The sequence below is a fragment of the Prunus mume genome, linkage group LG2 (assembly GCF_029339155.1).
Source record: "Prunus mume cultivar Tortuosa linkage group LG2, ASM2933915v1, whole genome shotgun sequence".
NCBI lineage: Eukaryota > Viridiplantae > Streptophyta > Magnoliopsida > Rosales > Rosaceae > Prunus > Prunus mume.
Window position 1 is genome coordinate 1566226 of NC_142699.1, and position 119108 is coordinate 1685333.

At 36.1% G+C, this 119108-nt stretch overlaps 13 protein-coding genes, 1 long non-coding RNA gene and 6 pseudogenes across 21 annotated transcripts; 10 read left to right on the top strand and 10 right to left on the bottom strand.

Moving 5' to 3' along the window:
• Nucleotides 1-2468: 2468 nt before the first annotated feature.
• Nucleotides 2469-5645, top strand: LOC148919394 (kinesin-like protein KIN-10A; annotated as a pseudogene). Its single transcript, XR_016124247.1, has 5 exons — nucleotides 2469-3080; nucleotides 3173-3280; nucleotides 3379-3489; nucleotides 3583-4908; nucleotides 5091-5645. The product of XR_016124247.1 is annotated as a kinesin-like protein KIN-10A (transcript).
• A 7452-nt stretch (nucleotides 5646-13097) lies between these two features.
• LOC103319069 (ARM repeat superfamily protein) lies at nucleotides 13098-22665 on the bottom strand. The gene is made up of 21 exons (XM_008220561.2): nucleotides 22172-22665; nucleotides 21924-22056; nucleotides 20714-20850; nucleotides 20556-20601; nucleotides 19020-19232; nucleotides 18323-18826; nucleotides 18101-18235; nucleotides 17780-17995; nucleotides 17612-17701; nucleotides 17280-17524; nucleotides 17084-17172; nucleotides 16615-16655; nucleotides 16195-16225; nucleotides 15991-16113; nucleotides 15690-15907; nucleotides 15473-15568; nucleotides 15250-15362; nucleotides 14885-15020; nucleotides 14644-14748; nucleotides 13844-14244; nucleotides 13098-13437 (listed from the first exon to the last, which is right to left on the bottom strand). Exons 1-20 carry the CDS (start codon nucleotides 22444-22446, stop codon nucleotides 14044-14046), a joined length of 3147 nt encoding a protein of 1048 aa, XP_008218783.1. The 5' UTR covers nucleotides 22447-22665; the 3' UTR covers nucleotides 13098-13437; nucleotides 13844-14043.
• A 994-nt stretch (nucleotides 22666-23659) lies between these two features.
• SAG18 (senescence associated gene 18) lies at nucleotides 23660-27427 on the top strand. Its single transcript, XM_008220562.2, has 7 exons — nucleotides 23660-23863; nucleotides 24818-24917; nucleotides 25010-25130; nucleotides 25243-25364; nucleotides 25773-25894; nucleotides 25986-26145; nucleotides 27074-27427. Exons 1-7 carry the CDS (start codon nucleotides 23737-23739, stop codon nucleotides 27204-27206), a joined length of 885 nt encoding a protein of 294 aa, XP_008218784.1. The 5' UTR covers nucleotides 23660-23736; the 3' UTR covers nucleotides 27207-27427.
• A 475-nt stretch (nucleotides 27428-27902) lies between these two features.
• LOC103319071 (kinetochore protein) lies at nucleotides 27903-34434 on the bottom strand. Its single transcript, XM_008220564.3, has 11 exons — nucleotides 34154-34434; nucleotides 33232-33450; nucleotides 32576-32666; nucleotides 32316-32495; nucleotides 31483-31572; nucleotides 30515-30622; nucleotides 29856-29909; nucleotides 29523-29637; nucleotides 28925-29082; nucleotides 28745-28840; nucleotides 27903-28422 (listed from the first exon to the last, which is right to left on the bottom strand). The coding sequence occupies exons 1-11, from the start codon at nucleotides 34315-34317 to the stop codon at nucleotides 28360-28362; spliced, it is 1338 nt and encodes a 445-aa protein (XP_008218786.1). The 5' UTR covers nucleotides 34318-34434; the 3' UTR covers nucleotides 27903-28359.
• A 6914-nt stretch (nucleotides 34435-41348) lies between these two features.
• Nucleotides 41349-45798, bottom strand: LOC103319072 (ADP-ribosylation factor-like protein 2). Of its 2 annotated transcripts, XM_089044827.1 has the most exons (8): nucleotides 45502-45798; nucleotides 45359-45419; nucleotides 44963-45048; nucleotides 43167-43277; nucleotides 42956-43066; nucleotides 42497-42659; nucleotides 41947-42027; nucleotides 41349-41600 (listed from the first exon to the last, which is right to left on the bottom strand). In XM_089044827.1, exons 4-8 carry the CDS (start codon nucleotides 43229-43231, stop codon nucleotides 41463-41465), a joined length of 558 nt encoding a protein of 185 aa, XP_088900953.1. In that variant the 5' UTR covers nucleotides 43232-43277; nucleotides 44963-45048; nucleotides 45359-45419; nucleotides 45502-45798; the 3' UTR covers nucleotides 41349-41462. The 2 variants fall into 2 exon arrangements, with proteins under 2 accessions (XP_088900953.1, XP_016647710.2); XM_016792224.2 differs by lacking the exons at nucleotides 44963-45048; nucleotides 45359-45419; nucleotides 45502-45798 and having other exon boundaries at nucleotides 43167-43352.
• Nucleotides 45799-47833: 2035 nt separating this feature from the next.
• Nucleotides 47834-49643, bottom strand: LOC103319073 (cocosin 1-like). The gene is made up of 3 exons (XM_008220566.2): nucleotides 49342-49643; nucleotides 48249-48954; nucleotides 47834-48143 (listed from the first exon to the last, which is right to left on the bottom strand). Exons 1-3 carry the CDS (start codon nucleotides 49529-49531, stop codon nucleotides 48014-48016), a joined length of 1026 nt encoding a protein of 341 aa, XP_008218788.2. The 5' UTR covers nucleotides 49532-49643; the 3' UTR covers nucleotides 47834-48013.
• Nucleotides 49644-51347: 1704 nt separating this feature from the next.
• Nucleotides 51348-52586, bottom strand: LOC103319203 (13S globulin basic chain-like). Its single transcript, XM_008220725.3, is given in 3 exon segments — nucleotides 51348-51691; nucleotides 51950-51967; nucleotides 51969-52586. Coding segments are annotated over 3 exon segments (714 nt in total). The 5' UTR covers nucleotides 52535-52586; the 3' UTR covers nucleotides 51348-51561.
• A 2708-nt stretch (nucleotides 52587-55294) lies between these two features.
• On the bottom strand, nucleotides 55295-59316 carry LOC103319074 (putative 3-hydroxyisobutyrate dehydrogenase-like 2, mitochondrial). Of its 3 annotated transcripts, XR_016124113.1 has the most exons (3): nucleotides 58167-59316; nucleotides 56216-56328; nucleotides 55603-56122 (listed from the first exon to the last, which is right to left on the bottom strand). XR_016124113.1 is itself a non-coding variant. In XM_089045883.1 (2 exons), the coding sequence occupies exon 1, from the start codon at nucleotides 59115-59117 to the stop codon at nucleotides 58194-58196; it is 924 nt and encodes a 307-aa protein (XP_088902009.1). In that variant the 5' UTR covers nucleotides 59118-59316; the 3' UTR covers nucleotides 55295-55584; nucleotides 58167-58193. The 3 variants fall into 3 exon arrangements, 2 of the variants coding, with proteins under 2 accessions (XP_088902009.1, XP_008218789.2); XM_089045883.1 differs by lacking the exons at nucleotides 55603-56122; nucleotides 56216-56328 and adding an exon at nucleotides 55295-55584; XM_008220567.3 differs by lacking the exon at nucleotides 56216-56328.
• A 4840-nt stretch (nucleotides 59317-64156) lies between these two features.
• LOC103319205 (putative 3-hydroxyisobutyrate dehydrogenase-like 3, mitochondrial pseudogene) lies at nucleotides 64157-64957 on the bottom strand (annotated as a pseudogene).
• Nucleotides 64958-65659: 702 nt separating this feature from the next.
• Nucleotides 65660-66368, bottom strand: LOC148919395 (uncharacterized). Its single transcript, XR_016124318.1, has 2 exons — nucleotides 65984-66368; nucleotides 65660-65897 (listed from the first exon to the last, which is right to left on the bottom strand). It is a non-coding gene; the product is annotated as an uncharacterized LOC148919395 (long non-coding RNA).
• A 7603-nt stretch (nucleotides 66369-73971) lies between these two features.
• LOC103319075 (Signal recognition particle, SRP9/SRP14 subunit) lies at nucleotides 73972-76311 on the top strand. The gene is given in 5 exon segments (XM_008220568.3): nucleotides 73972-74133; nucleotides 74719-74812; nucleotides 74939-75048; nucleotides 75895-75930; nucleotides 75932-76311. Coding segments are annotated over 5 exon segments (360 nt in total). The 5' UTR covers nucleotides 73972-74130; the 3' UTR covers nucleotides 76049-76311.
• Nucleotides 76312-76402: 91 nt separating this feature from the next.
• Nucleotides 76403-78231, top strand: LOC103319207 (uncharacterized; annotated as a pseudogene).
• LOC103319076 (uncharacterized) lies at nucleotides 78232-81636 on the bottom strand. Of its 2 annotated transcripts, none has more exons than XM_008220569.3 (4): nucleotides 81477-81636; nucleotides 80990-81282; nucleotides 80217-80483; nucleotides 78232-78796 (listed from the first exon to the last, which is right to left on the bottom strand). In XM_008220569.3, exons 2-4 carry the CDS (start codon nucleotides 81209-81211, stop codon nucleotides 78536-78538), a joined length of 750 nt encoding a protein of 249 aa, XP_008218791.1. In that variant the 5' UTR covers nucleotides 81212-81282; nucleotides 81477-81636; the 3' UTR covers nucleotides 78232-78535. The 2 variants fall into 2 exon arrangements, with proteins under 2 accessions (XP_008218791.1, XP_088902331.1); XM_089046205.1 differs by having other exon boundaries at nucleotides 80990-81212; nucleotides 81477-81627.
• Nucleotides 81637-82267: 631 nt separating this feature from the next.
• Nucleotides 82268-84044, top strand: LOC103319208 (3-ketoacyl-CoA synthase 7 pseudogene; annotated as a pseudogene).
• A 501-nt stretch (nucleotides 84045-84545) lies between these two features.
• LOC103319209 (3-ketoacyl-CoA synthase 7-like) lies at nucleotides 84546-86279 on the top strand. Its single transcript, XM_008220729.2, is given in 2 exon segments — nucleotides 84546-85384; nucleotides 85386-86279. Coding segments are annotated over 2 exon segments (1362 nt in total). The 5' UTR covers nucleotides 84546-84565; the 3' UTR covers nucleotides 85929-86279.
• Nucleotides 86280-87356: 1077 nt separating this feature from the next.
• Nucleotides 87357-88823, top strand: LOC103319210 (3-ketoacyl-CoA synthase 7 pseudogene; annotated as a pseudogene).
• A 348-nt stretch (nucleotides 88824-89171) lies between these two features.
• On the bottom strand, nucleotides 89172-97366 carry EMB3103 (Pentatricopeptide repeat (PPR) superfamily protein). The gene is made up of 10 exons (XM_008220570.3): nucleotides 96990-97366; nucleotides 95554-95638; nucleotides 95165-95428; nucleotides 94092-94394; nucleotides 93057-93161; nucleotides 92495-92594; nucleotides 91771-92090; nucleotides 90389-90565; nucleotides 90172-90300; nucleotides 89172-89700 (listed from the first exon to the last, which is right to left on the bottom strand). Exons 1-10 carry the CDS (start codon nucleotides 97316-97318, stop codon nucleotides 89467-89469), a joined length of 2046 nt encoding a protein of 681 aa, XP_008218792.2. The 5' UTR covers nucleotides 97319-97366; the 3' UTR covers nucleotides 89172-89466.
• A 1245-nt stretch (nucleotides 97367-98611) lies between these two features.
• Nucleotides 98612-107077, top strand: LOC103319079 (RNA demethylase ALKBH9B-like). The gene is made up of 7 exons (XM_008220571.3): nucleotides 98612-99087; nucleotides 99555-100073; nucleotides 100485-100570; nucleotides 100656-100966; nucleotides 101294-101365; nucleotides 101455-102443; nucleotides 106507-107077. The coding sequence occupies exons 1-6, from the start codon at nucleotides 98943-98945 to the stop codon at nucleotides 101780-101782; spliced, it is 1461 nt and encodes a 486-aa protein (XP_008218793.2). The 5' UTR covers nucleotides 98612-98942; the 3' UTR covers nucleotides 101783-102443; nucleotides 106507-107077.
• LOC103319211 (uncharacterized) lies at nucleotides 102334-105927 on the top strand (annotated as a pseudogene). Its single transcript, XR_016123738.1, has 2 exons — nucleotides 102334-102475; nucleotides 103232-105927. The product of XR_016123738.1 is annotated as an uncharacterized LOC103319211 (transcript).
• Nucleotides 107078-108197: 1120 nt separating the features above from the next.
• Nucleotides 108198-117952, top strand: LOC103319080 (phosphatidylinositol 4-phosphate 5-kinase 8-like). Of its 2 annotated transcripts, XM_008220572.3 has the most exons (10): nucleotides 108198-108496; nucleotides 109769-109891; nucleotides 110004-111068; nucleotides 111621-111788; nucleotides 112525-112690; nucleotides 113195-113305; nucleotides 113407-113594; nucleotides 114827-114981; nucleotides 116542-116713; nucleotides 117445-117952. In XM_008220572.3, exons 2-10 carry the CDS (start codon nucleotides 109875-109877, stop codon nucleotides 117722-117724), a joined length of 2322 nt encoding a protein of 773 aa, XP_008218794.2. In that variant the 5' UTR covers nucleotides 108198-108496; nucleotides 109769-109874; the 3' UTR covers nucleotides 117725-117952. The 2 variants fall into 2 exon arrangements, with proteins under 2 accessions (XP_008218794.2, XP_088902108.1); XM_089045982.1 differs by lacking the exons at nucleotides 108198-108496; nucleotides 109769-109891 and having other exon boundaries at nucleotides 110035-110176; nucleotides 110245-111068.
• The last annotated feature ends 1156 nt before the right edge of the window (nucleotides 117953-119108 follow it).

Here is a 119108-nt window from a genome sequence, read left to right on the forward strand (position 1 = left end):
TTAATTATTATGAGTTTTCTGTCAAATGTGTTTTGTGTTTAGAACTGTAAGTTTGGATATGGAAATGGGTTTTCTGTGCAAGCTTGAATTTGTAGATTTGGTTGTGTTGGCCCCTATAAATTGGGTTGAGTTGGTTGTGTTGGCTCTCTGTAAATTTGGTTGAGTTGGTTTAAATTAGAGATTACTCGTTATAAAAATCTCAAGACTCTCAATTTTTGAAGGAGCATCTGTTGTGATGATGATGATAAAGGTTATATTGTATGAGGGATGTGGTAAAGAAACTAATTTTAAAAAATTTTAAAAAAATGACTGAACACTTCTCGACGAAATTTCGTCAAGACAGTCTATGCCGCACAATTTGCGGATTAGGTTTTCCGCGAAAACATTTCGTGAAATTTAAATCGAGAGAGGTCTACATGACTGTGTGAAATTTCGTCAGGAGAGGTCTTTTAAAAAAATTTATATATGAACTTAGGATTTTAAAGTTAATTAATTTTTAAAAAATTTATTGTTAGTAATTAAATAACATATTTGCCTTATTTAATTAGTGAAATTAGTAATTATATTTTAATTATTATTTATTTAGTGAATAATTAGTACTAGCCTCTCTGCACGCGCTTCCGCGCTATAAAGGCTTTATTAAAAAAATTTAAATTTATTTTAGAATTAAAAAAAATAATGGGTAGTTGTGTTCCATAAAAATAGGATTCATTATTTGATTTTTCTTTTAATTTTAATTTTGTTAAAATATAAAAAAGTGTGAATTTACCATATTATCTTCATTTAATTAATCATTTTAATTCCTAATATTTGGATTAACTAAGGGTATTTTATGGTATTTTGAATGTTTCACCATTCTCTGCCTTTTGCTTTATATATATAGATTAAATTTATTAATTAACTTCATGAATTATATTACTTAATAAATAGTAATTCAATTTCCCCTTTTTCTTTTTTCCTTTCATATTCACTAAGTAAAACATAACTACTAATCAAAGTAATTAAAAGGAGAGCTACTTGAAGGGTATAGCCGCGCGGCTGGACTTTTAAAATATTATATTATTTGGAGTATAGCTGCGCAACTATACTTCGAAGATATTCTTTTGAGGTGCCCTTTGTGAACACCCCACATCGAAAATCCACAATCCGATAAAGGTTGTTGTAAACAAAGCACAACGATGGTTTGGTAAGTGTGGTTAACATTGGAGAGTTGGGGTAATGGGCTTGGATATAGGCTCGGCTTCGGATTTGGTGCTGATTAATAATAATTATATTATATTAATCAAAGACTTGGGCCTTGGGGCTCTTGGGCTTTGGAGAGATTTAATTAAGACACCCAAACGAGAATAAGCAATTTTTTTTTTTCGTTTTTGACATATCCTTTCAATTTAAATTTGAATGAAATTAGGTTTGAAAATTTCACAAAATAATTTAAAATAATTAAGTACTATTTATTGAGCAATTTATGAAATAAGTAGCACATTTAAATATTCACTAAAGAAATAATAGAAATCAAATGGGGTAATAAGTAATAGACATTGGGTAATAAGTAAAAAATAATAGAAATAATAGAATAGAAAGCAATTTATGAAAGAGTAATGTTATTTAGACACACAATATTGACCACCTTATGTGGCAGCTGATGTGTCTTGTCATGTCAATTAATGAATGTCGCCATGTGTATTCTATTTTTCTTTTCTTTTCCAATAATCCTTAAAAAACAAAAACATTAAAATTAAAAATCAAATTAAAAAACCCTAGTGTCCGGCAAGTGGACTCACCTCGCTCAATTCTTCCTCACGTCTCCACAGCACTCCCTTCATTCATTGTTGCTACACTCTGATAAGAGAATGAGAGAAGCAGAGTAGAGAATACGGTAATTGAGGGGACTCAACTCTCAACCACGTTCTAGTGATACTCTTATCAGAGTGCAGCAACAGTGGAGGAACGGAGTGCTATGGAGACACGAGGAAGAATTGAGAACGATGTGAGGCCACTTGCCAGGGGCGTTAGGGTTTTTTAATTTGATTTTTAATTTTTAATGTTTTTGTTTTAAGAATTATTGAAAAGAAAAGGAAAAATAGAATACACATGGCAACATTCATTAATTGACATGACAAAACACATCATTGCCACATAAATGGTGAGCTAAGGTGGTCAATATTGTGTGTCTAAATAGCATTACTCTGACAAGATGCTAAATTCTTTATATGGGTAATAAGCAAAAAATAAAAAAGGGACAAGAGAAACTCGGGTAATGGCCTAATAGTAATAAATATTGCTATAAATTACTCTTACGATAAAGGAAAATCGGGGGGAGGAAAAAAAGAGAAAAAAAAAAAACAGCGGCTCTACTCTTTAAATATATTACTTAAGGAGTACAGCCATGGTCATACTGTTTTTTTTTTTTTAAAACAAAAATTTAAAGGAGCCGCCTAGACCGCCTAGGCGGCCGATTTTCTGTTCAAGTCTGGATATTTGGATATGGTTGTGTAGGCTAAAATTAGAGGGAATGGCTCCAATTCTAAGATGATTACATTAACTGGGTCTCTTTTCTTTGACTGAATTCTTAAGTATTTATGAGTTTTCTGTCAAATATTTTTTGTGTTTAGAACTGTAAGTTTGGATATGGAAATGGGTTTTCTGTGCAAGTTTGAATTTGTAGATTTGGTTGTGTTGGCCCCTGTAAATTTGGTTGAGTTGATTGTGTTGGCTCTGTGTAAATTTGGTTGAGTTGGTTGTGTTGGTTTAAGTTAGAGAGAACTCGTTATAAAAATCTCAAGACTCTCAATTTTTGAGGGAGCATCTCTTGTGATGATGATGATAAAGGTTATATTGAATGAGGGATGTGGTTTAGTCTCATAAATCATAAAGGGGAATATTCTTTTTGCTGCTCTTTTCTGCACTAATACTTGTACCTGCAGGTTAGGCTTGAAGTGATGGGAAAGAAGGCAAAGAACGCAACCAACATTTCTGGAAATGAGGCTGGGAAAATTTGCAAAGAGATTTAGAAAGTGGAGAAGAGAAGGATTGTTAAGAGTACTCTTTGCAATGAAATAAGTTCTCGGAGCCATTGCATGGTAGGATTCCCTTGGACTTTCAAATATATGATAATTCTTCCCCAGGTCTCTTGTCACTAGTTGGATATAAATTGCTTTCTATTTCTGCACAGATAATCCTCGATGTCCCAACAGTAGGAGGACGCTTGATGCTTGTGGACATGGCTGGCTCTGAAAATATTGAGCAAGCTGGCCAACTTGGATTTGAGGCAAAAATGCAGGTAATGCCTTGGTGGTGCTTAATTTATGCTGATACTATATGCAGCACTTTCATTGTCATTGTAACAAATGTTAAATTATGGTTATATTGAATTCACAGACTGCAAAGATCAACCAAGGAAACATAGCTCTCAAAAGAGTGGTTGAATCCATTGCCAATGGTGATTCTCATGTGCCTTTCAGAGACAGCAAACTGACCATGCTTCTACAGGTAACTTCTATTCGCATTAATGTCAGTTACTAGGGATTATATGCTGCCAGAACCTTGTATGTGAATGACAGTTCTCATGTTCTTTTTGTGCAGGATTCTTTCGAAGTACTGTGTGCAAGCCCAGACCCAGAGGAAATACACAAGACAATCTCCACCCTTGAATATGGTGCAAAAGCAAAATGTATTGTCCGTGGTCCTCATACGCTAATCAAGGATAAAATTGGGACTGAAGATTCATCTGCTGTTATTTTAGGATCAAGGATTGCTGCCATGGATGAATTCTTCCTTAAACTGCAAAGGGAAAATAAGCTCAAAGAGAGAAACTTGAGCTTACGGAAGGGCGGGATCTGGGAAAAAGGAGGAAGAAATCAACTTGAAGGTGACTGAAGTGGCCCAGACTCTGAAACGTGAGTTGGAAAAGAAGTTGGAGGAATGGCAGCGTATGGCAAATGAGTTTGTTGAATTGGAGAGGAGGAGAATGGAAGAAAGGATATTGCAGCAGCAGCAGGAAGCTGAAATGCTGAGGCGGCGGTTGGAGGAAATTGAGCTTGAGCTATGCCGCTCAGGTGATGGAAATGGTAAGGAGAGTGGGACAAAGGACCATGACGGAACCAAAAGGTTGTTAGGGAGCTATGCCAGTGATGATGCAGGAGGAATGGTAAAGTCAATGGATTTGGACATGGGTGATCAAGAACCTTTTGCTCTTGAGGTGAAATATGTAGGTGGGGTTGCTTATCAATCTGACAGCAGTATTGTAAATGCTCTAAACATGGATTCTTTTGAACCAAAATATGCTGATAGGGTATGCCTAAGCACTGTTTTTTAGGAAGAAGAAATGGAAGAAGAGGAAGGACTCAAGAAAAATATGGAATCTGAAGTAGTGGAGAAAGAAGTTATAGAGGAAAAGAGAGTGTGCATGGTTGATGGGTCTAGCCTCCAGAGTAATTATAATATGGGATCCCTGACATCTTTACCTAAGGATTATCAACATACACCAACTATGAATCGGCCAAGCAGAAATCCAGGGGAAGAAGATGGCAAGGGGGGACCAGATTATAGGCTTGTCAGGATCCGCAACATATTTACTCTCTGTGGAAACTAAAGAGAGCTCTCTCAACATGTGACAACTCCAGCACCTACTGTTGCATCAGTTAAATCAGAAAATGAGCAGAAACTGACAGAAGAGATAAACAAAAGTCGAGTATGTGCTGAGATGGCATTGGCTTCCAAGGAGAACTACAACCCTTCACTGATGCAGATACTGAAGTGTATGTGAAATGGGAGGCTTCAAAAGAGAATCCAGGGAAGTTCATTACAACACTTAAGGTTGTAAAAGATGCAAGCCTTGCTGACCTGCGAAAGTTGATTGCAATTTATCTTGGTGCAGACAATCAAGCATTCACTTTTCTCATGCTTGGGGTATGTCATTTCTAAATTCTCTAGCTTGTTGATCTCTTCTTAAAAAATGGAAAACTTTATTAAGACAATCATGCTAACATGGTTGTTTTTATTGACCAAAAAGTTCTTATAAATCAAGAAATATAGTGCATCTCTGTGATTAAAAAACACTTGATTCAAACTTCTATTGTGTATGTATGCAGGACCCCACTGGAGCTTCAGTACCAAAGGAGAAGGAAGCAACAATTCAGGCCACTAAGCTTCCTCTATGCAACAATAAATCAAATGGCTACCTTGCTAGCTTGAGACCACTGAAGGGAATGCAAAGCCCAACTCAGCTCCCTTTTATTCCTCTCCCATTGAAATCACTGGAAAATAGACTACCACTAATTAAAGTAATTAAAATTTTGCTTAATAACATAAATTAAATTAAAGAAGGTTGCCAAAAAAACAAAAGTAAAGAAACTAATTTTATACTTTTAAATAATTAATTACTATTTATTAAGTAATTTATTAAATCAGTAAAATATTTAAATATTCACTAAAGAAACAATAATTAAAATGTAATAACTAATTAAAGTAATTAAAAAAGACTAACATTTTACTTAATTACTAAATTAAATTAAAGCAGGTTGCCATAAAACAAAAGTAAAGAAACTAATTTTATACTTTTGAGCCGCACTTTATACTACAGCCAGGCGGCTAGGCCTTTAAAATAGAATATTTCTATTGTATAGCCGTGCGGCTATTCTCTTTAATTATATCACCAACAATAAAAATATGGATTTATAGTGCCATATTTTCCCTTAAATATATTCGAATATTTAAAAGTAATTTATGAAATCAATAAAATATTGAAATATTAACTAAATAATAATTATTAATATATAATTATTAATTAAAGTAATTAAAAAAAGGCTAAGATCTTACTTAATTACATATATTAAACAAAAATAGTTGGCAAAAAAAGAGGTAAAGAAAATAATTTCAAATAAAATAAAAAAACCTATCCCAACGAATGATTTTGTTGGCAGAGACCTATGCTGGCAAACATTTGCCGGATGAGACTTCTCCTGATGAATGTTGGCCGGCATAGGTCTATGATATTACTAATCAAAGTAATTAAAAAATGGCTAAGATATTACTTAATAACATATTATTAAACTAAAGAAGTTGGCCAAAAAAAAAAGTGAAAAAACTAATCAGGCAATATCAACTGAAGAAAGTAATGCCATTGCCATATATAAATTTTGATACAATCACAAAACAGACCGTTTCATTAAAAGGATTTCATTCCCCAAATTCAAAATGGCGTCGTTTCATGTTGGTATTATCAGAAAGAAAACCAGGGCGCAGTGCTCATCTTCTTCACAAGTACTGCGCCTCAGGCAGCCTCAGTTGCAGCTGCAAGAGATTTTCCGGCGAGGGGAGGTGCAGCTGCACCTCCTTGCGCCTTAATAGATCCACCAGTAACAGCTTTGGTTTGCAGCAATGGGAACCAAGGGCAGCTTGTGTTTTGCGAACAGCATGGCGCCGCTGTAAAAGAGAGAAGCTTCAAAAGTCTCCCAGGTTGGCTAAAGAGGGTAGTCTTTCTGCCACTGACCACCTTGTTGTCTCAGAAACACAGCATAATTAGGTATGGCTAATAAACTGTTAAAGCATTGATGTAATTCAGGTAGTGTTCGGAAAATCGGCCTAGGCGGAAGGACACTGCTGACCAAACGTGTTAAGCTACGGCTTCAACATTGTTATCAAGCCATTTTGTTTCAGAGTGCCTGCTCATTTAACCAACCAGGGTTTGAAAAATCGGCCTAGCGGCGCCTAGGCGCTAGGGGACCGCCTAGGCGGCTGCCCAGTGGGTTTTTATGGTGGCTCTTTTATTTCTCGTGTTTTGATGATTTTAGATTCACATGTTAAGCTATGGCTTCAACATTGTTATCAAGGCATTTTGTTTCAGAGTGCCTGCTCATTTAACCAGCCAGTGTTTGAAAAATTGGCCTAGGCGGCCGCCCAGAGGGTTTTCATGGTGGCTATTTTATTTCTCCTGTTTTGATGATTTTAGATTCACATGATAAGCTACGGCTTCAACATTATTATCAAGGCATTTTGTTTCAGACTGCCTGCTCATTTAACCAGTCAGTGTTCCAAAAATCAGCCTAGATGGCACCTAGGCGCTGGGCGCCCGCCTAGGCAGCCTGGGCGTGTCTGGGTGTGTATGGGCGGGTCTGACTCAGAAAAATGAGATGATGATGATGCTATGTGAGAGAGAGAGAGAGATGAGTATTGAAGAAGAAGATAGGTCGCGGGTTATGTCTGAGCGAGAGAGAGGAGACAGCTTGGGTTTGAGAAGGAAAATTTGGACATCTTGCGGCCAGCCTATACCTCGAAGAAGGAACACCTTCCAGTTGCAGCCAAAACGAAAGACAGACAAAAGAGCCCTCCTCCCGTATGCATGGCTCGTTGACCTTCCTGTTCCCGTTCACTTGGGATCATGCACCTCACTCGGAATAGCAATGAGTTAATAAGAGTGTAATCTGGTCTGGGCAAGAGGAATCATCTCTTTTTGCATCAACCATTATCTCATTTGCATCAACTGCTCCATAACTGCAGAACGTGATTGGCTAAATTGTTCATAAGTAAATAAATCAATCAAGCTACCTAATATTTTGAATGAAATTTGTTCTTTATTTCTTTCTTGGCAGGGAACGCGTTAGGGGATAAGATTCTGACACCAGTGTAACATACCGCTTGGTACGTGAGTATTGTGGTATTGAGGTGGATGTTGATAAGTTAGAGAATGCCTTCACTGGCACTAGTCCAGGTAAGGATTGAAGAAGGTGATGATAATGAGTGTGTGTATTATGTTATGCTAAGTTAATACTAGTTTCAGTTTTTTTCTTCAACATGATCTCAAAAGTCTATAATTTTTTTTTTCTTTTCAGATTAATTTTTTCAAGGCAATCTCAACTACACAAATTTCCTATGTTTTTAAATGACAACAAAAGAAAAGGCATGGAACCCTGTTGATTGGAGGGTTAACTCATCTGATTAGTACTTTTTGGGCTTGTTTTGTGCTCTTCTTTTGCATTATATGTTGTTTTCGCTATCCAAAAATAAGCAATGCTGTTTTGCCTGATAGTGGTTGTTTAATTCAAGACGTGAAAACATTGCTCGTAAGACATTTTTCGCACTTCCATCACAAAACATGCTTGCCTGGGAAAATAGAGGTTCATCTGTATTGTTTACCTGTGCATGCATTTTAATTTCTCCAAACTAATTGTCCTCTGTATATCTCTGTTCTTAAGTTCCTGATAAAATAGGGTTTTGGTCAATATGTCCTCCACTTGAGTAAATGGCCAAAGTGTTGATGTTAATCAAGATTCAAGACAGTAGTGCATATTCCATAGGTTGGGAGAACCTTGGTTGGTTCAATGTCTATGTCAAGATTGGATTGCTCCTCTGGGTATGAATATATCGAAATCACTTTCTTTTTTTTAAGTATTAGAAACTCTTTCTGATGATTGAAAAAGAAATTGTATTTATCAAAATTTGTATAATCTAATAACAATTTCTTCAACTTGGGCTCGAGTAATCGATGTTATGGACAGTGAGGTATGTATCCTGTCACACGAATTTAAAATTTTTTTGTCACACATTTCACTTGTTCTGTATTCAGTCAGGTTCAAGATTATTTGGTTTTATTGGTGCTGGTGCCACACTTGGACAGCTTTTTGGGTCATTGTTTACCATGTATGTTTGCTTATTCAGTCTCTTGGAATTTGATATTTTCTGTGTGTGTGTGTTGTGTTTGTTGTTCTTAGGATGAGCTTTTGTTATATAGTTGTTGTTTTGTCTAGTTTTTAAAGGAATTAACGTGAGATATGCTGTGCAGAATGTTTGCTTATGCTTACTGAAAGTGTATACTGCCTAGCTCGTTGCATGTTTGCAGCTGTTTTTAAGTTGATCACCTTTCAGCTTTCCTGCTGAAGGCAATTTATGGGTCCTATCAGTAAAGAAAGAAAGCTAGTCTCATGCCAGGGATATGTTTCTATTTCTAGACATCCTAAGAAATATTAAATATAATTGAAGCAAATCAGGGAGCATTTTTACAGAAGTAGAAGCTATAAAATAATGAAAGCAGAAGTCAAAAGAGTCAGGTCCTTGTGTCAAATGAAGAAGTTGCCAACTGAGTTGAATTTGGTCTAAATCGAACATCAGTAATTATCGAGGAGTGCCCCTCTGGTGTGCTTTCAGTTTGGAGTGTTTCCATATTCCAGACAACAACCTACTGACATGAAAAAACGAAAGAAAATCACTCACATCATTCCTTTTCTCATAAATTTAAAACGAGTTCTTTTACAATTATCAGATAACAAGTACCTAAACCCAATGAGTAAATCAACTACTTAGATTACAACAAGACTTGAACCAGGGCTCTACCCCTTCCCCATCCAACCCCAATGCCACCTGAGTTGGATCATGGGCATTTGATAAATCAACAATTGTTTTGCACCATTTCTCAAACCTTCTGATTATTTGATTGTGGATAAGGCAAAATCAAACAGGGTCAATTTGAGTTTGCGCAGCTATAGCACCATGGAAGAATCAGGAACACCACAGATTCTCTACTTATATATATATATATATATATATCAGTTCTTCTCCTATGCGGACGTTCAGACATTATTATCGTGCGGATGCCATTGTAAACAATGAGGAAAGGAGGGAGGGGTGAACCTTGGTTTCCAGGGTTGGACAAATCAAAGAGAAGCAGGACATAGCCTCTTCTTCAGGGTTGGTGCTGGGAAGGTCATTGTTCATCAGCTCTAAGCCACTCCTTGGTTTCCATAAATTACGGTGAACCTTGGGAGTTGCCTGCATTCAATCAATAACATCAGAATCAATTGACCAACTATTGCTCTGATTTCAATTTCAAAAGGAAAGAGAGAAGAAATCTAACAAGCAGTAAGATTTACTTCTTTTTTTTCTCCTGTTTTTTAGCTGGCATGTATGTTTGGTGACTTAATGCATTATAGAATGCAGTGTTAGTTATTCGTATAGAATGCAGGCTCAGAGTTAGAGTTTATAAGAAATTATGATTCTTTGCTGTGTTAATAAAATATTAAGCATCTTTATTCATAATTTTGTCTTTTGGCAATGTAGGTTTTTCTTAATTGAAAATAGGTCCCTCTGTAGTTGAGGTGTTGGTAGTGACTTCTGATCTCATGAGAAGAGTAGAAATTGCCCTGCTCTACTAATGCCAGTTACGAGAAGTACTGTTTGAGGTTTAGCAAGATTTAATCTTGAATCTGGTTATTTCTTCTAAATCCTTTGATTAGCTTTTCAATGCAATTAGTCGTATGGCATACAGTTCATATTCAAATTACATAGGTATTTTATACAAGTATATACATTTGGAATTATATGAAATTGTCTACAAAACAAATATTTGAAGCAGATTTTGGGATTCTTTTGGATAAACAAATTTACAAACTGAAATTTGGTGCAACCTTAATGGAGACTTGAGAATAATAAACTTTGAGTTAAAACTGGTGGGATTAATGTGATATGATGATGAACCGAAATCAGCAATAAAATTTTAATACTGACCTGGTCTGTCAGCACTAATCTTAGACCATCTCCAACCATGTTGGGGCTAAACTCAAATTTTCACTCTCCAAAATACAACTATTCATGTATTTTCAGGACTCAAAATTTTTTTTCCTCCAACCTTGTAGACTCATAATTTGAGTCCGCAACTTTATTAAATTGTTTAAGAATGATTAACCCCTAAATTTTGTTTTTGTTAATTTTTCTTGACATTATTTTTGTTTCAACACTCGTGATTTAATTTTCTAAACATTTTAATCTAAAAAAAATAAAATTCCAAAACATAATTGAATTTCACTTAAAAAATAAAAATAAGTACAATACCATACGTATGCCCGGAATAATTCGAACTCTTCATTGAATTATGTAAGTGTGTTTAAATTATCTAAGCATTTTTAAATAAACGACAATCATTAAATTTTGCCGTTGAGATTGCTTAAAATTAATCATGATTATTGATTACAAATATAGTTGTTGGAATATTTAAAACAAAACAAAACAAAACAAAAACAAAAAAACAAACAAACAAACCAGCAATATCAGATTTTTGGCACAAAGTTGCTTAAACAGTGTAACCAAAACATTGTGCAACACACGCTTCAGTCAAAAATAATAATAAAAAAGCAAATTTTGGGCCCACAAAATTATCAATCCAGCAAAAAGGAATTTCCACCCAAGATTTGAGATTTCTCAAATTTCCACCCCCAAAATACATGGGTTGGAGATGGTTTTTGGAGGCTAAACTCAAAATTTGAGTTTCCACTCCAAGGGTTGGAGATGGTCTTACAGTGTGGCTATTTCCTTCGTTCTCTTGCCTTTAGTTGCAAAGCATATACTGTTGTAATATTCTATTTACATAGTATAGCCGCACGGCTATAGGTGTGCTTGTGAAAATTCTATTTAGAGCGTATAGCCGGGCGGCTATACGTTCGAAAATTTCTATATGGAGACTTCAGCCCGGCAGCTATAATGTTGAAAATTATATTTAGAGAGTGTAGCCGGTCGGCTATACGGTTGAAAATTTCTATTTATATATAGTATCGCCGTTCGGCTATACGTTTGAAATATTCTATTTACAGGGTATAGCCGGTCGGCTATACGGTTGAAAATTTCTATTTATATAGTATAGCCGTGCGGCTATACGTTTGAAATATTCGGTATAGCCGGCCCTTGAAATTTCTATTTAGAGAGTATAGCCGAACGGCTATACAGTTTGAAAAATGTCTATTTATACATTATCGCTATTACAATATTAGAGTATAGCCGCTCGGGTATACTATTGAAATATTCTATGCTTTAAAGATAATTCCACATTGCACCAACAATAAAAATATGAATTTATATTTGCCGAATTAGATCTCTCCCGATAAAATTTCTTCAAAAGAGGTTTCTTTTAAAAAGAAATAATATACTTAATATCTTTAGGTCAATATATTTTTAAAAAAAATAAATAATAGACTTAGTATCTCTCTACATCACAACATGAAAAATATTTTTTTATTCAACTTATTTATAAAAAAAAAAAAAAATACAGATGCGAAAAAAAAAATTATTTTTTTATTACAGCCAATTATTTTGCACCCAAGTTGTAACCAATTTATCCTAATCCTTTGTACGCAAAACAATTCTTCCTGTTTTAATGAATTTTTAGAATATCCTAGTATTCCATCTTTTAAGCAAGAATTTCAAAGCACCACAATTTGCACACCGAAAAGAAAAACTTAAAAATAGAGGAAGGAGATGAATGTTTTCAAGCATTCTTCAATAATAGGGAACTCATTATAACTTAACCAATGGCCTTGAAAACCACGGTGTTGTACGACTGTTGATTGTTAATCCAAATAAAAGTATTACCTTTAAAAGCAACCTCTATTAGACCTGCATTAGCAATGAAATACTGAAAGATATATGTAGTAATGACATTAGAAAGTAAGTATACAATTAAGGGAGATTCTTCAATAATTATTTTATGTTAATAATTTGTTACATATTTCTAATCTCAACTGTTGGATTGCACATATATTGCGTATTAAATCTACCAACACTTCTAATGAATGCAATCCAACGCCCGAGATTATAAATATGTAACCAATTCTTAACTTAAATACTTATTGGAGAATTCCCCTACAATTAAAGTCGCATAACCCCTGCAATCATACCAAAAATGTGTTTTAGCTGGAGGTTTTGGAGAAATATATTTTTAAATCTTCTGCTGGCTACACAAATGTGCGAGAGTAAAGAGGATCCTTGAATTCTTCCTTAGCCGATTCTGGGAGTTTGTGAAATTCTATCTCCTGCTACTAGATTTAACCAGCAACCATTCACAAAACAAGTTTAACTTTGATATAGCTTAAGACTATTGGAGCAAAAAATTTGTAGTTTTTGGGAATAGCCAAACATGGTAGATATGCTGTTGGAGATGCTCACGCTCTTAGTTACCATGTCTAACTCTAAAGTAACCAATTTTTTAGAGTTCTAAGGATCCTGAGCCTCTGCATTTAGAGATGGTGCATTAGTTGTAGAGGCTCGGGATCCAAACTCTTCTAATGACATTCGTTTATAAAAATTATAAGTGACCTTGTTAGAATTTAGGCAGGGCATATAAAAGCACATATTAACATTGGCAATTTAATTCTGCAAGCAAAACTTACAGACAAGCTGTTATTGTACACGTCATCTTTCACTAATTCTATGAGGGTAAGGTGAAATTTTCAAACCTATAATAAAACCCACAAGGGCACAACCTCAATCTCTTAAAACAAATATTACAAACAAAAACTAAAAACTAAAAATCCACATGACCGCTGAAACAAAAAATACCCAGAAATTGAGGGGGGAAAAGGAATACCATTGGAAACAAAAGAAACAAATGAATAGAGGAAGAAAAAAGCAAGTATCTCCAGCCTTGAAAAATGGAGGTAGTACTGGAAGATGGATCACCTGTAAGAATGAACAAAAACATTTATTAGAAGGTTAATGCAATTTGCAACATTCAGTATATGCTTGAAAATTGTATCGATAAATAGGAGCAATACCAAAAAGCTTGACTACATGTATAGCCTTCTTTCTTACTTACAAGTAAATGAAATATTCAATGACTACATGTATCAGAACTCAGACATCGAAGAATCAATTTGGAAGAATATCCCGACCATTCTAAATTTCTATGTAAGTTCAAGTTTCCTGGTCTGCATTTTCTTCCCAATAATTACACTGTTCAGTATTAAATCTAAAAACTTCCCTAACTATATAGTCTTTTCTTTACTAACTATTCAATATTATGTCTCTGTTTCTTTATTCCACATCCATTTGGTGATTTTCTCGCAATAATAGGTCAGACGCGTACCTTACAGGATGATGCCCTCCTCCCAGGATTCAGCCATCCCAGCTAAAACATGGGAATAACATACCAGCCTTTGGATTGGAAAAAATCTCAGCAACAAAATCAAGCAAAAAACCAATGGAGAAGAACCAGAATCACGGGCTCAATCAGAAAGCTTCTTGTAACAAATGCAACGAGACGTAAAGTCACTGGCTCACTCTGAATCAGCTTTTCGGAGCAAATGCAGCTAGGGCATTTGCATGCGCAGGGGAGAGGTTGCTCAAAAGGGGCTGCATTTGATGGCCATACAGTGAAACCAGGTGAGAAAAAGCTCTGCCTATTTGTGCTTTTACTTCAGGAGTTTCAAGTGGTGATGCCACAACTTGAGCAAATACATTAACCAAATCAGGGACTAGAGAAAGAATCTGCTTGGAACATAAAAGGAGTGGGTAAGAAACTTCATGTCACTTACTTTTAAAAAAATTAATAAATATAAAAGAGGAAATAAGAAAAACTGAAAAAAAACCAAACTTTAGCAACTTCTAAGATTACCCAATACATAGAGAGCTTCGAAAGAAAGATCCCTCAGCATGTGTACAATATACATTCACATATATATGAGGGACCCCTCAATAGAAGCTCACTATATATATCTTCTCTCATCCGGATGTTGGCACATTATTATCGTGCGGATGCCATTATCGTGCACACGTATATATATATACATATATATATATATACATGAGAGAGAGAGAGAGAGATATATATCTTTTCATTCTAGTCTAAACCAGTCTCAGATTGAAATCAGCAAACAATTAACTGACCTGGCCATTAGATGACAAAACAAGAGTTGAGACGCAACTATATACTGCCATAGACTCTTCATGATCTTCTTTTAATGGAAGAACCTTCAAGAAAACAGGAAGTACCTGAAAAATTAACAAACAGATCTCAGCAATAATAAGCCAAAGAAATCATCTTCACTAACATTGTGTCCTACCAAAAAGAAAGAAGGATGAGAAGATGATATAGTTTTATGTCAGAAAATTCCCTCAGGAGAACTACCTGATTTAATGGGATGGATTCAGGGTGCACCATTATCATTCTTGCCACTGCACCAGCTGCATTATCCCTAACAGCATCATCTGGCTCAGATTCTCCAAATAGTGGGTAAAGTCCACGCAGTATATCACCATAGTATCTGGAATTTGATTAAAGAAAAAACAAGTGGAAGGCAAATGCTAGGTTTAAGAGTATAGGTTTCAATGCCAAATTAACTCCTAAAAACAACATAATTTTAAAGATGGTTCATCACTTGCCTACAATACCTGAACGCCCAACGGCCAAAACACCAATCAGAAGGTAAAGAAAATTCCAAGTTCAAAATAAGGAAAGAGGAAAAGAAATTATAGTCTTCACATAAAGGATACTTCAATGTCCCCTCACCCCCATTTTTGCACAACTCTCCAACACAAAATGCAGCATTCCTCCTATTGGTTGCGTCTGATGATGCTAATTCTTTGAGTACCAAGGGCATCACCCTCTGAAATCAGATACAAATTTTTAGAAACTAGCTTGATGTATTCTAGAGCTCATTTATATTCCTAATTTTCTTTTAAAATGAAAGTCTATACAAAAGTTTAATAAGATTACATCGATATATCCAGCAATTGGAGCACCCATGTCCTGAGCAACTTCAGCAAGGCAGGCAACAACCATTGTCCGATCTTGCAGTGGGCGTGAAGCTCTCTGAATACACCAATAGGTCAAATTAGTAAAAGTTATTTTTAAAACAGTAAAAGTTGTAACTGAAAGAAAATTATAGTAAGATCATGCAACCAAATATGCTGTGATGTTTGTTCCAACGCACCGCGAATTTCATTAAAGGTTCAAATAGCGTAGCAAATATAGGTGCAAAATGAGGACCCATTGACTTTGCAAAAGCAGGAAGAAGGTCAGAAACTGCGTCCATCAGTTCTTCATCATGTACAACATCATCATCATCAATTTCCTCATCAGATGCTGTCAGCTGACAAGCTGATTCCTCCCGAAGCAGTACCAGAGTAGCATCAACAAGCTGAGGCACATCTGATATCACATTACATTATTTCATCAGCATTTAGAAGTTACTTCAAGCAATAAAATAACGCCCAACTATAAATCATTCTTACAAGGCTCAACAGCCATATATCCATAATCCTTGATGATGTCAGCAAGGCTCATACAAGCTTGAGCAACAACTTCCTTGTCATCATCTTCAGTCATAGTCTTGATAAATATATTCATCACAGTATCTGCAGATTATGAAGAATTTGATTATAATACAACAGGAAAACGGAGTACAAATATTTGCCATTTTCAATTCATGATCTTACCTAGAACTTCCTTAGCCCTTGCTTGTCCTTCCTGCAAAACAAGCAGTTTCAAAAAATTTAATAGAACATTTTGGCACCTAATAAATTCAGATATAGTGTCAACTTTAAACCAAGGTGGTTAAAAAAGAGGTGGCTCCAAGAAGCACTTTAACATTACACATTAACAAAGCTAGAATATGTAAAATGGTCAATTTTTGCAAAACAGAATAACAGGGATCTGGCATGCACTATGCTATTACATCTACAGATCAAAACTAGAATATGTAACATGAAACAAGTTTGCAATACTGAAGTCCTGTGTCGTATCATAATAAATAACACCAGCTATAATTCACACATGGATGTTACTAGATAAAGACAATAGCTCTTTCGAAGTTCAGAGAAACCAGAAAAATGGAGAAAGAGATTATTGCCACTAACACTATGATTCTGGTAAACTGCCTGCGCTGCTACTAAAATATCTGCATTTGAAATCAAACGAACATGGGTTGTTAATAGAGAAGTGATACTAAATGGCAAACAATCTACAGAAAAACAAGACAAAACTACACAATATAAAATTAACCCTAGTAGCACCAAGACCATGCAAATTTCAAATACCCCTAAAAGAGGGAACAGTTGACAGACAAGTGTGTCCGTTTATACTACTAAATCATAACAGGGAACATCTAAACATGAAACTACAAGTTTCCCCATACTAATTAGAAGGTTCCGCTTGTTAATGATAGAATGATGTTATTCTACAAATAGGTAGATATCAATATATGCAATGCTAAAGAATGAGAAGAAAAAAATAAGCAAAACGCACAGTAGAGATAATTCATGTCACAAGCAGATAATTGCTACTGTCCTAGCATGTGCAGATACAGAAAAAAAGTATGCAACTCACGTTTCAGAGAGATGATTGCCTGAAGCCGAACATCTTCATGAAAATACCCTGAGTGCCGTACTAGAATCTTAAATGATTCCTCCAAATAGCTTAAAGCAAGTCAAAGATCCCGAAATAATATTTTATACATTCAACATTGTATTTTCGTAAAATAAGAAAACTAACCAAGTAGTCAAATAAGATGTTAAAAGGATACGGTCCATATGAGGTCTTCGAATGTAGTGCAAATAAGCCAAGAGCTTGAGTTGCAGCTGCCTTTTCATCTAAAACTCCTGTTCTTATGCTGATATTTCGTACTCTGGGCTCATCATGAGCTTCATCATCAGATGAAACTCCACCAACCCCATTTATATTTTCATCATCAGACTCATCAATGTCCACTGCAGATCCATCATCAAGATTGCAGGAAGAAAATGCGAGGGGTACAACATGAGGAAGATACTGTTTTCCAAAGAAGAAAAATATCATGAATATGGGCATCAAGTGAATTAATTACACTAACCTTAAACCAACTAAATCCTTCCAAACCTGTATAAAGCCATCATCCAAAATTTCTGCCACATTGCTAAAGAATCCATGAGTATACTCCCGAAGCTCACTGTACTCCAATCCAAAACCCTGTGATAATACTAGGCATGTAAATTAAAATCATTGAGACAAAATAATTATAATCAAATGGAGAAGAAATGTAGTTACAGAAATTGCAGCTTCTATGTAGGGGGGTAAAATCGGTTCCATCCCAGTTCTCCCCACAGACATTGCAACTATTCCAACTAATTCAGTAGCTCTTGCTCGTGAACGAAGATCCACATCATTAGTAAGCACAAAGAAATTTTTCATCAACTCCAAAACCCTTTCAGCATATGGAACGAATGCCTGTTCAGCAGCAGATGCAACTGAACCAATCGCAGACTGCAATATGATGCAAAAGAAAATAAAATCATTCAGTAAATATTCAAACTACAAAATGTTCAAAAAAAACATTTGAAATCTTTAGGCCAAAGAAGACCACCATACCATGCATGTCTCCTGCAAATTACGAGGGCTATTCTGAAGGGCCCCCAGTAGTTTTCCCATCAACGGATCAAGGAAAGGAAGAATTTCCTCACCCATGTTCTCACAAAATGCTGCCAAAGCATAATATGACTTTTCCTGCACATATATATTGTTTCAGTCATACCACATACATACGAATGATCTACAACAATCTTGTAATTCCCTTCCATCTACCAAACATACCTTCACTTCGTCAGATGTGTCCTCAAGGGCATTCAAAATGCAGGGAAGTACACTTTGATAGTGAGAGACAATTTCAGGCTGCAAATGCTCAGCAAACTGACCCAATGCAAATGATGCGGCCCCCCTGACCATTTCCTCAGGATCTCTCAAAGCGCCTAAAACAATATGAAGAACTGGATCCAACTTATCTTTTATCAATTCCAAACAACCCTCTGAAATGACACCTAAAGCAGTAACAGAAGCTTCCCGATATTTTGGATTTGCATTCTGACTGCTTAGAGAAGAAAATTCTAAAACAGGGTGGAAAACATGCTTTGGTATGTTCAAAGCCATAGTGTCAATAACTTCTGCAGCAGCTCGATCTGGAGCAAGATCATCATCTTTATCTTCATTATTCGATTCTGCAAGCAATGGGCACATAACTTGCAGAATAGGGATGACCAACTTATGCTTTTTGAGGGAACTGGATTTATACTTCGCTAGCCACGAAACTATCTGAATTGCCTGAGAGATAGCAAAGCAACGACAAAGACAAAGAAAGCGCACGCTGAGAGATAGATAGGGGAGAGACAGAGACTTTATCTATCTAAACGCAGGTAAGTTAGACTTGTGAGCCCAACAAATTTGCATCTCAATCTCAACCAAGGATTGAGAGCATAGAGAAAATACAACGAAAATATTCACCCTTTTTACTAACCTGGTGACGTGTATTAGATTCCAAACTTTGACTTGAGCAAACTTCAAGAGAGAATTGCACAATGGATTTAACAGATTCCCCAAGAAGAGGTGCAGGAGATTCAATCAACTCATCAAAAATTTCAAAAGCAATAACAGCGACATCTTCCTCGCCAGCTGCAAGGCACTGCCTTGATACATTTAAGATGCTAGGAATGAATTCTCGAAACTTGACCTGCATTGGTATGAATAAGATAAATACCAAAAATTAAAGAACTGATGAGTTGCGCTGGCAAAATCTTAGCTGACATGCAATGCAAGAAATTAGGGAGATAAACAGATTGCTTGGAATAAAATGCCAAAGGAATAAGATCATCATGTTTTGATAAACTTGGGATCATATGTTCGAATAGTGTAGTATTTTGATAGATTAGCCTTCTGTAGATTAGCTTTCTGCAGCTTTCTATAGATTAGCTTTTTGTACTTTCTATTGCTCTTTCTCGTTGGCCCGTTGGCCCTGTGGCCCTCTTAGCCACGATTATTTTCATGTATCCTTCTCTGTCTTTGGCAATATATTATCATTTCTTTTCAAAAAAAAATATATATATTATGTTCGAATGGTTAATCTGATTATAGGGTGGTTATTGTTTGGTACAAATTAATACTGGGAAATTGAGCTTTAACTTTAATTCCAAAATTACCATTCACTGTCACCCATGGTTTTGATAAGGGAGAGTGATTCTCTTATGAAATTTTATTTCAAGGATTCAAAGAGGATTGCCAATCGTTTTCTTGAAGTGTTAAATCACATTATGGCCTCGCTAAGAATCTCACTCTGAAAATCGGTACTTTCATCAGCTATAAAAACGCATAACCAACCATGATCAGGTTTCATGGAATTTAAGCATCATTACTTTCCCTGGCCGACATACCAAATGAGCAATCAAAGTATTAGCCACACTAAAAAATATTGCAGAAAACTAGAAATGGAATATATAATCATGTTCACTAGATAAAATACATCAAACTCAACATCACCATGGGACAACCAGACCTATATTGTAAAAAAATAAGTCACAAAACAAGGCAGTGCAATGCAAGACAAAATCTGAGCTAAATCAATATTACTCTTGCCAAAACCATCAAGAGCATTTTCCATCATACCAACAGAAGGCTGAATTTTTTTTTTCTAAATCAAGAAAAGACAACTCCTGTTCTTAAGGTGATAGATAAGGATATGAATACTATAATAGTTGTAATAGATTATATTTCAAAAGGCTTATCTGCTAAGTGCTTTCATAGTTTCAGCCTTCATGCTTGAGGTACTTTTCTTGCTTCCTTTTAAAGTGAATTCACTATAGGAACCTTACCACTTCAATATCATATTAGGTTGTCCAACTTACCCAAGTATAAAGATAGAATAGAAGCAGATGAACAACATTGAAGGACATATTGTTATTACATAAATAAATAAATAAGATACACACAAGAAAAGTATTTATTTATGACGCTTTACTTTCATTTATAACATAAACAGGCAGCATGAATAGAAACTCACCACTTCATCCCCATCATGAGTGAATTCCAGAAAAGACCCCACTGCCCTGGAATAATAATTAAAAGATTCCAATAAGCAAATACAAGCTAATCACGTGTTAGAAAAAGAAGCACAAAAATATCAAAATTATAATAGATATATACGATGATAAGCATTACTTGAGTGCAGCAACTCTGACACGGGTGCTCGTCTCATCCTGCAAGCATTTCAGAAGAAGAGCTTGCAAATCTGCGAAATGTGGTCGAAATGTATTCCCTATTGTTTCAGTCAAAGAGCTGAAAAGGATCAATGCCACCTTATTCCAACCAAAGTAAAACCAACCATATCAGTTAATACATTGAATCTGGTAACTACAGACCAGTATAAATAATAGTGTACATGAACTATTGAATGATGTGGAATGTTCAGATGTTTATGTCTGCTGTCAGTAGACTATATTTTGTCGAATATAGTCTCATCTACAAAAAAGTTTGTTTCTTTCATGCTTCAGGAATTTTTCCTCGCAAATCTTTTTTCCACTCAATGTAAGAAAATCCAGTTGCCCTGTCTTTTAGTCATGCCGTGATTGGAAGACTGGTACAGCTACTAAAGTGCAGGTTTGTGTTTGATTTTTGTCTGAATTGGGAATTAATACTTGTGATATCTTCCAAGAAGAATACCCCATGCTTGTGTTAGTTTTTGGAGATGTGTAATTTTGGCTTCACTTTGAATTGATTTTTATGACGAACTCAAAGATTTTATTAATAGGATATAAATAAAGATGCATAGCAGACAGCTGTCCAATAAAAAACGTGAAGAACCTCCAAAGGAGAGAAACAAGCTGCCTTTTTGCTTGAGTTGCTATATTTTAAATCCCCATGGTGTTTGAGCCCCAGATAGAGCACACATTGGGCATGCTATTGCATAGACTTCTAGATCCTCAATTTTTTTGGAGTTATTGGAGATAGATATGTGGTAAAAAATCCAAATAATATTATGTCTTTTTAATCGCCCCCATAGATTCTCCCTGTCACCGCTACCCTGCCACAATTACTAATTTCCCTTGTAATTTTCAAATGCATGCCCCAGAAAATTCCACCATTTTCCATCAGAGCCAGCATTCTCTAAATACATATTTTACAAAAAGAAGCTATTTTCCTTGGAAGCATGCCATTAAGCAACATTTTCTCTAAAATCCAACCATATTGGAGACAACTTCCCAGTATACATTGGCGTACATCAATCACTTATAACCCCTTCATGCATGAGATGATATACATACATCCAAAGTGCATTATGCCTTCTAATTTTCGCACTGCAGTTAAATGGAGGAATGATACAGAGAATGCAACAGAAAAAGGGTTTCTTCCTGAATTCCATGGAAATTACCTCTCTATGTTCCTCTTGTGCACTCTGACTGCACTGAAACAGAAAGGGCAGCAAATCCGGCCATTCTCCAGCCGGGACCGCATATTTTGCAACAATGCTAACCACATTGGCACTCGCACGCCTCACTGGAGGGCTGCATAAACACCGTGAAAAAAAAAATTTATCTCATCTTCTTGCCACACTCAATAAACAAAGCAATTCAAATACATATCCCAAATCAAAACAATGCAATTGAGATAAACTTAGACCTGTGCTCCATGGTGATGCTCTCAATGAGGGACTGCTTAACGAGGTGCTTGATCTGGGGAGAGAGCTTGGCCCAGTGTCCTGTGATCTTCTTCCTCAGAAGCACAGCCGCCAATTGTCTCACATTCGGAGTTTTGGCGGTGCGCAGGTGCTGTACCAGCGCAGGCACTACCTGAGGGTCTTTAGCCAGCCGCTTTATCTGGTCCTCTGCTTGCCGCCGAGCGTCGTTGTCCGGCATCAGGAATTGTATCAGCAACAGCTCCAGTGACTGCGACATGTCGTCTGACCTTTTCTGTCTGCCTCGCTGCAATTCTCTATAGTGTGTGTGTGTGTGTGTGTGTGTGTGTGTCTCTCTCTCTCTCTCTCTCTCTCTCTCTCTCTCTCTCCCTGATTTTCTAGGGTTTCTGGTATCGGTTGTGCGACACCGTTTTGGGAGGTCCCAGCGAGGGGAAATGGAGGCTGTGTGTGTGCTGTAGTGTGAGGGTTTTGAGGTTTTTAGGGAGTCTGCTTGCTTTGGAGTGAAGGGTTTTTATACGCTGTGGGGACAGTGGACAGACAAAGTGTTGGTAATTTCGTAATTTGGAAATACGGTTGTCGCCTGTGGGGTGGAATGCAGTGGACCCAGGTCTCTCACAGACTCGGACTCGTGGCGCGCTAAATATTTAGAACGGCACCGTTTCACCTAATTCCATGGGACATGCTTTTGAGTCTTGACCAATGAGAGTTGTTATTTTCATCCCCTTCTCCCCATTGTAAATATCAAAATATCAAATATTGTAAATATTGTGTTGTTAAATTAAAAAATGGACAGTCCATTTTTCCCCTTTTTTTGGATTCTTTATAGAAATTTAATGGTTTAGTATTTATCTATAACACTAGTACTAAGAATGAGTATAAACCTAAATTTCTAAAAATATTATAGGCTCGTATGCACCTATACTATTTTTGCATAACCTATGTTTCCCCCAAATAATCTTAAAATGTTTCCAAATACTGTTGTAACACTTCGAATAATTTGAAATAATTCAAAACTATTCACTTATTGAAAAAAATATATTTATTTTAAGTATAAGCGATAATCTAAATAACAAGGGAATGCAGTTTCTCACACACTATACCATTCTTTATTTTATGATTTCTTTTCTTTTCATTTTTTTAAAATTTCGTTGTACACACTTTATAAAAGGACAAATTTATCCTTACAATTGAAAGCAAATTGGATGGAGTTGTAAAAATTTAGCCTTAAGTTCTAAATTGGATTTTTATATAAGTATGAGTTTTAGTACTATTTTGGCTGACAAAATAATTCAAGGGAAAGCGGCATTTTATTATTATTATTTTAATGGAAACTTAAGAGAAAAGATTTTGTGAAAACAATTTGAAATGTAAGGATGTTAGTGTAGTTTTTGAAACTTCAGAGTTTTGTGAAAACACTAAAAAACGTAGGGGTGTTATAATAAATAACTATAATTCCGGGTTAAAACGGGCCTTGTCATTTGGCCGAAGATCCAACCGAACCAAACTGTAATTCCAGGGACGATTTGGAGAAGTAGAGAAGAGAAGGGAAATGAAGAAGAGGACAGTGTACGCTTGGGGGGTAGCCATTCTCAGTTTTGTGGTGTTGATGATCGTCACTCCTGCCATCCCTCAGTCTGAAGCTTACCACGATTTCGCTGATCAGCGCGAGTTTTTGGGTCAAATCTCTCTCTCTCTCTCTCTCTCTCTCTCTGTATTTATGTGTATATATATGTACAAATCAGTATGTATGTGTCTGTTTGTTTGTATGAGTCGTTTTATACATATATTGAGATCTTGGGCTAAACTTTAGTGATTGCATAGTAGTTCTTGCAGAAATTGAAAACCATATATTGCTTTCTGCCCCTTTCCCTAGGTTATTGTGGAGCCATCAAAACTCAGGTTGGGTGTGAACTTTAGTTTGTTGGAAGTATACGGGCTTGTAATTAAGGACTGGAATAAGTGAAATATATATTTGGTTAGCAAATTGCAGTTATTTCTAAATATATGATAATGGGAAAAATAGAGTTTGCAATTCCTGTTTATGTCATAATGCTTAACATAGTTAGAATTTGTGTTTAACGAGCTCACATTGCAAGGTTGTGCTAAGCTAAGCTGTGAATATTGGCTCGCGATTTTTAGGATTAATCATAACCTATGTGAGCAAAGATATGAACCAGTTTTTGGGGCAGAACAGCCTTTTGTGAGTGATGACATAAAATTGGGTTCATTTCTAATATTGCTTTTCCCCATTTTAGATTTCTACTGATTTTTCAAGTTGATGTAATAAGGTTTTAGAAAAAGCTCAGAGTCAAACTAAAATATTGATTATTCTTCAAACCTCAAATTTGATAGTGATTTCTAACAGAGTTTTGTTAAGTGTAAGGTATGTTGGGTTGTCTTGTAATTTAGTGGCTCTTGTGGGAAAGAATAATTTTAGTATAACTTATTATCAACCATGGTTCAGGTTATGAACTTAGGACTCTCTGTTTATGGTTGTGATTCAGATGTTGGCCAGACATACTACTTTAACTTATTCTGGGATTTGTTAGGTTTTTGGTTGCATTCATTATTTAATCCTTTTTAACTTTTTACTCCATTTTAGTAACATGGCATCTTCATTTTATTTCCAGGTATCCCTAATACACTTAATGTGGTTTCGAATTTCCCTTTCCTTGTTATTGGTCTCATTGGTCTTGTCCTTTGCTACTATGGGGATTATTTTAAGTTCAGGTACTGTGGTTCTTTACTTCATGTACAATGCCTAGAATGGATTAAAAGCTTTATTGTACAGTCAGTGCTTATTTTTGATATTTTAATAATAGCTTGCAAGGAGAGCTTTGGGGTTGGACGTGTTTTTACATCGGTGTGGCTGCTGTTGCAATCGGATCCTCATACTATCATCTGAAGCCAAATGACGCTCGTCTTGTGTGGGATCGCTTGCCAGTGAGTTTGATCTTGCAACAAAAGTCATTTGTTATATAGAATGTCAACTACTATTAAGATGCCATATTTTACATTAATTCACATTTATTTTTGTGTCTTATGACAACTACAGATGACAATTGCGTTCACATCGATCATTGCAATCTTTATCATTGAAAGGATTGATGAGCGGAAGGGAACAATTTCCATCATACCTCTGCTTTTGGCGGGTATTGTCAGCATATTGTATTGGAGGCAAGCACTATATTTTATTCCTTTTCATGATAATAATAACTTTTTCTCAAGCTCTATTGTGTACTGTTGAGAACTTGGGTTTCCTTCTTTGTAGCTAATGAAGTATATTTACTAGAGTGTGACTAGTTTTCTGTACGAAAATGAGTTTGGACTTTTACTGGCATGCAGTGAAATTGGGATTATAGAGTTTTGGGAGCAAATAGGTTTTTTGTAAATCCAGGATGGGTTTCGGAGCAGTCTCAAATGCATATCCTTATTACCTTTTAATCCCTTGCTACAATTGTTTTTTTTTTGGGAACTTAACTGTAAACATATATTCAGGAGACTTTTGCATAATCAAACCGAGTTTCTTGTTTTCTATACACTCCATTTCCAGTAAAAAATAATTTCTGTAATTTCCTTGTACAGGTTCTTTGATGACCTCCGTCCATATGCTATGGTCCAATTTCTTCCTTGCATTGCCATTCCTGTGATGGCTATATTGTTGCCTCCAATGTACACTCATTCCACGTATTGGCTTTGGGCAGCAGGTTTGCGTTTTTAGTAACATGGGTTACTTTGTTGTTTCCTAAAACCTTGTATTTTCACTATATTGGTTATGAACTTTTCATGTTATTGCAGGATTCTATCTTTTAGCTAAGGTGGAAGAAGCTGCTGATAAAGTGATCTACGATTGGACTCATCATATCGTCAGTGGGCACACCCTCAAGCACTTGTGCGCTGCAATGGTTCCTGTATTCTTGACGCTTATGCTTGCTAAGAGGACTGTTGAACCAGAGAGGTGTTTATTATATTCCCTACACTATTTCGTAACTCTTTGGTGCATGTAGAGATATATGGGATGTCTTTAAAATAGGCATCATGATGAAATTCGAACTTTCCCATATCTGTTTAGCTTGGATGCATAGTATACTATAATTACATGTGCACGTTAAATTTGTAGAAGTTAACCAAACTCATATTTTGCTAGCTCCTCTGCTAAGTTGCCTCCTTTTTTTTGTGAGAACTGACTTATCATGTTTAGATGCTTTGGACTAACTTTATTCTTTTCTTCTTTCGTGCCATCCACTAGTTAGTGGTGCATTTGACATGATGCCATCTCTGGTTTTGTATTTATGGAATTGAACACCTCCACGGGATATGTTGAATTTCATGAAAATTGTTAGTGCCTTAGTTGCGAGTAAAATCTACAGTAAATATGCTTTTCTGCTAGATTGATCTGATTTATTTGGTAGAATCAGACAAAACTGCATAGTATGTTGATATATGTTTTCTGAAGGTACAAATTGTTTTTCTGAATATCATTTTTCCATCTGGAGTGATTCTACTTGAACCTGAAAAGGAAATGTTCCATTTATTTATTTTTTCCTCCGTAAGATTCTAATTCTTCTTTTCCCCTGAAAGTTTAAACAACAAATATGAAAAAGGGAAATTCCTCCATCCCTTCCCCTCCCCTCCGCCATTCTTGGCCTAGGTGCCTCGGCATTGGCTGGCTGTTTTTTGTTTCTTTTCTCTTTTTCTAATTTTTAGTTGATAAGGGAGTCAATTGGGGGATAAAATAGAATCATATTCTGGTTACTCGTTTGACCCTGTTATAAAAGCATCCTTATTTGTAGTGCTCTAACATGACTGCCTCTGCCTCTGTCTCTGCCTCTGTCTCTCTCTCTGTCTCTCTCTCTCTCTCTCTCACACACACACACATAATGCAGGCAAAGTTTGCTCAAGACATGGAAGATTTCCTGGACTAAATTTAGAAAGACTGATGGCACGGTAGAGAGCAATGGCACAGTAGAGAGTTACACTTGTACCTACTCAACAGTTCCAGTTGTGGAATCACAATAATCTGGCTTATAGTTATCAATTTCAGAAAATAGAAGAGAACTTTTCACTTGTATTTGAACAGATGACAAGAAAGGATACGGGAAAAAAAAGTCACACACTAACTTAGTTGTTGGCATTGGCCGCACACGCAAACAATAATTGTAATTTTGCTTCAAAGTTGCACCAAGTACAGACGCATCTCCATATTGTATATAAAGACTTTCATACAACTTCTTTAGTTTGATTGTGGGGTTGCTCATTTCCATTATGTTCATAGTGGCATGTGGATGTTCTGGGTTGCGGTGGTTCATGATCAATATTTGCTTCTCCATGCAACTTTCTTGTAGAAAAATCTAAGCATATTATATTGGTTTTTTGTTCTTTAACTATGGGCTTCATATTCTGTTTCTTCCTGGTTTTTCTGGAATTTGAGAAAACTTCCAACTCATACGTGACGACCATACTAATCGAGTCTTGCTGACTTGCAAATATGAAAAATTAACTGTGACATATGTAACCATTGCTTGCCCTTCACTTTTAATTATAAATATTTTAAATACAGTTATTATTACATGGAAGAGATTTTTAAATTGTTAATGTTTGTTTATAAATATAAAGATACTATTGTCTTAATCAGGTTTAAACTTTGAAGAACCCTACGGAAGCTTTAAAACAAAGTGGGGCATAATCATGCAACGATTAAGATAGATAAATCTGCCCCTCAACAAAAATAGCTAAATAAGTTGATAAATTGGTGTAAAACAATTACCTTAAGAAGAAGTTCACGCATAGTACATCATAGCTCTGATTTGATCACAGTTCAAACAAGCTAGCTTTATACATGAACCATGAAACAACAAATAAACAAACAGCAACCTACACTACATGAACAAACTGTTTAACAGATGTAAGTGCCCCTTCGTCCTCCTAAATAAGTTACACCCATTGTGAATTCTCTGAAAATATACATGCAACTCAAAATCTATGAGGTTAACGACATGGCACCTTAATATGTTCCAGCTCTTTTTTTAAGAGATACAATCAGTAGTCATAAGAAAGAATTTATAATTCTTATCCGGCCAATTAACTCTAGATTTTTGGCCAAGTAGGAAGAGCGGGATATAAGTGCCTTGCCCTGCAGTCAAACTGGCAAACAAAATCCCTGCTCCACGAACTATTGGCTCTCTCCATCAGGCATTGGCAGCAGGAACCTAATTGAGTTTTGATATTGGTAGAACTGCAAGCATTCAAGGTGCAAAACGTGAAGTAAAACATAAAATTGTACTAATCACATAAAAGGGCAGCGCTACACAGAGTTCAGGTTCAGTTTACACTTAATATTCCTTGCTTGTTCACATTAGAGGGAAATGTTAAGTTAAAAACAGAAAAGAAAGTGAAATAGAAAAACCTAGCTAAATGTAAGAGAGTTCCCCGTTGACTGATATCTTGATATTCCTTAAAATTCTATAATGAACCCAATAGAAAATAAATATTTCAATTTGTTCCACCAATATAATTCAGTAGTTCTAAAGGAAACAATGTTTCCTATGGGAAGGTACCTCTTTCATGATCTCCTCACATTTACGTGCTAATTGTTTCTGATGAGATGCTCCAGATTCTTTTATTGATGTAGTCTTTGCTGTGACAGAATCCACCTATCAATTGCAAAGCTAAACTATCAGTTTGTACTTCAGACTGAAAGAGATTGGTATGCTCATCATAATCTAATCACATAGTACCTCTGCAACTGCAGCTTCGACATCCTTTTGCCTTGCTTCCATATCGTGCCTCCTAGATTCCGCCTCCAGCTTCACATTATTAAGTTCTTTAGAAGCCTCCTCAAACTTTAGATCTCTCTCTTTTTCTAGCTGCTTTTTTAATTCATTAAACTGTTCCACTGGAGAAAAAGAAAAGGAGCTCTAAACTCTGTAGCACAAGTAGCCATTTACATTAAGCCCTGTCTACATGTTTAAAAAGGAAAGTAACTCAATATAGATTGAAATAGGTTCCATTTGGATGGAAGGATTTAAAGTGAGGGTTTAATATTTGAGTTTATGGTGCAAATTGCTTAACTAGAGTTTAATAATGCTACTTTCTTTTGTTAATAAAATCAACAAATTAATTTGTTTATTTGAAAAAAAAAATGAGGGACTTGAATGACACTTTTCTCTTAAGTATTTTATATCCCTCAACTTTTGAAATAATCAAACTTAAATGTGGATGTTATTAACATAAAATTTTGATATTTCTGCAGTTCAATTAAGCAATTTACTTAAAGATTCAAACCAAAATCCTTCCTTCTAAATCCTTCCATCCAAATCAACCCTAAGAAGCTACCTTTTCCTTCCCGTTCAACCAGTTTGGCCTGAAGAGACCTGCTTAGGACTCCATCATCAGCTAATTTAGCTTTCACAGCCTTAAAATCTCTGTCGACAGATTTAGCAGAATTGACCTAATAATTAAAAAGTGGCAATGTTATGAAACAGGACATTTCAAGTAAAGAACATTTGACTGCACCAATAAGATTGCCTACAGTCAAAATCTTTTATCTTAAATAAGTAAATTTATACCATCGCATGCATAGAAGACAGTATAAAATAAATCTCAACAAAACAAGGACTTCACACTACGAAGATCATTCAAGCATACAAGATTATGGTATATACATACCTGTTCTTGTATAGCCTGCATCTGGGCCAAGTGCTTTGACAATTTCTTTGAGACCTGAGAACAAGCACAGAAACAAATGACCAATAAAAATTTACAATGTTGTATAAACTGCGTATATTCTTTCATGGATACATGCATATTGTTGTCTGGTATATTTATAGCATGTGCAGGCACATACACACATCAGTAAAATATGAATGGCTGTTACTATATGATTTTCGAGTTTTATATCACTTCCATCAACTTACTAAATGGTTAAATTGCATCTTATTTATCATCTGTTTTTTGAAAATTGTAAGAGGACTTGCACCAAATATAGATCAAGACTTATGTGAGGGACAGTGGCCTTTTTATTTTTTCCTACAATATGATAGATTAGGGTGTTAAATTATTGGAGCTATTAATCACCATGTAATGTAGGTTTACCCTTTATTTCATAAATATTTTTTTTTTCTTTCACTTCGTTGCTTTAATCTTTTAAAGTTAATTGTCATTTATAACCAAATATTGTTTAAAACCTAAGACTGTTAAAAGATTGTGACATTTCTGGAATGCAAGCCTTCATAGCATTTTCTAAACTGGTTTGAAGATCAAAAAAATAAAAGAATAGCATCTAGAAAGGAAAGAAAAATTGAACTTTGAATTTCATAATAGATTACCTTTGTATAAACCTCATCAACATCAGTTTTCTCCTTAAAAGATTGCATTGCTGACCTTTCAAAATTCTTTGCCTCCTCTCGAACAGATTTCTTCTCTTCTAAAGCCCTCTTCAAGTGAAAATCTGGTCAGCAATTAATGAAAGAAAACTAAAGAAACACTGAACCCAATCAACATAACTAAAAATGAATGGAGTTACTGTTATTTAGTAAGATACAGAAACAAGTAGTTAAGAGCCCTTATTTGGAAAACCCATACTATGAGATCAAGGATCACTTGTGAATAGGCTACAATGAAAACTTGAGAAAAAGTTCATGTGAGAATGGTAAGGAAAAGGACAATAGGGGTATAAGGAAAGGGAGTGTGGAATGGGTATGGTGCATATTAACAGTAATCCAATGTCAATAATAGGGAGTAAAACCAAATCTGTGTGGATAAAACTTAATAAATTCAATCTCGTATACCATGCATCTTCTGCATATCCAACTTTTATCCATAAGTCTAATTCCATTCTTTTTTGTTTTCAAAAGGAGATGGAGGGAATCATCATATTCGTTATAGCATCTTCATTTTCTATCCTCATAATGGAACTGCTGAGGGCTAGTTTACTCCAACTATGAGTATTCATTAAGGAAATCTGTTGTCACCGTGCATCTTTATTTCATGTATGGAACCTTTAATCCGTTGGTGAAATTTGCTAGCCTCAGATTGAATTAATAATATCGAATTTTTTTCCCCTCCTTGATGTTTTAAATTTACCAATTTATTATTTCTGGTCTTTTTTAAAGATTAATGACTCAGTTCATGAAATGCATGACCATATTAAATTGTCGCTTAACTACAGAAAAATAAAACTAGAAAAACTTCATGAGCCTGTTAACACTTGGAGTGGGGATGCAATCAACAGTAATGTAGCAGTTCTGTTCGGTAAATTTCCATTTACCAAATACAACTTAAACAGAAACGATACCTGCAGTTTATCTGGTGATTGAACAATTCTTGAGCGTAAATTTGCACTTTCTTGGACACTTTGTACCAGAGCAAACTCAGCGCTAGAAATCTGGAGCAACAGAATAAAACAGAAGAATAATTGAAAATATAAATATTTAAATAGACAATCTGCATAATGACCTCAAAATAAAAGTTTAACACAGCACATCAACGTACACAGTTGTCTAAATAGATAATCTGCATACTCAATGATAAATAATAATGTAGAGACTTACATTCAATGAGGCAAATGGAAAATAGGAAGAATTGAGAGTAAAATGTAACTATTAAATGGAAGTTTTAAAACATTTCTCATTTATCTGTCTTCAATCCGAACATTTTAGGACTGCATTTGTTGGCCCCTCTGCTCTCCTTCCTACTAACACAAGGTTAGAGTTTTGGGGAGCATGGGCGTGCACATGCACATACACACACAGACACGACACCTCTTCACAAGTTGAACTGCAGTTAAAATATACAAGAAACACAACCAAGTATAGACAGACAAAGGGCTCAATCAAGCATAAAAACTCCAGAGTAACCAAAACCAGAGTGGAAGTAGATGCGATAGATCATCAAATTACATTTGGTGGTTGTCATTATGAATCAAAAAGACCTCAGTAATTTCATTTTAATCTTTCATTCTATTGCTCTTTTAATGCCTGTCTCTGAATTTTCATAACAAAATCACTCACCTTCCTAAAATTGTACGTCATCAATTTTCCTAACCATTCAACACTACCAATTGCTTAATCTCCAGCAATTACAACAGCTTTCCAAGCAGGGTTTAGAATTATTAGTCAATATTCTAACCTTTTCCTCCATTTCTCCAGTCTTCTCCTTCAACTTTCGAAGAGAAGTTCTCAGTGACATTTGCTGATTGTTGAGGCCAGCAATTGTTTGGCGCAATTCTTTTACTTTTGCATCTACCTCTTGAACAAGAGGTAACTCCTTTTCTCTTGCTTCATTGTAGTCCGCAATCTCTGCATTCAACTACGACACAAATATCTGGTGAAATTGATGCACATTCACAATGAACGTTTTAAAGACACCTATTTTCATATTAAAGTTACCTGGGAAATTCTGTCCTCCCACCTGTTGCGTTGCTCATCAATATCAGTTACTTGATCGACAACTTTGGTAAGGATATTCATTTTTGTCTCTCTGATAATCAAAAAATACAGCTAACATGTGTAAGAAGCAATAGTTAAGATAAAATTCTTTAAACTAGAACCCGTAATTTTTTATATGTAATATGTGTTCTATTTTCTTTGAAGTTAAAAATGGGAATAACTATTGCTTAGGAAAGGAATGATTGGGACAGGAATTTTCTCATTTTATTATTTTATTTTTGATCACTTATTAGAACACTGTACTTCTGGTTTACCATTAACCAGCTAAGTACCATAGCTCTCATGAGAAAATCAGGTGACACAAATTAATACAAGTTCTTCCTCCAGGTTTCCTTACAAAGCAACATTGACAAATTCAACCCTCCAAACATGCATCATATACATTCCAAGCACACTTGGAGAGCTCATACAAGAATTTAACTCAATAATATAAACAAATTTAAATGAAAAGTGGAAGAACTGTTATTGACACTCCAATCATGCACTCCTCTCTTGTAAACCATAAGGGAGGTTTGCAAAGTGACCTTTCTTGGAGTACCTATAACAGCTCCTAAAATATTATACTTTAAAAGACTAAATAATTGCACAAATGTTACCTGTGAAGACAAAAATTGAGAATTGCACTGAGAAAATATTCAGTTCGATCCGTCTCTGGTCTTATCAGATCTTTTAGGGTGAATCTCTTAGGGCAATCTACTAAGGCCACCACTTCCTTCATCCTGTTGTACAGCTTCATGCTCCGAGCCGAGTCAATGTGAAGATCCGGGTTCTCAAGTTGCTCCAAGGCAGCAAACTCAACTTGCTCATAATCTTCCCTGCATAAAGAAGAAACCCCAGGAAGGTTTGAAGCTAAGATTCTATTACGAACATTGGTACTAGTCCCAAATTAGAGAAACAATTATAATATTAAGGAGCTTCAATTTCTCTTCTCTTCCTACCAAAACCAACCTCTAATTAACTGCTGATAAAACTCAAGAACATTAAAGAACATAAAATTCAACTTAAACAAAAATTGATGTATAAGAAAAAATTCATGGTAGAAATTTATGCTCTGTGACAAAGAGCAGACAAGACAACTGCGAAACTTTCGTTCCCCTTCTTAGTAACTATTGAACGCAGTAATTCAAAATTATCTCTATTCATTTTCTTAGAAACCAAGCACGGCACTAGGCTGTTATTCCCTCCATTCCATTAAGGAGAAAAAGTGTTTGTTCAACTCACTTCCCTTCACCCAACATCCGATCTCACTAACATCAAATAATAAAAGCTCAGAAAATCTTCAAAAACCCAAACATGGATTCTTCTTCACTTCTACCCATCTCTCTCTTTTTCCTTTTTTTTCTTCAGGAACCAAACAGAGCATCTGGGTCCAAGTCCATCTCTTTAAAAAAAAATTAATAGAAATTAGAACCCAAAAAAGTGAGAAAACATAAAAAGGAGAAAAATTAGGGCTTTGTTTATGCAAATTTATAGAGAGGAAAGAAAGGGAGAATTAGGTTTTTCAGGAGAGGAACGTACTCGTGGAGGAAGTCGATATGGCTGAGGATCCGGGCGAAGAGGTCGGCGACGAAATCAGGGTTTGGGTTGACAAGATCGCGGTCAGAAATGGCGACGATCTGAGAGTCGGCGAGGATTGTGACTATGTCGTTGCGACTGAGCTTCGGGAATTCGAACTTGGACATTTCTCCTCCTCCTCTTTCAGTCGTTTGCGATAATTGAGAATTAAAAAAAGGAACAGAATGATGTTTTCCCGCTCCTTCGAAAATTGAAATCCTCTGGCCCGTTTAGTTCAGGTGTATCCAATTTAGATTATAAATTATTTTAAAAAAGTTATAAAGTTGATGAAGTTTAATTGAATTTAATTGAATTTGACTTAATGCTACAAACGCTACATAAATTTTGATTGAAATTGTGTATAGATTTTAACTGAATTTTTTAGAGTTTTATTATTGATTTTAATGGAGTTTATGGCATTCAAAAAACAAAGGATTTAGGAGTGATGACAATGATGGTGATGGCGATGGCAATGGAGATGTGAGGAAGGTAGTGGTGGTGGCGGTGAGAGTGAGGTGGTGGATGTGGCAGTGGCGGTGGCAGTGGCTGTGGCGGTGGCGGTGATGGTGGGACTGGTAGTGGGGGTTGCGATGGCAATGAGGGTGGTGGTGAAGGTGGCAGTGGCAGTGTGGTGGCAGTGGGGGTGATGGTGGGACTGGTAGTGGGGTGGCAATGGGGTGGTGGTGAAGGTGGCCACGGTGGTGGTGGTTGTGGGTGTGGTGGCGATGGCGGTTGTGGTGGCGGCGATAATAGCCATGATAAGATGGTTGTAGTAGAAGTGGTGAATATCTTGAGAAAAAATAATATATCTCTCAAAATCTCTGGGATGAAGCAAAGAATTGTCATGACCTAAAATTAGTCTATAATCAAATGAAATCCATCACTTTTTTGTATTTTCTTTAAAATCAATGAGTTTTTTAGTACACCCAAACTTTTATGAAGTCTTTTAAAATCGTGATTGAATACATCCAAATTTGAATGAGTTTAAAAGGTTTGAATTGAATACATCTAGAATTGTATAGACTTCTATAAAATCATGATTGAATACGCATGAATTTTTAAACTTCTTTAAAATATTTTAAAATCTCAATTGAATAGGGAAAAGATTGCCAGTGGTCAGTTGCGGCGGTTTGGGAGCAATTTTCCCCCTCCCCCCCACATTGGCACCCAAGTTCGACCCTTGATATTGTCAAAAATTTGTAGAGAACCAATTTAACTGATATCCCCTCTCCCTCTCCCAACGATTGGCCCAAAAAAAAATATAGGGAAAAGATTTGATGGGAAATTCTAATGTCTTTTCCCAAGGGACCTGAAATAGAAGATTTCTTTCCCATATTTGATAATCCTAATAAAGTAACCAAGAATTGCCACTTTATTTCTTTTTCTATGTTTGGTTTGTGTAAGAATATAAAACAAAGTTGATTTAATTTTCCAATTATACCCATATGAAATCAAATAATAAAAAATGCATTTAATATTACATTATTAAACCTGAAGGTGCTAAAATCTTTATACAGATAATAACTCTAGAAAAGTTAAAAATGAAAAGGTGACAATAAATACTCGAATAATGGCTTAATAGTAATGGATAAGGCTCTTGGGCTATGGGAAATATAATTAGGACACCCAAATGGTTTCACAAAAGACTTCGTAAATAGAAATTAATTATTTTGTGAACTTTTTCCATAATTTTTTCGTATTAAATAATAAATATAATATAATTACTAATTAAAGTAATTCATAAAGGCTAAGATATTACATAATTACATATATTGAATTAAAGAAGTAGGCCAAAAAACAAAAGTAAAGAAACTAATTATATGTTTTTTTTTTTAAACCTGTCCCGACGAAAATCGTCACAGTCTATGCCAAATTTCGATTCAATTTTGTTTTTTAAAGCGTATAGCCGTACGGCTATACTATTTATATATTTAAAAAGGACGCGCCCACACATAGATGCCACATGTCAAGCGCGTAAAGCCGTACGACTATACTATTCCTTTAAAAAATTAAAGAAGAATCTAGTATAGCCGCACGACTGCGGCTATACTATTTATTTAGATACGAGCAGCTCCTATGCGCACGTGTCAAACAAGTACAGCCGACCAGCTATACCATTTTGTTTTAAAAGGAGTATAGCCGTGATACTAAAACCAGTATAGCATGCTATACCCTTTTAAAATATATATATATATATTATTTTATTCAATAATACATGAAAATTATATGTATAATACGTGAATTTTGTGTGTCTAAATATAGGAGAAGTCAAAGCAATCGATACCAATATAATTAACTCATATCAATAAAATAATATTTATTATGGAACCCAACTAATTTTGTAGTGGAAGACAAATGAAAAGTGAATATTAATGTTATTAAATTAATATCCTTACTAGTAGCATTTTTGCACACTACATTAAACAAAAGTATATGCTCACCCCATCATTAAAATGTGGCACCTGTCTCATAGTTAAACTTAGTTAAGTTTTATGTGAGAATTAAAAAATATATATATGAAAAAGGGCCTACAACCCAGCAATTCTCTCCTCCTTTCTTTTCCTTTCATTTTCCCTACTCCTCCTTCCTCTCTCTCTTCTTTCTCATCTTGCCGGCATAGTCTCCCTCACTTTGTTTCTTGTTTAGCCTTTCAATGTCCACAACTAAGTCGTGACAAATCTAAGACTAGGTATGCAAAATGACGTGGCTTGAGCATTGGATTGAAGAGCGAATTAAACAAACACAGAATCTACCTTGACACCACAGTGGCGAGGTGTACAGGGCGGGTGCCTGCCCACCTAAAATTTTTCAAAAAAAATAAAATACATATATGTGTTATAAGCCTAGCCCAACAATCAAAAGAATTAAAAACAAGGGAGATTCACTATTATACCCAATATACTGGCCCAAATTATAAAAATACCCTATATAAAATAGACTTTAGAAACACACCCAAAACTCATTTACAACATAACAAAAAGGCCTTGAACTTCTTATAAATTTCAAAACTGCTATCAATTTCTTAAAACAAGTCCAACTCCAAAATCTCAGAAAAATACCCAAAACATTCAATAGAACATCAAAGTAATTTAATAATCAATATTAAATTCAATAAGGTCAGCTGTCATTTTTTGAATTTTTTTTGGGTTTGTTTATAGAAATTCAATGGTAGAGGGTTTATCTATAATATTAGTGATACGAATGAATATATCACTAAATATCTCTAAAAACAAACCATGCCTATATGTTGCCCATCCTTGTGGTCCCATCTTCTCTCCTTCTCTTTGGCTATTAGACTTCTTTATTATTATTATTTTTTTCTCTCTCTCTCTCTCTTTCTTTCTTTGCTACCAGACAACAGCAAGTTTCTCCCTCTCCTTTTTTTTTGGGGGTCAAATTCTTCCTCTATTGGCTACATCTTCTATTATCTTGGGTAGGCAACTTGGCAACAACATCTTCTCCTCTCCTTTTGTCACCAACAAGGTATTATCCTCATTCTCTCATTTGCTATATATTTTAATTATAGTTTTAATTTAAAATTGAGTATTCTAGGGTTTAATTGGGGATGAATTATAATTTTGAGATTTTGTTGAAATTAATTAGGGCTTTGATTATTCTAAAGCTACAAAGATCATTACTCTTCCGTATTACAACTCTTCCACCAATTATTACTTTAAACTTCCCAAATTCAACTTTGGATTTTTCTCGAATGATAGTCAAAGATAATGTCGCAAAAAGTTTGTAGAAATTTTAGTGTAACTTTCTGATTATTTTTTTGTCAATTTTTAAGGTAAAGACATAAAAATGAAATCTCATGACACATGGCACTATGCGAGAATGACACTCATTAAAAACACTAATGTCGCATTATTCAAGTGCTGCCACTTGTCATTCTCTTTCGTTTATTATTATTTTTGAATGCTTTAACTTCCAAAAATCATAATAATTCATTAAATAGCATAAAAATATACACACCAAAATTCTACAAACTCAATGTGACACTTTCATAAAAAATTCATAAAAAAATTAATGACGACTTCTTAGTTTAAAAAAAAATAAAAATTATGAAACTTTATTGAATAGTAAATGAAGCGATGTTGAAGCTCTAGTGAGTCCTTTTAAAGCTTTTACGAAACATATTTTGGTGGCAAACAAGTGATGTTGCAAGTTCCTTTGCTTTTTGGACAGCGATTTCCTCCCTAAGCTTTGCCATCTTTTCTCTTTTCCTCGCCTGTTGTTTGTGCAGAAGAAACACAAATACCCTTTAGTGATCAAAAGAAAAGTCTTGAATTGAACTCTGAAACATACAAAATGCAAATATCTGATCCAGTTACATCCATCCCCATGCAATTTATACCAAATGTCTCTCCTGCCTTGCTGAAGACAGGCTCCACATATATCAAAAATGTTTTTGACCCAAATAATGGTGTCTCAAATGTAATCTCCCTTTTTGCATGTAACCTTTTTCCAGAACCTCCTTGAAGTCTTGAGATTCCTTAACGCCGACCCCAGTAAAAATCTCAACATCTGTTCTTCCTATAATGTGCTGGCAAGAAGAAAGAACAGAATATAGTTAAGGCGGTTTAGTGTCAGAGTGTCACTTAAGCAAGGCAGTAATTACCTCCTTTTAAATTACATTGAAGTTATACAGCAATCCTATCAAACCTTGAATAAGAACTTCAGTGGTAATTAATTACCTCCTCTTGCAAACTTGGGAAGTGATTATAGATAAACCGATACCGCAATACTTCAGTAATAAAAGTAAAATCAAATTAAGGCAGGAAAAGTATGAAGAAGACAATTCTGGTAAAACCCTGAAGCCAAAAATAAGAAATTAGACCAAATTGAGGATTTTCTCTGAACTCATGAGTAAACAGAGAATAGGGGTTTATTAAGATGTAGAAATAACAGAGGAAAACTGAGACAAATGTCAAGATTACATTGGAGGACCAAGTAGCATGTATGTACATTGTATACCTCCTCCAAGTAATAGAATTTGGAGAAAATAAAAAATTCAAATTTTTTTATTCATCAAGTAGCTGAAACAAGGCAATCAAGAACTTAAAATTCTAGAGAAGAACTGAACTCAAAATAAACATAATTAACGAACTTCAATCTTAAAAACAATAAACTCAAACATTTGCATTGCAAAATTCTTGGATTGGTTTTAGTTTATTAAGATGAGAACAAAAGTGTCAAAATGATTGAACAACTCAAAGAAGAAAAAGATAGAGCCATAGGTTATCTTAAAGGGTGGTGATTTTCTCATTCCCTTTTTGTACTATAATGAAAAAGGAAGTGTAAGTGGACAAAAGAGGAGTGGGAACATACAATTTCTAACAAAGGGAGTGTAAGTGAATAAAAGAGGAGTGAGAAAATCAGCTCTCATCTTAAAACACTCAAACAATTATTAATAACGAGCATTCATGACTTACATGAGATCTTAGAAGTCAAGAATAATGAACATTGGAACGGGAACCAAATTTCCGTCGATCCTTACAAGAGAATGCTACAAAACTTAGATTCATTCTGATATACGAAGTACGGATCCACGAAAATTTGATTGATGTTCCAATGTTTATTTCATAAGTGCTCGTTATTAATAATTGTTTGAGTGTTTTAAGATAATCTATGGCTCTATCTTTTTTTTCTTCGAATTGTTAAATCATTTCAGATATCTCTTTAGTTTCAGCAGATTTTTTGTTGTTGGGTAAATGTTTGGTAGGTGTGCAATTTTTCCCATTTTGGACAACAAAGTTTTAAATTTGGAGTTAGTGATAAAAGACATATCTAAACTAATTACAAAAGCAGAGAATACGGGCTTTTTATAGCCGGATGGGGATGGAAATGAATGTTCCACTTCCACCTATCATTCATGATTCAACTCATACTTTTCTTGCTGTAAAACTCACTCAACTGTCAACTCATGCAAGTTATCCTTTATTTTTGAATAGTTTGCATGTAGTGTGTGTGTCTAACGTTTTCGCCGCTAAAATGTTTTTATATCCTTTCTTTTTGGGCTTCTTTTGACCCAAAAAAGAACTTTTCTTTTTGGGCTTCTAGTCCCATGATGGCTTTATGATCCTGGCCTCATCTTACTGTCTTTGTTCCTTTATTTTGGGCTACGCGGTCTTACCTGGGGTCGTTCTCTAGCAAGTATCTTCCCCTTCTATTCGTTTTTTTAATTTAATTTTTCTGCTTTGGTCATTCAAACCATACAAAAGAAGCTATTATCTTGAATAGCACATGTACCCCTCTAATTCGTTTTTCTCTTTTCATATTTCTGGTTTGTTGATTCTGGTGTGAGCATTCATCAAGCCTTGAGGACCCATCTGGTGACCGCGGCGCGTCTTGTTCTGTACTCATGGTGTTGACATCCTTGAGCACGCTCGAAAGTGGCCTTGAGTTCGATTACTTGAGGATTTGAGACTACAAAGTGAGCACTCGCATCTGGTTCTATATACTCTTGGTTTTAAAATCTTTGAGCAAGTGTGAAACTAGAGTTGATTTCCAGTCCTTTATGACAGGAAGGTCAAAAACTTAGCTCTAAATCGGCTACATTGTCATATTTGTACAAATTTGGAAGCTCGGAAATACGAGATAAGTGATATTCTGTATTTGTGAATTTGAGTATTTGAGGAAAATGTTCGACCAAGTATATCGGCATGAGTTACGCTCTTTGGAAGTAGTTTTTGTCATGTTTCACCAGAGGCTCACAATGACTTCCTATGTGGAGAATACGTCTTTACAAATGTTTCACAATCTTATTTCGTTTAAATATCGTGTGGGAAGTATTTTTCTCCGATATATACAGTGGTTTTTTATTTTTTTTATATTTTTGGTGGTGACAATCATATTTTGCATATAATATTTTGGTTATACATATTTGAATGCTCAATGAAAGCATGTGTCGATATTATTATGATGGTGAGGTGATCTTCAGGGTTAAATTGCAAGAATTGTAAAATGGAGTCTCAAACCGAGGTAACATCGAAAGTAAATGTGGAGTTCAAACCACAAGTGGTACTTGAATTTGATTCTCTTGACTCCGCTGAAAAATTCCTGGGTTCACCGCTGAAAAATTCTGAGGTCCGCCGCTGTGCACAAGGCTACAACTACAACTACAACAATGCATTTTCCCTCATTTTTAACAGCAAAGTTTGCTTCAAACTCTGAAAGTTCCATTCAGCTTTCCATAAATACCAAGATAACTCTCCACCTCAATGAAAAATCACTCAAAACACAACCAAAAATAAAATACTCAAGATAGGCATTAGTCCAACACATAGATCCGAGAGGCAATATCTTGGACCAACCAATCAAATCCCTCAAGCAGTCCATCTCCCGTGTATGCACTGCAGCCAACAATTTCCCAATGCCGAGTTTTATCCATCGCCTCCAAGTTCAAAACCTAGACGGAAGTATAATAGATAAGTGTTTCAGAAACTCATAATTTTAAAGGAATGCTCATCTTCATCTGTATGTAAATTGTTTCGAACATGTACCAAAACTCCTTGAAAGATTTCACATAACATTGTTGCATATAAACTCCACAAACATGATGAGTAAAACCCATGCCGTTGTTGCATTTGTCATCCAGATACTAAGACAAGTGAATAAACTATCTAAAGCAACATAACGAAGACAACGAACAAAGCTGTCTACGGGCAATGGGTAATCAAAGCATGCAAAACAAAACCAGGGCTACATTCACAAATTAATCCTATGTGTGTATACACGCTGACCTAGAGCCTTACCTTAGCAATTTCTTCTGGAGTAAGGGCACCTTTTATGTCCTGTTTATTTGCTAGTATCAATAAGGATGATCCAGATAGCCTCTGTCATATCATCAAAACAAGTCAGCTTCTTTAGAACATTTGACCAAAATAATGGTCATAACTCACAAGCGCAAGGATTACTCCTCAAAGCATTTCCTAGGTCTTATCATGTCGATATTCGTTTCAGGATTCCGGACCAGCAACATTATAAGTTATTTAAGAGGATGTGATTGCTTATCCAAAATTTCAAGTGATGCATCTCAATTACATAATTAATCAGTTCACAGCCAGCAAAAGTTAAAACAGTTATACACTCGTACAAGACTCGAGAAAATGCAGCATGAGTTGATACACTCAGAACATGCTCACATACTAGATGGATATCCTAAAAGCTGGAACTGCAGATGAGCACATAAATTGTATCGTACATTAAAGGAGGTATATGAATAACGAAATCCAAATGGGTTATTTTACACTAGGTACAAAAACAAAAAGAGTGAGTGTATAATGAAGTAACAAGCGAATATACCTCTTCCTTCAAAAGATTATCAAGTTCCATTTTGCAGTCATCTAACCTTCTAAGATCTGAACTGTCAACTACCCATACCAGGCCATCAGTTTGCTCAAAATAGTTTCTCCAGTAAGATCTTATTGTCTTCTGTCCCCCGACATCCCATATATTAAGGGTATACCTGCCAAGATCAAATTACAAGCATTTAAAGTTTCCATATCATAATAAACAAAAAACTGCATTGGTGCCAGAGTTTTTTATGGTCTATAAACGAATCAATGAAATAAACAGTTGTCAATAATCTGGGAAAACAATCCCCAAATTGAGAAAATAAACACCCAATCTCCTTAATAGGAGCCCAAGCATTCCAACTATCTCTATATATGATTAACCCACAAACTATTTTCATAACACTTTGGTACAAACAAATACAAATGTAAAAAAATCATGATTTGGGGTTAAGCGTAGTTCACTTACTTTTGGTAAGTGATGGTCTTGATGTTGAAGCCGAGTGTGGGACTGACAACACTGGTGTCCTCTCCATTAATCTTGAGCACAATGGTAGTCTTGCCGGAATTGTCGAGCCCACTTCCCAAACAAAACAAAACAAACAAACCAACGATTACTTAATTCTCATATCATAAGAGTGAACAAAAGGCAAGAGAGGGAGAGATGAAGTTTCACTTACACCATGAGTATACGAATTTCTTTTTCCTTCCTTTTAATTTTTCGAATGATGCTGAGAAGCCCCATTTGTTCCCTCCCAAAAAGAATCAGATTGAGCTTCTCCCCAGTAGAGCTTCAGATGATTCGATGAAAATCAGGATTAAGGATTGTCATTTGTAAATCAGGGCTCTTAATTTTAAAGAAAACTGAATTGACAACCAGGGTAACATGGCAGTACAAATTTATGGCCTGTCTCGTTGTTTTGCTGGCAGTTTTTGGGCCTTTTAATAAAGCATTTTCTGACCAAAAAATAAAACAAAACAAACTACAAGTCAGCTCAGCTCAGGGCCATACTCATATTCTAATCTAAAAGACTACAGGATCCAAAGCAGCCCGGTCTTCCTCAAGGGCCTAAAAGCAACTCCAGCGGTTGCCTTTGCCTGGGTAGGAGGATCCCAAGCCCCGTTTTACGCTTCCAGCGGGCCTAAGCTGCCCTGGCAGAAGCTGGGTCCCATGAAACCAGATCAGCTCAAAGGCAAAACGATATCGCGCTCTAGCTCGGGTTTGTTGACGTCAGCGATGACGTCAACAATAATAAAAATAAAATAAAAAACTAAAAATTTCAGAATTTAAAAAAAAAATTTATAGTCATATTCTTCACTTCCTACATAAAAACTTATACAAATTCTTCTCCTCATACTTCATGTGAATAGTGATTGCCATAATAGGTGAAAACACCATTTTGCAAACGCCGCTACCATTCACGTAAATAGTAATACCATTGCCCTTTGCTATGACAAATGAGTGGAAGTGCTTTGAGACATCCATGAATTGGGCCTAGCCCTCACTTGGTTATTTCTTTAACTTCTCTTCTCTTTTAATAGCTGTTTTTTTTTAATAAATAAAATAAAACACCGTTTTGCAGTTGGATACTTGACTTTGTCCAGTAAAATGAGGTGCTTGATTGAATTGAAATAGATTGTAATCATGCCACAAAACAAAACAAAATCTTCAACATTAATACTAATTTCATGCTAATTTAAACACGATATTAACTAAAAACAATACCTCAATTAAAAAAAAAAAACTTAAACATTATACAATCGAATTAAACAAAACAAAACACTTTAAGTAAAAAAAAATATAACTATGTACATATTTATATTTACTTTCATTTCCCAATTAGGTCCTTAAACATAATAAAGCTCATAATATGAGAGTGAGACATGTATTAAAATTAGGTCCTTACACATGTATTAAACATAATACAGCTTAATAAAGCTCAAAATTAGGTCCTTACATATGTATTAAACATAATACAGCTTAATAAATTGTTGTCAATATTATCTTCAACTTGTATTATTCTAAATTATAAGAACAAAGCATCCCTCCATATAGTTCCTTTTCATGATTTGTTTTGGTTCATGGAAACACAAGTGGCAGCATTGTTTAAAAAGGCAGTTTGATTTCTATTAATCTAATTAGGAAATTAAAGTTTTTTAAGGAAACAAAATCGGAGCTTTCATCTAATATATTCAATATAATAAGTGATGGGTTTGTTCAGCACTTCAGCTTAGCCAATCGAATGGAGATAGAGACTAAAGAAAGCTTATTCACAACACAAGGCAAATATTAGCAAATGAAGACCCTGAAATCTGACCAGAAGTGTATACAAACAAAAACTCTTCGTTATAACATGAATTTGGCAGATGAAAAGAATTAAAAATAGAGGAAATTTATCCACAAAAAACAATTAAAAAATCTTCAGAATTTCTGCAGAACATCAAAATCTAAGAGAAAGAGAGAGATGAAGAATACCTCAAAGAGTGGCAGAACTGCTGCTGGAAGCTGCAACCTGCTCCAGAAATTTCCTATTGATCTGCACGAACTGCTGCTAATCAAACCTAAATCAATTTGAATCAATTTGATAAATTTCTAGGGCTTCCATTTTATTTTAATCAAACCTCAATCAATTTGAATCAATTTGATAAATTTATAGGGATGCCATTTTATTTTAATCAAACCTAAATCAATTTGAAAAAACACCCTAAATCAATTTGAACCACAACCCTAAATCAATTTGAAAAACATCATGTGCAAACAACAGACAGTAACTAAGCTAAGAACCACAGGCCAGCTAGGTGGAGAAATAATCCAAACTTGACAGGATAACAAAGAAACTCAAATTCTCAAGTAGTTTATGGCGAATCATACCTGACAGAGAGAAAGAGAGCTAAATAAAATGAAGAGGTGGCTGCGAACTGCTGTGCTGAATCTACGAATTGCAGACAGATAGAGTTAGTTAGAGATTCGAAGGGGGAAAAGTAAAAAAAGAGAAAAAAAAGAGACAATCTGACCTGTGATGGCAGCGATTGAGAGAGGTGGCAGCTTAAGAGAGAAGCGGAGGCTGACATAGGGCGCTGGCTGACAGAGGGGTTTGCCTGAGAGGAGGTTTTGCGCATAGAGGATTGGCGCAGACAAAGCCTCTGTCAGAGAGGATGAGAGCGAGGAAGGCTGAGCGAGATGATGGCTGAGAGAGGTTTGGGGCAGACGAAGCTCAATTGAGAAACCCAAATTTGAGGGGAGCTCAGGAAGAAGAGGAGGAGGTGGTAGTGGAAGAGAAGTGGGCAGCAGGGTGGAGGTTGTGTTAGGTGAGGGGGCTGGAACCAGCGAGGTTTGGGGTTGTCAATGTTGGGTACTCGTTGGCGGGGAACTCTCTGACTGCTGTTTTTCTCGTTTGAATTTCTTTTAATTTTTATTTTATTGAAAGTAAAGTTAATAGTGTTAATATTGGGGTTAAGTGGGTGGCCACATGTCAACAAATTATACAAGGGACACGAAGGGACATTAAAAATAGAGACAACAGATCCCCTCCCACACGAAGGATCCAATCCTATTTGGACAAAAACTTTGGCTTCTTTGATTTTTTGAGAAGCCCCAGTAAATCTCAGTTGAAAGAGGGCTTGTACCCCCTCTGCTGGGAGCCCAAGATAAAAAGTTTCATGATATATGCCCATTAAAATATTGGCTATCAAGTGCAAGCTCAAGACCCATGACCCAATCCAATGGTGGTCTCATGTCAAAGTGCTCGTCTCATATCTCAAGACTCGACATTCTCAAATATAATAGGCTCATTCCGTTGCAAATCTCAAATACAATGGACTTGTCCATTAAAAATCCAATTAGTGAACATTTGGTTGAAAGTTTCAAATTCACAAATTATAAATTAATGAGCTCAAATCCAAATTGCCTTCAATTCTCAATCATCAAACTAAAGCCCAAGTGGTACAAAATTACACAAATTAAATCATTGCAATTTGGAACTACATTAATTTGATCATGCAATCTAGCATCTCACTAGACGCAAGCGCAACTAAATTGAATTCTTGGTTTCTCCAACCAAATTCACTCAAACACTTTTCCAAATTCAATGAATCATTCACTTATTGCGATTCATCAACTACGTTAGTTTGATTATGTTAAGGATACATAAGCATTGGAAGATTTTCATGGGCATTGAGCTCGGTTATGTTCGTTCTTCATCTCCGAGCTTCTCTTTTTGATTTTTGAAGATTTTCTACCTCGATTTCTTCATTGTGGTTGGAAAAATAACAACCAAATGTTATTCAACCGGTACAGCATGACCGGTTATAATTTGGGCCTTCTTCATACAAAAATCTGGTTTAATAGGTGGAGATGCGCGGGCAACCTCAGCTGTGTTGAGGTTCAAAACAACAAAATTTTCTGTTTCTACAAACACAACTCATTGACTGATAAACACATACATAAAGTGCCAACCCAAAATGTACAAGTAAATAACGCGTGCGGGCCATTCGATTATTGAAGTCGGCGGCACAAAACATGAATTCTTGACTTGCTGCTTAACAATAATAACCAATGTTAACACAAGTGTCATCTAAACAATAGATATATCCTAAAATTATCAATATTCTCTTTGTGGTTTTTATTAAATTCCTATATTTCTTTGGGCACTTCTGTGTCTCTGTGATTCTTATTCTTCATTGTCAAGTACACATTTGATGTATGATTATCTTGGTAGTGGCCTATTGTTTCTTCGTTTAGCGTACGTTTTGAACTATTTGAGAATTTTAACTATGTTTATATGAAGATGTTGATACATCCTTACAATCATGTGACATATCAATAATAGGCTTTAATTCTCTGAAATTGATTCAATGGCAGCGAAGGAAGATTGATGTAACAATTAGCAGGGAGTTGCTCTATGCAATGAAGTGCTTCCACTACTTCAACAACAAAATAAAGGAGGTGATAATTGTAGGTATTTTTAATGGCGACTTCATATGGTTAATTTTACTTAAAAATACAGACTGTGTAGCAAATGGAGATGCTAGCACGTTGAAAATAAAAATACATACGAACAGAGAGTATGGTTGGAGGTGAGTTTTTTCAATTCCTCCTTAAATATTACTGTAAATTAATATTTAATGTGAAGCCTCCTTCAAAGTGGGGCCGTATACATTTCCACCACCCAAAAGGAGGAAATTGCCAATTCAAGAGAACCTCAACCTTCACAGCCTTCGAGACTCGTTGGTAAGAAGTCTACCATGACACAAAGTCCAAAGAAAATATTTTATTTTAGGTGGGAGATTGAATCTCCATATGAAAGGAGATTTCACATTGATCCGCACAATCCTTTAGAATAAGAGAGAAGCAAAAGGAGATTTCACATAAAAAATGATCCACACAATCTTTATTTTATTTTATTTTATTATTGAGAAATAAACTTGTATTTAAATAGTAAAAAATTTATACATCACATAAAAGAGGAATTAAGCCATGAAATCTTGCAGTGATCAACATGCATGGATCTGCTTAGATAATGATTGATCAGATCTTTCTAATCCTTGAGCTGAGAAGACCCTGCAACTCTGGAGTTATATTAAGGGCTATCTGTAGCATCTCTGGTGATAATGCCCCCAATGCTGATGTCTTGCCAGCTAAGTCTTCTAGCACAGGTCTGCAAAAATCATGACAAATTATTATTCCTAAATAAAACAAAACAAATAACAATTATATTGTCTTGCAAAAATGAAGTATTTTTATATGATCATCTTCTGCTTACTGGGAACTTGTGATGACAGAGAAACACTCCAATCCATTTTTCCCTGCAAGTTTAGCCACCATGAAGAAGCTTGGAACCACAAACAAATCACCAGCTTTGACTTGTGTGTCCAAGGCCAGTTTACCATCAAGACCCACAATTTGAATCTGCCCACTCCCTCCAGCAACATAAACTACTTGAACTGTAGCATCAGCTGTGTAAATTGGGGAGCTAATTGCATTGGCTTCAAGCTTTATGAGGCTTGCACTTAAACCAGCCTGTTTGAGAAATGGAAACTCCTTCTCAGTCAATGTTGTTGCACTGGTGATCCTGTGGACTAGTTTGTGGGTGGAGTTTTCACTGGGCTTGGGCATTTTGGTCTTTTCATCTTCACCCAGCTTGATGATCAAAACCCCAGTCTGGCTTTTGGTGATTTTGTCTGCTTCACCTTTGGTAATGTTGTAGGCCTTGCTCACAAACTCAGTTGAGAAGCCTCCAAGCAAACTTTGGGTTCCAGCTAGAAGGAAATAGGTGAATTGACCAGGAATGTATGCTCTGGTAGTTTCACCCAAGAAGACAACAACAAGTTCCTCAGAGTTTGAGCCTCCATTGTTGAACCACCATGAGACTGATCCAAGTGGTATTGGTATCACATCCCCTTTCTTGAGCTTAATCACCACCTCCTCTGATGTGTTAGGGAATACCATTCCAACTAATCCATCATCACCTGCATCAATATGTCATTAATTAATCCTATAAATTTTCCAACTTCTAGGTTTACAATTGGACATTGCGTATGTTTGTCTGACAATATAAGTTTGGTAAGCGAACAATATATATCCATCGTAGCAAACATCATAAACAAAATTTTAAGGTCAATGAGGAAACAAATGTTTATGTTAGACCACTTTTAATTGGCCAAACAAAAATAAACACGCACATACACACGATCTTCAAACTTCTACGAGAATCGAATAATTGATCAAGCTGATTATGATATGATAATATAAGTTTGGTAAGAGAACGTACCATATATATCCACTGTAGTAAGCAACATAACAAAACTTTCATATAAAAGGTCAATGATGAACAAAAATTTTATAAAAAAAATTACCTTGAAGAACATATCCCAGTTTGGAAGAATCAGCATAGTGAGGAAGAGCAAAGCCATGAGGTTGAAGAACAAGCTTGCCTGCACCAACCTTGGCCTCAACAAGAGCTGGAACATCTGAACTTGACCAAATGTAATATGCTCCACCATCTCCCTCAAACAACTTCTGGGCTTGCTTGGGTGTTAAGTCCATATTGGCTTCCACCTTCAATTAGTTTCAAGAGAAAGAGAGAGACCAGAAAATCCTAAAGCCTACAAACAAAGCAATACAGATCAGACCTGATGAAGTTTATGGGTGAAGACAGAGGTGCAGGAGTTCCATTATATAGAGAAGAAGAGAAAATTTAAATGCTCTTGATTTCTTCCACATTTCCTGTCTTTTTCCATAATTATGTTCAAATATGCCACGTGTCTTGGTTCAATTCAACCAATTTATGTTCAAATACGCTTCTCATTAGTATAAAGTCAACAGTTGAAAATATATTTTACAATAGATGTATTATAGTGGCACTACAATATATATATATAACGTACATTATTAGGCTAGAGTCAACAGTTGAAAATTTCTTTAACAAAAGATTATGTACTGTTTAGATGGGGTTAATAATTGAAGTATTCCAGGAATTCTAATGACACTCACGAATTTTGTTGACTACACGCCTTTTCAATTTTTGTCACCTAAAGTTCCAATTTTATCCACTCTCTGGCCGATAGCTCAATGCCGACGATGAGAATGACGGGGAGGTAAGAAATTGGAGAGGTTAAGTTTATGTGAAGTAAGGAATTGGTATGTAAAGAAGTCATTTGCATTAATGAGATAATGAGCCGTAGGCAATTCCTTTTTCACTTCAAGTTATTCACCTCAAGCCTAACTCTTTAAACCAAACTCTGCAAACCTTGCTCGACTTTGACAGAGATATCCGTAGTTGGTAATTTTGTGTTTTCCCTTGCGTTTCAATTGTCATCTTTGTAGACCCCATGAGCTTTTGTGAGTTCAGATTTGTTCTAACACTCGAGTTAAATGAAATTCAAATCTTGTTAGGGGTGTATTTTAATGTGTTAGTGTCTACAAAATATCAAGAATCAAATCGTACACACGACAAAGTAGAAAATCTGACAAACTACATGTGTACTACGGCACTGCTCAGCCATCATCACCGATCAAACTGTCCTCTATGATATCGATAAGAAAGGAGAGGTCCCACTCCCCAACCCCCCTCCTAATCTCAAAACCCTAGGGAAATGTGCGTGAAGACCATGACAACGAAAAAAAAGGTGGTCTAGTTTGGTGTGAATTGTATGAATCACATACAGAGAAGAAAGGAGAGGTCCCACTCCCCCAAAACACCAAAATTAGAGTCTGTAGGAATCAAAATGAACTCATCCAAAGAAAATATGAAGTACAATAATTTTGAGTCACTGTTCTTTCAGCTTATTTGTGTTTATCTAGCCTACCTTAGTTTGGGCGCTTGTGATCTGTCATCTGTTTGTATTCTAATTTGTATCTTTATGATTTAAGGAAGAAAAAAAGAGATAGATCCGTGCCCACTTACACTTATTTAGAGTTAGTAGGTGACTGGCATTTTAGAGGTCAATAAAATAAACTATGAAATGAAATTCATTTAAATAAGGTGGCCCACCATAATAACTCTGCACATTCTCTCTCTTATAATAACTTTGTTGTGTTCTCATTTAATCTACTTTCAATTCTTCCAAAAAAAAAAGTGTTAATATAATATTGTCACCAACAAAAAAAAATGTTATTAATTTTTTTAAAATTCAAAATTGGTCTCTTTTTAAAGGTCTTTTTGAAATTATTTTAATTGTATAATTCTTATCGTGATGAACTTTATTCATTTTATTTTATTTAATTATTTAAAACTTTATTTTAAAAAGTATAGTTTTTAATTTGTAAGCTATTGAACTATACCACTGCAAGTGAAATTGAGACCATTGATTTGCAATGGGGCAAATAGACCATTGATTTGAAACTGAGACCATTGACTTTTTATTTAGTACATGTGATAATTTAAATTATAGGAGAATGAGGATTTCTCATACACACACACACTACCAAGGTGTCATGGGGATTCAAACATGAAACCATTGATTTGCAATGGGGTAAATAGACTTATTAAATCAGTAAAAACTGATACATCACATAAAAGAGAGGACTGAAATCTTGCAGTGATTATTGGAGGTAATTAATTAGATGATAATTGATCAGATCTTTCTAATCCTTGACCTGAGAAGATCCTGCAACTCTGGAGTTATTTTAAGGGATATTTGTAACATTTCTGGTGATAATGCCACCAATGCTGATGTCTTCCCAGCTAAGTCTTCTAGGACACGCCTGCAAAAATAAGGGCAATTATTCATAAAATAAACTATTTAAAAAAAACAATTATTGCTCCCCACAAGAAAGGTCTTGAGCTCGAGTGCTGTTATTCGTGTAGTGTGTATAAGTATATTATTGACCCTCTCAATAGGAAATGTCTTAAAAATAAACAATTCTTGCTGTACATAATATTATTGTACATGCACATTGAATATTGTTTAGCAAAAATGAAGTCTTGAAATTAAGTATTCTATATGATCGTCTTCTGCTTACTGGGAACTTGTGAGGACTTTCCAATCCATTTTCCCCTGCAAGTTTAGCCACCATGAAGAAGCTTGGAACCACAAGCAAATCACCAGCTTTGACTTCCAAGGCCAGTTTGCCATTAAGACCCACAATTTGAATCTGCCCACTCCCTCCAGCAACATAACCTACTTGAACTGTAGCATCAGTTGTGTAAGTTGGGGAGCTAATTGCATTGGCTTCAAGCTTTATCAGGCTTGCACTTAACCCAGCCTCTTTGAGAAATGGAAACTCCTTCTCAGTCAATGTTGTTGCACTGGTGATTTTGTGGACTGGTTTGTGGGTGGAGTTTTCACTGGGCTTGGGCATTTTGGTATTCTCATCTTCACCCACCTTGATGATCAAAACCCCAGTCTGGCTTTTGGTGATTTTGTATGCTTCATCTTTGGTAATGTTGTAAGCCTTGCTCACAAACTCAGTTGAGAAGCCTCCAAGCAAACTTAGGGTTCCAGTTATAAGGAAATAGGTGAATTGACCAGGAATATAGGCTGTGGCAGTTTCACTTCTTTTCTCACATCCCATTAAATTGTAAAGGCTTAGATCGTACAAAGACATTCAAGTGATCTGTGTTATGTACAATGGTACCAATATTTCAGAGTAGAAGTGCTTTTTATAAAAGCACTCCCAAACAGCCCTTAAAGATAGTAATCTAAATTTTCTGTATTTTTGGTGGCTACAAATATGCACCCACTTTCTTATGGTTTAAAAAAACACCCTCTACTAGTGGTTAGGTTCCTACTCCTGCTTGCAGTTTAGCGGGTAAGGCTACTCAGTTAGACCGACGACCGAGCCCGTATGTGTAGAGAAACTCGCCTAATCCCCAATGACATTGCCCCTTTTTTGTACTAGTTAAGCTTCCTATCAATAAAATCCTTTCGCTATTCTCTCAAAAAAACAAACAAACAAACACACATTGAACTATTGAAAACACGATGAATGATGGACCACTGAAATGATTCAGACCCAAAAAAAAGAAAGAAAAAAAGAAGAAGAAGAAGATGGACCACTTAAATTTTTATTTATTTTTTATTTTTTGCAAGAAGTTTAAAATTAGAAGTACTCAACAAAGTACCCTTGCACTGGAAATCATGTATTTGAACCATCTTCCAATATCGCTTGTATAAAATTTTAAAAAATATTTGTTAGGACCACAGTATCGGCGATAATATCGTTTTTTTTGGGTCCCGATATTTTCAGGACATTCCATTTATATTTTGTCAATTTATCGATAATATCCTCGATAATATCGCCGAAATATCGGGACCAATATTTTCGTTCAAATTCAATATGAAATGGTCAATATATCGGGATATTATCGATAATATTGATAATATCGCGATATGAAACCAAAAAAGATAGAAAAATATTGAAAAGCCTCACCTTGCGCGCAGAGGGATTTGAACCCCCTCCCTTTCTCATCAAAGCCAGCTTCTTCTCTTTAAAAATATTGATAATATCGCGATATATACCATCAACTTGTAATATTTATAAGGTCTTTAAAAATTGTCTGCAAGCTAATATTATCTAAGATAAATTTTCATAATAAAAAAATTCCCTAAGAATAAATTTAAGCATGTATTTAATGTTATTTATTATTTTATAATGGAGTAGTATTTTGTTGTTGTTATATATTATGGAGTTTTATTATTTTATAATGGAGTAGTATTTTGTTGTTGTTATATATTATGGAGTTTTATTATTATTCACTTTGAGTTTTAATATTGTTCATTATATGTGATACTAAGTTTGAATTTTAATAGGAATTATTTCTATGTGGTACTGAGTTACTCATACATTTTATCTTTGTTTTTTTGGTTAAGCTCATATATTTTATCATATGTATCAAGTGTAATATATTGAAGTACATTATTATAACTAAAAAATTATGGTGTGTTTAATTTTCTTTCATTAATTACTACATATTTTCTAAAGTCACAGTGTTTGTCAGGTCGCTACATAATCAACTTAAATCACTCAAACCCACCATGCCATGCATTTCCTTCCAATTTTTTGTAATAAAATAATAGACAATTGACTAAGTAAACATCCTCTAAAATTTCAATAAAAATTTCCAAGTTTTTCTCATAATTTCTGTGATTTTTATTCAATTTTTATCGATGTCGATATTTTTTCGATATTTCCATCGATATATCCGTGTTTTTGGACCACCGATATTTCCGAAACTCCCGATATTTTAGACCTTGGTTAGGACCATCACCAAATCGATCCTCCTGTATCCCATTTGTTATGTTTGCTTGGACTTGATGCAGCCGACCTAGGAACACAGCTAGCACTTGAAGACAGGTTCAACATGTTTTTCAGCTGTGGCTCCATTTGGTTCACGGAACGGAATGGATTTGAAGGTGAAGTCATTGAAAACCATGCATATACGACGAGTGAGCTATGGCCACCAATTCCAATTCTACTGCTAATCTCACCGACTGCCACATACGCACATTCCAATTCTGAATTTGTCATTTTATGCATGTTTCCTCGTTTCTCTAGAAAACAGGTGAGCAAACTAGACGGGGCAAGCAAGTAAACTGCCATTTGAAAACCTTACTAATGACACGTGGGTGTCTCATTCAATCCGCACAAAATGTCTCATTCAATATGAAGAATTCTTCACCACTACGTGTATTTCCTTGTCTAAGTTTTCCCACTACTATAGGAATCAAAATAATAATGCAACGTACGCACTCCAGGGCTACTTAAATAATAGCCTGGCAGACCCAAAATTTTATAAAGAAAGGGATAGGGAATGTTTTGTGAATGTGTTCCAGGGAAATCCAATTCTAATGGTTTTAATGTGTAACTATACATGAAACACTTGTCTTGATTCGTTTACATTTTTTTTTAAAAAAAAAAAAAAAGGAAAGGGAAATTTCAATTCATGACTTATTATAATATTGAGAAGAGAAATATTATTAGAATACGAGCTAGTTCGTGCAACTTATTTACATACTTTAATACTTCTTGTATACATACATATCAACAAACGCTTTCAGAAGATACAATTTTTATTAAAATTGGACATGTTGGATGAAGATGATGATATTTTATAATGTTTTATACCCTTAACTTTCATATTATGAAATTAAGGGTTATGTTTACTCCAAAAATCTCCCAAGCCCTAGAATGAGGCCAAGTATATGTATACTTAAATTATAACCTGCCTCTCAAATTGTGTGTGAAAAATATAGTTTTCTTATAGGTGTTACTTTTTTTTAGTAGAAGCAATAGTATATAAAATAGAGGAGAAGGAAGGTTCTCCCACACATTACCATGGTGCCACGCACGGGAGTTGAACCTGAAACCAAGTGAACTCTTTTTTCTTTTTTTCTTTTTGAGTCCGAATCAAATTCCATAAAAGCACAATCAAGGGAAAGGAAGGAAACAAAGCAAAGAGGCCAGCAAGCCCCAAGCAAAACAAAGTTACAAACAAGAAGCACGAGAAAGTTCAAACTAAACTACAAAAACAGCAGCCATTGCTTCCTTCACCCTTCATTCGACCACACAGCACCAGCCGGAGGGCATCCGAGACAAGAATAAACCAGAGACGGTGGTGGCCAGCCAGCCCAACTTTACAGTTCCACCTCTCCCATCTTTACGAATGCAAATAATTCAGATAATAAGCATGCAACAACCACACATTTTGGTAATCATTTTTCAAATTTATACATTAAGATTATTAGAACCTAGAATAAAACATACATAACTCTTGCTATAATATCACTCATTAGAACTCTAGCTACTTAGGAAAATCGTTTTCAAACAGGACCAAAAAAAAGAAAAATTAAAAGATGATATGCAGCAACTTCATCCTTGCCCTTATCTTCCTCTTCTTCTTCGTCCTCGCCTTCAACTTCTTTTTCGTCTGCATCTTCTTTTCTTTCTTCTCTCTGACAATGTTATTCAATTTTTATTTTTAGTAAACGTTTTTGCTATAATGTCTTTCTTTGAGAGCATCACGAAAGACCCATCCTTCCTCAATGACTCTATTGAAGTCAACTTTCTTGTTGTATTATCTTTTCTTGGGCCTCCTTCCTTTCAGCCATGGCAACCATTTTCTTAATGTAATAGTTAAATCTCTCAGTAGAAGATAGAGGGAGTGGATGATCTTCTAATTGCCTAAAACAAAACCTTAATTCACAAGAAAAAAGAAAAGAAGTAATCAATAAAAATTCAGAAGGAAAAAAAAAACCCAAACTTGACAAAAGATATAGCTTTCCTTACCCCCGTGTTTTACCACGGATCATGTCCAAAATGTGAGATGACTTTAAGAGTTTTGTCGAATTTTCATGGACGCCGCTAAATCTTTACCGGACTCTGAGATTCTTGACGAATCTCTGCGGATAATCACTCCCATAAAAAATTTAAAGTCTGCCCTATAGGCAGGTAAAAGTGTGATCTCGAGGATTAATAAAAAAAGGATCTATAATTTAGAGATGGTTACTTCCTAGTCATTGTGGATATTGAAATGTATATGGTGAAATGGCAAAAAGCCAACCTTGCACCATTCCACTCCAGCAAGTCAATGAACTTAATAATACCCCTTCAGAGATGATATAAAAAAAAACCCCATTAACAACATTATTATTGTTTCAGAAAACAACAGTTAGGAAATAAAAAATTGTAATTATTGTGTCTTTAGGGTGAAATTTTTTCCTTTCCCCATTCTCCAACTCCTCCTCTTCATCTGCAACCCAAACTTGAAACTATCCACCAAAAAATACCCAAACTGGAAACAGAAGGAAAGTAGGACAAACTTTTGATCAGGAGGAGTGTTCGTGGAGTTTTTATGGTTCCTATCATTTTTCTTGGAGCCTGAAGATGACATTTTTATCAAAGAGAGAAGAGAGTGCGAGCCGGGCTGAGTAAATTTCTTAAAATGGAATAGAAGAAAATGAGTTAGAGACATGGAATAGATGTTAGACACAATTTAACGCGTTGACTTAAAATGGAATAGAAGAAAATGGGTTAGGGATGGCGCAAAGTTAAAGTAAATGACCCCATAATACTGAACAGAGGACCTAGATGTATGAAATGAAAGTACAGCTGAGTCCTACATCTGGGGCTCTATCAGTTTCAGTAAAGGCTAACCACCTTTGAGGGTTATCGGAGTCAAAACTTAGGATTATTTAGAACTACAAGGACAAATTTAGAAAAAAATAACAGAGAAAAAATCCAAAATATGAGAAGAATGAAACAAGTTGGAGGCAGCTACTAAGCACCCTATAAAACTAAAACTACAAAGAAAAGTGATAGAAGTTGACACACAACCATGATCGAACAGATTTACAGGGACATTATTTGTGGCCCTTAAAAAGGAAAACGAAAAGGACAGTAATGAAAATGTGTAAAATTCTGGATACCTGCTCCTTAGCACCTCTACAAATGGCCGAGGAAGATTTACAGTTGGATATGTAAAAGTCTAGCCTACCACTGCCAGCATTCTTGGAGAACTTATCTGAATTCTTAATTTAAACTTCTGAGAGGATTTTGGCAAACACAATAGTGGTCATTCCAAATTTCCAATACCTCACAGATGATGAAACTGATGTACCGACCAGCTCATCCAATGACGAACAACAGAAATGTGAGTTGATAACTTTACAGCTTCATTTAGGTCACCAATTTAGCGATCATTCTTTTTGTATTTGGTCTATAACCCTACTTCAATTTTTAAATAATTCTTCTCATAAATTAGCCTTGGGGAACAGCATATACAGTCAACAATACCCATCTGAGGTGTGAGTAATACAAAAATCAAAAGCGTGCAAAGAAAACTTCAGTGTGAGCAAAAAGGTGCATCCCATAGCAACCATAAATCTCTAGAGAGGTCAGTAGTACTTTCAAAATATTTTCCGTCAGACTCAGAAGCCAAGTTTCTTTACGAGTCTACTGGTTATTTCATTACAAATTCTAGGTTCCAAGAGAGATTATAAATGACGTTTTACAAATCATTAGGAGAAACCAAAAACAAAAAAATGAAGCAATCAACATATTTGATAACGATGTCTATTATCAATATTAATGTACAACAAACCGTTTTAAAATTCTATACATTATAACAGGCAGCGCTACAGAAGCCAATATTATAAAGCTAGCAAGCACCTTAATAGCAATCGACAATAGTAACTTTGCCAAATGAACAAATAAGCACACTCATAACCATTTATCACACCTTTCAAATTGAGCTAACCATTTCATCTCACTTTCCATTGAGCCTCTCTATGACAGTGATAAGACCTTGACCGCCAAGCTTCCCATCCCCATTAGCCACCATGGCAGAAAACAACTGCTTGCACAATGCAGCACCAGGCAACACCGCCACCCTCCCCTCCTCATTCTCCTCCACAACATCCACACCCATCCCCAAATCCTTCACCATATACTCAGCAAACCCACCAGGCCTGAAGTCCCTCCCTATAATCCTATCCCCAAACAACTCCATCACCATCGACCCAGCTGCCCCGCCCCTCACCGCCTCCATAAACTGCTGCACATCCAACCCGGACCGCTCGGCAAACACCAACCCTTCGCTCAACCCCACCAAATTCCCCCCCACCACAATCTGGTTCGCAATCTTGCAGTTTTGGCCGGAGCCCGCAGGACCCACGTAAGTAACCTTCCCCAAAACATCAAACAATGGGGCCAACCACTCGACCACGGAAGCATCACCGCCGGCAAGTATGGCGAGTTTGCCTTCTCTAGCGCCAATGTCACCCCCAGACACTGGCGCATCGACAGTCCAGCAATCTTTGGTGCGCGCAGCATTGAAAATCTCGCGGGCAAGGGCTGGATGACTGCTTGTCATGTCGACGGAGACCGAGTTTGGGCGTAGGCCCCAGAGAAGGCCGGTTTCTGGGTCGAGGATATTTGATCGAACATCTGGTGGGTGTCCCACCATTGTGAAGACGACGTCGCTCAGTTGAGCGAGTTGAAATGGGGAATCGGCCAGTTGGGCACCTTGGGATTGGAGGGGATGAGCTTTTGAAGGAGTGCGAGCGTAGATGGTGAGGGAGTAGCCGGCTGAGAGAAGGCGGGAGGCCATGGCAGCTCCCATGACGCCTATGCCAATCCAGCCTATGCGGGTTTGGGAAGGAGAAATGGGGTTTGGGTAAGGAGTTCCCATCAGTGTCCTGAAGAAGATGGTTGCTGAGAAAGGAAGCTGGATGTCTGGTGGTGAATGAATTCACTTCAAAATTGAAAGAGCCTCGTAGCTAAGAAGGCTAATGGGAAATCACTGCAAAGTCTAACTAAAAAGTTTTTGGTTCATATGATTTTGTCTTTTTGGAAATGAACGCAACTTCCACTTTTTAGACTACCAAATAAAAATGACTTTCTAAAAATAATGATAATTGTTGGCAATACTATTAATTTCAGGAGAAAATTTGAAAAAAAACGGCGTATAGCCGCCCGGCTATACTATACCGCTATGCTATATAATTTGGGAAAACAATTAAGGGACGCTTTGGAAAAAGCAAAAGGAGAGAGAAATTTTTTAAAAGAAGCCAAAATGGACAAAATTGCCCTTATTTATTTTTGGATTTTCTAAGGAATCTTTACATTTGCATGTCTTTGATTTGAAAGTTGAGAGGTTTTTCTGTCTTTTTTGAAAACGTTTTTGCTTTTTCCAAAAGTGAAATTTTTTATGATTAAAACCTAAATTTACTAAAAATTAATCAAACACGGAGTATAGCCGCACGGCTATCCTATTAATTTGAGTAAATCTTTTAAAAAGGAGTCTAGCTAGCTTTAAAAAGTGCATCAACTTATGTAAGCAAATGCACATGAAATAGTATAGCCGCGCGGCTGTACTATTGTTGGGCAAAAATGGACAAAAAATTGTATAGCCGCGCGGCTAGACTATTAAGTCCATGAGAAAATTAAAAAAGGGGGGACTATCGGCGTCCAGCTATACTTTTAACTCGAATAAAAATTATAAAAAACACGGAGTATAGTCGATCCTATACTCTTAAATTTAATGAGAAAATTTTAAGAAGGAGTATAGCCGATTGGCTATACTATTTATTTAAAAATAGAACAAAAATTAGTACATGCGATCATTTAAATACAGGAGGATGTGAGGTTTCTCACATACACACACACACTACCAAGATGTCATGGAAGTTGAAACTTAAGACCATTGATTTGCAATGGGGCAAATAGACTTTTATTTAAATCAGTAAAAAACTGATACATCACATAAAAGAGAGGACTGAAATCTTGCAGTGATTATTGGAGGTAATTAATTAGATGATAAGTGACCAGATCTTTCTAATCCTTGACCTGAGAAGATCCTGCGACTCTGGAGGGATATTTGTAACATTTCTTGTGATGATGCCACCAATGCTGATGTCTTCTCAGCTAAGTCTTAGAGCAACTCCACCCATTTGCCCTTAGCCATGGCAAGGGGGGGAGCTAGGCAGCCACTATTCACGTAAATAGTGGTTGCCCTTGCAAATCAGAATTTTGTGTTTCCACCCGTTGCCCTTGCTAAGGGCAGTTACTATTCATTTTTTTGTTTTATTCACAACTTTTTTTACCTCAATAATTAATTTGGATAATATTTTCGGATAAGATTTACGGGTTCCTACGTGTCAAGACTATTTATAATCGAATAAAATTTCGGGATAAGATTTTTAGGTTCAAATTTCGGATGATTTTCAAAATTCAAATTTCGGATGAATTTCAAAATTCAAAATTCAGATAAATTTGGGTTCAACGCTCAAATTTTGGATGAAACATCTTCCATGGTGCTCCACGCCCCTCCGGTTTCAATAGAAGAAGCCATAAAAATAAGAAATAAAATTGCAAGGTGAAAGAGATGAAAATGTTGAGTGAAGAGTGAAGAGTGAAGAAAATGTTGAGTGAAGAGTGAAAAAAATGTTGAGTAATTGTAGAAGTAGAATAAAATGTATGAGAATTAGTGTTGAAAGTGAAGGGTATTTATAGGAAAAAAAATCAGAATTTTTTAGTATTTTTTTTAAAACAATTTCAATTTTTTTTCATAATTTTATTGCTGGAAAATTTCCAGCCGTTGGATGAAGGTTGTGGAATCAAATCGGAGTGCTAGAGGCGTGCCACGTGGCTTCCAGCCGTTGGGCTTGTGGTTCAAATTTTTTTACCGTTGCATTGCACTCGCCAACGGTAAAAAATTTGATTATCGCGTCGACTGACGTCACCCCCACCTTTGGACCTCGGCGGAACTTGCCTTCGGGCCAGCCCGGGTTGGTGGGTCCCACACCCCGGGCTTGGGCTGCTCGCGGGAATGCAAATTTTTTTCTTTCCCTAGCCTCAGTGGGCTCATCGCTGGAGGTGCTCTTATAGGACAGGCCTGCAAAAATAAGGGCAATTATTCATAAAATAAACTAAAACAAAAAAAACACAATTATTGCTTCCCGCTAGAAAGGTCTTTGAGTTCAAGTGTTACTATTTGTGTAGTGTGTATGAGTATGTTATCGACCCTTTCTCAATAGGAAAGGTCCAAAAAATAAACAATTCTTGCTGTACATAATATTGTACATGCATATTGAACATTGTTTATAAAAAATGAAGCCTTCTAAGCCTTTGCATCTAGTTTACCAGTATGTGTTGGATTGGTACAATGCTTGTAAACCAATTGTAGGCACTCTTGGAGCACATTGTGGTTTAGCTCTAATGGAAAACTCCCAGACCTAGTGCATGTAAAATTAACACATATGGAAGTAGAAACAATGCCATTGGCTTTAGTGGTGCTGGAGGATTATTACGTGATGCTACTAGTGCTTGGATCCATGGCTTTACTGTGAATCTGGGTGCAAGTACAATACAATCCTTGAGGCTGAATTATGAGGTATCTTTTTGGGGCTTCGTTTGGCTTGGGATGCTGGCTTTTGTGATATGGAGAATGAATGCGACTCTAGTGCTACTATAACTCTTTTATCTTCACCTACTGTTCCAACTCACTCTTTTTACAGATCATTTCTTGCTGTAAAATGAAGATTCGTGAACCCTGGTGTTGTGCAATTAAGCATATCTACCACAAACAAAATGTAGCTGTAGATGCTTTGGCTACCAGAAGTTATAATCTTGGCCCTGGTCTCCATGTCTATGATGAGGTGCCTTACTTCTTTGAAGATATTCCCACTGCAGGTGCTAGGGGTGGTGTGAGGCCTCGTTCTTTTATTCTGTAATTTGTTTGGCTTTGTGCTTTTAGCCCCACTTACCGAAAATAAAATAAAATTAAAGGCCCATTCAAGATCTTTTTCACTGCGTTTTCTGTTTTCAAATCCAGAAAACACATCGAGAATGCGTTCGGTGAACTATTTCCCAAAAACACAGAAAATGACTTTTGAAAACAAAATCAACATTTTGCCTTAGAGAACAAAGAGCTTAATGATTTAAATATTAGAATGAACAAAGAGAAGTGCAAGGTTTAAATAAAAAATCTCTTCCAATATCACCATCACCCAATAAACAACAACACCACCCCCATACCGAATCAAACAACCATCACCACCCAATCAGTCGAACCATAACTGCCACCACCATAAACCTAGTTGAACCACCATCACTACCCAATTGAACCACCACCAACCATTACCAAATGGAACAAGAGAACGAATGGGGGTGGGTTGATGGGGTTACTTCCATGGAAAGGGGTGGGTGTGTGGCGGCATGACGAGAGAATTTGAAAAAGAGAGGAGGTGGAGTTGGGCTCGTTGGTAGTTTGTATGATGCTGAAAAGGATGATTGAAAGATGTGGTTGATGGGTGAGGTAGAATTTGCAGACACCAGATAATGAAAGAAATTTTGGGGTCTGACCAGAAAAAATAGAAAAAGGAAGAGAAGTTGGGGATATGATAAATTTAGCAAAAAACAAAGGCCAAAAGTCACTTTTGGTCTCCGTAGTTTGCACTTCAACCACTTTTGATATTATAGTTTCAATTTCGTCAATTGTGCCATTGTAGTTTCGTATTTGTAGCAATTCAAGCGCATGTTAGTGTTCTTGTGAATTTCTTTAATGATGTAAGGGCAATTTCGTCAACCCAAAATCCTTAAGCGTAAAAGCTTGTTTGAAATTCTCCCCATTTCATATTAGGGCCAGCCATCGCCGATGACCGGCGGCGTAGCCTTATTCACAAACCACTACACCAACCTTGTTTTTGTGATATTTTGACAGTTAGACAATATTTATATTAACAATCAATGATTTTAATATACATGTATATATATATATATATATATATATTTCAACATCGTTACGTGCAAAATTTGTACCAAATCTCTCATGCTTAGCTCTAGAGTTATACAAAACAAAATAGTTAGATATCAATAATGTAAACAAAAACTGTAAATAAAAACAGAAATTGCAATAAAAATGAAAAACAAAAACAAAAAAATTCATGCCAACAGCTAGTAAGAAACAGCCAAAACCAATAAAATCATATAATCAAATTAGAAACTGTATTGTAGCACCTAGTAAGCCACATTCCAAAATACACCTACTAATAAGTGAGGAACTAAAAGGCAAAACCATGATGAAAGTACTAGAAAAATCAACTTATGAAAACCAAAAAATAACTAAAAAATTCAAATAACAATTTAATCAAGAATATACATACCTCGACAATAGAAAAACTGAGCTTCACATCAAAACATAAGTACTGCAATAGAAGAATAAGATAGAAAAATGCACTGTAGTTTCTAGGAAAACCAAAATTTCTCATATTTAAGTGGGATTTTAAAACAAAAACAATATATATATCAATGATTTAAACAAAAACAATGTAGATATCAATGATGTAAACCCAAAAAAAAAAAAAAAAAAAACCTACAACTAGAGACGGTGGTGGCCGGTCAGCCCAACTAGCTACTTAGGAAAATCGTTTTCAAGCGGGACCAAAAAAAGAAAAATTAAAAGATGATATGCAGCAACTTCGTCCTTGCCCTTTACTTCCTCTTCTTCTTCGCCCTCGCCTTCAACTTCTTTTTCGTCTGCATCTTCTTTTTCTTTCTTCTCTCTGACAATTTTATACCTATTAACATATATAGGACTCAAGTAAGGTACGTAAGTGTATGTATAAAAGGAAGCTACGCAAACAAAATGAAAAGTTGAATAACGGTTCACTAGCAAGCACCTTAATTGCAATCGACAACAGTAGTTTTGCCAAATGAACAAATAATCACACCTTTCAAATTGAGCTAACCATTTCATCTCACTTTCCATTGAGCCTCTCTATGACAGTGATAAGACCTTGACCGCCAAGCTTCCCATCCCCATTAGCCACCATGCCAGAAAACAACTGCTTGCACAATGCAGCACCAGGCAACACCGCCACCCTCCCTTCCTCACTCTCCTTCTCTAGCGCCAATGTCACCTCCAGACACTGGCGCATCGACAGTCCAGCAATCTTTGGTGCGCGCAGCATTGAAAATCTCGCGGGCAAGGGCTGGATGACTGCTTGTCATGTCGACGGAGACCGAGTTTGGGCGGAGGCCCCAGAGAAGGCCGGTTTCTGGGTCGAGGATATTTGATCGAACATCTGGTGGGTGTCCCACCATTGTGAAGACGACGTCGCTGAGTTGAGCTAGTTGAAATGGGGAATCAGCGAGTTGCGCACCTTGGGATTGGAGGGGATGAGCTTTTGAAGGAGTGCGAGCGTAGATGGTGAGGGAGTAGCCGGCTGAGAGAAGGCGGGAGGCCATGGCAGCTCCCATGACGCCTATGCCAATCCAGCCTATGCGGGTTTGGGAAGGAGAAATGGGGTTAGGGTAAGGAGTTCCCATCAGTGTCCTGAAGAAGATGGTCGAGCTGAGAAAGGAAGCTGGATGTCTGGTGGTGAATGAATTCACTTCAAAATTGAAAGAGACTCGTAGCTAAGAAGGCTAATGGGAAATCACTGGAAAGTTTATCTAAAAAGTTTCTGGTTCATACGATTTGTCCTTTTTGGAAATGAACGCAACTTACACAAGGTTTTAGCCACAAAAAAAATTTCACTTTTTGAAAAAACTTTGGTTTTTTTTAAAAAAAAAACAGAAAAATTTATTAACTTTCAAATCAAAGACATACAAATGTAAATGATTTATTAGGAAATCCAAAATTAAATAGGGGCAATTTTATCCACTTTGGCTTCTTTTAAAAATTTTCTCTTTCCTTTGGTCTTTTTTAAAGTATCTCTTACAATTTTTAGACTACCAATTAAAAATGACTTTCTAAGAATAATGATAATTGTGGGCAATACTACTAATTTCTGGAGAAATTTTAAAAAACGATGTATTGCCTAGCGGCTATACTATTAATTTTTTTTTTTAAAAAAAGGACTATGGCCGAACGGCTATACTATTAATTTGGAAAAAATAATTAAACACGTAATATGAATACAATTTTTAAAAAACACACAGAGTACAGCCGCGCGGCTATAGTCTTGTAATATATTATATTTAAACAGTGTATAGCCGTCCGGATATACTATTTAACTAAAAAAGCGCAAAAAAAAACTATTAATTGGAATGATTGGACAAGAATAGTATAGCCGCGCGGCTATAATATTAATTCCTGGAGGAAGAAAAAAACTCAGTATTAATTGGAAAAATGGACCAAAATAGTATAGCCGAACGGCTGTACTATTAATTTGAATAAAATTTTTAAAAAAACACGGAGTACAGCCAGTCGGCTATACTATTGGGCTGTTGTTGTATTAAAATTTTGATAGTAAAATCTTTAAATAATACAGCTATAATATTATTTTTTTAAAACATAATAATAATTTTTTTAAAACAAAGCATTTTGTCAACTAGTCTCTCTGCCACAGTCATCTTCTTCGACCCACTCCACAGATTCGCCACCGACCCTCCCCGACAATCGACCTAAGCCCCACAGATCCGCCCTTCTCCGACCCACTCTCTCCTTCTCTTCCTCCCTCTCCCCCTACAAAATCAACCCATTAGCAACAACAGACGGTTAAATACCCTCCAAAAATCTACAATAAAAAATATTCAAGAATCAGCCTACACCTAAAAATTATTAGAAAATAACTTCCGCTGATCAGTCTTTTCACCAAACATTAATCAGTATATAAACACATGTGATCAAGAGAATCCAGTAACCAAAAAAATCAAACCAACATGAAAAGCAAGAAAGAGTAGCTGAAAGTTGGAAGTTCGGTTAGAGAGGAATTGGGGATTCTTCAAGATTCACAAACAAGTCAAATTAATTGACAAGAGGACGAACAAAAAGAGCAGCAGATCTCCCAATTTTCCCAACTCAAACCAGACAACTCTCTTTCTAATCTCTACCTCTTTCCAAACAAGGAGAGGAGGAGAAAAGGAAGAGGAAGGAGAGAAGGAAAGAGTGGGTTGGGGAAGGACGAATTTGTGGGGTTGGGTCGATGTTGGGTAGGTTCTGTTGGGGTGGGTTGGCGGCGGCGGATCTGTGGAGTGGGTAGGAGAAGGTGTCTGGGAGAGAAAATGCTTTGGTTTTTCGTTTTTGTTTATGTTTAAAATATATTTTTTTATTTAAAAAGAATATTACTGTTTATTATTTTAAAGAGTTTTTAATTATTTTTAATGACACATCAGCAAAATAGTGGATCCTGCACTTGCCACATCATCAATTTAATAGAAGACTACACGGTCAAATTAACGGAATGTGTAAATTGATCGAAACCTAAAACATTGGGTGTAAATTGATGAAATTGAAACCTCGGTGCCCATATTGAAAATGACCCCAAACCTTGAGAAGGTCTTTTGTTGTTAAAAATAAAAACACAGAGTATAGCCGACCGGCTACACTATTAATTCTGGGAGAAAATTTATTAAAAAACTGAGTATAGCCGTCCGGCTATACTGTAACTCGAAAAAAAATTTATAAAAAACACAGAGTATAACCGACCGGCTATACTATTTATTTAAAAAAAGGGGCAAAAATCGTATAGCCGCGCGGCTATACCATTAATGGGAAATAGTAGTACAGCCACTTGGCTATACTATTAATTTGAAAAAAAATTTAAAATACACGGAGTATGGCCTCACGGCTATACTATTAATTTGACAAATAAATAAAAGTATAGCCGGTCGGCTATACTATTAATTTCATTAAAATATTTTTAAAAAGGAGTATAGCCGCCCGCTAATACGATTTATATTTTAAAAAGTGGACGAAAAGAGTATAGCCGTATACTATTAATCGGAATTTAGGGTTTAGAAAAACACGTACTATAGCCGCACTGTTATACTTATTAATTTGAAAAAAAAACAAAGTAATTACAGCGCGGCTATATTAGTTATTAAAAAAAAAAATGAAACTCAATATAGCTGCACAGGCGCCTGCCTAGAACCTTGGCGGCCCTTTAAATGGATCAATTGAGTGTCACCGAAAAAAAAACAAGTGCTTTACTTTATAGTTCGATTTGAGGGACAAAATGCTAATGATGTAACGATTGGTGACTTTAATGGTGGTTTTTGCCAATGTTTAATAGACATGAATCAAATTGTCAGAAGCCCCAAACTACATGGTTGCAAAATATAATTTTCCCTAAAACTTTTTAAAGGAGGATTTATACAAAGACTACAATTGAGCAAAATGCCAAGCAAAACAGAAGCTCAATTGGGCAGCCATACACAAGACAGAGAAAAGTGGGCGCCAAAACAAAAGGAAAAATATTCCTTCGTTCCAAACAAAAGAAGCTGGTAGCCTCAGTGGGGGCAACGATAATAACTAACCCCAACCTTGTTGATCTTGTTGATCTTGTTGATGGCGGAACCACCTATGGAAATTGGAGCAACCCAAAAACAGATAAAGATTCAGAGAGAGCCCAAAAGCCCTTCTTTTGACTTCACTCAGACAGACTCAGAAGCAAAACCATATTCACCATTCGTCGTCCCTCCAACAGCAATGACGAGAGAGAGGCAGATGAGTCTGCTGGCAGCCCGGCGCTCAAGAGAGGCTGTCGTTGTGGCTGTGGACGCTGACAGGACCAAAGGAACCATGGAAGCTGTCGAGTGGGCTCTCAAGCATGTCGTTCGTCCACGAGACATCTTCCTTGTTTTGGGAGTTTTCAATGATCAACTGGCCAAGAAGAACTCTTGCTTTCCATTTAAGCTGCTAATGGACATTGTCACATCCGGTATATGTAGGTTTAAACTTGCAAACTAGGTTATGTTTAATTTCTCTGTTTGTCACGCTGTTAATATTTGTTTTAAGTTGTTTGAGATAAAATTTTTATGTTTGGCAATGATATATTCTTCTGACAGATGAAAGTTCATTATAGGAATTGATTGTTTCTATTTGTAAAAGTGCTTATCAATCAAACTTAGACCTCATCGAACATCGAGAAGAGAAATACCATTTTTTTAAAAATTCAAAAAGTTGTAGATCTAGTAGTAAAAGTTGTCAATTCAAAAAATTCCAACCCTTTTTCTGTACAACTTTGGAACACATAAAATAGAAAACGCTTTTTTCTGCACAAGATCAAAATTTGTGTAATTTTTGTTTTTCACTTGGCTGGAGGTACGTATGGTGAGTACTCTACCATTGAACCTATAATCCTATACCAAAATCTGTGTAACTTTGTTTGTGCTTTACAAGGGAAAATTGGTCCTGAAGCGAATTCTAAACCTTACATGTTATATGGCTGCCTCACTACTTACTAGATATGCTTAACCTAATACAACTTATGTCTTGCAGGGGAGAGATTAGAATTCATTGACCATGAGGAAGTGGATCCTATAGAGCTTGAAGAAGAATTTGAGAGAAAAAGAGAACAATACCGGAGTAGCCTCCAGCCTTTATATGGTCTGTGCATAAGGAATGAGGTTGGTGTTCTTTTTTCCCTTTATATGTCAGTTTTTGCAATTCCATGTAACATACTTAAAAACTTTGTGGTGTATGTGCAGGTGAGGTTAGTGCTTAAAGTTGCAGCAGGGTTTTGTCCAGCGAGAGTGGCAATGGATGAATCACAAAACCTTAATACCCGATGGATCGTATTAGACAGGTATGTCACACACTCAGGTCATCCTTAGTCCTGAAATTATATAACACAATTGAGCAAGCATTTAAGATTTTGTTCTATGCTTTACTGCAGTAGTGTTTGCATCAATCAAAATGGAATCATTAAAATGCATAACAATAAGTACCAAGTCATGATATCGTCACTCTTACAGGAACTGTCAAATTAATCTAAAAAGACAAATCAAGAACAAGAACAGAAATTAAAAACTTGAACTGGTATTGGTAGGTGATCCAGCAGACTTTATAGAACAGACTAATGATTTAAGATGGAAATTTTCTTTACTCCCCCTCCCCCCTTTGTAATTTGGGTGTCAGTGCATAATTTTCTTACTTGTAGTCTTGAAATCTCTTAAGATTTGAATTGATTCTGAGTTTTCATTTTCATTTTTTGTTCTCTCTCTTTAAATTTGAGCTGTGACTAATCTTCTTATCTTGTGCTCTTCAATGGAAAGTTTAAGTAGAGTTTGAAACTTCCTTTGTTTTTAATTTGCCCGCACACACACTCTCTCTCTCTCTCTCTCTCTGTGCTTGTTTGTTTGTTTGTTTGTTTTTCTAATTTTCGCTATTTGGTTGTCAGTCACTTCAGGAAATCTAAAGTTTTTCTAAAGGGACATGTATCATGCAATATTGCGGTAGTAAAAGGAAAAAGATTTTGCTAGCTTGATGCTATCAAACGAGCCTGAGATTTCTCCATGGAATCCTGAACCAAAGCATCCTGTGGAAGAGGACAGTGAAAGTTTCAGTATGTATCAATTAAGAAAGAAATGTGCACCCGCACCACATCCCCAGAGTCGTTGTTGCTATCCCATGTCTTGGAGAAGCGGCTTCCCTCGAGCATTTTCACATAATGAAATTGAAGCAATAACAAATGGCTTTGCTGATGACAAAATTTCAGGAGCACTGGATGGCGTAGTAGTTTATCAGGGAATATTGCAAGAAACATCTGTTTTAGTCAAGTTTTACCCAGAAACCAACAAGGGCTTGAGGTCCACACTTAAGATCCTTTCTCGGGTGTACCACCGCAATATCATGAACCTTGTTGGGTACTGCAGCACAGGTGCTTCTACATTCTTGATTTTCGACTTCCCATGTTTGGGTACTGTTGAAATGAACTTTCAAAGTAAGAATTACTCCTCCTCTAATTTAATTATAACTATCCCCACAAGGGACACTTGCTAATGCATCCTGGTTTTTCTGAAGGTTGCTGTTAATGAACTCAACAAATACAAACATGCATAGTACATATGCATTTAGCATGCAAACTTTGTATATTAATTTGTGGCATAAATTCTATGCTTGCATATAATAAATTAGACCCTTTATAAATAAATTTTTTTTTAATTAAAAAAAAAAAAAAAAAAAAACTACAAGACCGAAGGTCGTGGAATCGTTGTTCTTGCAGGTGAGGCCTCTAGGTCATACAGTTCCATACACATTGATTCTTTTGGTCAAGAATTGGAAATTGTTGTCTATGTTTGTGGAACAAGTCAATTTTAAGACATGATATCTGGAATTTATCAAAATTGATAATTAATTGATATTCTTCTTAGTTTCATGAGCCGCTTGATGTGCTCTTTTTTTCTGCCTGGTAAGACTGAACTTAACCTGTAAAACTACTCCCTCATATTCCTTTACACCTATTTATCTTATCATAGTCCAAGTACGTACACCTATTGTTACATTATCAATGAGCACTGTCTTTCACATGATAACCAATTTATTTCCCTAATTTTGTTGTTTTCTTCATGCTATCCTTATTTTGTATGCTTCCACAGAGTATTGCAATGCTCTCCCCTTCACATTCAGTTCTTCATCCTTGCGTCCTTAGATTACATGGCCTTCAGTTTTGTTCTTCAACAGAATAGAATACTCAAACTAAGATCTATCAGTTAATTCATAGGTGATGAGTTGGCTCGGAATCTGGGGTGGAGAGTGAGGTGGTCTATTGCTCTAGATATAGGCGGAAGCTTGCGCTATCTTCACGAGGAGTGTGTCGACGGACCTATTGTTCACAAATCTCTTCGTTCTAGTAGCGTTGCTCTTTCTCATGGTTACTCTGCAATGGTAAGTATATTCTGACGCTTCGCGTGCATATGTGAAAAGAAATATAGTTAAATTATGAGCCAATATATGTAAATTACAGCAAGAACGATGTGAAAAGAGATAGGCTCTTCAATTTATTGCTATATTCTAAATTTCTGCGTATGGAAGACCACCGTTTTTGGAGAAAATTTTACACCAAATTCAGTTTTGTTTCTTAGACATACTTTCGCGAGATCACACATTGAACTGGGGTACATTAATCGCACACAATTGAAATTTCTTGCTACACATAACATAATGCTCCTTAATATATTGCTGTTCTGAATTTCTTGCCTGTAACTGAATATGTGGCTTTGACCGGTACTCAAGCTTTACAACTTTACAACTGCTGAATGGCTTACGAGTGATTTCCCCCCTAATGAAGTTCTGATAGCCGAGTAAGAGAACTTCCTAATTATGTCTTACATCCTGCATAAGCATTTTTTATACGAATCGTAAACAAAGTTTAATCCATATGCTTTATGCTTCAAATGAAACGATTGATTGTTATACTGAACAATCTGCATGTAAGCTGGCATGACTGCCATGCTGTTGCCTTATGGCTTCTCATTGATCTGCTGTTTGATGTTTGATAGAAGCCCGAATTTGGAGGGAGACGAGCGCCTTTCTGTGGATGTACATGATTATGGGAAATTCCTACTGGAGCTTATAGTAGGAAAGAGTGCAGGGAAGGACCAGTCCATGATTGATTGGGTAAGATCTCTTCGCCAACCTAATGCTGGTGATTCCTTAAATGTGTTTGGTGTATCTCCAAAATTGGTTTTCCACAAATTACAAAAATAATCAGTGAATTGCGCTGGTTACTGATTGGAAAAAGGCTTAGGGATAGCCAAGACAGCTGTAAATACGCAGCCTTTTTCTCTTACTTGTGAAACAAGAAATGTGCAGCTTGATAGATGGTTTTTCTGTTGCAAAACAGGCATTGCCACTTCTGGAAAATGGTGAGCTATGTGAACTGATGGACTCCAGAGTGACAGAAATTGCTGGTGATGCTAGGATGGTTCGGCATATGGCTCATGCTGCATTGCGCTGCCTAAAAATTCATTCAGATCAATAAGCTTTCTATAAGTGAGGTAATTAAGATTCACTACACTTGTTATCTAGCCTTTAATCAGAGGATTTCTCTCCCAGATTCATTAATTAACCACCTCTTGTTTTTTTTTTCTCTTGTTTTTTTTTTCTCTTTTCAAATCTCAATTGAAATGTCTCTCCTATTTTTGTTGCCAAAGATTAAGATATTAAACACAAGGGTAGTGCATACATACATACCCTAATGTACCGAATGTAGTTACGAAATCACAAGTATAAAAGTCAAATACCCAGTTTCTACTTTGTTGAAGGAGGTCCTGAGTTCAAATCTAGTTGTCGATTAAAAAAAAAAAGTAGAAAATTGAAACATTGACGTATATATTATTTTAGGTGGAATTGCTTAGGTTATTTTTGAAATATGAAAATGTAAAGGTCGACTTGCTTCTATCTATTAATGCTTAATTAGTGGAATTTTCACAGGCCTTAGCCATTGTGCGAGGGGATGAACTTGCGACATTCAAGCAGTGAAGATTTGAATAAGTAGGGAGATTTAGAATTTTAAGATTACTTGTTATACAATGCGTCTAGGATTATGATGTATGATAACAAGGCTACTTAAACTTATTCTGTCAGTTGTTGAGCTAGCAACTTGTAATGATATTGTAAATAATGGAACTCATCTTGAATATTTTCTAATCTTCTAATGTGGGAGTGGGACTACAAATTTCAACTCAAATTTCCAAAGACAACACATATTGCAATAACCATCACCACCACGACTTCCACCACTATCATGACCACCACCTCCATGCCCATCACCACCACAACTTCAATCACCATTATCACCACCACACCCCATGACGCCACCACCACCACCACCACCATCTCTGCTACCACCACTATTTCGAATATTATAAATTTGAAACTAGTGGATTTTGGGTGTTGAAATTATAAAAAAACTCAACACCAAAAACATTTTATAAATACACCCCAAACCCATCATTACAGACACTCAAAAACCCATTTATAAACACACCCAAAAAATATACAAATGTTGATTTTGGGGTTGATTTTGGGTGTGTTTCTATGTTTAAATAGTGTTTGGGTTTTTTTTATAAATACATGTTTAGGATTGGGTTTATTTATAAATTTGTATTAAAAGAACCACTAAAAGTACAAGAGAATTTATTGAAATTTATAAAAATTCATCAAACTCTTTGGTAAGATTTTAACAAATTTCATCAAAATTCATATGAAATTCAATCAAAGTATTATATATATTGAGTTTATGAAAGTCAAATAAAATTCATAGACTTCTTTAAAATACATTAACATCTTAATAGAATATCCCTGCTAAGAATACATATATATATATATATATATATAAAGCAAAATGGCAGAGAATTGTGAAACATTCAAAATATCAAAAAATGCCATTGGTTAATGCAAACATTAAGAATTGAAATTATTAATTAAATAAGGATAATATGGTAAATTCACACTTTTTCATATTAAAAAAATTAAAATTAAAAGAAAAATCAAATAATGGATCATATTTTTATGAAACACAACTGCCCATTATTATTTTTAATTCTAAAATAAATTTTAATTTTTTTTAAAAAAGCCTCTTCCGCGCCTGCGAAAAGGCTAGTAATTAAATAAAACAAAAACTTAAAAAAAAGGAAGAATGAAACAAATATGAAAAATATAAAATAATATAAGTTCTTCCTAAACAAGTCATTTAGTAAGAAAAAGCGCAGGCAAAAAAAAAAGGTGGGCCCACTTGTAGGAAACAAGGAAAAGCCCATTAGAATGTCTTGGCCTAAGAAAAGCCCCGTTGCCGTAATAACACCGCCTTTGCAAGGTTAAAAGGAGTAATTCGACCCAAATTGTTCAGGGTATATAAGCAGCCTCTTGCGTCTCTGGGCTTTACATAGCTCACAACACAAAACCTCTGATCGGGACGTGGTGGTCTGACTGTATCGGAAGAAGAAGAAGGAAAAGACTCTCCGCTGTCAAGATGGTATGTTCAATTTCTCTTTCTCCTTCTATTGGTTCACTTAACAAGTCTATGTATACACATAGATATATATATATATATATAGGTATATATACGCATCTGATATGCTCTGGTATTTTATGCGTGAATGGATCCATCTAGTCAAATGGGTTTCCTTCAATTTTTCTGTTCTGGGTGTTTGGACGGTGATCAAGTTCTTTGAGTTGAGATGTGTTGAGGCCTGGAATTAAGGGCTATTTGCGCATTCTAGGTTTGGTCATAGTTGACTGATTTTTTTTTGGAATAAATAGAGATGCATAGATACCCGACTGGCTTAGTTGAAGAAATTGAAGTATAATAATTCTGTTGTTGGTTCATTCATATTATAAACTGTGTTTCTAATCTATATAAAAATTTGGGAATCTTGATTAGTCAAAATCCGTATGCTGAATGCATAATGTGTTTATGGTTCTATCACAAGTATCTAATAGTGAGGATGTTGTGCATGCCCTAATGCTATGTTGCTCATTCTTTTCTTTTTCTTTTAGTTTTCTATATTGTTTTGACTGAGGATTATTCTGATACGATTGCGTTTTATTCTGATTTTAGGTTCTCCTACAGCCAGATCCATTTCTAAATGAACTTACTAGCATGTTTGAGAAGAGCACCGAGAAGGGTTCCGTTTGGGTTACCTTCAAAAGATGTATGTGCACAAATTTCCTTCGTTGTTTCTTCACATTGATTTACTCTTTTTTGTTAGTGTAATTCTTGCATATTTGGGTTGTTTTATTTCAATGTCTAACTAGTTTTCAATCTTGTGTTATTTCAGCATCCTTGAAGTCTAAGGTGCAGAGGAATAAAATGAAAACTGCTGGGGAAGAAATTGAGTACAGATGCCTTATTCGTGCAACATTTGGGAATAAGACAATTTCTACTTCGGTATGTATTTCTGCCCATTTAATTATATTACTTGGCCTTATCTTTTCAAAAAAATTTAGTTTAAATCCTTATTTAAAACTGGGACAATTTGCTATTAGATTCTTATTGTGTGTTTAGGCGCATGGGGTTTCTGGCTTAGGTTTATTTACCATAGTAAGATGCCTTGTACTTATTTGTGCACAACATTAAGCCTTGAATTTAGAAGTGTTCTAAAGTTAGCGTGTTGACTGTAAACTGCCTCCTTTTGTTGTTGCAATTAGGTGTGGCTCTTCATTTGATGAGAAACATGGTTTCATTTAAATTGATAAAATATACGATCATAAAAAACAGAAGACAAGATGTTAAGTAAAGCCTAAAGCCAGAAAGTAACAAACAAACATGAATAATACGCTGTAACAGCCCTCCCTCTAGCACAACAGCCCTCCAATCAAGAATAAAACAAAAATTATTTAGGGTTTCCTTATTCTTTGAAGAGATTGAAACCCACGAGGAAAACTAACTATTACTGTTGCTTCTCTCTCCTTTTTATTTTCTTATTTTTTACGTTTGCCAAAATATCTCTACTCCATAAATTAAACAAAAAATTAGATCATATCATCTAAAAAAACCATTCAACTCAAAAGCAAAACTTTTTAAGTCCAGACTCCTAATACAATGGTGAAAACTGAAAGCTCCTGTGTCTTGAGGAACTGAACTACGCTTCCTCTTGAATATCTCTTTCCAATCTTTTTATATGGAAGTTAAGCCTTTTCTTTTTTTTGGTGTGATTTCAAAAGAGTTCATGATTTTGGGTTTATATGTTAGTTTAGTTGGCTAACATTCTGTAATTGGAATTCCATTGCAAAGGTTGGCCCAAAGGAGCACCAGCGCTTTCAATCTTCCTTATGCAACTGTCCTAAAGGCTCACATGACAGCTTTAAAGAAGCGGGACAGGAAGGAAAAGAAGAAGGCTGCAGAAGCAGATAAGAAAGGAGGTGCAAAGAAGCCGAAGAGGGTGTGAAGAAGCCCCCTTCACTGTACAGCCCCTGCGCTAAACTGGAACTTCTTTACATGTTTCCCTGTAAACTTGTCTAGAATTTTAGCAATGGAAAAAAAAAGGAAAGAAAATAGTAACATCCTTTAATGATTTTTTCCCAAAATTTTGGGCTTAGGTATTGACCGCATAATGGATGTTTTGTGAACATGCCCACCTGAGGATGAGAGATGTTAATTCTGCTCGATATGGTTTCATGATTTGGATGAATTAACATGAATTTTTCTGCAGATATATCTTTTATTTTTATCTTGCTGGATGGTAGAGCAAATTGTGCATCATGTTTCTATAATGAGCCTCAAAATGCATATATGATACAGCATGAAGAATGCTGATATTGAGGCTAGCCATCTCTCTCCCACATCTTCCTTACATTCAAACATTCTTACCTTCATTTTTCTGTCTCTTGGGCATTTCTCTATTCGATACTCGTGAGATCAAATTCTCAGTCTCTTATTCGACCTAGTAAGAAAACCATTTTTTGTTTTAATTTTGCAATTGGGGCTAATCTTCACCAAGAGTATTCAATTTCATCAAGAAGTCCCAGATGTTCTGGGAGAACTTAGGGTTTGTGGAGGTGGGGTTGTAGTAGGTGTCTTTACTGCTAGAATGAAGTGAGGCTTTTGATACAGGCAACGGTAGAATGGCTTCATGTGTTTAATCTGGGATTTGGGTGTTTGACTGCCGAGAAAACCTGGAATGCGGCTTTGTTGGGTTGCCTTAAGATTGGGAGGACTGATATTATTTGGAAATTGTATCAAGAAATGATAGAATGTGGTATTGTAGCTGATGTTGATGTTGATGTTGATGTTGATACTGTTAGGTATCTCATTCAAGCTTTTTGTGATGATAACAAGGTTTTGAAAGGTTATGAACTTCTTCGGCAGGTTATGAACTTCTTGGACAGGTTTTGTTTGATGGATTAGTCCCTGGAAATGCTGCTTTCAATAAATTGATATCTGGTTTTGTAAGGAGAAGCAAAATACTAGAGTATCCGAACTCCTCCACACCATGATTGCAAAGAACAGTGTCCCAGATAATTATACGTATCAGGAGGTAATCAATTGGCTGTGTAAGAAAGGAAAGGGGCTTGAGGGTTTACGGGTTTTTAATGATCTTAAGGGTAGAGGCTATGCTCCAGATATTGCCATGTATACGACCATGATTCATGGTCTTTGTACAATGGGTTGGCTTGGGGAAGCTAGGAAGGTTTGGTTTGAGATGATTGAGAAGGGATATCGTCCAAACAAGTTCACATACAATACAATGATTCATGGGTTTTGTAAGATTGGTAATTTTGAAAGGGCCAAGATCTTGAACAAGGAGATGTGTGGTGGAGGTCATAAAGAAACCAGTCAGTTACAATGCAATGATGACAGGGCTGTGTTTACATGGAAGGACCGATGAGGCATATTGATTGTTCGAAGAAGTGCCCTAGAAGGGTATTGTTCCTGATTTGATAACATACAACACTGTAATCCAAGGTTTCTGTAGGGAGGGCAAGATAGTAGAAAGTATGAACTTACTCCGAGAGCTCCTGACTCGAAGGTTTACAGCCATGAGCTTGCTCGTACACCCCACTTATTAAAGGGCTTTGCCAGGTTGGAGCCGTACAAGAAGCAAAAACTTTGTGGACTGATATGAAGAATAGAGATTTAGAACCAAGTGTTGGTACTCATGATGATATCATCATTGGATTGTGTGATCAAGGAGATGCTGCAGACGGATTCAAATGGTTGATAGAAATGTTAAAGAGTAAGCGTAAACCAAAGCGGGAAACTTTTGAGAGAACTGGTTGATTGTCTCTCACAAAGAGATAGGATGGTAGATTCTTTACTTGTTTTAGACTTTTTAGGACAGGATATGCACTGGAAGGCATGTGCTGTTCTCTGGTTAATAAGCTTTGTGGGGAGAGTAACCATTTTGTTGAAACATGTCTTGGGGAGATCTTAGAAGGAAAGTGATGTTTCAACTCTTCTTGATATGTTCTTTTTAACTTGTGTAATTTACTTCTTTTTCACCGGAAAATTCTACAGGTTACTAATCATTCCACAAAGTTTTTGCTTCTTGTACAGAAAGACTTGAATGAAAGTTATTGCAAATTCATACTCGCAATCATGCAGTTTGCAACCCAATAAATACAGTTCCGATTCACCTTAACCCAAGAAAATCAATTCTTATTCTCTAGCAATCAACCTTTCAGTTTTGGCTGCAACTGCTATTCCTATTATGATACAATTGCAGATATCCAATCCAGGGGCCAATTTTTTGCAGTAAAAACAAGAACTTGATCGTTTACGGATCTTTAACTGTCAAAAGTAGCAATAAAATGTAGGCTTTAAACTGCAAAACTCATACAAAAGAAGAAGAAAAGAACTGGGAACTTATACAATCCTCCAAAATAAAAAGGAGATGGCACACGGAAGAGGGAAGGGTCATACAATGCGACTTGGATTATTCATCTGAATCTGATGCTAAATTAGATCTAACGATATGGCGGTACTTTTCAGGGCTATCCCACCAAGTTGGGGTAGTGATTATGGCTTTTTCCAACCAGAACTTATCATACTCCTTCTTCTCAGTCAGCCGCTTGTAGAACCTTCCCCATTTGTACATGGCACGATTCAAACGAATACTCTTGGACCCTGAAAACACAAACTTGAGGTAGTCCTTTGCTAGCCGAGTCCACTCCTCACCACTGATGATGTAAAAATACTGCAAGAAAATCATTCCAGTTTGAAATGTAAATAGATATTGGGTAGAGGAAATAGTAATCATCCAGATTCTCTAATTTCGATATCATAAAATAGCAAAAGGAGGGGGGAGGGTGCTATTTTTGATAAGAAACAAGCCTTTATTACTATAAAGATGAAAAGTACAACACTGGGGAAAAGACTTCCACTGAGTTATCTAGCCATCTTTTCTACAACTAATAAGAATCATCATAACTACTACTGCAAAACGTTGAAGTTGATAGGCTTTGCACAACAAAACTCCAGTCATGAAAAAAAATTGCCTGAAAAGAATTATCTCTGAACTCTGAAGAAACAGACTCTCAAAATCTAACCCAATCCCACAAGTGATCCACCTCCTCACCCCTAGCTCCCACGAAAGCCCTCCTATTCCTTTCCGTCAACAAGACCCAAAAATTTACCATCACAGCACATCTTCCCTACACCATGCCCCTCTATCTCTCTTGAAAGAACTTATACCTCTCATACAATAAGGCCTTACATGAAACTGGAATATCCAAGGCCACATTAGACCCCCTAAACAATCTGTGCCACAAAGACAGAGCAATGAGACAGTGAAGCAGCAAAAGATAGCTTTCAGCAGCATTTTTGCACATCACAAGTACTCATCCTCCCATAAGCAATGATCCAAGCTACGAATCGTACCTTAGAAGGTACTCTAGACTTCAAAATTGCATGAGAGAGACTGAAGAAAAAACAGAAGAGTTGTTCTTTACTTGCTTCAGAAAAGAGAAGAACATAATTTGTAAACACAACGATTAATTCAAATAGGGGGAAAAAAAACCAGCTCCACATCGCATTCCTTGGGCTGTTTCCAGTAGTTATTTGGCATCCCCTTTTTACCACATGGCAGCAAGTTAAGCATGGATAGATGGATTCTTGAGAGGAAGTTGGTTTCTCATCCACTTATGCAAGCAAAGGTGCAAACAAGGAGCAGGCAGGATTTAAGGTACATAGTAAATTTCAAAGAAATGTGGAAGAAAAATCCAAACTATGGCCAAGCATTTTAACAAAATTCAAAAGTTGAAGGTGAATCAATATTGTCAATGAATGTTTAGTGGAAAATCCTCTAGCCACATGAGGAAGCACGTGCCAAGGAGCTAGTATTCATATAAACAGCTGTAATCAAGCAGCGCACTAACAATGAGTGATACTTTACAATTAGCTAAGAGCCAGTTTTCTGTTAGGTGTGATGCTTTCACTTATGTGCATTGTGTGTGTTCCTTGTCTTTCATCTCACACTTCTAAGAAAACAACAAGCTTAACAGATAGTGAATTGTAGATACAGAATTTGCACAGAAAGACTTGAAAATGCCTAATCAAGAGAAAAAGAAAAGACAAATAATGCATGCACCTCCTTCAAGAGAATGCGAGATTATTACCAGAAAAATAAATCCAACAGTTGCTAGAATAACTTGCAGTGTTTCATCCAAGATTCCAGCAAGGCCTTCATCCTCGGATCCACCAGAGCCACCTACACCATCACCACTGCTGCCGCCGCCCCTGCCACTGCCGCCACCACCACCACCACCGGCGCCTCTTTCTTCATAGAATTCCTTCTTTTCAATCTGCTGACGTAATACATCCTCTATTGAACCTTCCTTCTTCAAATTACCCATCGCTTTCTCAAGAGCCTTCCAGGGGGAACCCTGATTGCATTAAGAAGTGCAGTGAGAATAGAGATTTTTGCCATGATACATTGCATGCTTACAAAGATTCTTCAACCATTTGGAAATATATATTATATGCTCTACTTAACAGGATTTGGGAGGGATGTTTAAGAGTAAGACAAGACTCATGAGAATATAAAACCATCAGTCAACTTAAGAACTACATGACTAATCGTGCACAATACTGCTATTTAACTGGCATTCAATTAGGCATAAGAAAGGCACAAAATTGACACCAAGCAGAACGATCAATCAATTTCCAGGGGAAAGGCACCAAAACCTCAGTAAGAGAAAAAAATTTAGGTGGGCAGATCAAATGGCTACCCATTTGAATTGATATCAATAAGAAAAGGCAGAAACTTTGAAGACAGTTAGTTATTGCCCACATGAAATTTCCAATACATTTTCAAGGAACACAATTGAAGCATATATAATTCAAGTATTTTGTAGTAACCTGCAGAGGGACTTGCAGAAAGGTCTCTTACCTCATCACCACCACCACCTTCATTCTTTCCCTTGCCACCCAATAAGCATACAGGTCCAGCAGATTGGTGGTACTTAGATACAACCCTCCATTGCTTGTTCTTCAATACGGCCGTGCATTTGTGCTGAATTAGTTTTGGTTTCGAAGAGATGCGAAGAGTTTGAGATGTGTTTCTGAAGTAGTTGCAAGGTTGGCAGGAAGTAATCTGAAGGGTGCTCATCATCCTCAGCAAAAAGGCAAAAAGATAAACCTTCAAAATCCTAAATTGAAGCTCCAAAATCCTAAATTGACATTCTTCAAGCGTCGTTGAACAATTACCCAGATCAGTTTATCGAAAAATAAACCCTAAAATTAATTACAGAACTGGATAAATAAATAAAAACCCAAGTGTTGGCCATGATTTTATGATTCTAAAAGCATAATAGCCATAGCCTTTTTTTGTTTTACCAATAACTCTGTAGAGACTGAAAGAGAGGAGGCTCACATACCTTAAAGCGGGTTGGGTTGTTCTTGTTGAGATTTAGAGTTGCAGTAATGGAGGAAGGAAGGAGCCAAATTCAATGAAGGCAAGGCAGCCTCCTTCTCAATTCTTCTTCTAACAAGGGAAAACAGATATGATTGATACGATACGCGGGTTTATTAAGGGTTTTAACATCTAGACCGCTCATTTTAACTTATAACTATCAACGGTTGAAATGTCATTTTCCTTTTTCAGTTCCTCTGTGATTTGTTTATAAACTGTGCGTTTGCTCAATCTTCTAACTTGTACTTGTATATAGGCTAGTTCCACTTTTTGCCCACTCACATGAGGTTATGTTATGGTCTGCTTGCATTCAAATTACTTAAAACATTGGCAAGATGAATAGGTGGTTGGTTATGTAGAAGCTTTTGATATGCAATATTTTATGCAAACGGTATAACATCATTTGAGTTAAAAACAATACAAAGACATTAGATTTCAATTATTGTTGAAGTGATGTGTAGAGGCTCGGGATCCTTGTGCCATTTTTCTTGTCAATTATTGTTGTAAGGAAATCCATTGCATAATTAATAGCCTTGAATGTTGTTTGTTTGAAGATGAGATCAATGGGAACCGACATGTATACGTATCATGTAATATAAACTATATGAACCATGGTTATATTATACAACACATGACACAATTAAGAGGGGCTAGTGAGCAATGAACTCTTGCAAAACTGTATCAAACATCATAAGAAAGAAAAAGTAAAAATATGTACACTTTCTCTTCATAGTTGTTAAGGAGCTTACGAATTTATTGGCGCTAAACATCTTAATGTCACATTCATGAGCTCAAAGTAGCTTTCAACAGCATAAGTAAAATGCAGTATGCATGAGTCTAAGGTAAGTTGGTAAAAGTGATAATATACAACTTTTCTTCTGATCTTTTCTTGCCTCATTTTAATCTGTGAGAGAGGGTGCAAAGAGCTGCACACAAAACTTCTCCCTCTTAAATTTGATTCAGTGTTAGAAAGATTTTCAAACTTCCTCATTGCCTGCTATTTATATACATAAGAAAACATACCAAAGAAAAAATACCCAAGTTGATCCCTTCCAACAAGGCAACAAGTTGACATGGAGACTTCCTTGTTTAGATGTTTCTCATCTATCATTACAGAATCTCCCATTTCCATCACCCATTTCTTAGCTGCAACTGTCTTGATCATTGCAGTTATCTATTTTCTGTTCAGAAGCAAATGTATATACCTTATCAACTTCACCTGCTACCGCCCTCCTGATATCCTGAGAGTTACAAAATTGAATTACATCGAACACATTGAAACAGATAAGTTGGTTGAAGAAGAAAGTATCAGTTTCCAAGCAAAGGTATTGGAAAGATCAGGCATTGGGGTAGAGAGTTGTATTCCTGTTTCACTACATGAGATCCCAGTGGATACTTCTTTGGGTGCTACTACAAAAAAAACTGAAATGGTTCTCTTCACTGTTTTCAATGACCTTCTTTCCAAGCATAAGATAAATCCCAAAAGCATTGACATTCTTGTGTCAAACTGTAGCCTTTTCTGCCCTATGCCGTCCATTACTTCTGTGATCCTGAACAAGTTTGGATTCCAGAGTCGAATAGGAAGCAAGACAAGCGAATAGCTAAGTATGAGCTCCAGCATCTTGTCCAAACACACATTGATTCGGATGATCAAGCATACCAATATGTTTTCCAGCAACCTGATGAAGCAGGGCATGTAGGGGTCTCACTATCATGGGCACTTTTACATGTGGCAGTGAAAGCTCTAAGAAATAACATGTCGGACTTGGGGCCACTTGTGTTACCATATACAGAGCAGCTCCGATATGGATGGTCAGTGATCCGCAAGAAACTTTTGCTTTTGCCAAGACATGAGGGAACTTATGCGCCGAATTTCAAGAAGGCGCTTGAGCATTTCTGTATACATGCTAGTGGAAGAGGAGTTCTTGATGGCATAGTAGATAGTCTCAAACTGCACATGGAAGATAGAGAACCTTCAAGGATGACATTTCATAAATGGTAATACTTCATCATGTTTGGTTTGGTAAGAGCTCTGCTATTTGGAGGCAAAAGGAAGGGTGATGAAGGGAATCCCAGTGTGGCAAATCGCCTTCGGAAATGGCTTCAAGTGTAACAGTGCGGTTTGGAAATGCATTTCGGATATTGATCCAACGGAGAGAAATGCCTGGTCAGACAGAGTCGATTCCTATCCTGTTAATGAGATCCCAAATGCAACATTTTGAGATCCAATGTGTTGTAAACATCCATCGGAATCACAGCATTACATTTTCCATTTTAAATCATCTCAAAAAAGAGATAGCAAGTATAGACAGACATTTCCTTGCTAGAAGAAAGAAGTATAAATAATCTCAAAGTGAAAAATAAGAATGCAACCTTATGGAAGCCAAATTCATATTCATATCCAAATTCCTAAATGTATCAGAATCAGTCTGATTTTTAGCTACTTGCCGGAGCCAAGCAATATCAGAACCCTTAGATTATTTTTGCTTATATATCAGAACCCTTACATCAGTTTATCTTATATTTCTCTGAACCCTTAGATCAGTTTGGCTTAGTCCAAGCTTCCTCAATTTACTGGACATTGCATGTCTTGAGCTTAGAGCATTTCTTTCACTGGAGATTGGAGTGCTTTGTTACTTGACGCAAATTGGAGGTTGCCAAGTTATACAAGGCTTTTTAGTTGTCTGCACATAAAAACTTTGTGATCAAACAAACTAGACATTGCCTTTACCGACAGAACGCAACCATCAACAGAAGAAAGACAAATTAGGCACTTAGGAGGGTACAATCTTAATCTTATCATCACAAAGTTTAGCTTGTTTCTGTGTAAAATCTCACCTTTGGCCATGATTGCAAAACACACTCAACATCAATAAAAAAATATATAAAAAAGACATAAGCAAACGCAATGAAGAGTTGCATAAAGCATCTATGTTGATCAAAACTGATTGAACATTGGAAATATTTTCAAACGTCCTCATTGTCTGCTTAAATTAAATGATAAGCAAAAATATCAAAGCAAACTCCTAAGGAAACCCAGTCGAAGAACTTCACATGGAGACTACATTGCTTAGGTCTTTCTTATTTCTCGCTGCAGAATTATCTCCAATCTTCCTCACCAATTTCTTAGCTACAACTGTTTTGGTCATTGCCGCGGCTTTCTATTTTCATTTCAGATCCAACGGTATATACCTTATAGACTTCACCTGCTATCTGCCTCCCGATAGCTTGCGCGTTCCAACATCGAATTTCATCGAGCACATTGAAATATCTGGAATGCATGACAGAGAAAGTGTCGATTTTCAAACGAAGGTGTTGGAAAGATCAGGAATTGGAGCAGAGAGTTGCATGCCTATTACAGTGCATGAGATCCCACCTTATTCCTCTTTAAAAGCTACTAGAAATGAAACTGAAACAGTTCTCTTCACTATTGTCAAAGACCTCCTTTCCAAGCACAAAATAAATCCGAAAAGCATCGACATTCTTGTGTCAAACTGTAGCCTTTTCTCCCCCACACCGTCCATTACATCTATGGTCATAAACAAGTTTGGATTCCGAAGCAACATAAAGAGCATCAACCTCAGTGGAATGGGTTGCAGTGCCGGAATCTTGTCGATAAGTTTGGCAAAAGATCTTTTAAAAGTTCACAAGAACTGCTTGGCCTTAGTTCTCAGCATGGAAGCTGTAACTCCCAATGGCTATGGGGGTAGAATGAAATCCATGCTTCTTCCCAACATTTTGTTTCGGATGGGAGGAGCTGCTATCCTATTATCGAACAGGAAGCAAGATAAGCGAATAGCTAAGTATGAGCTCCAGCATCTTGTCCGAACCCACATTGGTTCGGATGATGAGGCTTACCAATCTGTTTTCCAGACAGCCTGATGAAGCAGGGCATGTTGGGGTCTTGTTATCACGAGCACTTTTACGTGTGGCAACAAAGGCTCTAAGAAGTAACATGTCAGAGTTGGGGCCACTTGTGCTACCATATTCGGTGCAGCTCCGCTACGCATGGTCAGTGATCTGCAAGAAACTTTGGTTTCTACCAAGCAAAAAGGGAATTTATGTGCCGAATTTCAAGAAGGCGCTTGAGCATTTCTGTATACATGCCGGCGGAAGGGCAGTGATTGATGGCATAGAAGACAGTCTGAAGCTGCACAAGGAGGATGGAGAAGCTTCAAGGATGACATTACACAGATTTGGCAATACTTCATCTTCTTCAGTTTGGTATGAGCTCTGCTATTTGGAGGCAAAAGGAAGGTTGAAGAAAGGAAACCGAGTTTGGCAAATAGCCTTTGGAAGTGGTTTCAAGTGTAACAGCGCAATTTGGAAGTGCATTTCAGATATTGATCCAACAAAAAGAAATGCATGGTCTGATTGCATCCATTTCTATCCTACTCAGAATGACACCCTTAACTAAGATGTTCTGAATTGCTGTTGTAATTTTATTTAACCTTTGTTGTATTTTATCCATTTTCAATCCAAGAAAAGTTTCATGTTTTACCTTCTTCGCATCAATTCCATATCCGACATTGTCTTTCTGGTTTACTGGTTTAAAGTTCTTAATTAGATCTTCAAATGCTCATACCATATCATTAACTTTTATAATTGCACAACAGGCGATTTTTTTCATTCCCATCCATCACAGGGTTTTAACTTTTAGAAGCAACAAATAGACCGAAAACAAGCAAAATTGGTGATAACAATATGATTTTGCAGAAGCCATTAATCTAGTGCAATGAAATAATTCAAGTATTTTCACACACACACACACACACACACACACACACACACAAAAAAATCAAGTACTCAAAACTCTCTAGAAGCAAAGGGATGCCGTAGCAAAGCTAAAGTGAGAGTGCCGAAATCACTACCCTTTACAAATCAATGTTACTTCACTCACATGTTAATGCCTTCCCCCAACCTTTTTAGATAAGCAATAGATTTAATTTCCAATTAATTGATGGTGGGGAAAACTATGATGGGAAGATTCTTTTAAGGTCCCTTGTTTCAAGTTCTGGGCATTTTTCCACAGCCAATATTATGGTGCGATTGGTTGTTTCATGCAAAATTGGAGTTCTCAAGTGAAGAGGTTTCATCTTATGCACATGAAAACGTTGTGACTGAACAAACTAGAGATTGCCTTTACCCATGAAATGCAACCATCCAGAGAAAACGATTGGCAGTTAACTTGGGACTTTAGAGTTGGATTTTTGTGGATAAGTTAGAGCATCTCTAATAGAAGTCGAAAAAAAGCAACTCTAACCATACTCCCTATTTAGCTCCTAAAATAGGAACACCTCTAGGATCTCCTCCTAGATATGAAGAGAGAGAAAGAAACTCCTAATGGCTCTTTATAATTAATAATCATTATTTTAACATTATTCTAAATATTAACTTTAATCATATTGGCTCTTAGTCATTATAACTCCTAAACTAGGAGGATTCGGAGGATAAAGGAGCTCCAAAAATAACCTTTTAGTCGTTTTATCTAATCTTTAACTTCAAAATAGGGAGCATGATTGAAGATGCTCCCTAAAAAAGTAAGAAAATTTGCATATTCTAATGATGCCATTATCTTCTATACACTAAATAAAAGGTTGTTTGAGGTTATGATTTTATTAAATATGAAAAGCTGCTTTTTATCTCCCAGGGTTCTTTTCAACAGCACAAGTAAAATGCACTCTACATGAATCTAGGTGAGTAAGCAATAGTGATGAAACACAAATGTTTGTTGCGACAGTTTCTTGGGCCGAATTGTGTGTCTTGATCATATTGCTAAATTTTGATTAAACATTAGAAAGTTACTCAAACTTTCTTTCCTCTTAATATATAAGCAGAAATATCAAATCAAACTCCTAGTTAACCCTGCCCAACAAGTTGACATGGAGACTGCACTGCTTAGATCCTTTTCATCTATCATTCCTGAATCTCCAGTCTCCCTCACCCATTTCTTAGCTGCAACTGTTCTGATAATAGTGGTTCTCTGTTTTACATCTAGATCTAAGAGTACATACCTTATCGACTTCACCTGCTATCGGCCTCCAGAAAGCTTGCGGATTGCGAAAGAAAGCTACATCGAACACATTGAAATGAGTAAACTCTACGACAAAGAAACCTACAGTTTCCAAGTGAAGGTATTGGAAAGATCAGGAATTGGAGATGAGAGTTGCATGCCTATTGCGCTGCATGAGCTCCCTCCTCATTCTTCTTTGCACGCTGCTAGAAAAGAAACTGAAATGGTTCTCTTCTCAGTCGTCAAAGACCTTCTTTCCAAGCACAAAATAAATCCTAAAAGCATCGACATTCTTGTGTCCAACTGTAGCCTTTTCTGCCCTACCCCGTCCATTACATCTATGGTCATAAACAAGTTTGGATTCCGAAGCAACATAAAGAGCGTCAACCTCAGTGGAATGGGTTGCAGTGCTGGAATCTTGTCTATAAGTTTGGCTAAAGATCTGCTAAAAGTTCACCAGAACTCCTTGGCTTTAGTTCTCAGCATGGAAGCTGTGACTCCTAATGGTTATATGGGTACCAAAAAATCCATGCTTCTTCCGAACCTTTTGTTTCGGATGGGAGGAGCTGCTATTCTATTATCCAGCAGGAAAAGGGACAAGCGAATAGCTAAGTACGAGCTCCAGCACATTGTCCGAACCCACATTGGTTCGGATGATGAAGCATACCAATCTGTCTTCCAGCAACTCGATGAAGCTGGACATGTAGGGGTCTCACTGTCACGGGCTCTTATACCTGTGGCAACAAATGCTCTCAGAACTAACATATCCAAGTTGGGACCTCTAGTGCTACCATATTCTGAGCAGCTACGATATGTATGGTCAATCATCCACAAAAAAGTCTTGTTATTACCGAGCCAGAAGAAAATTTATGCGCCAAATTTCAATAGGGCTCTCCAGCATTTCTGTATACATGCTGGTGGAAGGGCAGTGATTGATGGAATAGTAGATAGTCTCAGGCTGGACAAGGAAGATGGAGAAGCTTCAAGGATGACATTACATAGATTTGGTAATACTTCATCTTCTTCCATTTGGTATGAACTCTGCTATTTGGAGGCAAAAGGAAGAATGAAGAAAGGAAATCAGGTTTGGCAAATTGCCTTTGGAAGTGGCTTCAAGTGTAACAGCGCAATTTGGAAATGCATTTCGGATATCGACCCAACAGAAAGAAATGCATGGTCAGACAGAACCTACTTGTATCCAATCGATGAGGTCCCAAAATTTTGAGATCCAAAGTGTTGTAACCATATATGATCTCTACGATATAGTTTGATAATAAACATAATTTTTAATTCTTAAAACCAGTCCTGTCTTCAACAAGGTTGGGAGAGAGGAGCCAATGATGGCAAAATCGTGACCACGAGTGTCCAACATGCACAAACTCTATACCCACTGTATCCCCTTATTTAAGATTATTAACAGGGTTGTAAGAAGAAAAAAGAAAAGGAAAAAAACCACACATGGACAACTGATTTGTTATATTCACTACACCTCGTTTGGTAGTCAAAGTTTTACTAATTGCCACTAAGAGGAGAAAAACGGGTAAATTTATAGTCTATATAGTCCCCTCAGTAGGAAGAAGAGGAAAAGAAATTTGGGGACAGTAAGTTTCTTATAGTCTCCCTGTAACCCCATTCAGTAGTCAAAGCTTTACTGATATCCACTAATAAAAATTGGATAAATATATATAGATTATGACTGAATTACAGCATCTGGTTACATGCATGAAAGGTTATACACTTAATATTCAATTTGTGTACTGTACTGAGGGTCAGACAAACCAGTCAAAGAAGCATCGGCTGTAATACGCCAAGCAACTGGCTCATATTTCTGAAGACAAGTTATACTTGACAGTGCCAAGTGTTGACCTCAACCATCAAATTGCACTGTTTTTCTCACAAAATGTTGAGCTATGATGGAAGATACCTGGAATTTCCACGGATGTCAAACCAAGTTATCCTTGTTACGAGATTTTGAAGCTTTTGAAATCATATGTTGCTTCGACAGTACATCCGCAATGTGTTGGCGACCAAATAAGTGAGAGTTTTTCAGTATTAGGTTTCTTGTAGCTGAATCAACAACATAACCTTGTCCTGGCATCCACAGTAGCATTTGAATAAGCAATTCCTTTTTCTCAGGGAGTGCGATATAGCGTGATATGGCCATCTGAAATAGTCCCTGTGGAATGCAGGAAGGAAAGGGAGCTATGATTTCAAACTGTCAAAGCTGAACAGAAGAGATATGCCAAAAGCTTCCACTAAGGATCTAACATGCATTAAAGATTTTCACCACTACTAGGTGTTCCTCATGTAAACCCCTACACCCCATGCACTGGGGGTTCACTAAGAAAATATTTTTCTCACTTGTACAAATAATTAAAGAAATAAGGAACAAGGTAAATAAAATCCACCACAGGAATTGCTCCCTCCCTTATCTCACTTCAATTGAATAAAATCCCAGATAAGAATCCCTCCCTCCCTGGGAGGTAGAGTTTGTTAGCAAGTGCCTTGATGACTCACCCAACACCACAAATTGTCCATGTCTCATCAATCTTCAAATATGCTGCCTATAATCTGAAAGTCAGAAGCAAGTGCTTCAGAAAAAAGTAAAAACATTCTGAACCAACTTATTGACACCCATATTATTTACCTGATCAATCTTGCAGCCAGAAGCATCAATTACCTTCAACACATCATTTATCAAGTTGATGTTTCCCAACTTCAGAAAGGCAGTTGAAAACTTTTTAACAGCAGGCTTAGAAATCAACCCTGCATTGTCCTGAACATTAAAAAAAAAAAAAAACGCTTCAACAAAAAGTTGTGAGTTACGCAAAGAAGAAAGGTATCTTCAAAACTATATAGCTAACCTTGACTACTACATAAGCATCTTTGAGAAGCTGTCCTGCCAGTAGAATGTGCAGAATCTTCTCATGAAGGGCCTTGCACATTGTCCTCTTGCTATATCTCAGAATATTGTAAACAGAATATGCTTCTGAATATGCTCTTATCTTACCAAGAAGAAACATTAAGGAGGAACAAAGTTCCTGAAATACAGCATAGTGTTATTTTGAAGTTGGTTTACCAATTTTTATCACAAGATACCACTGTTTCAAAACTAGGAGTTCTTGCATGTATGCATAAGTAAAGAATATACTTGTGGACAAGGAGCAAAACAGTGATAAACCTTAAGCCCAATACAAGAGAAGATTGATAAATAGAAATATTGTAAAGCCCAAATCCAAGGGCTAAACCCTAAGCCTCAAACTGCAACTTTACACTTAAAAAGTAATAAACCATGTGGGGACTGAACTAAAATACTTACAAAAAACAGACATAAATTTGAGCCATGGCACAAACAGCACCCTCCTAAGAATTATTTTATTTATATATACACACATATATATGTCCACTTTTGATCTCCTACTCACCCGTGAGAAGACAATTCATGCTCACAAGCCATAGATCAAAAATCTAAAAGATCATATTCAATCCCCATAGAGTAGTATCTTATTGAATTTGGATCTAACTGTCGATGAGCATGTTGGCAACATTAGGTAATATACCATATATGCTACCTTTAATGGCTCAAGATTATCACCTGGAAGGCAACATGAAGCTAAAAAGGTAGTAATTTTATCACTGACCCCCATCCCCAACCCAAGACCCAAGCATCATGTTTAAAGAACCCTAATCAAACCCAAACTTTCACAAACTAATACAATGATAAGCATAAAAGTAACATAAGGCAAAATAATAATAATAATCTATGTGATCCCCATCAGATACTCCTGCTCGCAAATAGATTATCTCATTAAATGGATCAAAAATCATCCAGCGCTCAAGTTGCAAACATTTACACTTGCAATATTCAGTGTTCAAATAAAACAACAACTATAACTAAGATCCAAAGCCCTGCATCTTTCGTGCATAGAAGCTCCAACAGCTGGGTTCCCTACTTTTTTTCTCAGAGATCTCTTCTTTTTCTTTGGTCTATTAAAGGCCTGATGCGCCAATGCAAAAGACAATACAAGGGTAGTGCTCACCCATCCCTTTTAAATGCCAAAGGACTTTATCAACTAAGCTGCTGCCTAACTAGCACTTCTCGAAAAGATCAATTCCTACAGTCGTAGTAATGTTCAAATCTAGAAGCTGGTTCTTTGTTTTATTTCCTTTATTTGAGATCAAGAAAGTAAAATGGTTTAGTTCAACAAGTATAATCAGGAATATGCATCTTGAAAGAACATTATACCTCATCTGGTTGGTGTCCCTTGTTGTGCATGTCCTCCATGGTCTGATAAGCAAGCAGGTATAACTTCTCCTTACAGAAGTATTTTATTAGGATATGAAAGGTATTATAATCAGGAGTGATTTTTAGTTCATCCATTTTTCTCAACATTTCCATTACACTATCCATTTCACCTGCTCTACAATAGGCACAGATCATTGTATTCAACATAACCAAGTCAAATTTGTCATGAGTTCTTTCAACATCCTTAGCCAACTGCTTTGCATCTTCCAGAAGCCCACCTCGGCAGAAAGCTGAAATCATGATACTGTATGAATAGCCATCTGCAAGGGGGAAAAAAACATAAATTTTCAGCATAAAGACAGAAGATTAAACTTCTGCTAGTAAGAAAAATCCTGCAAGAAATACAAATATTCACTCAAGCATCTACCAAACCTCCAAAACCATTTGCACTTCTTCCATACGTCACTTATTTTTCTGCAAAAGGGACCCATGCACAAGATTTGTCTTGCATAATGACCTTGTATTCAAATTTAAAGATTTTTTCTCCAAATTGAAAGTGGAAGACATTACAGAGAATAGGGAAACAACAATAAATGACATCATTAGCTAGACTTGACATCATTCAGCTGGCCCAGAGGCTTTTCGTGCATTGAGTGTCACATATAATTATATGCATATTTGGAGAAACATAAAAGCTTGAGGATTTGTCTCTAACAAAACTTACTTGATCGGATGGACTTCTCCTTCATTTCATCAAAAACCAATTTAGCTTCATGTATGCGCCCAGCCTTAGCAAGGGCATCCATCAATAAGCAGTATGGCATCTACAAATAGACTTAATTTGATGAGATAATTTAAAGAACTAAGAAAATGCAAATGACAGAGCATAAATGCACTTGTATCAATTTTCCAAGAAAAGTTAATATTCATGGTATTTCAGGGAATGACTCAAGGGACTCAATTTCTAGGCAATGTGACAAAAGTTAATACTATCTGTGCAAGCAAACAAACAAAGTTTCACAAGGAAATGAAATTACAAATGTCATCTACAAGAGATTAATATTCATGGTATTTATTAGTCAAACCAAATTGTTGGCCTCAATTTGTTTTTGTTAGTTTCATATTTAACCTGTTAGATGATATCATAAAATTAAATACTTTTGAGATTTCATAAGCTCCCCTGTTTAGCTCTAAAGAACTATTTCCAAAGAGAAACCATAGCAGTGTCAAAGTAGATAAATCCTGGATTTTAAACTAACAATTTAGTTGGAATGATCTTAGTGTACCTCATCTTCAGCATAACCCAAACTTTCCAGTTCAGCTAATAGTTCTCTTGATTTTTCAAACAGCCCACCTCTGACATAAACCTTCAATAAAGTTGTCAAAATAACCTGCAAGCATTTGCAGTAGGACAGAAGACATTATCACTAAAGTCTAGAAGCTATGTAAAAATTTGGCAAATAATCAGCAGTTACAAATAGAAGCATCAATAAGGCCCCCATTTAATGTTTTGCTAAAATAAACAGCACTTATGTTACAATTTGTGAACGAGACACTGCAAAAACATCTAAAGAAAACTGCAACCAAACTGATTGGTTGCTATACATTAATCTCTCAGGCTTACATAAGCAAAATTCTACCAATCAATAGAAGGAACTGATAAACATTACTATATTCTTTTGATAAGAAGCATAATCTCATTAAAAGAAAAGACAAAAGTTTGAAAGTAGAGGATATTGTTCACTGATCTACACGTTGTCAGAGGATAAGAAGCATAATCTCATTAAAAGAAAAGACAAATGTTTGAAAGTAATGTTTGAAAGTAGAGGATATTGTTCACTGATCTACACGTTGTTAGAGGATAAGAAGCATAATCTCATTAAAAGAAAAGACAAAAGTTTGAAAGTAGAGGATATTGTTCACTGATCTACACGTTGTTAGAGGATAAAATAATTGTTGGAACAGTGGTAAACTAGCAAACATTATTATGGTACCAAAGCAGGAGATCCTGAGTTCCAATTACTCAATTGCAACTTCCCAGTGGTGTAGGGAGGCCCGCATATGAGGCTGAACGGAAGAATATAGTGTAATTGTCATCCTAATAGCTTATGCTTTTGGGAATAGTGGTAAACCAACAAATATCATCATCAATGTATATTATTAATTATCTTAATCTAATACCTAAAAACTAAATCCACTACACAATACTTATGTCAGCACTTTTATTTAAGTTACATATTCATATATCACTAACATAAACAACTACTAATAGAAAGCTTCAAAGAGAGGGAATCATATATGGTAGTTAAACATGAACAAACCTTATTAGGTACTAACCCTGCAGATTTCATATCCTGAACCAAATCATCAGCCTCTTTGTAGTTCCCACTTATAGAATAAGCATTAAGCATAGAGCTATAATGAAAGACATTTGGTAAATAGCCTTCATTCTTCATCTGCTTAAAATAACCTTCTGCTTCCTCTAATTTATTATTAGAAGCACATACAGCTAAAAGTGTACCATAAATTACACTGTCCATCTGCAGCTCATTGCGCTGCAATTCTTGAACAAGTTCTAATGCCTTAGAATAACCATGTTTGACTTTGTTGCAGCCTGCAAGGAGCTAGCATGACAGTAGATTAATATTAATGAAGGTCGAATATATGAATAAGTAACCAGTATTGAACAGTTTTGCTTATCAGAAAAACAAGGGAGCTCCAGTTGCTTATCAGAAAAACAAGGGAGCTTCAGAAAACTAACATCTACTGCTGCGAGATGGTATTAAACATTTCTAATTTCATTGATGAAATTAATGTATTATTATGCTAATTATGACAACTTACAATCTTTGATATGTTCTTCATAGAGACGGTATAAAATGTCACTGGAATAGTTTTATCCTTTTTTGTCTTTCACAATATACTTGCACATTGGTATATAACAATGTACTTGAAAAAAACGAAGCGGTATTCACAAAATTAACATCTATATGTGTTGGTGTTCGATTTTTATTTATTTATTTCCTTCATCTATGATAACTGTTAATTGTCTTGAGTTACAACGATTAACAATCATTTTGCATTCCTTAATGTTATTATTCTTCTTTCATAGATCTTAATGTTATTCTTGCTCTATCTAACTTTGTCCTCCTATCTGATAAATTGTTTATCTGTTTGCTTTATAAAACTGAATGGATGAATCAAATGTCAGTGGGAAACTATCTCTAATCCCCCACAAAATAGTAATTTAATTCTGTCTATTTTATCATTGAATTTCCTCCTTGATTAAGATTCAGCACCATCAACTCTGTCTGTTATCATTTTATATGAGAAAACAACTTTTGTTTGAAATGCTAACAAAACCAATTGCAATATGATACATTGAAATGCATACCGTACTGTATGTGACAGCATCTGGTGTTAAACCATCCTGCTTCATCTGGTGAAATAACTTAAAGCTTCCATCAAATTTGCCACTCCTGATCAGACTACCAAGAACAGAATTGCATATGTGAACATTCTTTTTGATTGATGCATCTTGAATATTATTGTATATTTCTAGTGCCTTTACAGGATTGAGGCTCTTTCCCATGAATTTTATATAGCTGCTATAGGATGATGCACTAATTTTTCCATTCTGTTGCATCCATTCAAAGAGCTGTAACAATTGTAAACATATCAAAATATTAACAACTGGATACAGAAACTAAATAAGTTAGGTTGACCATTCAAAAACACGTCAAAGGGAAGAACATCATATTATGTTTTGTTAATTCATAGAACCTGAGAAAGATCGTGCCATCTTTTCAGTATCCCAAAATGGCGTATTATGGCATTCAAGTCTTGGACCTTCAAACTCCCACCTAATCTGAGGGAAAAATATAATGTGAGTTACACTATATAACAGAATAGATGTTGCACACAAAAAAAGATTACTTCAAGATTGGAAGAATCAATTAAATACAATATCACAAAAACTGAAACTTCGGTATTGCAAAACAAGTCTAAAATCCAATTACAATTCTTGTTTCGTCAACCAAAAAAGGAATTCCTCAATGCTACTGGAACAGTCACCTAATCATTATGCTGCAGATAATCCTAAGCTATACCACATCACTAAAACATCAGCTTAATGGATGAAGGCAAGCTTCTAACTAACGTGTTCAGAAAGCCATCTGTGAATAAATTAAATAGAAAGAAAAAAGCAAAAAGTAAAGAAAAGTAAATTCACCACAGCATCCCTTCTAGTACTGAATACTGCTAGAATTCAAGAATAACGTAAAAGACAGGCATTTCCCAAATACAGATAGGAACAACCATGTATAGAGACACCACTAATAGCAACTTAAACAGTCCCTCCATGAAAATGGAAAGAAGAACGAAAAAATATGCATGGGTAACTTTCAGTAAAATTAGAGAATATATAATGTAGATATCTGAGGCATGAAGAACAAAGGGGTTACACACTTTAAATAATATTTTCAATTATTTTTTAGGATAAACCAGTATAGCGAACCAAAAAAAGATTACTTTAAAGCCCAGAATCATTTCATGGAGAAAAAAAAAACAGATGAAAAATGAAAATCAGATGACATGAACATGAAAATTTCCCAATCTCAAAAAATATTAGCATATCAGTTCAGAATACATTTAAACTATGCTCTGAAATAATGATAGCACATTCTTTTTGGCAAAGTATTCAATGTCCTTAACACTAGTTAAGTTAATTTCGGAATTTGGAAGGATAATAGCTCATCATATGTATAAAACACACATACTGAATCTTTGACTCCACTATAAACTGAATGATGTCAGTGAAAAATAAAAACCAAATTGTTTTCGAGAATAAACACTTCATAATCACAAGAATCAGATTGACCCACAAAAATATATCTATAAGAAAAAACACAATGCAGCCACTACTTAGAAAACCCAGTTCAAGTTTCAATTAAAAACTGTAGTCCATGAAGCAAAGTCTGTAAATATGCCGAAACAGTCAAACAAAACAATCAAACAGTCAAATTTTACTTGCAATTAAAATGAAAAAAATTACAAGACAGTATAATAGCCAATTTACTTGCAATTCAAACAAAACAATCAAACAGTCAAATTTTGCTACCAACCACTAAACCCAGATGTTAATTCAACTTAAAATTCATCAATCACCTGGAAGAAAAACTCAACAATCTAAATGTGTTTAGAAAAAACCGGAAAAGGACCTTGTAAGAGCCGAGTCCAAGTCAGAGGAATCTTGGACCTCAAGAATAGCAGACTGTCTAGCCAAGTATTGCTTGGAGTGCCGCTTTGGGATTCCGCTGCCATTGTTGGGAGGCTCAGTGTGGCGTTCTTTGACAAGAGTTGTGGCACAACAGAGATGAGAGTTCTTATCTCTTGTGCTCCTCCATGGAGTCGTAGAGAGAATAGAGAGAGAAGAAATGGGTGAAGGGCCGCAGAGGACATGTTGGACACCGACACCATGTACCGACGACACCTCCATTTTTGCAAGCTTGTGAGGGACTGAGGGTGAGACAGATGGAGGGATGAGCATGTCTGACTTGGAGGAGGGAGGATATTTGTTCCGGAATTGAGATTTGCATCGTTGGATAAAATCAACGACTACGATTGAATTTTAAATCCCAGCCCAAGTTCCTTTTCTCCCACTTCCAGGCCCAGAAATCAAATTTAATGTTGTCTCCCGCGGTGATTGCTTCTTTGTTTTTTCTCATCAAAATTCACAAGTGCCTCAAGCCAGTATTTATGACTTATAAAAGGTAAATTTATTGGGGTTGTTAATGGCATAACAAGCCTAATTTCTTAAGAACAAATTTGTCACAGTAGGATATAAGAATGGAGAGGAGATGGAGGAGTTGATAATTTGGGGGAGGGGGGAGATAACGGTAGAATGGATGGTAAAAATCCCCGCCGAGTATGGTCCCAGGTCGTTTTGGGGAAAAATCGGGAGGGCCTCTTTACCTTTCTGTATAAATGGGCTATTCTATTCGTACAGTTATGGTAGGATCCCCAAATTTAAAAAATTCCTTATTGAGGACGGGTTGGGATGATATTGTTATCCCATACTCGGGGAGATAAATGATATTATTTAATTTTCTAAATTAAAATATAATACAATATAACAAGCAAAAAGGTTACCCTAATGACAATTTTCTACAATCATTTTTATGTGAAAATTATAGACATTTGCTTGGGCATTACATACAAAATTGTTGGATGTTAATATCTAATGACACATTCAATAAACAATATAGGCTGCTGTTATGTTAGTGTGTTAGTTTGTTAAGTAGGTTGTAACAGTTTCGCTTAGTGAGTGGTCAAGGAGTTTAGGCTTGTAAACTTGGTAAGAAGAGAGTTTCAATACAAGCCTGAGATTCTGGTTTCTTCTCTGAACTTTCTTCTCTCCAATCTTCTTCTGCTCAAATACATATTGTTATGAATTTTCCATGTTGACCAAGCGTTGAACACATAGAAAGTTTTTCCATGTAAGATAAATACTTTTTTTTTTAAAAATAAAAAATTCAGGAATTTAGGGCGAGTTTGGTAGACAATTTCCGACGGGTACGGGAATGAGGATTCTACGAAAATTCTTTATCGGGGATGAAGAGCGGGAAAGGAAATGATATTGTCATACCAGACCCCAAACCGGCCGTTACTATAACGAAGATAATAAAAAATTAGATTCAGTTAAATACATGTTTGTTGATGTGTTATGCATTAATTAGATTATTAAAACGGCCAAGATACAGCGAAATACAAATAAATGCAAATATCTGCAGAGGTTCGGAATCCTATTATGATCGGACTCTGATTTAATCACATATGGATTGACAAGTTAAATTCTGATTCGCTCACCGGGTCTAGTCGAGAAACATCCTTTTCCAATAAAAAAGAGAGAGTTTACCCCGGACAGCCCCCGAGGGCCCCTGCCTGGCGAGGAGGAAGACTTGAAACTCAAGTCTTTCCCAGTCAAAACAAACACAAATCTCAAGTCAACATGTTTAACCACTTAGCGCATCTCCTCTTTCACTCATCCAGTAAATTCTCTCTTCCAAAACTGAAACTCTCTTCTTCTTTTTCTCTCATCTTTCTTTTTCTTTTTCTCTTTAAATTTCTCTTCTCCGGAGTTTCATATCAAATAGTTACTGATCATCATCACGATGATGACTGGAGAAGAGTCCAGTGCCACTGCCGGCCAAGACTGCATGAGTTTGCTGAGGACTTTAGAACGCGACCAAATTTTGCAAGTTTTGTCAGATGGGTTTTGCAAAAACTGCCAAGTCCTCTTGAAGGATCGAATTCACAGTAAGAAATGAACAGCATTTTGGAAGTTTTGTCAGATGGGTTTTTGCCAAAACAATAAGAGAGTTGTTGTTGTTGTTATTAAAGAATTATGATCAGAAATGGTGTATTTTCTCATCTCTTCTTATGTCCTTTTGAATTTCTTAGGAGTGATTAGGATTTGATGCTAATTAGGGTTGTTTTTCTTTTAATGAATAACTTCTGTTTTTAGTCTATTCCTTTCTTCCCACTATAATCCAAGGAAACTTAAAGATGGTATCTTTTACTTTCTTCTGTTTAATTCTTTGTGTAATTTGAATTAAAATAAATGCTGATGCCTAATTCAGTGTGTTTGGGGTTTCTAGGTTATATTTGAATAGCTAGGCCTAGGTTGTACAAGAGAGCTTTTTTCCCAATTAGGGTAATGTTAAGGTGGTTTAGCATATCCCATTATAACCAATTAATCCTTTCCTTTTTTGTTAAATATGCAGAAAAAGTAGGTAATGTATCCTTTTCTAGTGATAATAACAAAAGGGCTGTGGATGTACCAAGCCAGTCCGGGAATGCACCAATTGCGCAGTCATCGGAGAATGCTAGTATGGAGTCATGTGATAAAAGGTTTGACCAACAAGAGTGCACTCCGCCCCAAACAATTCCTATCCACTCATCAGCGCAGAGAGGGTACAGTGCTAATTCTTGGCCCGCATCCATAAACAACAAAAGGAATTCAGTTGAGCATTCAGCTTCTCCAGTATTATTCAATGATGCAACCAGAGGAGATTCCTCTTTCATTTGTGGTGGATTATTGGAGGATCCAAACGAGCATAATCGAGTATTACAAGTTGGGAGACAGAAGGACTTCATCCACATTGAGAGGATAAATGGTAGACGAACAAATGTGCTACAGGGCTTAGAGCTACATACTCAGGTTTTTAATGCCAATGAGCAGAAGGAGATTGTTGAATGTGTCTACAATTTACAACGTATGGGGCAAAGGGGACAACTTAGAGGTATATGGTTTTTTTCAGACAACTGTTTGTGTTCCTAGATTGTGCTAAAATTAGGTAAAAGATTAGTTAAATCATAGTTTAGATGATTGGGATGGATTCTATAGTACCCTCTCCGTGTACTTTTTGAAACAGAAGTTAGTAGAGAGATTAACTTTGTCCATAGCACTTGATAATTCTTTGAACTATTTAATGCGTAGATAGCATTTCTAGGGGAATATATCTATAAGAAACCAGAATTTCCATGGTGAACCTCAATTTGACTAGATCTAACTTGGTATTTTATTAATAGGATGATTTGTACCTATTAGCTATCCTGAAAAGATATGAAAGCATGCTGTTGGGATTGTTTAACATATATGCGAATCAAAATGAATAAGACGTTTCTTATCATTCTGTTTGTATATCTTGCAGAGCGGACATATTCCGAACCTAGAAAGTGGATGCGGGGTAAAGGACGTGTAACAATACAATTTGGTTGTTGTTACAATTATGCAGTGGTACCTTCCTCTTTTCTCTCTGCCATTAGTACTTGATTTAATTGCAATTTATATTAGTATTACCTTATTATGTGTAACGTTACAGGATAGGAATGGGAACCCTCCAGGTATTGTTAGAAATGAAGATGTGGATCCCCTACCCCCTTTGTTCAAGCAAATGATAAAGAGGATGGTCAGTTGGCATATATTACCTCCAACATGCATCCCTGACAGCTGCATTGTGAATATATACGATGAAGGGGATTGTATTCCTCCTCATATTGACCACCATGATTTTGTTAGACCTTTCTGCACGGTTTCATTTTTGACAGAATGCAATATACTTTTTGGTTCAAATCTAAAGGTTGTGGGTCCAGGAGAGTTTTCGGGACCTGTTTCTCTACCTTTGCCTGTTGGGTAAGCTTTCTGTACTGCTTCTCTGCTCAATTGATCACTTCTGTTTTGATTGTTTAATTTGTTTGTATTTGTACAATCAAATTCCTTATGAAATGCATCCTCACTTTTCAATCAAATAACACATTCATGTTAGAGCCAGAGAAAAATTTGTATATTGATTGATACATAGAATTAGAAGAGTGTCTCATCGCACCTACACAATAGTCAACTCTTACGAAATTTTGTCGTACTAGTGAATAGAATCGCCTTGTAATGGAGTAAATATGTAAGGAATGTAGGTGTTGGATTTTCTAATTATTTGTTAATTGTTATGCATATGTTGTGCAGGTCAGTGCTTATTCTAAATGGTAATGCAGCTGACATTGCTAAGCATTGTGTACCTGGTGTTCCAGCAAGAAGGTATCCTATCATGTTCCCCATTCCGTACAACACAACCATGTTTTCTTAACTTGTACTTCCTGATTATTCAAACTCTGTTATCGTTGCAGGATTTCAATTACTTTCAGAAAAATGGATAATAGCAAGATTCCATACAATTTTTCTCACGATCCAGAGCTTCAGGAAATGAAACCTATTGTTCATTCTCCCTTTTCCAAATCAAAAATCCAGCAAGATGAACAAGGAAATCCTTATTCCTATTTCCAAGTCAAGTCACAAGTCCAACATAACTTGCATCGAGACGACGAACTTAACCATACTGAATCCAAGAGTGCTAAGAAGCGGAATATCAACTCTTCTTTTTTTCTTGAGAAAGATGATTTCCCTCCCCTTGGCAGTTTAAGGTCTGTGAACAGACGGAACGTCAACAGACGATGAGTTACAATTTTAATATTCTTTTTTAAATTCTTAGCTATTAAATTTATGTATCAGGTAAAATAATTAAACCGGGTGTTTTTAGTATTATTTTTTTCTTCTTAGCTGTGTGTGATTGTATTTCCTTGTATCCTTCAATTAAACTCTTTGCATTTCTTATTTTAATTTAATAAAAGTTTGATAAAGTTTGTTCCTATGCAGAGCAATGAGGACATATCTTCATAAAGTTTGTAAACTCCTGTCCTGGCAGGCCACACAATTTACTTGTCTTATGTTTTGAAGCTTGAAAACTAGCTCAGGGGCATTTTTGTAATTTTACATTAGAGTTAGATTGGGAAAGAAAAAAAAACAAAGAACATTGATGCTTGCTGAGAAGGGGATTCGAACCCCAACCACCCACTTTTGAGAAAGGATCGACACCTTTTCCAGCTCCACTATCTTCATTCTTGTAATTCAAAAAAGTCCTGTTTTCTCCTGACTTATCTTCCTTATCTTCCCTCTCCACCGACTTTCTGCTCCAACTCTCCTTCCTTTTCAAAAACAAAAAACTAGCTCACTCTTCCACTCTCTCAGCTGCCACAAACACAAGCCCCACAACGAAATGGAAGATGAATATGCACGCATGGAGAGCAGTCTCATGCCTCCCAAGTACATTGCGCTCTGGGTATGAACTGGAGCCCTCCTCCTCGCCAATTGGTACTCTATCTTTTCAGTTTTGGATATGTATTTTGTTGTTGAGTGAATTATTTGGTTTGGGTTGGAATTTAGGTAGTGGGTTTTGAAATTTGATCAAGTATTTGATGAATTTCAAATACTTGATTTTGAACTTAGGTTGAATTTCTTGATATGAGCTAAGTCAATTTCTTTGATGGAAATTGGGGGTGGAGGAGAGAAGAGAGGGCTGGCTGCACCTGCGTGTACTGCGATTGATTTTATTTTTTTCCTTAACGGATGAAACGGGTTGTGTTATTCGCAAATTGTAACGGGCCGTGTTCATGTTTAGTATTTTCCACCCGTTTTCTTAAGGGTTTAGGGTTCTAGATACTGCCAACATGACACGATTGCCAGGTCTGACAATGCTAGAAGCATAAAACTGCTATTCTTCTCGTTTTTGGGGGTTATTTGTTTTTTTTCTTTTGAACTCTTTTTCGTTTTTCTTTTTGGTGCACTGTTCAATTTTGTTTCTATTGCATTCAAGTCTTCTTTCTACAGAAGATACCCATGAATGGTCTCTGCAGTTTCATATCATTTAGAAAAGTCACAGGAATCCCTATTTGCTGTGCTTTGTTTTGGGGTTCTAGACTTTAGATAGTTTGTTAATATGACCCTGTTTGATTTAATTTTTCACTTTTGTGGTGTGCTGTTTTGTGCTTTGTTTTGGTGTTGGGTTTGTCTATGATTGTATGTAAAAATATTGTTTGTTTTGATATTGGGCTTTTTAATATGTACTAGTGAAGAAGAGTAGTTGGCTCATGAGCAAATGAAGCATGTCGAAGCTTGAAAAAACATGATATCTTCCTCTTCATTCTCAAACGTATTATTCCTCACACACCACTCTCTTCGTTTCTATTTGCCTTATTCTCTATTCTCTTGCAAAGCTCTTATTCGCCACATCTCAAACGCACTTCTCCAATTTAACCCCAAACTCTTAAAGCCCCATTTTGTTTCCAAATTACAGCCCAACCATGTCCACCACATCCCTCTCAGCCTCCAATCCAACTCCATTTCCACCCATCACTTGCTTGATTGGTCTCGTAACTCTCTCGGCTTACACCACTCTCCACAGTCCTTTTGTGCCCTTATTCATCTGCTGCTCCGTCACCGAAAGCTGGCTCCAGCTTCACACCTTTTCGATACAATGGTATGCCAATTTGGGACTCATTTTCACTTTTTTGCAGCTTTTTCTGAGATTTCTCCCAATTATGCTTCGGATTCTAGTGATCTTTATAGCTTTATGATTGAGAACTTTTGTCGGAATGGGATGCTAGATTCATCTATTGAGACATTCATTCATATGTGTAAATTGGGAGTTCCGGTGTCTCCTTATGTGTTATCCAGAATGTTGACTTTTTTGGTTGATTCAAATTGTGTCCATGTGATTCTTGATTTATATGGACAAGTGTGTAAAGCATTGAGAGGACAGTGTTTCTGTGTGTATGAGTTTATTGTGGTTGCTCTTCTGAACAAGGGTAAAGTTGAAACGGGTGTGGATTTTCATTCCGCTGTGATTGAAAGAGGCTTTGTGGTTGATATTGTTGCTTGTAACAAGATTTTAAAGCGTCTTTGTAAAGAAAATCTGATTGGAGTTGGGGAAGATTTCTTTAATGTATTGATGATGGGTGGTCCCGAGCCAAATGTGGTGACATTCAGCACAATGATTAACGATATTGTAAGGATGGGAAATTGGAGGAGGCCATTAAGCTTTATAAGGTTATGATAGAGAAGGGTGTCAGCTCTGACTTGGTTGTATATAGTATTCTAGTTGATGGTCTTTTTAAGGCAGGGAAATTGGAGGAGGGGCTTCGACTTTTTTCAGAGGCATTAGATAGTGGCATTAGGTTGGATGTAGTCATTTTCAGTTCCGTTATGGATGCCTATGTGAGAATTGGAGACTTGGTGAAGTCAGTGGAGGTCTACGGAAGAATGCTGAAAGAAGGGATCTCGCCAAACCCTGTTAGTTACACCATTCTTATAAATGGTATGTGTCAGGATGGTAAGGTCATGGAGGCTTGTGGCATATTCGGTCAGATTGTGAAGTGTGGTTTTGTGCCATCCATTCTAACTTACAGTAGTTTGATTGATGGAATGTGCAACTTGGGGAATTTAAAGGATGCATTTTACCTGTATGAGAGTATGATCAAGACTGGCTATGAACCTGATATTATTCTTTATGGTGTGCTAGTAAATGGCCTTTGCAAACAGGGCTGATGGGTGATGCTCTTAGGTTTTTCTTTCAGGCTGTTTATAGGGGTGTAAAGCCCAATGTCTATACTTTTAATATGTTAATAGATGGTTGCTGTAGATTAAAAAGACTAAATGATGCTGTGAAGGTGTTCATCCAAATGGGAGTTTATAACATAAAACCTGATATGGTGACGTATACTGTGATTATTAAGGGTATCTCTGAAGTAGGGAGATTAAAAGATGCGTTAGTATTTTTCTTCCAATCATTAAAGAAGGGGTTCTTGCCTGATGTTGTAACGTATTGCACACTAATTGATGGTTGCTGCAAGCAGAAATGTGTGTATTATGGACTCCGAATTCTAGAGATGATGGGAAGAAATGGAGTAAGTCCTGATATTGCCATTTATAATGTTCTCATTAATATGCTTTTCAAAGAAAGTTATTTAGAAGCTGCACAAGAACTCTTTGAGCAACTTACTGAAAGTGGGCCAGAACCTGACATTGTTACGTACAACACAATGATTTGTGGTTATTGCTCTCTGAGAAGGTTAGATGCAGCTGTTCAACTTTTTCAAAAGCTGATACAGGGACAGTGTAAACCCAATGCCATTACTTGTACTATACTGATTGATGCTTTTTGCAAAGAAGGTAACATGGATGATGCCATGTTGATGTTTGATAAAATGCTGGAAAAGGATCCCGAACCTAATTTGGTCACATATAGTTGTCTTATTGATGGTTATTTTAAATCTGAAAACATGAAAAGTGCATTTGAACTGCACGAAGAGATGCTTAAAAACATCTCTCCCAATATAGTCAGTTATAGCATCCTCATGGATGGTCTTTGCAAGAGAGGACTAACGGAGAGAGCATCCCTTGTGTTTCATTGTGCTATAGAAAGGGGTTTGGTGCCTGATGTAATAGCATATGGGATTCTGATTCGTGGTTACTGCAAGGTAGGAAGAATGGCAGAAGCCCTCATTTTGTACGGCCATATGTTAATTAGTGGCATCATGCCGGACGCTGTCATACAAAGGACGATCACTGAGCATATTCTTGAAGCTGATCAACGAAAATAATTGACCGCTCAACCGCATGATCTGCAGATAAGATCTGTTCTGTAATACAGTGTGCCACTTGGAGCCTGCGTGGTCACCTTTTTGCACCCTTTACCTATTTGGTACTACCTACTAGCTAATTGCTGTACTAATTTTCTAAGCCCAGGTGAGTTATGTTGTTTCTCATTCAAATTATTAGTTACATATGTCTATATATATTTCTTGATCATTTTGCTGATAATATTATCAGAATGATTGCTTAGAGCTTCAATTTCTCAGGTTCTGCTTCGTGTGTCTTTTAATTTTCTAGTCTTAGTAGGAATAGGAGTTTCACTTTAATCAATTGTTGTAGAAAGCATTTGATAAACATAAAGCAGTAAGCCCATAAAGCCTGAAAATTCCCACTTTGCTTGAAGTTTATTATTGGATATCATGTGACAAGCTTCAAAACTATGATCTAGTTAGCTACAAGATCATTTTCCAGTTATGAGATTACAAGTAGTAGTTTGGGCAAGTAGTAGCAGCTTATGATTACAATATTAGGAATTCAGGTTCTAGCATTTTGTAAATTAATGTAGGATCTGTTCCTGTACAATCAATACATGCTGCTACTAGTGCTCGTTTAGGAAATTTTTTGGATGATTTGGTTGGGGAATCTACCTGTCAAGTAAAAAGCGCCTTTTATCGTTGCAGGATTTCAATTACTTTCAAACTCTGTTATCGTTGCATGATTTCAATTACTTTTAAACTCTGTTATTGTTGCAGGATTTCAATTACTTTCAGAAAAATGGATAATAGCAAGATTCCATACATTTTTTTTCACGATCCCGAGCTTCAGGAAATTAAACCTTTTGTTCATTCTCACTTTGCCAAATAAAAAATCCTGCAAGATGAACAAGGGAAGCCTAAGTCCTATTTTCCTGTCAAGTCACAAGTTCAACAGAACTTGCATCAAGACGACGACCTTAACCGTACTGAATCCAAGAGTGCTAAGAAGCGGAATATCAACTCTTCTTTTGTTCTTGAGAAAGATGATTTCCCTCCACTTGGCAGTTTATGTTCTGTGAACAGACGGACCGTCAACAGACGATGAGTTATAATTTTAATTTTTCGTTTTTTTTCTTCTTAACTGTATGTGATTGCGTAGGGGTTAAATTTATTGTGTCAGGTAAAATCATTAAACAGGGTGTTTTCAAATCATCCTACTGTATCCTTCAGTAAACTGTTTGTATTTCCTTGTATCCATTTTCTTTTCTTCCAAAACTTCCTTGTATCCTTCAATAAACTCTTTGTACATGTTATTGTAACTTTATAACAGTTTGGTAAAGTCAGTCTCTATGCAGAGTAATGAGGACAGATCTTCGTAACTTCCATTTTACATGTGCTTTGTGAGCAATTCAATTTCTACCATATAATCTATTTTGAAAAAAGCAAAGCTTGAAAATCTGGACATCATTTCCACTATCTGAACTGTTATTGTAAGTACTAAAAGGGAGGATGCAGATACAACTACGACAAAAACTTAATTTTGAAGTTAAAAGTATATGGTTTGCCTCGATTGCCCAGATTTTTTTCATCGAGTCTTTCGGTTTAGATCAAATTGATATTTTATATATATATATATATAAAATAAATTATTGGTATACCAAATCCGCTGATTGGTTTGGCATGGCTACTATTTTTTTGGCACAAATGCTCACCCCTAATAATTTCTGTAAATTGTGGTAATATATATTTTTTTTTGGTTTTCTTTTTGCCAAATTTAGGATGGGGTAGGAGGACTTTTTACACGCTTGCTAAAGTGACATGGGCGTTTGAACCTGAGACAATTCGTCTACAGGTTAATATCATTTTCTGCTATACTAGACCCCATTAGCAACATTGCGACAACTTTAAAATCACAACAACATGAACCTTAAATAATCTTAAATGATGGCCTTGAACACTGTCACAAATGAAAAAGAAAAATAAAATTGGAAGGAGAATGTAGCCAACAATCCTCCTTTTGTATGGTAAAATTAAAAAAGACCTTCTCCTTTGGCTCTTGTATTACTTTGAGATGGAGGAAGAATAAGAATCTCGTCAGTTGCAGCCTGCAAGTTGCAAGTAGCACAAACTACAGTCTACTACACCCTGGCTTACTGATGAAGACGCGACCAAAGGAATCAAATCAAAATCAAAAATTCCCACTTGAATAGTTTGGTGTGCCGACACACACACAATCGCCGCCCATTAGCTGACTTGACACACATTTATGCTTTCAAATTCAATTAAGACTTTCCACCAGAGCCAGCCCTATCAGGTACATCTCAGGTTCACCTTTTCTCCCCTCCTCCAACCAATCACCACCACTCACGTCTTGATGCAGAGTCCACGTGGGTCCCCATGACCAAGCCAGGCTCACTTGCTTGACACGTGTCAATATTCCTGAACAGCGAAATCAAGGCTCTGTTGAATTGTTTGTGTTCTGTTTTTCCCCTTTTCCTGAAGAAAGAAAAAAAAAAATTCAGAAAATGGGAAAACAACTTTAAACCGAATGATCAGTTGTTTCTCAATCAGTGAGGGAGAGATTGGTGGTGAAGTGTCAATTCAAGTGGAGGGTCTGAGTTTTTTGGCTCTGAGAGTTCCTGGGATTCTTTTGTTTACCGTTTATTTTCTTGAAACTCAGTTCATTGAGAATTTGGCTCTGTTTTGAGGTCTCTTTGGAAGTTTGGAGAGAGGGATTGGTTTTTTTCACTTTTACATCCAAGCCCAGGTGAGCTCATGTTGTTTCTCATTCAAATAATTACTTATATATATATATATGTGTGTGTGTGTATATTTTGATCAATTTGCTGATAATATTATAAAAATTATTGCTTAGAGCTTCAATTTCTCAGGTTCTGCTTAGTGTGTCTTTTACTTTTCTGGTCTAGTAGTAATAGGAGTTTCACTGAAATCAAATTGTTGTAGAAATCATTTGATAAGCATAAAGCAGTATGCCCATAAAGCCTGAAAATTCCCACTTTGCTTGAAGTTGATTATTGGAGAACATTTGACAAGTTTCAAAATCATGATCTGATTAACTACAACATCATTTTCCAGTTATGAGATTACTGTGGATGAGAAAATGGTTAGCTGTATAATTTATGGTTTGGGCAAGTAGTAGTAGCTTATGATTCAGGTTCTAGCATTTTGTAAATTAATGTAGGATCTGTTCCTGTACAATCAATACGTGCTGCTACTAGTGTTCATTTCGAAACCAATTGGAAGATTTGGTTGGGGAATCTACCTGTCAATTAAGAAGTTGCGTTTTATTGGTAGCGTGTTTCGTTTCCTTTTTGTCCACATGAAGTCATGTGGTGATGTGCCAAGCAAGATATAATATCTATGATTTTAGTTTGGAATTAGATGATTAAAATGGTTGGCCATTGTTGGGTTTTCTAAAATTTTATCTTGAAGTTTGAAATTTCTAATAAAACAATACTTTTACATCGGTGTAATGGGGGGTTTGTTGGGTTGAAGAGGTTTGGAATTGGATTTGTGGTATCTCAGTTGTTTTTCTTTGGCCTTGTTGACTGATAAATTTATGGACTTTTGAGCTTCCTTTCTGCAACCTACAAGCTATGAAAGGTTATGTAATTCAGCATTGTAAGCTTTTAATTTAAGACAAATATAAGAATTGAACTAATATGTTGAACCTTCTACCAGAAATCAGAATGCATTAGAATTTAGAACAAGGATTATAAAAATGATGCTTTCTTTTTGCTTTGTACAATTTTTAATTTTATTTTTTATCTGTAATCAATTCCCACATGATTGACAACCATATACCAATGTGTGATAACCTAAAAGGATCGTGCATCTTTTTGTCCTGGCAGAAGTGATCAGAATTCCATAACCACTAGCTTTTCTCTTTTTGGCAACACAAAATGTGAAATGTGATTGTATTTTAGTCAGTTCACTGTTCTGATGACATTTGATTATTTATGTGAGGGATACACTCTATATACTGAGTCTCAAAATCCACTTGCTGCTTTTACTGTAGGTGGCGAAGGTGATTGAATAGTGACCTGTCTATAGTTAGAAAGCCTGTACGAGATGAAGTTTGTGAACAATATCCGGGACAGCTAAATTAATTATTATATGCTATTATGGAGTACACAGTAAGGTAATGATTCTCAGCATATCTCTGTCTCTCTCCTATCACTCTCTCCTCTCATCTCTTATATGAACCATATTTTATAAATAATATCCTTTTCTTCTCTTTATTTTTGGCTCAGCGAGAAAGCCTTCTCAAATAGAGATGTCTATATTGGAAATTTTAAGGGAATTCTGCCTCATGGTAATGGTAACTACACATGGTCTGATGGAACAGCCTATGAGGGTGATTGGGAAGAAGGAAAAATGACAGGCAAAGGGAAGCTAATTTGGACATCGGGAGCGCAATATTCAGGTGATTTCTCTGGTGGTTACCTTCATGGTTATGGCATCTTTACTGGATGTGATGGTTCTTTTTACCAGGGTTCGTGGAGGATGAATATTCAGCATGGGATGGGAAAAAAACAGTATTGTAATTCAGATATTTATGAAGGATCATGGAAGGAAGGAGTACATGAAGGTAGTGGTAGGTATTCGTGGAATAGTGGGAATGCATATATTGGGAGTTGGAAAGGTGGGAAAATGTGTGGTAGAGGGATCATGAAATGGGCAAATGGTGATCTTTTCAATGGCTTTTGGTTGAATGGGTTAAGAGATGGGTCTGGAGTTTATAGGTTTGCAGATGGGGGATATTATTTTGGAACATGGAGTCGGGGCTTAAAGGATGGAAAAGGAACCTTTTATCCCGTGGGAACTAAACATCCTTCCTTAAAGAAGTGGTGCAGCTCTCTAGATTATTGCAATGACGGAACAAGTTTGTCTGGGTTACTAAATTCAGAGGAAAGCAGGGCTCAACCAAGTGTTAAGCGCAGTTTTTCAGAGAAATTATCTTTTAGTGGACTTTTAAGAAATTCAAGTCGTATATCACACAAGGCTATGTCATTAGATAAAAATTGGACCCATTGTGATCCTTCTCGAGAGTTTATACGTTACGATTCCTTATGCACATTGTCCCATGCCTCTGAGGAAGGTCAACCTGAGGCACAGGATAACAGTTCAGTTTACGAGAGAGAATACATGCAAGGGGTGTTGATTAAAGAGAGAGCTAGTAATCATACAGAGATATCACGGAAAAGTAAACAACGAAATAAAATTGCAGTGATGCAAGAAAAGAGGTCATGTATTGACATTTTTGGAGCCCATAGTAGGAGCTACTATTTAATGCTTAATTTGCAACTTGGTATCAGGTAAATTCCTTTACCCACATCTTTGTAGTCTCAAATTATTAATACTACTGTGTCAGAAAACTGACCTCTTAATATTTTACCCGATGTCTGAGTATTGGAAATTAAACATATTGGCTTGTTGGAACATTGGATTGCATATACCCTTGGCTGCCAGTAATTTGTTAACTCATTTAAATGCTCTCCAGGTACCTTGATTGTGCCATGTCTTTTCCTCTTTGCTTATTCTTTCTGGCAGTCAGTGAGTTTTGGTCATGGTGCAGCCGAACTCTAGTTGATCACCCTTAAAAAAGGAAGTAAAAAAAAGGTCTTTTTGGGGTATTTCATGTGTGCTTTTTTTGTATTGGAGGGACCATAACTCTCTGATTTGACTTCTTTGGATGTACATACATACATACATATATATATATATATATATATATATATATCATAATTGGATATAAGTTTGAACTCCCAAATCAAATCTCAATTTAGTTGGGTCTGTTTTCTGCTAAACTCAATGTTTTTATAGGATGTTTTTTTATACTTGCTAAATATTCTGTTTGAAGCTCACAGGTACACTGTTGGGAAGATCACACCAGTTCCTGTACGTGAAGTTCGATCTTCTGATTTTGGAGATCGAGCTAGAATAAGGATGTATTTTCCTAGAAAGGGTTCTCAGTTTACACCTCCGCATTATTCAGTTGATTTCTATTGGAAAGATTATTGCCCTATGGTCTTCAGGTAATAGTTGTCTTATGTGCATTGTCTAACCTGTGAAAGTGAGTGACACAATGAGCATCATGCATTTGGGGTTGTTTGGTTTCTTAAGAGTGCATATTGGTCTGCATATGTGTCTCAATAAAGGGAAATCCTAAACTCTGATTTGTTATCTTTCTTCCATCATAAGAAATAGAGTATGCCCTCAGTTTTTTTTTGGTTGATCAATCAAACTTTGTGTTTTTGGAAAAGAAACTAATGTATGAAACTTGATATTTGAAGTTTTCGGTGATACAGATAAAAAGTATAAGTTGTTCACAACAGATTGCAATAGTTATTCTCTCAACATTTCTATCTTTATAAATGTAACTTAACTACCTTCTGTGCTTCTCCTACATATTTTTCTGTAATATATATATATATGTGTGTGTGTGTGTGTCTATATTATCTCTTCTTTTCATTTTTTAACTCATCTCTTATCATATTTGGTGATGCATATGTTAATGTGCTTGTTGTACCTGCATCTTACATGATTATCCTCCGTAACTGCAATATTTGTGTAGAAATAGAACTTTAAAAATGACTAGTTCTTTTAATATTCGGGTATATCATTTTTGTTTATATATACATGGCTTAATCATATACATTGTAGGATAAAATGTATACACATTGTAACCTTGCAAGTTTATGCTTCTGATGTATCCTATGCAAATAAGCAGTTGAATCTCTTTCTGCCTAATTAAAATGTGTTATATTTCAGGAATTTAAGGGAAATGTTCAAATTAGATGCAGCAGAATACATGATGTCCATTTGTGGTGATGATGGCTTAAGAGAGCTTTCTTCTCCAGGAAAAAGTGGCAGTATCTTCTATCTTTCTCATGATGATAGATTTGTGATTAAGACTTTAAGAAAAACTGAACTGAAGGTTTGAAGTGCAAACTTCTGTGCTATATATACATAATTATTTCTTTGTGCTCAAAACTCCTGGCAGGCCAAACAATTTACTTGTTTTATTGAATTAACGTAGCAGTTCTCTTACTCTTTTTATTTTGAACCTTGAAACTAGATTCTTAGTTTTTTATTATTATCAATTTTATAGGGTTTACATTCTATTTACTCCAGCTCCCTTTCATGTCCTTTTAAATAGTTGAAATTCATAAAATTTGATATTATCGTTCTAATTGAAAATTCTAAAAAAAAATGATTAAATTCATGTCTAATTGTTTTCAACCCTGAAAGACAAATGAGTGGTCCATTTAAGGCTTCTCCTAGCTGAGTTACAGAGTTATCAGTGTTGCATTTGTTTGATCTTTATATTCTTTTTGCTTCTTGAACTTATCAATTAATTCTATATGAGGACTTAGCTGTTTTTCCCTGAAGGATGTTGAAATGAGTTATGAATCATTTTATTTTTCCCCTTCTTATATAGGTTCTGCTCAAGATGCTGCCTAGCTATTATTGTCATGTAGGAGAACATGAAAACACTCTCATAACAAAAATTTTTGGGCTCCATCGGATAACATTAAAAGGTGGAAAAAAGGTATCTAGCTAATTATCACTCTCTCAGATTGCCCTAGTTTCAGTTCTGCCTTGCTTGTCACCTTTGATTTGTGTGATGTCTTCTAAATGCATTGTTTCCAGGTACGCTTTATGGTCATGGGGAATATGTTTTGCACTGAATTACGAATTCATCGCCGTTATGATTTGAAGGGTTCATCTATTGGAAGATCTACAAATAAAGATAAAATTGATGAGAATACCACATTGAAAGATCTTGATCTGAAATTTGAATTTCATATGGACAAGTTATTGCGAGAATCCCTTTTTAAGTAAGTACTTTCTGAATTTATTTTCGTTGCGATGCCAATATAACCAGTTTTTCATTATATTTTTATTGGGTAAAGAATGGTTTCATATCACAATGCTTAAGAAAGTACCATTTTTCATCAACTTTCTTTTATAATCAAATAATTTGTTTTTGAAAGTTACTTCAATTCCATATATAATGTGTTAACTGTGAAATTCTGGTTTTTCATTGCCTAAGCATCTTACTGGGATAACTTAATTGGTCAGAAGGTGATGAAACTTCTGCAATATAATATACTCAGTCCTGAGTTAGCTGTGACACTCTAGTTCTCCAAAGCTACTTCCAAGAGCATTTAACGGACTTACATTATGGAGATGCCAACTCCAAAAATCTTCTGAAATAGTGATTTGATTTCAAAACTAGCTAAACTTTGGTAAGAATACTTCAGAATTATTTGGGAGGGTTGGTGAAAGTTTCTATGTGGTAGGCTACCCTTATAGATATATGTCCTGCACTAGTTTCTCCTTCTAGTCCTCTGCATCTGGATCTTTGGATTCTGACATGCAAAGCTTGCCTTGAGGAAAGAGCGAAGCGAGTTGAAGAGATTTTCCAACCTCAACCCTAAATATGAATCATTCACCTTGGTACATGGGAACTGTGTAATCCTTGGAAATCACTTTCTTTCCCTGGTTGATTTGTAAGTTAACAATGCTTTGAAATCTTCCATAGTTGATTAGTTTATTTATTTTTGCTGTTGTATAGTGTAGTGGGGAAGGTGCTTGGCCTAGTTTAACTGAAGACGGCAAATTTGATGTAAAAATGTATACCAAATGCTACTGGTTTTGTTTTGTTTTTCTCCGTCCTGATATCTTTTGACCGCAAGTGCAACATCCTAAATAACTTCACAAGATCTTATTAAATGAGGAGTTTTAAGGTGATTTTTAGATTTCCGATCAAAATGGATTTGAGATAAGAATTTTTGTTTTCTCTGTTTCTGCAATTTTTATTGTTGTTTTTCATTTAAAACACTACTTATCAGTACCATTTTATTATTTTGGTAACAAAATGCTTGAACTTCTTTGTGAAGTCTTAGTAGTACGATATATATTTACAGTAATACATGGTGTGTTCACATCTTATAGCATAAGCTTGCTGCTTATCGATTATTTTTGAATCGGAAAAAGAAAAATTCCTGAGTAAGCTCTTCCACATTTTAATAATCTGTAGGAACTTTTCTTCCTCTTCATTTTGCAGACAAATATCACTAGACTGCATGTTCTTACAATCTCAGCAAATAATCGATTATAGCCTTCTATTGGGTCTACATTTTATAGTTCCTGAGAATCTCAAGGCAATTTCACAACCTCCTGGTACAATGCACAATCATGAGAATTTAGCTACTGGTGATGGTAGGCATCTCTTTCTGATTCAAATACCTTTAAAATGAACTTGTAATTTTTTTTACATATTTAATTTACTCACTTTTTTCTGATATCTTCCGCATTTAGTGATATGAATAGTTTTCTGATTAATGATTTCTTTAGCCAGCAACACAAATATCCAGTACAGTTTTGTGCATACTGCCTCCTCACACGAGTCACTCTAAAACACACACTACACAGGTTGGTCACAGTAATATCATGCACTCGGACTAAATACAAAAAAGGACTCTATGAAAAGAAAACCCGACAAATTTTATTAACAACTCAATAAGCAGCCTAGTTCTCATGAGTCTTTACATTTTTGACCAACTGACCGTAGTATTGGTCGACATTTTGTGTGCAACCCAAACACAAGCGCAGACTTGTAAGAATGAGGGTTCACAGTTGAACACCTCTTCTGATTGTTGTTTTTGGAGCTAAAACCCCAAGACTGAATGAGCTGGCTTTTGGTGGATACAGTTAAGTAATTTTCATAACTTAGAAATGGCACACACTTGAAGCATGAAGAAACAGTAAAGAAACATAATGAACATGACGGAGACTGGGGCACCTTTCCTCCAGCTAATTTGCTTCTAACACCAACCCAATTCCCTTCTTCACCTCCCTTTATCCTTTGCAGATATGAATAAAATGCTAGGATTACACTTTCCTCTTCCATAAAACTAATATAAGCAGCAGCGTCAATTCATAAATGGCCAACTCAGGTTAACTGATCTTTTCGTTCTTGGTTCTTCTCCAGCCAGCTCAGCTGCATAACCTAAGACAGTGTTTCCTCTTTCTCCAGCCAGTTTGCCCCTAACAGGAGCCAAATTCCCATCTTCACCTCCCTCTATCTTTGTAGATCTTTATTAAATGAAGCATTACTCTTTCTTTTTAAGTAAAAATAATATGAACATCAGCAGAAATTCAAAAAGTAGCCAGCTCAGTTGGAATAATCCATTGCACAGTCTACCAAGACAGCCCAAGCACTATGTTGATATTCCTGATATTGGAGTAAAGCAATTTTCGAAAGTCCTTTTTCAATGTGTACATAGGAAAAGAAAGGATTTTCACATTCAAGCTCTTATAACCCTGCAAGAAACACAAACCTCCTTGGATGGTACTCTTATCAACAAGTTGATCTTGGTCCAAAAAAACTTGTAATCTATTGAATGCCAAATAATAGAATTGTATGGTATCGGTTTGGAAAACCATATCATATATGTATATAGACTGAGAAAAAAGAGGGATAATTCCTCCTATTATTTACCACGCTGACTTGACAGAAGTGTAGAAGAATATTCTGATCTAGTAAATAAAGCAGGAGATAATTGCATCAGTATATGCATGTCTGAGGCTGCTTATTTGGATTATCAGTCAATCTCATAACTATAATTGGAGTTAGCTATATGCATGTGCACCTCCATGTTTTTGTGCATGCTTCTGAAACACTGTATTTTTCTGAAATCTATTTGGTTACTTTTTGGGATTCCTTTCTTTGCTCATATTTGAAGTATTGTATATTTCAACTTATTCCAATTTGATCAGGTGTGACTTCTTCACAAGGTGAGCTTTTGATTCCTCCCAAAGGCCTTCTACTGGTAACTCATGAACCTGGCTCTGTCAGTACTGCACCAGGTCCTCACATCAGAGGAAGTACGTTGAAAGCATATTCTCTTGGTGACAAAGAAGTTGATCTTTTACTCCCTGGTACAGGAAGGTAGCTTCTATAATTTGTGCTTTTGCGCTTATTTTTTACACTTTGAACTTTTGCGCCATGTGCATTTGGATATCATGTTACCTTGGTATGTGTGGAATGACAAACTCTGAAAAAAAAATTATATTATACAGCCTAACCTACTAATTAGCTGTTATCTGATGTGCTCAGTTATGCTTATGTTAGTATCGCATCTGAGATGCAGTGCTAACTAGATTACCAATACCATAGAACTTAATAGCTTCAAAACTGTTGTTGGATTAGAGAGCAAATTTTTTTTGATCTGGCTTAGTGAATTGGCTTTTTATTAGATGCAGCTTCTGTTTGGATGTAAGAATTCAATATTCCTACTCTTAGTTTTTCCTTTTTGATTATATTCCTATGATGTGTAGTAGTTGTTCCAACAGCATTGAAACCATTGGAACTAGAAAAAAGCAGAAATGGCCGAGTTTGCTGGACTTTTATAAAATGAATTACTTCGTAATGATAACCAATGAACAACTTCTAACTTAGTTAAATAAATCAGCTAAAATTAATTTGCATTATAGTTTCAATTCTGTAACTCAAAATATTCAATATAATATCAAAGTGAAGAAATTTACTTTTCCACCTATATTTTATTTCTGCAATTCTTGTCACTCTGTGCCTTGATTTTTGCAACGTCGGGAACACTGATAAATGATAGGTTTTGTCATTGAGCAGCACATAGTCACTGTCAGTTGCTCTTTTCTCAGGTTAAGGGTGCAATTAGGAGTAAATATGCCAGCACATGCCAATCTTAAGCTTCTGCAGGATGAGGTCGATTCAACAGAGGTCGAACTTTTTGAATTTTACGACGTGGTTCTCTATATGGGCATAATTGATATATTGCAGGAGTACAATGTGAAAAAGAAAGTTGAGCATGCATACAAATCATTGCAGTTTGACCCTCAATCCATTTCTGCTGTTGAACCCAAGCTCTACGCTAAACGTTTCATCAATTTCTTGGAGAAAGTTTTCCCCGACCCACCATAAGGTTTTCCTCCCCTCTTTCTTGTCCATAGTCATATATCCTAGGAGGAAATTTTTTATTGTTTCTCTCCATGTTTTAAGAGCACCAATTCTTTTATATCCATTTGTAAAGTTATATAATCATAGAGACGAGTGCATCTGTTTCATGTATGGATATATAGCAATATTTAGCAGATGGGATCTATTTGTTTTGAATAAAAATGTCTCTGCTATTTAAGTTTTGCGATGAAACGGGACATGGTTCCTATCACTCTACATGGAGCACTCTACAAACGCGATGGTGAACCTCCGATTGAGTCTATGGAAACATCCTGTACATGCCTAGTTCCAAGTTTTAGAGCTGATGTAAATTAAGCAATCTACGTTTGTTTTTTCCAGTGCACTTGTACATTATACTGAGAAGGGTCTAGAATGTTATTGCACGTCTTCAATAACTGATCATGCAGTCCCTATTTCTGGGTTTGGATTAGGTTTGCATAATATTGGAGACTAGCTGGGTCTTCAGATAGCTGTAAAAGTAGTGCTTTCATTAATTTATTCTATATATACTTGAGCACATGCTCAAGCGCTAGCTAGCCATCGAAGTGAATTACAACAGTGCTAACCATTCGTTTAGAACCAATCCACAATGTGAGTTCATGATCTGAATCGTTCATCATTCAGGTCCTTATTTAGACCCAAGGTTTTAAATATGTCTGATATTACCGAAATATCTCTTGTAATATCCATACGATGGGGTTGCCGATATTCAAAAGGAGAGGAAGCGATACCTTTCCGTGGAAGGGGAGAGGAAAGATGAAGCCTGATCGGAGATCATTTAGGAATTTAAGAGCATCCACAGTGGGGGGATGTAAATTTGGAGGGTGTAAAGTCACTTTTACATCCCCTTTACACCTCCGAGGGTGTAAATATGTTTTTGCTCCAATTGGGGGTGTAAATGTGGGTCCTTTTTATGTTGACTTTTCTTCATTTTTCTTCTCTTTTCTCAGGTGGGTTCCACCTGCAAGGGATATAAAAATAGATATAAATATACATTTTATTTTACATCTCCATTGTGGTGATGTATATTTACATCCATTTACATCTTCCCATTCGAGACGATTCCAGTGACTTGATGTGTATATTTAACATACACCCTTATATACACCCTCCATTGTGGATGCTCTAAGTAGGACTCAAGACCTCAACTGCATATGCTTGAGTCAAACAACATTCCCATCAACCCCAACCCTCTCACATGCAGCTCACATTTCACAACAATCAAATGTTTATATCAATCCTCTCACAAACTTGATTTATGGGACACTTATCCGCATAGAAAATTGAGAGTTCTTCCTCAGAATTTTTTCCAAAAAAACTCACCTACAAAACAGAACCCAATTTTCAC

Excerpts from the sequence above, each read along its gene's own strand:
- LOC103319069 (XM_008220561.2), bottom strand. The coding sequence starts at position 22,446 with ATGTCGCAGTCACTGGAGCTGTTGCTGATACAATTCCTGATGCCGGAC. Across the intron at positions 19,233-20,555 it reads CTCATGATGGGGATGAAGTG|GTCAAGTTTCGAGAATTCAT; the intron begins GTGAGTTTCTAT and ends ATACCAATGCAG. Across the intron at positions 15,021-15,249 it reads GGGGGTGAGGGGACATTGAA|ATACTATGGTGATATACTGC; the intron begins GTATCCTTTATG and ends ATCAAATTCCAG.
- SAG18 (XM_008220562.2), top strand. The coding sequence starts at position 23,737 with ATGAAGAAGAGGACAGTGTACGCTTGGGGGGTAGCCATTCTCAGTTTT. Across the intron at positions 23,864-24,817 it reads TGATCAGCGCGAGTTTTTGG|GTATCCCTAATACACTTAAT; the intron begins GTCAAATCTCTC and ends TTTTATTTCCAG. Across the intron at positions 24,918-25,009 it reads GGGGATTATTTTAAGTTCAG|CTTGCAAGGAGAGCTTTGGG; the intron begins GTACTGTGGTTC and ends TTTTAATAATAG.
- LOC103319071 (XM_008220564.3), bottom strand. The coding sequence starts at position 34,317 with ATGTCCAAGTTCGAATTCCCGAAGCTCAGTCGCAACGACATAGTCACA. Across the intron at positions 32,496-32,575 it reads GGGAGGACAGAATTTCCCAG|TTGAATGCAGAGATTGCGGA; the intron begins GTAACTTTAATA and ends TTTGTGTCGTAG. Across the intron at positions 31,573-32,315 it reads CTGGAGAAATGGAGGAAAAG|ATTTCTAGCGCTGAGTTTGC; the intron begins GTTAGAATATTG and ends CTGTTGCTCCAG.
- LOC103319072 (XM_089044827.1), bottom strand. The coding sequence starts at position 43,231 with ATGGGGCTTCTCAGCATCATTCGAAAAATTAAAAGGAAGGAAAAAGAA. Across the intron at positions 43,067-43,166 it reads GAAATTCGTATACTCATGGT|TGGGCTCGACAATTCCGGCA; the intron begins GTAAGTGAAACT and ends TTGTTTGGGAAG. Across the intron at positions 41,601-41,946 it reads CTCCAGAAGAAATTGCTAAG|GTTTTGAACTTGGAGGCGAT; the intron begins GTAAGGCTCTAG and ends ACTTCCGTCTAG.
- LOC103319073 (XM_008220566.2), bottom strand. The coding sequence starts at position 49,531 with ATGGACTTAACACCCAAGCAAGCCCAGAAGTTGTTTGAGGGAGATGGT. Across the intron at positions 48,955-49,341 it reads ACTGGGATATGTTCTTCAAG|GTGATGATGGATTAGTTGGA; the intron begins GTAATTTTTTTT and ends ATATTGATGCAG. Across the intron at positions 48,144-48,248 it reads TCTGTCATCACAAGTTCCCA|ACCTGTGCTAGAAGACTTAG; the intron begins GTAAGCAGAAGA and ends TGATTTTTGCAG.
- LOC103319074 (XM_089045883.1), bottom strand. The coding sequence starts at position 59,117 with ATGGGAACTCCTTACCCAAACCCCATTTCTCCTTCCCAAACCCGCATA.
- LOC103319076 (XM_008220569.3), bottom strand. The coding sequence starts at position 81,211 with ATGATGAGCACCCTTCAGATTACTTCCTGCCAACCTTGCAACTACTTC. Across the intron at positions 80,484-80,989 it reads AAGGTGGTGGTGGTGATGAG|GGTTCCCCCTGGAAGGCTCT; the intron begins GTAAGAGACCTT and ends TAATGCAATCAG. Across the intron at positions 78,797-80,216 it reads CTGTTGGATTTATTTTTCTG|TATTTTTACATCATCAGTGG; the intron begins GTAATAATCTCG and ends ATTTTCTTGCAG.
- EMB3103 (XM_008220570.3), bottom strand. The coding sequence starts at position 97,318 with ATGCTCATCCCTCCATCTGTCTCACCCTCAGTCCCTCACAAGCTTGCA. Across the intron at positions 90,301-90,388 it reads ATGCTTATGTAGTAGTCAAG|GACAATGCAGGGTTGATTTC; the intron begins GTTAGCTATATA and ends TTTAATGTTCAG. Across the intron at positions 89,701-90,171 it reads CTGGCTGCAAGATTGATCAG|GGACTATTTCAGATGGCCAT; the intron begins GTAAATAATATG and ends TGCATTCCACAG.
- LOC103319079 (XM_008220571.3), top strand. The coding sequence starts at position 98,943 with ATGATGACTGGAGAAGAGTCCAGTGCCACTGCCGGCCAAGACTGCATG. Across the intron at positions 99,088-99,554 it reads CTTGAAGGATCGAATTCACA|AAAAAGTAGGTAATGTATCC; the intron begins GTAAGAAATGAA and ends TTAAATATGCAG. Across the intron at positions 101,366-101,454 it reads CCTGGTGTTCCAGCAAGAAG|GATTTCAATTACTTTCAGAA; the intron begins GTATCCTATCAT and ends TTATCGTTGCAG.
- LOC103319080 (XM_008220572.3), top strand. Across the intron at positions 111,789-112,524 it reads TATTGCCCTATGGTCTTCAG|GAATTTAAGGGAAATGTTCA; the intron begins GTAATAGTTGTC and ends GTTATATTTCAG. Across the intron at positions 114,982-116,541 it reads GAATTTAGCTACTGGTGATG|GTGTGACTTCTTCACAAGGT; the intron begins GTAGGCATCTCT and ends CAATTTGATCAG.